This window comes from Sorghum bicolor, chromosome 9 (assembly GCF_000003195.3).
Source record: "Sorghum bicolor cultivar BTx623 chromosome 9, Sorghum_bicolor_NCBIv3, whole genome shotgun sequence".
Lineage (NCBI taxonomy): Eukaryota > Viridiplantae > Streptophyta > Magnoliopsida > Poales > Poaceae > Sorghum > Sorghum bicolor.
This window is the reverse complement of record NC_012878.2, coordinates 48863189-49006999: the sequence shown is the minus strand read 5'-3', so window position 1 is coordinate 49006999 and position 143811 is coordinate 48863189. Positions and strand designations below refer to the sequence as shown.

Sequence of the window (143811 nt, the reverse complement as noted above, 5' to 3'; positions counted from 1 at the left end):
TGATAACACTCGATGTGCATCCCTGTTCTTTGAGACCAAATCTTCTTTGAAGAAGGGTTTGTGTGGCCAAAAACAATCATCCATAGAATTTTCAGTATGTTGAGAAATGAGGAGGAATTTTCATAATGTTGAGGAATGAGGACCCATGGGCAGTATGTCGAGGAACAAGGACCTCTGGGACAATATCTTGAGGAATGAGGACCCATGGGGCTTGCCCCATGTTACATTGTTGTAATCACGATTCCACAGTATTGCTCTTGCACCTGTGTCTATCATGATCACGACTTAATGCTTGAAACCTAGGCAATAGGAATGACATAATTTATCGCCCGTGCAACAACGAGAACGGGGAAGCCAGAAGAAAAGAGTTTTTTTTTACAACAGTCAGAAGAAACGAGTTCAGATAGATCCAGCTGGTGAGAGCTAGGGATGCAAGTGGGCTTTGGGTTGCCAGGCTTTGCATCTAGTGAGAGCACTCGATGTGCATCCCTGTTCTTTGAGACCAAATCTTTGGATACGTTTCTTTCCAACGAGATACATAACATTCTCCAAGGCGTAGGCCAATAAAACCCACTGCAGACACAACTGTATTGCCAATACTTCAGACCTACTCTTTGCAGCAGTGCAGCTATTTTTCATTAACTGATGCACTACTTTAGCAGTTTACATACCCAAACATTAGCAGCTCAGAACTTCCGGCGCTTGTACTTACAGTCTGAAAAACAAAAGATGCTAGTTTTGCACAGGTGGAAAAGCACCTGTATGTTTTTTACCTTCCCAAAAAAAAAAAAAAAATCAGATGCATAAGCTATGCCTCAACAAAGCGCATATGATACAGAGGAGAGCGGCACGGGAAATTAGAATATCCGATCTAACATCAACTATGATGCGGAGTCATATCCGATCTAACATCAACTATGATGCTGAGTCACTCGACAAGTATCTCTTCACTGGAGCTGCAAGCACCCCTACCCCATGCGGATGGAAAAGAACAAGACAAGCTGTGAAACACAAAACAGCTGCAACTACCACAGTCGTGACAAGTCGCATTCTCGTGGCACCACCAGGATAAGTAACAATTAATGAGGGCTTAAGCCACCTAGCAGTCATATCAGGCTGGCAGCAGTGCCGGTGTGAGACATCTCTAGTCACAAGTGGCATAGTTTCTTCCTCATCAGCTGAGTTCAGTTTGTTATCACCACCAATATCAGTGTTCTACAAAGAGTTCCAAACATAAATTAGTTAACATGGATACCACAAAAATGCAGAAGCTCAAAATAATACTGCTACAAGATAGCATGAAATCTATACTTCCATGAAAGGAAAGTAGTCTCTGCCATCAGAGTCTGGGGGCTGCTTGGTTCCTTTGTGGTGGTGGTGCTGGTGGTGGTGGTGGTGGTGTGTGTGTGTCAACTCTATCTTCTTTCCAACAGAATCTAACTGCACTGGTTCTAGCTTGGGCGCCTAACTATGGATCATAAATTTGTCTGATTAATTGAACTCAGATGATAAAATAGATATTGAGGCCAGGGGCAGTGTTGCCGAGGCCCCATTTGATCCTAGGAATTGAATTCATTTTAATATAATCATAACTTAGACACATGGATTATATTTGTATATTATTGTTGGCTATACGGAAGAGATACCTATGTGTTGCATTTCTAGTGTAGGGGAGCGAGTTGACGAGCGTGTTATAAGTTGCAAAATAGAAACATAGAATAGTGTAGAATCAATTTCAATCTCCTACCCTATGAATTTGAGATAGGTTTATATGTGAACTTTGGAAAGTAGTGGAATATCAAATTCTAAGCCATGTAGCCTAATTGATTTAAGTAAATTTCAATCCTCCAAATGAAAGGATCCAAACGGCCTCTAAGAGAAATATAAGCCTATAAAATCATCCCTAGGAGAAAAATAAGACTAAAAATCAAAATTTGATCTATTTTGAATCAATCCAGCCCCCCTTGTCTAGTTCAGCACCCCCTGCACAACTTATATGGCTACGCCATTGATTGAGGTTACATACCCAACAAACAAATACATCTGCATACCCTACCACATTAATTTTGTTCATGGCAGAGTATATTTCGATCATAAACAACTAAAGCTTTTGAAAAAAAAAGATAAAACTTGATGCATTTTTCTTTTTCTCAAGCTGCATCTTTGATGTATTTTCATAGGTGACAGATGGTGAAAGGGCACAGAGGTAGCTTCATATCATGAGCAGGAAATATGACATGATTATATTTCTCTCATGGGCAGTCGCTGTTTCCAAGTTCGTCACCCCAATTTCTCTTAATAGCATGAATAAATTAATTAATAGTTGTTAACGATAGATGCTTTGGCTGACTTGGAATGTCAATACCGAGCTAGGGGCAGCTGGTAAAATCTTAGGCCAAAAATCTGGGCACGAACCTTGAGTTATGACAGTAGGTTGGTATATGAAAATGTTTCATTGAAAGTTTCTAGTTACTTATTCAGCCTATTTTACATTTTTAATTATCACAAAAAAACTTTGCAGCATAGTAGCACTTACTTCACTAGCATGTGGCAATGAAGCACCTAAGCTTGGCTGATTTGGAGAATTAACAATAATGCCTCCTGTTTCAATCTGTGTTTTCTCATCATGGTTAGCTCTCCGTTCAACAATGTTCCGAGCATGGCTTACATATCCAAGAAATGTTGTTACATGATCTTCCAATCTCCCCCTTTCCAAGTTTGAAAGAATCTCTGAACCTATGATGGTGTCCATTGACTTCACAATTATTTCCAGAACATTGATGAAATCATTCTGTATCAAGAACTTCAAAATGTGTATCCATCTCTGGATATTTGTTGAACTCAGCACATTCTTAAATTCGTCAGGAGTAGTCTTTCTGATAAGCCATCCAATGTCTATCAGGAATCCAGACATCACAGAACTATGAAGTTTCCGACGCTCATGAGGATCAGAAGAAGCACTGAGTAACTCACCAAGTACATTGTTTTTACTATAAGAACCACAAAGAGCATCCTGTATCCTCTCTAGTTCAGAACACAACTGTTTGCTACCAAAAAGGATAGGAACAAAATTTGATAACCCAAATATGTTTTCGACCTGCAAAAGAGAATCCATATAGTCTAAACATTAAAAGTTCAGTAACCATATACAGCAAACATAATTTGTTAAACTGACAGTGGACCATTGTCATGTACCCAGATAAATGGTAATTGCTGAAACATTGTTAGTTAAGACTATGGAACAACGACAAAGTATTAGCTTGTTGCTTCTTGCGCTGGACAGTTAGCAACAGAATGAATCAGTCTTGTATCCCTATCCTGATGTTCAAATGTTTTGATAAGGATGATGCAAGACACAAACAAATTTCCCAGTAAAATAAACTAACAAGTAAAATTTGTTGTGAGGTCCTCTTTGAATTATGTATTCGGAAGTGTTGCTCTACTATGAAATTTTAATTACACAGACTTCCACTAGAGTACCTATCAACCTACTGGATAAGCTGAAGTAAATCACACTATTAGATTATAAAGAGAATTCATCATATTTACTGAAATTCTTTCAGAAAATCCAAACTACACATCATCACTGACTTAACCAATCTGATATGGATACATTAAACAGCATTCAATTTGAGAGGGAGGGGGCAATATTAAGTATTAAAAGGTGTTCAGTTATATTTCTTATTGTTTTATCATCTCATATTCCTCCCTCACAAGGCAGAACTCACTGCCACCACCGCCATCGTCCAAGCCGCCCATGCCAAGACACGGACCAACCCGCCACAAGAAGCGCTAGGCAGCGGCGATGACGAGGTGGATCCCATTAATCCCTTTCTCTGTTTTTGGGTACGTCTGGTGGCTTACCAACCAGAAAGGACAACTGAGAGAATACAGCCTCGGAGTCCACCAACAAGCCAGCTCTCTTTCTCTGTTTTTTTGGTACGGCAAAAATCTTGTTGGCAAAATTTTTGGAGTTGAAATTAATAGCAGATTTTGTTATGAGTAGATGGAGATGCCCTCCTTATATCTTAACATTGTAGTTTGTTTCAGGTCTAGGAACATGTAGATCAAACTCTGCAATGAGCAGCAATGCAGCTTACTAGAAATAAAGAGACAGACAGACAGTAACAAAGTAATCCCACAAACAAGCCTGACTTGAAACTAGATTACAACTTAAAAGCATTGGATGGAGAAAAACATTTAATAAAATAGGATGCTCCAGACTATAGTTAAATGATGAAATTGGTCAAAATTGCCAATGAAAACAATACTTACTTCCACAAATGCAGGTCCATGAATATCTGGTCTTGATTGAGTAATGTTAATTCGGAAAATTTCGTGTTGAGAATCAGGAATAAGATCACCATTCTCAACGCGGTCAAAGGTATCATGCGATGTTAAACGGTAGCAATCATGCTTCAAATAGTCCCCATCAAAAGACAGAAGTGACCTACCATGAGAACAAAATTCAATAAATTCTTCATCCTTCATAGCCACAATTCAAGCAGACAGCTGTCAGCTAAGAAATAGATTCTATACAGGAAAAAAATTCACAGATTGTTTCACTTTATACAGACTAGCAAACATATCCATGTGTATCAATTTTGCACAAGTGTCATGGTTGGTTATAAAAACAAATTCAACAATACGGATGCATGGTGTATAAGGTATAGCTACAATTGTTTTATTAAAAGAAATCAAATCCTTTTTGCTACATGCAGATTGAGCATAACCACATCCAATATAACACATTATACATAGGTATTATGTAAAACCAAATTACAACATAAAGAGTGCCTTTGTTGCGTAGAAGCCAAATACAAGCATCATTCCAACTTCATGGATTATCTATATGATTCGGACAAGAGAAGACTGGCTACTGCTGGTGATTTTGGAATCCAAAGGGTGGCATTATGCTTCTTACATCTCATAGGAATAAATGCTGTGCTAAATCTCAAACATTCATTTGCTACAGAATTTGGAATGAGAATCATGAAAAGAACAAACATTAAACTTTTGGGAATTACTTGTTCTATTCCATGCAGAAAGCACCAATTTCTAGACATTCTGTGCATGGAATATGACAGGATGAAATAAATTGAGCTTTCAGTGTTTCTTCGGATTGATCAGAATACACTGAAGTTCAAGAGTGTTCTTGTAAAATTTGATCAAATACACATGGTTATTGAAACAATAGTTTTTGTTTTTGCAACATAGTAAACAGCACAAGTTTGCCTTTGACGCATTCATAGGTATATTTTGGTTGTGAAATGAAATCAATACAAGTAAATTTATTCCAATAAAAAATAGCAATAAAATAAAATCATGTAAGTTAACACCAAGAATGTCACAACAGAATATGTCAGATACGCCCCCGTGTTTTTTTTAGTGTCATATTTCGTTGTGGTGCACAGACCAAGGTGGAGATTAAGTCTGTGTTCCATCTGATTAAGCCACTTCATACTGAGCGCTATGCAATTATTCACAGCCCTCCCAGCGTGGCTCCATGCGAGCCGTGCTCACGCCCACTGAAAATTCTTAGCGCTCGCCAATGTCCCGCTGGCACTTGCGCAAGGGAGTAGTACTACCCTGCATGGCTGCATGCAGATTTAATGTACGCGGAAGAAATGAGGTGGCGTTAACTGCGCAGCTCTCCAAATTAAGCGATTAGACCGTAATACGACATCTAATTCCGACGTTTTCTAAAAACCAAATACGACACTTAATAAAAAACAGAGGGAGTATGCTAGTAAAGTCATAGTTCCGCTAGGCGCTCGCCTAGGCACGACTAGGCGCGACTAGTCGCGAATTGGAGGCTCCCCGCCTCGCCTATGGGGGTAGGCGGAACCTAGGCGGCGGCGGCGGCGGCGGTGGGGGTGGAGAGCATCCGGCGGAGCTTCGGACGTGCGCAGACGGCGGCGAGCGCCGCAGGCGCGGGCGCGAGGAGAAGACAGTCGCCGGCGGGGAGGAGCAGCGCGGGCGACGGCGTGCGCAGAGAGAGGGAGCAGCGGGAGAGGGCGGCGGCGGCGGGCAGAGTCGCGACTCGGGGACTCGCGACGCGGCTTGCGGTTGCGGGGAGACGGGGGGTCACGGGGGTAGAGTTGGGCTAAAGTGGGCCGTTAAATGGGCCTTTTATTCTTTCTCCCTTCCATTACTACTACTTATCTATTGTTTTCTCTTTTCTTTTAAGTGTTTATACATGTATTAGTCACCGCCTAGCAAAACGCCTAGGAACGCCTAGGCGCGATTACTCCCGACTAGGCGCTAGGCGGAGGGTCAGCGCCTAGATTCCGCCTAGCGCCTAGCTGATCTTTGAGTAAAGTTCAGCATAAAACAAGGTTGTCCAACATCCAAGCTATTTTGTAGGGGTTCAAGTATTCAACAGATACAATGGCTTACTGTTTCCTAAGGATTACAACAGAGCTTGTACCTGAAGTTCGGTTGGTCAAGAGAACTTCCATAAAGGATAAGATCGCCAGGTTTCCCTGCTTCAAACCATGTTGGATGAACATAATCAATCCTTGGGGCTTGTACATCTAATCTGGTACTCATCAGTGTTGCTCCATCTTATGTTCAACCGATAAAAGAACAGATTATTAGTCAGGTATTTATTTCATGATAGTAATGGAAATGCAATAAGCTACTGAATTTAACTATACAAGTTCCCTCATCAATTACAGTTCAACATGAGATGATTAGTTTTATGATAATAATAATGTGCCTGTAAGTATAGGTCGCAAGGAGTCTTGCATCCAACAGTTGAAGAAAAAATAGATTGTAGTCATGAGATAAATAATCATTTGTGTTGGAGGACAAAGGTCTCTGAGCAGGTACTACCGTAATAGCACAGATAAGATGAAAAAAAAATGTTTTCCCATATGCACAAAGCACAACTAAAAACTTCTAAGACAGCATACATTTACAATATTACACTATGCATGTCAGTACAGGACACATGGAGCTTTGCATCCAAATATAGGAAAGTAAATCAGGTATCTAGTAATGTGAAATAAATGGCCATTCTTATGTGCTGAGGAAAGGTTTTTTGGCAAGGTGTTTGCACAGATAGTAATTAATAAGCAAAGAACATTAATTTTCATTGGTATAACTGAAAGCCGAACTTCTTCTGATAGCCCTGAGCCTGTGATTGATCCAAGGCAACGGATATTCACATGTACAAACACGGTAATTCAGGTACCATGTACAATTGATATAGTTACAAGCACTAATTATTATGTCATGCCATAGTAACAAGTTGCTGCATACACACCTTTTAGTACTTGAAATAACATGTTATTGACATGAATAAAGAAGGCCCCTTTACCCAACAGAAGACTGTTTGGGGAATTTACCAAGTTTCTGAGAAGATCTGCTGCATCATCTGATAACTGTAAAAAATTACACAGTTTATTAGCAACACATGGTTTTGTTTATGATGCAATCATAAATTGTTAACAATATAAGTGAAAAAAAATAAGAAAAGAAAAACTGCAAATCATCTAGAGTGAGAGTTCATCTACAAAATTAGCACATCAATGGGAAAAAGTCTAGGAAATCCTTGTGCATGGTTTGGAGGCTATGATAGGTGTTTTTGTTTTTAAAGGAAAAAAAAAGGAACACAAAGAAAACAAATTTCTGTTCAGAACTTCAGCTTGGTGCCTCCCCATCTACTTCAACAATAGTTTCTTCATTAAACCCTGCCCTTTTTCAGGACACCAACAACTCCAATGCACCCACTGAGAAACCTAATTAGCGGTTTGCCCATGTATTTTCCTTTGCATGGTGGCCGCTATTTTGATTGAGCAATTGAAGCAACTGTCTTCCCCTACTGTCAAATGCTGTTAGTTTAAGAAAATTAAAACAGATGGGAAAAATACCAGGATTTTTCAATAAAGGGTTTGGATATAAAGGTAAAGGTGAATAGAGCTTGAAGTAATTTTTCATTAGTACAACTGATTGAGTTCTTTGTTGTACAATTAACTACCTATTATGTCACTTCCGTTTACACAGTTCTCTATCTATTGCTTCAAACCTCCAAATAAATAAGCAATACAATGTGTACCAGGATTTTGGAATTGCCAGGTTTGAATTTTAACCTACGTGCTGTAGGTTAAATTTTTTGGTGTATACTTCTCATGAGCTTGGGATCATCAATATCTTGTGAAAAAACAATACAGTTTACTTTTGGATTTTCTATAATTGTCACCAGTTTTTTGAAAACAGTACAAAGTTGTTGCTGTTATACCAAGAAATGTTTTCTCCAACCTACAGGTTCCAGATAAACATTAAAAATGGACGCACGATAGATCCCAGGAACATATACTTCAAACAAACCAATCAACAGTGAACACATGACAACTAATAAATGATGACTGCCAAACTTCAGTGAGAATAATAATATATATCCATATGAAGGCAAAGTAATAAAAATAGAATACTTCCATTCTGATTTCTGCATGGTATGCTGGTAAAATCACAAAATAGTACGCTGGAATTTTTTGCACCAAATATATACTCCCTCTGCTCGCAAAAGGATACAACTATGGGATTTGTCCCAGTCAAAATAGCTTAACTTTGACCAAGTTTATAGTAAATAGTATTAAAACTTGTGTTGTGTCTCCAACTAGGTTTACAGTTTACTATGAGAATATATTTCATAATTAATTTAATGATACCTATTTTGTATTACAAATGTTAGTACTTTTTTATATAACTATAGGCAAACTTCAAATCGTTTGACTCCTCGAAAAATGAGAATTGCCCTTTTGTGATCAGAGGTAGTACTTCACTTTTGAAGTTGTTAATTAAAACATATGTTATTAGTCAGAAGTGGCAGGTGTTGATAGTATGCATGTAGTAGGAACATCTGTAATCTATCTGGAATGGGGCTACTATTACAGGTTTATAGCTAGCCGTTCATAACTGATACATGATAAAATAAAATAATACAAAACTATTCAGCATCTGTTCATTTGACTTGAAAAGATAACTGTGTTGTGTAATAAAAAAATGGCATACCTTGTCCCACATATGCTGCGGCATTGCAATAAATACAGTTAAAATAGTACAACCCGGACGAATGTAGCCCTCCAATTCAACAGGCATGCTAGCCAACCACTCGAAGATCTACACATTCACATATAGCATCCCTTCAAAACAATATAGTTCTATGTTAAATGAACTTATAGCAGGACCATACCTGGTGACGTAGGCGTCGAGGAAATTCTGCAGGATTCCAGTCATACAACTTGAATGAGATGCGCCCTGTTGGACACTAGAATGGATGGTATAACATTACTACAACCATTAGAGTGGAAGGAATGAGAAGTTTCATCAAACTAAACAGATTGCAACCGCAGAATCATACATATTAATATAAATAAACAATTTCATGAGAACAAAGAAAGGGCCTACCGAGGATGAATAGGCACTCTTGGTGTCATGCATTGGGGAATTGACAAGTTTCACACTTTCCTGCTTTGCACCAATGCAGGCTTCAACAGAAGCTGCAAAAGTCACTACACTTTTACTTTGGTCATTTTGCAAACTAGGTTGTGTACAGGTAGGTGAACTAAGCACGTCTTCAGATCCCACAGGTGTTTCTCGGTCCAACACCTTGTTGCTAAGAACGGTCTCAAGCATCTCACTGGTTGTGCCTTCCATGTTCTCTGCACAAAATTAATAAGTCAACAAAGATATCGTACACTGTACATTGTACAACACAAACTACAGAATGATCAGATTAAAATACAGTATAATAGGTTGTTTACTCGGACAAGACCATAGATGAACCCACACCATCGGTATATGTATCCTAACCAAATCATAAGTATTGACTATTGACTATTGAGTTAGACTGGACTAAGGAAAGCATGTTAACCAAATACTTAGATCCTACCTAATAAAATGTTATATAAACAGTGAAGCCATTTTCACGGGAAGTAAAATACGCTAACCATATCTTTGCAAGGTATTAACATGGAAAGCTTACTTTCCTTTTCTCCACTTTTTTTAAGCTTCAACAGTAATTTTGAATAGTAAGGTGTTGCTGTTATACTTAAAATAGAGAATACTCTGTTGTGGGCTTGTGGCAAACCTATAATTAGAAATGAGAAATGTACTTGTGACCTATTGATAGGTAAACAGCCATGAATTGCTCTATTTTCAGTGTGCATGTATAATCAGATAAATAATATAATAGGCAGCTCTCCTGCTGTTTTTTTTTTTAAGAAAAAGCTAATAGCTGCAATATTCCTAAGGCGGCAGGTCGAGATGTGGAAACTAGGCCCCTTCCTACCACCTAGTCACTTAGGTGAGGTGGTAAGGTTGGGCCAGGTGATACTGTAAACTATATTCTTGAACCATATATAGTATAGTAAAAGATTAAAAAAATGGAAACAGGCTGGGCCATCCTAAAATATCCAGCTCATCACCCTTGCTAGACCAATGAACCATATCTAGCAGTGCCACTTAGATCTCCCCAGCCACATCAAGGAGCGCTTCTTCCTCTATCCCCTTTGCTGCCACCACCACTGAAGGAAGCCTCTCTGTATCTGATCCCCTACCAAAGCCACCACTGCTGCCAGCTACTGCAGATCGGCCGCGACTGCCAACTCTATTTGAAACAACTGCCACTGCAGTTGACTGGAGGGCTGCACCAACCATCGCCACCAGAGCCAACAGAGATGCTAGAGGCTTCTGCTACCAGGCACTGCTGATTCCCTCTGGCTCCTCTTTGTATGTGAAACTCTCTTCAACTTCCCTCTCTCACTAATTTTGGTAAGGCGACGCTGGCACCTTGCTGCCTAGGCGACACCAAAACCATGAATAGCTGAACCAATGATAATAGTACTAAATGGGTAAAATAACTCTTTTTAAAAATTAGTAAATTTGAAGAAATTGAATGGTATCACCTTCTCTAAGTTCACCATCGCCACTAACATCTGCTGACAGATCCAACTGTTCATCTATTTCTTTATCTAATGTTCCTTTGGAATCAGGTTTTCTTCGTCTTCTTTTGTTATGCCGCTCCAACTTTCTTCTACAACTCCTTTTATCTTCATCAAAATCTAGTAATATATGGAACCTGAAATGAAAATACATTTTCAAAAGGAAGCTAAGACACAAGGTTATTACAGCACACCATAATTCAAATTATAGCCATGACAAAAATATCAAATCACTGTCTAAGTACCACTATGTAAACTGATCCAAAAAAACATCAAATGCTCAAATCAAGTCCTGCGGATATTCATTGGGAGTTATGGCACTGGACGCCATCACAGTGACCCATACACTAGAGAAGCAACATTGTCAGGAGGAATTAGCTTAGTCAAGGAGACCTTTAGTATGGTTTAGTCTGTTTCAGAAAAGTTTGAACATCAATAGTTTATACTCTATGAAATCTGGAATCCAATATGTTAGAATCAGTTAGTATGTTGAGGGGATCCTCTCTAAAAGTAGAGGAGTACCAATCTCAGGAAGAAATAAACCAGCACCTGTATATAGATTGCTCTCCCCAGCATGTCTATTGCGCCGTCCCAGAACACACTTATCTAAACAGTTACCTGATTTGTGGTTTGCAGCATGCCATTTCATGGAACTATGGAAGTGATGTTCCCAAGGGGTGTACCTTTTATGTACGTAAATTAGTTATGGCTTTTTGGGTTTCATCACCCCCTGTACGCCTATTTTGCATCCCATACCAAAGAGCTACCTCATTTGCTGTTTGGAGCATGCCTCATCATGAAAGTAAGGCCATCAAGAAGGTATACCAATTTAGTTCGTGAATCAGATACAGGGCTTGCAAACCTAGTAATTAACTGATTATGGTTCCCAATATGGTAATGCCTGCTCCAATCCAAATATATCCATCTTGCCCTACTCACACGTGTACAATACAAGTTCATAAACAACTTCAAGGAAACTTTTTGCCTCTTTTGTGTTTTGGCCCTATTAAAATTCATCCTAACTAAGGGAGTATGCAGTCGCAAAAAAAAGGGAGTATGCATGCCCCCAACCATAATTATGACTAACGAACAGTTCATCAGCCATGATCCTTCTCTCTTGGTTTCCTTTTGTTCTTTGTTCAGTTTGGGTTCATTAACCCCCACAAAACAGGAGTGCATAAGAGCAACCGGGTGTACAGAGAATCAAATCTTGCAATCGATAGGAGTGTGTCGTGAACTAATAACTCCAATCTTCTTTAGCGCTCTTTCCTGTTGTTACTGTAACTACACACTCTATCTAGTATCTTCTTCCTTAACAAGTACTCAATCGTGTTCTAATTCCAACACATGGCATAAGGATAAACACGCATAACACTGCAAAGTAGTCAATCCAATGGCATTTCTGCATTATTATCTGTTTGTTAAGTGACTCGACGTCCTTGTGCCAAGTTGCCAACACCATACACCAATGGCATAGGAATGGCATTTCTGCATTACTATCTGTTCGTTAAGTGACCCAAGATCCTTGTGCCAACACCATACACCAAAAGAATAAGCACCAAAGTGCACCATAGCTTTCCAAAATAACAAAAATGAATGATGAGTTTCATGAGTGAATACTGCACAATGTTTTGGTTACATCTTCATCAGCCATGTGGACATGTATCAGTAACTAATTCGTTTTGCTTGGCAACAGGACATAGTAGATTTTAAACTATATGGGTGCTGAGAAATGTACATTCTGCTACAATATATTGTCAAGAAAAAGCTAACACCAAGGCAAACCTTGAGAAGTAGACCTGTTCCAAAATTGCACCAAAACAGGATATACCCCTAAGGAAAGACTCAGAAGAAAAAAGAAAATTTAGCATTGTACCATAATGTCTTGATGCAATCTAACTGACAGGAGCATAAAAAATCCATGAAATTCTAATAAAAAAGAAAGCCTCTGAAAAACACAAAGTTTAAGTTTATACTTATCTTTGGATTAAAATCCAAACATCACGTATGAATTCTGAATCACTTTTGGATAAAGACGAAAGGCAATCAAACAATCACAAACGAACTTTAAACTAACTGATACGAATGTGCCAATTAATAAAACAGCTAGGAGTGGAGAGAAACTAGGGCTTACTTGCCGCACTGCTGGCAGTAGCGCTTCTGGACGCCATCGAGCATGACAGCAGCAGCGTGCGCGCAGCGCAGACACACACGGTGCCGGCGGTGGTACCCTTTCAGCTCCCGTATGTCGGCCTCACATCCAGGCACTTGGCACTTCATCTCCGCCGCCGCCGCGCGGGCAGCTCCTCCTCCTGCAGCTCCGGGGGCAGCGCCTGCAGCTGCCGCCTTGCTACGGCGAGCAGCAGCAGCTGCAGTCTTAGTCTTCTTCCGCGCGCCAGCCAGGAACTCCGTGGCCACGTCCTCCACCTCGGCAGCGGCGACCATCTCGTCCACCTCGGGGCACGCGCACGGGACCCTCCCCGCGAGGTAGTTCGGGCACACCAGCCGCGGGTCCCGCTTCCTGACGCGGCGCCCGATCCCCTGAACCCGAAGAGGCGGCGGCGGAAGCACTGGCCCCGGTTCCGGTTCCGGCTCCGGCTCCGGCTCCGGCTCTACCTCCACCGGCTGCGGTAGCGGGGGCGAGGCGGGGAGCAGTGGTGCCGTGGCAGCCTCGGTGGGGTCGGCTGCTGCTGCTATACCGGCGGCGGCGTCGTCCCACGGGAGGACCAGGGAGTCGTCATCCTGGACGACGAAGTCGAGGAGATTGCCCCAGTCCCAGATGGGCTCGCCGGCATCCGGCGCGCCACCGCCGGAATCGGGGACGTCCATTTCCGGAGATCGCCTAGCCCTAACCACCGCGCGCGTGCACGGCAGGATCAACCAACTCCGGCGATTTGGGAGGCAACCCCCTCACGATTCCGCGGAGGCGGCGGGAAGGGAAGGGAGAGGGAGGGGACTCGCGGTCGCGGGGTGGAGTTCTGGAGCGAATGGAATTGGTCCTGGCGTCGCAGTCACAGCTGGTAGGTGTGCGGCGCTGGACGGCCGGGGCTATCCCGCCGCGCGTGCTCGCTGACGGGAGGGGGCCAACCCACCCCAGACCGGTGTGCGGTTGTTGGCTGCGGGTGCAGTGGGAAGGTTGGCTGGTCAGGTTGGGGAATCTTGACGCCACAGCGACGTCCAGGCGGGGCCCATGCGTCGGGGTGAGGGACCGTGCGGTGGATCTGACCGGGACTTCCTCAAGTCCTGAACGGGCGGCCGGCGGCGCTTGTGTCGTGACCGTGAGGGGATGGCGATCTCTGGGCTGGGACGCGGACGGGCGGCTGGCGCGTGCCATCATGTCGACATGCGACGAATTCTCAAAAAAAAAAAAATGTCGACATGCGACGAGAGGACGACGTGGACCTCGTGGTCGACATCCATTTTTGCGAACCACTGTTGCTCGGTAGCCAACGGGGAGCGGGCAACCGGTCATGATTCTCTCCTTTCCTTTCCTTTCCCGCGAGTTGACTCTGCCCCCGTAAGGCCTTGTTTAGTTCAAAAACATTTTAGAAAATCGACACGGTAGCAATTTTGTTGTATTTGACAAATATTATCCAAATATGAACTAACTAAGTTTAAAAGATTCGTCTCATCAATTTCGACCAAATTATGCAATTAGTTTTTATTTTCGTCTATATTTAATACTCCATGTATACGTCTAAATATTTTTGATGTGATGGGGAATCTAAAAAATTTTGTAAAATTTTTTGAGAACTAAACAATGCCGGCTGCGTGCAATGCATGGACAATAGGCTGGAACTGTGCGTTTGGATTCGGGCCACAGCTCGCCTCGCCATAGTTGTGGCACGTCGTAGTTGAAATCGCTGCTGTTTAGTTCATGCGTAGGTGAAGGCAGCCACGAGAGCACCAGTCTCATTTTGCCGCCATAGAGTGTGGCCTAGGATTTCTGCGCCTACGTTGAGTCATGGCATGGCGTGGCTCAAAACCAAACATTCCCCTAAGCGTCTCCAACAGTTTTTTATATTATTTTTGCATTTTTTATTTTCGTTAAGATTTACAAGAACATTTCTCTAACAGTTTTGTACGTTGGTTTTGTATTTTTAAAAACTTGGCAAATTCTAAAGGAGGCTTGGCATTTACGCAAGTTCATCCATGACTTTCGCACGCGATCGGAAACCCCCCAAATCAACCACCCCTTCCTCTCCCACCCTCTACATCGCCATGGCGCACGTGGGCCTCGCCACCGTGCTGCTCGTGCTCTACGGCCTCTACCTGTTGCTCGCCGACTTCCTCCGCCCGCTGCAGTGGGCGGTTGCTGTGCTCCGACACGCTCCGCGAGACGCAGCGCGCACTCGTCGTCTTCTAGGAGCCCTCGCTCCGCGGCGGCCTCAGCGCCGCACTGCTCGTGTTGCCGCTCGCCGCGCTCTGGTCCTTGACCGTCACGCTCGCCGACGTGGGCGCCATGCTCCTGCGCTGCTCACTCCCGGACTCGCCGGTGTTCCCGCGCCTCCTCCGCTGGCTCGTCTGCTTCTTCTTCTTTCTCGTCCTCTTCGAGCGCCTCAACGCGAATGGCGGTAGACTTCCTCAACACGAGTGGCAACCGACTTCCTGAATACGCGAAGAAAGCCTGCGAACGGAACGAGACCGCGCGTGAAAATTTTCGGCAGTTGGGTCCATATTTTGGTAAATGGTAAGTCATATTTACAAAACTCTTGGAGATGTCTTATTTTTCTCTTTCCCATTTGTTTTCCAGAGTTGGCAAACTCCAACAAATGGCAAAGAAAAAATATCAAACTGTTGGAGATGTTGTAAACTCATTCCGTTTAAAAACACATATTTTATATTTTGAAAACAAAAACAAGGTTAACTATAATTATATAAAAAATTATCAATATTTGTATTTCTAAATAGGTTTAATATCAAAATAAATTTTATTATTAATCTAGTGATACTTACTATATGTCATAATTGTTGATGCTTACTTCTATAGCTCTAATTAAACTTAAAAGTTGACTCGTAACGGTGGGAGGAGGTAGTAGCATAATACTTTAAATTATAAGACGTTTTGGCCTTTCTATATCTATTATGTTTACTATAAAGCTTTTTACTTGTATATCTTTCAAAAAAATGTCTCTTTCTTCTATAGCTTCTTTTTGTTTGAACTTACCTGTGTAGCCTCGAAATAAAATTTCCTTCTTTTTATGGCCTTCTGTCCATTTTTTACAATCGATAGTGCTAAGTCAGGGGTCATTTTACCCTTGGTAGATATAATAATTTATTTATTTATTGCTTTGAAAGCAAAATATTATTTGAAAAAACTATTTTTGTTTTAAAAATAAATTATTTTCAGCAAAATAATTTACCTTTTCAAAGCAAAGTACTGTTATTTTTTCAAAACTTTTTTCAAAAGAGGCCATATAGAAGGAAGAAGCATTTTTTCGAGGCCATATATCTATGTGGATAGCAAAACCTATAGGTGTGTTTGGTTGGACTGCTAGGCTGGGATTTGGCTCAGTTGGGCCAGTTTTCGCTTGTTTGGTTTGCAGGCCATCCCATCTAGCCAGGCTCCAGGAGGCCACCCGTACAGCTGGAGCCTGGCCCAGAAAGAAACACGGGGTTGGTGTTTCTTCTGGAGCCAGGCTCCGTCCGGCTCCCCACGCGAGGCCCGCTTGGCCTTGGACGGCCACCGAATAAAAGGCACAGCCTCACCGCTTGGCTAGGGTTTCGGGCCACTGTTCACTCTCCCTCTCCTGATCCGCCGCTCTCTCTCGCTACCTCGCTCTCACTCGCGTCCCCCTGTTTTCCTCCTCTTGGCCGTTCCATCCCAGGCGGCGGAGTTCGTCGGTGTTCCTGGTAAGGCCCCGTGGCGGTGGTATGCTGCAGCACTCCTCCTCTTCCCCTCTATTTCCTCTCCGTGTATTCTTGTGTTGCGCGAACACTGTTGTGGCGATTTCCCTAGTTTTTTTGCGCTAAGCTTTAGGGATTTGGTCGATGATGTTTACGGATCTGGGTAGCGCACCGATTGGTGACGCAGCCGATTCGAGTAATCTGTTAGGGTTGTACTCATACTGCTGCAAATGTCCCTAATTTTGTTTACCCAGCAAAAGATTAGTCCATCTCATGTTCAAGTCATGTGTTCTTTTCGGATCTGGGAGGCACACCTAGTGGTGGTGCAGCTGATCCTTGGAGACGGGGTTCTTGGTTTCTAATTCATGTCTAATTTCTTGTTTAGCACCATGGTTCGTTCAACTAGGCGCCGTCAGCTTGTCAGTAGGGGTGCTGCCTTGGTTGCAGTCATCACTGCATGGCTTTTTATCAGATTTAGGAGGTTGTCTTCCTCTAGGCGAGGTATTACCTATGGACCTTTGAGTGCCAGAGATGAAGAGAGGAACAGGAATCTTAGTTTCATCTATCACAGCGACAATCGTCGTTGTGTTGAGCTTCTTAGGATGAGGAAAGCCCCCTTCTTCAGCTGTGTGTCCTGTTTCGCAACCGAGCCCTTCTCAGAGACAGCATCCACATGAGTATTGAAGAACAGGTAGCAATGTTCTTGATGGTTGTTGGTCATAACCAGCGATTCAGGGTTCTCACTCCTGTATTTAGGAGGTCTTTAGAAACCATGAGCAGATATTTCCAAGAAGTCCTGTATGCAGTAGGGGAGCTGAGGAATGATATGATACTACCACCATCTACTGCTGTCGCTCCAAAAATTAACAACAGTAGGAGGTGGAACCCTTTCTTCAAGGTTGGAGTTCTTCACTACACCCAATATCTGTTTATCATGTAGGTTGTCCTTATTCCTAATCTTGCATATTGTCATAGGATTGTGTGGGGGCTATTGATGGAATGCATGTACTTGCTAGAGTCCCTGAAAAGTATAGGGCTGCTTTCATGGAGAGAAAGCATTCTACTACACAGAATGTCCTTGCTGCAGTGGATTTCGATCTGAGATTCACTTATGTGTTGGCTGGTTGGGAGGGATCTGCACATGATGCTAGGATCCTTGGAGATGCCTTGGAGAGGGAGGATGGCCTTAGAGTGCCACCAGGTAGTTTTCCTACTTTGACAATCTGTTAGACATGGTCCACTAGGTACTGCTTCTAAGATCTAATATTGTGCTCCCCTCATGTTTAGGGAAGTTTTACCTTGTTGATGCTGGGTATGCTGTCAAGCCTGGGTTCCTCCCCCCATACAGAGCCACAAGATACCATCTTAGGGAGTTCGGTGTTAGAAGCCCTCAGAACCCAAGGGAGTTGTTCAACCTGAGGCATTCCTCGCTGAGAGTTACTGTTGAAAGAGCTTTTGGTTCTCTGAAGAATAGGTTCAGGATCCTATACAACAAACCATTCCATCCCTACAAGACTCAGGTTAAGCTAGTCCTAGCATGTTGCATCCTGCACAATTGGATTCTTAGGTTTGGTCAAGATGAGATCATTCCTCTGGAGTCAGAATGGGAGCCCAACCCTCCTCATCACCATGGACCCCATGACAATGGCTATGACAACACCACTTGGGCTGCCAAGAGAGATGAATGGGCATCACAGATGTGGGCTACTAGGACTGGGGCTAATTAGTTGACATTGCTGCAGCAGTATGTTTTGTAGACCCAATGAACATGTATTATTTAATGCTGAGACCAATCCCTAAGACTATGATGCCTGTGTTGTAGAACTAAGTCTCATTTGTATTGTTTGGTTATGTATTTTGTAATTCGAACTCTGTTATTTGAACTACGTTGAAATGTTTGTGTATCCATTTGTCTAATTTTCGAAGTGTTCCATGCATTTGTTCGTTTTTATGTACTTTTCCATGGTTCTGGTAGCTATGGAGGGTATGGATGCCTTCCACATCTTTGGGGAGGATCTTGCAGGGCCCAATGCTGCTGAGGTGCCAGAGGTGCAACCTGTTCAGCAAGTGTCACACCCTGACTTTTAAAATAAGACCAGAGTCGTCATATGTGTGCCCAGGAAGTCTACACATATAACAAAAGAATAGAATTATCAGAATCAATGTTATATATAGCGGAAAACATCTTTATAATAACACTTACAAACATCAGAGTATGCGGAAACAGTAGCTAAAACTTCTTAGGCTCCAACCTTCTCAGGGACGGTTGACTGGGGGCTCCGTACGCCAAGCACTTCTGATAAGCTTCTGGAAAACTCCATAGCATCTATGTCCTTCTTCTGAGCAGCACTTACTACACACTGGGGTGTGGGGGAAATAGCAAGGGTGAGTTCATGTCGAACTCAGCAAGCACAGACGGAAAAATAATGACATGCAAGGCTTAAAACAAGGTAAAGCTGACTTGGTTTGACTGCGGTAGCATTTTAGTTGATCACTTTTAATTATGACTATTATTAGAACAACCTATTACTAAGTATGAGTAGCATAAACCCAACCCTTAATTAGTGTAAGTAATAATTAGCATCTTTTAAGAGACTATTCTAATAATTGTAGTAGTCCAGGGATTAACCCCAATTATTAACACAGGATAGCAATCCTGCCAACACGGAATAGCCATTCCGCCAAAACACGAGGTAGCAACCTCTCCAAGTTCCATCTCCAAGTATCCAGTGAATCCAATTTGCTCATCAAGTGAGGGTCTGGGCCGCTCGTGACCTTGAGCACGGCTGATATATCAGTTTTACACTCTGCAGAGGTGTGCACGTTCACTCCAAGTCGTGATTCCCATTTGCCCGGGGTCATGACTCCCCAAAACACTGCCAAGGTGAGCAGGCAGGGTCTCACTACGAGACCTTTCATAGGGTCCAACTAATAGGATGCCACTCGCAAGTTTTCGCCGGGGTGCTCGGCAGTCGATACCCATAGCCATGGCGTACCGATCAACCGACAACTTAATATTCATTACCCAAGTTACTTCCTCTCGCCTACCCGGAAAGTAACACCCTACTAGTGGAGGTCCTGCTAATTAGTCAAGCTAGAGCCATATAGCTTGGAGCTGCACTGTAAGTCCCAGGGGGCCGCTCCCTGACTAAGTCCTTACGGAGAGCAGAGACGGGTACGCCCGGCAAACCGGACCACCAACAGTACCCGCTCCCCCTGTCCTCAACCAAAACACGATGCTCGCAAGCAACGCAACATCTCCATCACCGAAGTGACCATTGTTCACCATTTAATCATTAATCATCATTGAAGAATTCAGTAGGCAAGATTATTTACTTTCATTTATTATATGGAATAGATGAGCAGAGCAGCTAAGCATATCTATTGTTCACTATACTACCCATGTATAAAACCCAGGAGTACAAGGAATATAGTAGAAGACTAGTCAGGTCCTTATGGTTTGCAGTATTAAGACACATGCAATGGAAAGTAAATGTATTTAAAGTTCATAGGTACAATATGATCAAAGGGTGTCTGCACTTGCCTTAATTCCCAGTGTTTATCTGCTCAGAATTCTTTGGCTTCTTTCTTCTGATCTCCAACTTCTGCTTCGACTGTCGATCCTTAGCTCCTGGTCTTCACTGCTGACGAACCACGCTTCTACTCGTAGCAACCAAGCAACACAAATAGACAAACAAACAATCACTACTAAGAACAAACATCAATCACAAGAAAAGCTTAGAAAGAGCGCACTAAATGACACGACTTATTGCTACGATCGAGACAACGCAAGAACGATTGAGAACTGAGCTATAGTTAAATAGACACGATTATCGAGGATCGAAGTGTAACGGAGAAGATGACTATACGCTGGTCGTATTTTATTTAATGTAATAAAATGACAGACATTTAATAGAACTATCCTAATTTTAGATTAACCAAATTATGTTGAATTATAAAAGCCAGAGTTAAATTTTAGTTATACTTTAATTGTAGATGATTATATATCATTTAAGCCATTTACGCCTTTGTAATTTTAGAAAACATAAAGCAAGTAAGAGCAGCTAATCAAATCCTAACATGCGTCGCATTTATAATAAACAAGTTATAATTAATAAAGAACCATTTAAGTTGATATTAATAATGTTAACATTTATTTATTTATAAAAGATCTAAATTATAAACATAGGTTACTTTTAATCAAAAAGACATTAAATAAATATTAAACAAATTAATTATATACTTTATGTCTAACTAAAAGAATTATAATTAATAAATATTTAAGTTAACTTCAATCAAGTTAATATTAGATTATAAAAATACAGAAGTGTAAACCTAAATTGTTTTTTTAATTAAAAATGACATTCAAAAAAAAATATTAATTAAACTAATTATATTTATAAACATGGGACATGGAAAACAGTATCGCTAATAAGTCATTTACGTTGTCATGGTCATAAAACAATAGAAAACAGGATTATAACTATATATTGCTTTTAATTATAAAATTAGGTGCATATATTAATTAATCTAATATTCAATTAAATATGGAAAAAATATATGACATAATAAAAGTTAGCACTACTGCGTAGAGCGCGACGTTACGAAACTAACGGAATGAAACAGAGTTAGAACGATTAAATGGCGAAGGATTAATGACCAGTGGCAAACTTGTAAATACCCTTTCTCCTAGCTCTGTTCATGTTCGTCACGAACGCAACCACCAGGCTGAGTTGCTGCAAGGCGCAGGGAAGAGGAGAGGCTCCAGCAGGGGCCTAGGCGTCCGGTTGAGTGGCACGGGGCTGTGCAGCGCAAGGGCCACGCGGGCTGGGGCAGGGGAGGCTCGACGTCTACTACCATGGCTAAGCAGCGACAGACGGCGGCGGCGTTGCTGCTTGCAGCGTGACGCGTGGGACGAGTGGCGAGACGTGGGGCCATGGGCACAGGGCGGCTTCACGGGGCTAGCTGCAGGCGCAGGGTTGCCGGTGGTAGCGCACAAGGTCACGGTGGCCGGAAACGAAGAAGATGGTTGCGTCCATGGAGCTTTTCACCGGAAAAGAGAAAGAAGAGATTAGGGAAATGAACGGATACGGATTCACGAAAGGAACGGCGTGCCGGTGTAGAGAAGATCGAGACGAACCTCGGGGTGGTGACGGTTTTCGCAGGGGATGACGGAGACGGCCGGAAAAGCTCGCCGAACTTTCACCGGAGAAGTTCGCCGAAAGTGAGATCCAAAACTTCGGCGATGGATCTGCGGGGCTACGAGCGGCGGCTCGGAATAAGGGTTGTACTTCTGCAATCAGCGCGTCGAGGGCTACGCCGGCATATATATAGGTCTAGGGTTTGGAAAAGGTTTGGAATTTCTTAATTTCGGGATTTTAAATAAATCATTTTCAGTTCCAAAATAATTCCAGAAAAAGCTGAAATCATTTTAAATCCCTGAAAAATATTTCCAAAATTCTAAAAATTAAAGGAAAACTTTTAGAGATATATTGAGAGTTGATCCATCTAAATAAAGTTTTTGGTGTCTATGAAAAAGAATTTTAGAGCATATAAAAAAATAGATTTTGTTTTAGAAAAAATGGGAAAAAGCTCGAAAAAGTCTAGAAAATTCTCAGAAAGGATCGGACGGCGTCTAAACGTGTTTTTAGAACATAGCACATACAAAATCAACCAACTGAAGCAATAGATATGCATCACATCAACAAAAGCCCGTCTAAATAATTCCAAAATATTTGAAAAGGACCATTTTTCTTTGATAAAAATATGTGAAATCTAAACTATTGTTGGCAAATTTTATCCACATATTAAAACCATACATTTTTTTTAATATTTTCTAATAACAACCCGAAATAGAAATTTCGGGGTGTTATAGCAAGCCAGTGTGCAGGTACCAAGGTTGAACTGGAGCACCCTGATGTCTGCCAGAATGCTAGAGAAGTTCTCGATGCTGGTTGCAGATGGGGTGAGAACTGATAAAGGATTCAAAGACATCCATGTTTAGGGTGTGGCAAAGGACCTGCAGGCCTTCATCAATGCCCCAGTGACTGCATCACAAGTGTACAACCATCTTCGTAAGTGGAGTGCAAAGTGGAAAAGACTGTGCAAACTGAAGGAGCTCAGTGGAGCCAACTGGGATGAAGATCTGTGCATGATAACCCTTGATCCTGAACACTACCATGGACATGTCAAGGTAAATGTTTTCCAACTCTTGTTCAATTCATCACATTTTTGCACTGTCTAATTGTTGCTAACTCATCTACTTTGCAGGATCATCCCAAAGATGCAGAATTCCTCAATGTGCCCATCATGCATTATCAGTACATGCAAACTGTGTTTGGAAGTGGTGTCGCAACTGGGAAGTTTGCTATGGGATCCAATGAACCACTTGGCCAGCCTGCAGCAACAGAGACCATTGATCTTGAGGCAGAAGGAGTTAACGACAACAGAGACGCAGGACATTCATTCAACAGAGGGAAAGCTGCGAGGATCAACAAGACTAAGCATGAAGAAAGCACCAACGCAAGGCGTGAAGACAATGGCAGTGGGAAGAGGAAGAGGGTTCTGAATGAGGATGATGCAGCACTTCTGCATGGAACGACAGAGGCAGTGGTGGGATTAAGCAGTGCTATCAAGGAAGGCAACCATTCAGAAGCTGCACCAGGGATTTATGATGCTGTCATGACGTGCCCCAACTTTGCTAGATCTGATGTGATGATTTGCCTCAACTATCTCATGCAGAACAAGGCGTCAGCATTGGTGTTTGTGGGGATGACTGCAGAGGACAAGGAACTGTGGATCAGTACTCATCTTGCTAAAGTTAGGACTCAGATGGCCTTCCAGTGAGGGCAGTTGGTGCTCAAGCAATGTAGCAGTTCAACCCATTTTGATGACCATTGGCACGTAGTTAGCTATCATTTTAGGGCAGTCCTGGGTGGATCATGATAGTTAACTATCCTTGTAGTTAGCTATCATAGTCTGATTGCTACATTTTGCTGTCATAAACACCATGTTATAATTTGTGTGATGTACTGAGGATGTTTATGCTGGCTAGTTACATGTTCTAATTTGTGTGATGTACTGAGTATGTTTGTCTTGGCTAGTTACAATTCTATATCCTTGCAGTGATGAAGATCAAATTCTATGTCGTTTTTGTTGGGCGCAACCCAGGTGTGTACACGACTTGGATGGACTGCAACCGTGAAGTGTCAGGGTACCCACGCAATCTGCATTGCAGTTTTGCTTCTCGGGATGATGCAGAAAAGGCCTTGCTTCAATTCCAGGCAAATGCAAGCATGGCAAAGACACATGAAAGGGTACCAAAAGAATTTCCAATCGAGAAGAAGGTCTTCCAAGTCAATGTGAAGGATTGTTTGCTGGGTTTTCTGATAGCCACTGTAATCATACAAGTCTATTTCATGTTTAAGTAGATTAATGGTCAGCTCTAATGTTGGAAGCCTATTTCATTACTAGTACATTTCGTCATGAAGACAGTGTAATTCAAACTAGATTATGAGTGCAAACACCATTCGGTTCGCTCGAAGAAACACCATTTCGTAGAACAAACACTATTTCATAGATTTGTACAACGGCATTCAGTTGAACTGACATGGGTTCCATCAAAAGGTGCCATCTAACAACATGGCCGGTGAACCATTCTCAGTAGCACTGAAATGTTTTCACCAAAGTTCTAGAGATTGGTGTACAAAGTCCCAACACCAGTAGGATGTACTACCATATTAGCACCGTCTGCTATGCCTGAAGCTAACTTAGCCTAAACCAAAAGTCCTAGACTACAAGCTGTTATGGTTACTAACAGCTGAGTCCTAAGTGGATCAACATTCCTACGATCATACATCAGCAAAATGTCCTGCAAATCCCAGCTACCTGAGCATCAGTTCTTCCTGAACAAGGCCAGCGCCAAGACAACAATCACTGTCAGTAAACAGTACACCAGATACTTGAGCTTCCCAGCTTCGACTGCAATGCTGATAGCCATCCTCTTATAGCGCGAACATATCATCTAGCCCATGCGCTTGGTGCGGTTGACCTCCTGCTCCAGCTCGACCTTGGCATTGTTCACGACGTAGTTGAGGCGGATCGCCTCGATCAACTCCTCATTTGCCCTTGCCTCACAACGCCTGGTGGTCTTGAGTTCTTTCCAAAGCTCCTTGAGGGAATGCTGCAGGCGCTGTGGCCAGGGAGCATCGATCGACTCAACAAACTGGCAACGCTCAATGTTGTCCTACAAATAACATGCTTTGATTAGATCTTGAGGGTGAAATGCACAAAAAATAAACATGGATGTGCTATAGAGTCACCTGCACTGGACAACCGAAGAAGCGCCTGCCTGTGTTCTTGCCTCCCCAGGCTCTCTTCACAATAGCATTCAGACCACAGCCGCACTTTGGAAGATGAACATCAGTGAGGCCGGACCAATCCCTTTCTAGATAAGCATCGGGAACGAACGAGTCGCTCTCCTCCTACGATTCGTGCTCGAACAAACAACACAAACCAAACAACCAGTATCAAAATCATGAAATTGAGGGTTCGTAGGTTACAGTTTTGCACAATACATCCCGATTCGGAAGCGGATTAAAGTACAACTCTAATCCATCGCTCAATCCCATGAAAAGGGGAACAATTTATTCGGTTCCTAAACCTAAAACCCTAGCACATAGAGGGATTGGGAGCGATGTTGAAGCGGCCTACCTCTGAAAAAGCGTCGTGGTCGGAGTCGCCGTTGTCGGACGAGTCACCGACGGGCTCGGAGTAGCTGCGTACGGAATCGCTCTCGGACGGAGTTGCCTAGGCGCGGCGTTCGGTCGCAGAATGCGAGACGCACTCGCAACTAGACCCCCTGGCACCGGAGTAGGCCACGGCGGATCTCGGCGTCCGCGGCGGGCTGGTAGTCGCTCATCGTCGAGCGCGGGTCGAGACGACGACGGAGGACGGAGGGCTCGGCGGATCTGAGCGAGAGGAGACGAAGGGGCGAGTGGGAGGCGTCGGGAGGTGAGCGAAAGGGAAGGGACGAGTGGGAGGGGTCTGCCGTCCTTTTTTTTTACAGCGAAGAAAGGGCAGGGGTAAGGCTACCTCTTCAGTATTTTGGTGAAGCCATCCAATAAGATCAGTAGCAACCAAACACCCATAAGTGACCTACACTAGGCTAGCCAAGGAGAAATACATCAAACCAAACACTTCAATCTTGAAACCAGGCCAGGGTCAGCCTAACAACCAAACACCTTATCTTAGCTACCTGAGGCTATGTTTGAGCTGACCTGGCTAGTTTGGGCTATCCAGGCTAACTGGGGCAACAAACCAAACACACCCTATATGTCTAGAAAAGCCGGATCGTCTTGTAATTTAGAACGAAGCGAGTAATACATATACAATTTATTGGCTTTGTCACAACCCTAGTGGCGACACAAGCTATTATGGAATTCTCAGTCACAAAAGTATTCGAGCTACAAAACAAGAGATTCGTAGTAAACTAGTATATGCCTCTATGGCATGTCATGTCTTCACAGGATCAATTTGTGCTAACAAGCTCCGTGATGGCGAAGAATAAGTTGTGGTCATTGATATAACAAGGTGGAGGGTCTCCGCTCCTCTTGTTTCTTGCTTTTTTTTTCTATGTTAAGGACTTTGTTGGTAATCTATAGATTATCTATAAATCTTTTTATCTCAACAATATGTAAATCTACAGTATTGATAATTCTCTTCTGCTTATCTACAACTAAAAAAACCCAAATGATATCGTCATACCTCCATCGGCCTGCCTCCTCCGCGTTGCATGCGGGCCTCTGACGGTTACCTGTTCTCTCTCCCGTCGCCTGCCCTCATCCTCCACAGAAAAAAAGATCGAGCACCCATGTCTGCGGTCTGCCTACTCCGCCCATGCCCACGGCCGCCCCTGACGCAATAGCTCAGCCCCGCGCGCCCTTGCACACGGATTCGACCACGCCCAACCTCTCGTGCTCCAACTGCCTACCGCCCATGGAGGTGCGCCCCTTCCGGTGGTGGGAGGACGAGCTGAGAGCTCGTGTCCATCAATACTGCATACGCGGAGCTGGAGGTGGATGAGGCCGACGACGATGAGCCACCCTGGTTCCACCCGCCCCCGCTGCAATAGCTCCATCCCGCCCTTGCACACGGACCCGGCCTCCGCTCCCCGCCCTCGCTCCTCGCCCTTCGCCGCGGCTGACGAGGCACGGATCCTTCCCAGTTCCCACCCGTAATCCACACTCCACAGCAGCAGCCAACAGCGAGCGGCGACTGACGAGGCGTTCAAGGTATCTTCCATCTCTTCTCTCCCTTCCTTCGTCTTTTCTCTTTTGTGAAGAAGAATCATCTGAATTGCTTGATAAGAATCAACGTGACGGATCAATATTGAACAAATGATGACTCATTGGCCACCGCCATTCCATGCCCACCAATTGTTTGTTTCGATGCCAACGTTGTGAAGCCGTCCGTGGATGCGTGTATGGTTCTGCCAAACATGGTGATTTTTCTATCCACGTTACAGGATGCATGAATGGAATCTCACCCTCGGTGATTGTTTTACTTTTTTCCTTCCTTCAATGAATGATAGATTAATCATGCTCTGTTTTATTAATCATGCCCGTGTGTTTGAGAGGAAAAAAATAATAATATTCATGACTGCACTACATTTGTCATAAGTTAGAAATCACTGGGTTATGCAACGCATTAGTGCACTGAGCATTACCAGAGCAGAGCTTAAGCTCAACGCCGATGAATGTTTCAGTAGTTAGAAATCACCAGCAGGTTCAGAGCAGAGCTTAAGCTCAATGCCGACGACTGACGAGTTCATGGAACAACCATTGAATTATTTTAATTTTAACTAATTTATTAGGAATCGCTCCAGAAGTTAAACTGAATCCTTACATTTTTAAATACCCCTATATCAAGTAGAGACTTCCAGTTTTTCTATGCCTTTCTTCTACCACATCCATAGTCTTAGCAACTTAGAAACTGAAGAACCATTCAAGAATCATTCCTGTCGACAAGTGCATTTCATTTATTTAAGATTTTCGCATGCCTTGTGGCCTGGATGAAATAACAAATTGTGAGCGGCCTACTAGCTGTTATCTAGGGATGTGTTGTATGCCTGTGGTTTTAGCACAAATGGGTTTGGAAAGCATTACTTTGCTATTATGAAATGACAATTTTATATTGTCTGTAAATTTAAAACAAGTTTTTGGATGTGTATCGTTTTTATGGAGACTTAACCAACTACTCATTTCTATTAAATATTTAAATATGGGTGATCTATGTCTGTTTTGTAATTATGCACTTGAATGATCCTGTTTTACCTCTTCTTTTTGGTCTGCACAGATTTAGGTACGAACTCCTGAATCCAAGTGCTCAGCTGAAATGGTTGTCCCTGAATAAGGATAAGGACCGGTATGCATCAGTAGTACAAGCCATTCATGCTAAATGAGAACTTCAGAGCCTGCTAATTATTGGATCATGAGTGAGAAGAAGGTACCCGGAGTTGTGTTAGTTGTTTATTTCGGTTATCCGATAAAATTCTATAGTTATAATAAATACGTTAGATAGTATCATAAGAGTTCTCTTCATATGTCATCTTGGTATCCATCTGTAGATAAGAGCTGGCCTGTTTAGAGCACCAATGCTAAGTGGGTTGCAGGGTGTAACTTTTGCCCATGGTTTATCTTAGCCAGCTTTGGTTGTTCACAATTTGATGGAACAAGTATCTTGTGTTGCCACCAGTACTCTGTCATGTCTGGCATGCATCACTACCATAGTGTATATCGGTTTTGTTCACTTATCGGCTTTGCTAATGATTCAATGGACCGTGAGTTACTTGCTTATTGGTACAATTTTACAAAATAATGGTAAACTCTGTTAGGTCATTGTTTCCAATTGTCTTTGTTGATGTCTTGTGCAGTAAAAGCCCAGTAAGGGATCACTACTCCTGTTTCCCTCGAAAAAAATCACTGTCGCCCTTAGCAATCCATATGAAAAACTTATTCGCTGACCCAATACGCATGCTTGGTTTCTAGGTTTGATGTTTCTCAGTATTCCCTTCTAGAGCCGCAGAACATAAATTTTTGTTCTTTGTAATGTCGTGGGTATCTTCTTCACAGGTGCCTGGATGGAGTGGACCGTCAAACACACAAGTTTCAACATTTGGTGATGTTTACCCTTAAACAGATGAACAACAGTTTTCTATTTAATCTCCTTTTGCTGCTTGATTTTGTAATCAATTAGGTAATTAGTTTTCTCTTGACTACATGCATTTTTAGCCATATGAGAGGGTTCTGATTGATTTCCGAATCCTGTTGTAATTTCAGAATCCTATTGTGAAGCAACTATTCTTTGGTACGTAGTCTTTCCTAGACTGAGATTTTTCAACAACAAATGTCCCTAATTGAAAACTTTTGTGTGAGCTACTATTTTTGGAATCGGTAACACTTTCTCATGGATGAGAAGGGAAGGGAACGATTGCTTTTTCATGCTCTTGATACATGATTTGAATTTGGAATGTATGATGTATCTTGAAAACCGTTAATATAAAATGTTGGGTCATATTTTGTTAATATGAAATGTACGTGTAAAAAAGATCATTGTCCCGTTGCAACGCACGGGCATTTCACCTAGTAATGAAAAACGGGCTATATCTCTGGTGCTGAAAAAAATATATAACAAGGTCACTAAGCCCATGTTGTTTGGACTCTTCGTGGCCAACCTAGCCGGGCCGAACTTTTCTTTTTCTGCAAAGGCCGACATAGGCCCGCCTAAAGAAACCTATCCAGCACACCAGGACGATGTGGCCTCGTGCGCCCCTCGCCTCCTCCACGTCCACTCCCCCACACGGATCCCCCCCTAAACCCCTCGCGCCGCCGCCGCTGATCTACTCGGCCTCCGCCGCCGCTGCCTTCTCCTCCCATGTCCCGCCGCCCCGCCTGCTCCCTCGTCCCCCTGCTCCGCAGCCGCCGCTGCCCCCACGACGCCACCACCCCTCGGTCCTTCACCGCCGGCTCCGTCCCACCCGGCGTGATCTCCTACACCTGGCCGCCGCCGCCGCCTCCTCCGCCCAATCCCACCGGGTCGTGGTGCCCGGCGGCGTCTTATTCTTCCACGTCGCCGCCGCTCCCGCCCTTCGCGGCATCCCATCTCCGCGCCGCCGTCTCCTCGCTCGCCGCCTCGCTCACCGCGATCCCGGGGCCTGACCCGGACCCGGTGCCCGCCCTCCACGAGCACTCCTTCCCTACCCTCCTCGCCGTCTCTCCGCTCGCGTCGCTCGAGCTCCTCTCGCTGCTCCGGTCCAGGCCGCGGCTAGGGCTCGCCGTATTCTCATTCCGCCGCGCGCTCTCCCCGGTCCCCTCGCTCGGCGAGTTCGCCCTCGCCATCTCGCTCGCGAGCCGCGCCCGCGACCATGACGCGGCGGCCGCGCTCTTTGCCGACGGCACCGCTACCCATTCCCCGAACCAGGGGCTGTACAACGCTCTTATGGCGGCATACATGCACAACGGCCTCCTAGACAGCTGCATCGAGACCTTCCACGCGCTGGAGCGCGACCCAAGGTGCGGTCCGCCCAACGTGGACTCGTACAACATCCTCATAGCCCTGTACGGTCGCTCCCTCCTCGTTGACCACATGGAGGCCACGCTCCAGTCGCTGGATGCTTCTGGCCAACCCCGCACTATTGGTACGTACAATGCAATCATCTCTGGTTACCTCACCGCGTGGATGTGGGACAAAATGGAAGCCGTGTTTCATGAGATGGTGTCGGGCCATGTTGCTCCAGATGCTACTACGCATCTGTTGATGTTAAGAGGATATGCACATGCCGGGAGGATCTATAAAATGGAGCAAGCTTATGAGCATGCTTGCAAACTTGTCAGAAAGTTTGACATTGTGCATATACGTGCAATGCTTTGCGCATACTGCAAGTTTTACCATGTAGGTAGAATCCAAAAGATTGAGGATTTGCTCAAGCAGTTGGGTCCTGATGATTATAGGCCGTGGCTAAATGTGCTCTTAATTAAGGTGTACGCTCAGGAGGGGTTGGTTGATGGGATGGAGCTGCATATTTCTGAGGCATTGCAACACAATACCATTGTCAACACAATAAAGGTGATGCGAGCCATCATATGTAGCTATTTTCGATATGACGCAGTTGACAAACTTGTACATTTTGTACGTCTGGCTGAGGAGGCTGGTTGGAAGCTGTGCCGGAGTTTGTACCACTGCAAGATGGTAATGTATGGGAATCACCATCGATTGGAAGAGATGCATGGGGTGCTAGATGAGATGGAATGTTTTAAGATTGATCGAACAAAGAAGACATTTTGGATCATGTACAAGGCATATGTTAGTTGTGGGCGGAGGGCTGAGGCCAACACTATACTTGGCATGATGTGGAAGCATGGGTTTGGACTTCCTCGCAACATATCTGTTCAATAACTTGTGAGTTGATACTCATTCTGAATATTTAAGTTCATTTTCATTGACCAAGTTTATGTGGCTTTTCTTTTATATAATATATCTTTATAGCTGCAATTATAGCTGTTGACATTAGCATTTTGAATAGTTAGACAATGATGAGAGTACAGCATATCTAAATTTTCAACTCGTATTACTGCATTTTCTGTGTAGAAAGAAAATTGTGCAATTTAGAAGTACCGCATAAACATCCATTTAACATTTTGGTAAGGTTCTAAAGTAGGAGATGTTATCATAACAAGTTTTTTAATGGTGCTGGAGTGACCGAGGTTCTTGAAGCAGTATTTGACTAAGGGCCTGTAAGGTTTTTAGCTGTTCGCTGAGAGATTAAAACAAAGAAAAATGTTTTTTGTTTTATCTTGTTGATCATGATACTTAATTCACGAGCAGGGGGATATATAATGTTTCTTTTTTAGCTTTAAGACCCTTGATTCTGAACAGAATGATGCCTGAATCAGATTTCTATGTCTTCGGCTCTTTGCATATTTATCCCCTATATATTAGATTCTGTGACAGCATAATCTGAGATTTAGGTTTCATTGTTGATATATATGCCTTCTGTAACATGCACTGTAACAGACACTACCACAACCATGTCGATACTAGAGGAAGTTTTTATTCTGTAATGCTGACTGCACCCTGGGAAATTTCTTTTATATTGAGGCTCGTATTATTCTATTTTTTGGGGAATTGTGTTTTTCTCAGTATATCAACATGAAGCTGATGTGCATGAGTGTTTTAATGTCAAGTATATGCATTCGAAAGCTTTTTGTGCAACCTATTAGGACCTTTAGGCTTTAGGGTACTATCATCCAAGTGATTACTGAGTACTTTGTAATGTGTGTGTAGCTTTAAATTGCGTTGCAAGCTAATTGCTATGCTCATGTGATAAGTAATGTAGCTACAGATCATTCATTTGGATAGTTTTATTTAGTTATTATTTTGCATCTTAGATGATGTATGTAGGTTTATATTGGGATTAAGTATTTAAGGGCCCCCCTTTATAAATAGTTAGGCTAAAATGTTATGGTCACCCCAATCTATGGTTTCATCTTTGTCATTAAATCCATCCAATTCATGTTCTGTCGGTCCTCCTCTGTGTGGTGTTTACCCCAAAACCCCATAAGTGCGATTGTTACAATTCAAACTGTCACAGTACATTTTCTGTTTAAAATAAACAGTAAGGCTCTATTTAGAAGTACCACATGCAACATCCTCATGACATTGTGATTAGGTTTAAAGTACAAGCACTATCGTAGGCAGTTCTTTGTAATTCTGTCATGCATCTGTGGTTCTCTTAGAGTCTTTGCCTAGGGGCTGTATCCTGTATGTTAGTTCTTCACTTAGAGATTACAATAAAGAATTATTCCTTTGATTCTCATTTTTGAATAGGGTATACTTTAAAGCTAATGAACAGATTATGAATCATATGTACTTGTTTTTACCTTTCTTCACCCTTCCTGAAACAAACCCTTTTGTACTTTACAATGACTTTCCATCCATGTTCTGTGACAGGCTGAGAGAATAGTCTGGTAGATAGGTTATTATTTTATCGATTCTTTTCGTGACACACATGATATTATTCATACTACCACAACTGCATAGATAAAAGAGGGTGAACTTCTTTTTGCTATGCTAACTGCACCCTGGATGATTTTGTGTTATATCAAGGTATCAAGGCTCATACTATTCCACATTTTAGAAATTCAGTATATCTGCATCTAGTTTATCCATATTAGTGCCTTCCTTTTCTGGAATTTCTTAATGTTAAAATTGTGTTGGCACCTAACACAAATATTTTCACTAGCAAGAACATATTCGATATTTTCTGGGATCCATGATTAAAGTTATTATAATGGTTAATATAAGTGATATCTGCTCAAAGTTTTACCTAAAAAGATAGATAGCCTTCTCAACTTTTGTATTATCAACACGGATCTCATGAATATTACTACCAAAGTTAATTGTTGGAAATATGGTTAAGAATGCACACTAGTGCACGACATATTGATCCCTTGTTCATGTGAGTAGTGAGTACCATTGGTACTATAGCGCATGGCTTCAAGTTTATTTGCATTAGTTGCAGTGCTTCTGTTCCAAATTATAGTTCACTTTATTTAGTTACTCCTAAGCCAAACTTCTCTAACTGTAACAATGTTTCTGTAAAATGTATTAACATACACAGATTCAAAAAAATGCACTGTCAAAACCTAATTTCATGGGGAATTTAATGAAACTAATTTGATACTGTAAATGTTCATGCATTTTTCTATAAACTTGGTCGAAGTTAGAGAATTTTGACTTAGGACAAAGCCAAAATGAGCTATAATTTGTAACAGAGGGAGTAAATTATTCAGCTAAAGTATAGTCATTTGAGTTGCATATGTACTTCAAACATAGAATAAGTAATAGCTGTTCATGTTTAAAGTACAAGCCCTAAGTTGTCTGTATGCATTTTTACAGGCTTTTTGAGAAAATATCACTGCCCCCTCCCCAAAACAAAATGATAGGGAAACAATCAATATAATCAGTGAAAGTCACTTCTGCAATTAAAAAAAATACTGTTGTTGAGTTTAGCCATATTGTATTCTAATTTTCAATGGTCAAATAGAGTTTCTGCCTCTTATGTTAGCTGATGGGTCTTTGAGGTACACTTCTGGTAAAGCTTTGATTTATTAGCAACGACGTAAAATGGAAATCGAGAACTGCTCATAAGGATGTTATTTTATTTTGTCTGTGTTGTTCCTTTCTACTTTTATATACCACGTTTGTTTGATAAACTTAAATTTGGGAAGTGTCAGGACAATCACAACTATCCATTTTTAACAGGATGAAATATGGAAAATGAGAGCTGTGTGTTTGGAAGTAGGTGGGGGATGTCAGTATTCAGTATGACAGTATCCACTGAAAATGTCTTGAAATCATGCTTGCTAACAGACTGTGGTTTCATGGTTACTTTCTTGTCTATTTTAAGCTCTAATTGAAGAATTGCTGGAGATGATGAGTTTTTCCTAATAATACCCTTCAGTACGGCTGCTCACGACAATTCCTAAATACATTTTGGTTTCGAATGAACTTGTGATCACTAAATTGTATTGTAACAAGTTTCTTCTTAGTGGCAATGAACTATTTGTAATGATTGTTTTTTGCAATCAAACTGAAGCTTACCTATTATATTAACTCACTGATGTAGTGCTGATCATACATTTGCAGGATCTATCTGCTCCACCTATTGGTGAAAATTTTTGCTTTCTGGCAAGCTACCTGTTTTACTGAAATGAGCTTTCAATGCCTTTGCTACTCGAAGAGCAAAAGGACTACATGAAACCCTAAAGTTCCAGAGTTGATAGAAGTGTGCGGCAGCAGTGATGTCTATGGAATGTAGTACCTGTGCAGACGGCTGAAGTTGATGTGGACATGTTGGCCCTGCAACTACATTTTGAACCTGCTGCCTTTTGTTGCCCATTCTTGTTCTGCACAAGTTATACAGCTGGCCATGGGAGAGTCATAGAAGACATCCGGTGCATTTATTAAGATGATGCATCACACTTACACATATTTAGCAAGGTGAAGATGAGGTGCCTTCGTGATTGGTATCGTGGTTCTAGCTTTTTATCATAGCGGAGGTACTACATGGAGGTTTTGACTGAATATTTATTCTGCTGCCTTGCTTTTCTGCCCCATATTCGGACTGTTGGGAAATGAGGATATGTGAAGCTTGTTTGGCAGTACATCTTTGAACTTTGAAGATCAAGCAATCAGCACTCTCCTTTGGAATCTCTATAGTGGTGCTAGAGGGCAAGTAATGACCAAATTGATAGCCTGCAAAGCACTTTATGGTTTCACAGAAGCTCAAGTGGTGGGTGATACATGCGGAATGTACATGTACATGGAACGAAAGGAACCAAACAGTAGGAGATAATAGGGCTACTGATCTGCATAGATTTTCTTTAGGGTCATTATAGTGGTGCCGCCGAGGCACTTCCAGGTTCTCTCATTTTCAGGCTAAAAGGCATGACATATAATGTTACGCCTTTTCCCGCTAATAATTGACATTTGCACCAGTTTTTAACGTGCGTGCAATCATTCTTTTGCCAATCATACAAGCTGTACTCAGGAGAACTGTAGTTGTCGAGCGTGTCTGATAGTTTTTGTCTTCGTTCCATGTATCGTGTGGCCTCTCCTTTAGCAGCTGCCAATAATTGTAGGCCTGTCTTATTGCTTCAGATTGGAATCCAGGTGTTTCCAATTTGTTTGGTCTTCGCACAACTTGTTCTGTCCTCTTGTGTGACCTGGAATGCGTATATCATATGCCCTTGCTCTCGGAATTTTATCTTTCCTGTAAAAGGAAGCTATGTGATTTATTTGTGAATTAATAACTTGTCTGCCAATTCATCCATTAAGTGGATAAAGTGAGTATCATTTTTCAACTTTAAGATCGAAAGCTGATATCAAGTGTCTATTACACAATTTTGCTAGGAATCAGATCCTGTTTAATATATAAGTTATTGGCCAATGATTATAGACCTTGCTGGTAGAACGATCTGATCTGCGTGTGGAATCCGGGATAATTGAAACGTTGACGATCAATGGCTATATTCTTTTTCTAATTCTTGCTGAACATTATCAGTTGGTGCCGCCACTAGGCCAAGGTCAAGAATTTGAGTTTATAAGCTGTGCCTGGCCTTACAATCGTCGTCACTTTCATACATGTTGGCCATGGCGAATCTTTCCTCTATTTGGTATTTTACTAAAGCTCTCTGATCTAGTATCTACTTGTACGTAAGCACCCTTCAGAAATCAGAAACAATTAGTTATGCAAAAGAAGACAGAAAAGAGAACAGTGTAGAACATCGTTCATGTGGGGTCGTGTTCCAGGAAAGGTAAGCAAATTGTCTGTCCTGATGACAGCTAAGATAAATGGCTTGGGGCACCACTGTGCAGCACCACAAGGGGCCTACTGCAATCATCCTAGTATAATAATATGACCCTTCTACCCGTAGCAATCCTTGGATCTGAATGGATAAGAATGCACACATGGCACTCTATTCTTTGTAATATGAGTATATGACTGTATGAGGCTAGTTTTATACCACATACAGGTTTGGAAATATTCGTAACTAGCGGAGGTGGTTGGCGGTGGTCATGCATGAAACTGTAACTGAATGAATTCAAAACAAAGTCAGCTAAATTTTATTGTTTTTTTTTACAATGTTAAGGTCAAGCCCACCTGCCCTAACTCCCAATAAACACTAGACAGGCGAGGAGCCACCGAACACGAGGGGAAAAAAAAGGCGGGGGCCGGGGGCGGTTTGCAGCTTGCTGGTGTGGAACTCTAGATCTAGCCATTAACCGTGAGACGGCGCTGCTGAAATCGTTGGCTCAGGCCTTGTTTAGTTCCCAAAAAATTTTGCAAAATTTTTTAATTCCCCGTCATATCGAATCTTTAGACGCATGCATGGAGTATTAAATATAGACGAAAATAAAAACTAATTGCACAGTTTGATCGGAATTGACGAGACGAATATTTTAAGCCTAGTTAGTCCATGATTGGACAATATTTATCAAATACAAACGAAAATGCTACAGTACCCATTTTGCAAAAAATTTTGCAACTAAACAAGGCCTCAGAAGCAACTACGAACTGAACCATGAAAAAAAAACGGTTGGAATAAATCTCGTGTGTCCCGTCCTGATTTTTATACATTAAACAAAGCTAGTTGAAATAGTTTTTCATCTTTCTTTTTTTGGCAAAATAAAAACGGGTTGAAATATGACATTTTTTCCCAGTCGTTTTCGGTTTTCTTGTCAGGATCAGGACCTCCTTTTTATCAGCATGGAATATGCATGTTCTTTTTTAGTAGTCCAACGGTACAACATAGTCCGTTATGCCAATACCATATTAGCTCAGGACATGGTGGACCGGTATTTGAGGGCACGTTTGTTTGCCTCGACTTGTTTGCCTGGACTGAGTTGATCTGGACAGATGAATAGAATATAGGTACTCTTAGGTAGGATAGACTGATGCAATTCCTTGTGTTTGGTAGATTTGTATTTGCTGGTCTCATATGTACATATGTTGTGTTTTTTTTTTGTCTGCCCTGCGTTAGAGGTAAGGCATATATATCCATAGGTTTCATACCTAATGGGTGTGGATATAGGTATGAAAACTCAACTGCGGATATATAAGAGTTAGGTACACGCAAAGATATGGGTACCACGCGGGTAACAAAATTTACCCATGGGTACCGATAGGTGGCCCAAAAATTAAATATGAATATTTGTAACATATGACATGCATATTGTTTGGACTAGCACATTTAGGGCCTGTTTGGTACAGCTCACAACAGCTTCATGAGCTGTTGTGAGCTGTTTTTTGCCAAACACTTATTTTCAAAATAGCTTCATGGGTGAAGCTGTTTTTACTCTCCTCTCACAAAGATATAAGTTGGATGAAGCTGGAAAAAAGTAGCTTATTGCAGCCTCTCCCTCATTTCTCTCTCTCAACTATGCATGAAGTAGTTGATGAAGCTATTTTGCCAAACACTTTCTTCAAAACAGCTCAGCTTCAACTAGAAAGTCACTCATGAAGCCATTTTCTAAAAAAAAACAGCTTTACTAGTGAAGTTGAGCTGTGCCAAACAAGCCCTTAACATGTAATTTAAAGCATATGCATAATATATCGAACTATAAAGATATTATTTTATGGACGATTGATTAAAATGATTGTCATTGTATGAGCTGTTAACTTGTTACTTTAGGCCTTGTTTAGTTCGCGAAAAATTTTGTATTTCGCTACTGTAGCACTTTCGGCTCTATTTAGCTATTATTATTTAATTATAGACTAACTAGACTTAAAAAATTGTCTCGTAAATTACAGATAAATTATGCAATTAGTTATCTTTTTTTATCTATATTTAATGTTTCATGCATGTGCCGTAAAATTCAATGTGACGGATAATTTTGAAAAAAAAAATTGGGGACTAAACAAGGTCTTAGTTTCTTTGTGTTGCGTTGTGTTGTTTCTATGAGCACGAAGGAGCGGACTACAATTTTATGATGTATATTGTGCTTGTGAGCTACTGTATATTGTATTACTAAACTCTAACGCCTTGTTTAGTTTCAAATTTTTTTTGCAAAATGAACACTATAGCATTTATGTTTGTATTTGATAAATATTATTCAATCATGGACTAACTGGATGCAAAAGATTCGTTTCGTAAATTACAGATAAACTACACAATCAGTTACTTTTTTATCTATATTTAATGCTCTATGCATGTGCTGTAATATTCGATATGACGGAAAATTTGAAAATTTTACAAATTTTTTTCAAAAAATTTTAAACCTAATTAAACTACAATCAAACAAAATTTATCAAATACAAATGAAAGTATTAAAGTGCGGAAAAAAAAATTGGAACTAAAGAAGAGCGGCACGCCTATGGCATGCCCTTCTAGTGCGGAGCCGCGCAGGGCAAGCGCTGGGCCGGGGAGCCGAGCGAGAGACACGTCTCTCGGCGCATGGGCCTCCCCCCGCAACAGCAAAGCAATTCCCCCACGCCACGCGCCCAGCTCCGTTTCGTGCCGGTGCCGCCAGACGCCAAACCCCAATCTATCCACCCGGCGTCGGCGTCGTACACGCGTCCACCCGCGGTGGGGGTCGTCACCGTCTCCGTCTCCGTCTCGTCCTTGTCGCGACCTGTCACGGCGCACGCACGCACGCCGCAGCCGTGTGTGTCGCTGGCTTCCAAATGACTTTTGCTCGATCGGCCCGGGTACACGTACTGTGTAGTACGCTACAGGCGGCAAGCGGTGGTGGTCCTCGTGGCCTCCCGGGTGGGGAGGTCGGCACGGCACGCCCACTGGCCGTGGCCGGCTGGACGGCCGTACGATCGATACGGGTGTGCTCCTTGGATTTTGCTTTGCTTGTGCTGTACACTACAGCTCCGGCGCACATGCCCGGACCGTGACCACGAGAGGAGGGGGAAGGGAACCGACGCCGGCCGGCCGGCCGTGCGTGCTTGCTCTTGCTCTCTCTCCGGTCCGGTGGCTGGGTTTCTGGGTGAATGGGTGGGTGGTAGGCGCACGGCAACGGGGACGTTAGCGGTGCGGTACTCGATCGCTTGTCGCTTGATGTGGGCATGGGGATCCGCATTAACGCTAGCAGGCGTGGTACTACTACAGCACTGCTGCCGCTACTCGGTGCTGCGCTGCGCCGGCCGCCGGCCAGCCACTCCTGCTCATGGTTGGTTTGTGCTGCCTGACCTGCTTTGGTCTGTGCGAAACGTGCTGGGCACAACCAGCTCTCACGCTCGCTCCATCCCGCCCTCACCGACTCCAGCTCCAGCTCCTGGGGTGCACAAAGTCAAGCACGGCGCCTGGCCGGCCGGCGGCCGGTCTCGATCAAGTGGGGGGGTGGTTTTTGGTTTGTCTCGCTGGCACTGGCACTGACAAAAAAAATCCTAGACACATGTGTTTTCTTCGCTAATCTATAATCAGGCATGCCGCGTAGGGGGTACTACACGTACTACGTACAACTCCAATAGCACCCAATAATACGCACGCGCGGCCCCCACCTTTTGTCGCGGAGCCGGAAAATGAAACCCTTGCCGGTCCGTACGCCGCGTGTAGTAATCAAGTGCCCGGGCCCCGCCCTCGCAACCCCCGTTTTGTCGCGGAACGACGCCCCCGTTTTGTCGCAACCTCGCTCGTCACGTACGCACGCGCCACCACGCCACGCTCGCGCACGGGCACGGACACCCCCCCCCCCCCCCCCCCCCCCTTCGGCCGGCGTCGCGGTCGACGCCAGCCAGCTAGCTAGCCCGAGGCCGCGATAAAACGCCAGCGCCAAAGCCACGCACCGCGATTAGCGACCACGAGTCAGTCAGTACTACTCGACGCCGTCCTGGCCGTGCACGTGATCAATTCGAATCCCGGCCGGCGCCGAGCCGCCCGGTGGCACGGTCACAGCGTAGTGTACTAGTGTGTGAACGAACGAAAGTTATAGGCATAGCCCAGCCGCCGGCATCCGGCATGGCTCGCCTTTTTCGCCGCGCATGCAGGCCGATAACCCCGATTTGGGGGGGGTTTTTTTTTTTCTCTATTTGTCGCGGCGCCCGCGTCGTCTTGTCACGACGCCACGGCCTAGGAATATCCCTGCCCCGCTTAATCAGCGCCTGATTCCTGATTGATTGGCTGGACGGTCCTAATCCAGCTTGTTTTGCCCAACAAAAACCACGCGCGCCGAGGTTCGGGTCGTAGGTGTAGTCGTCACGATCCAGTGGGCAGCCGGCGGCATTGCACCTTTTTTTTTTTGTCATCATCGTCATAAGACGCGACGCCGGTTCTGGTACTACCCGTCAAGCACTGAGGCCGGTTTGGGTCCGATGGATTCTCGGCCGTATATTTGTTAGGCGCGTACGTGGTCGAGCGATGAACACGTATCAACTATCCGGTCCGGTGGTGTGGTTTGGACTTTGGACCATCGGTTTTGTTTTGTTTCATCATAGGTCTTGTTTAGATATAGTCGGATTCAAATCAATCCACATGAGTTTGAAATGAATTAAAATGGAATTTGAATTAAATACGACTCTAATCCACATTAACACATACATATTAAATTGAATACGACAACATTCAAACAAGCCTTAACGGGGCAAAATGGGGGGTTTAGTGAGGCCTTGTTTAATTCCTAAAGTAAAAAAATTTCACGACTGTATCACTTTCGTTTGTTTGTGGTAATTATTGTCCAACTATAAATTAACTAGGCTTAAAAGATTCGTCTCGTTAATTCTGACCAAACTGTGTAATTAGTTTTTATTTTTGTATATATTTAATATTTTATGCGTGTGTCTAAATATTCGATATGACGGTCAATTTTGAAAAAAAAAATTGAGTTTTTATGTGGAAGAAAGCGCGCTAGAGACGACGTGAATGCGTTGTCGCCTTCACAGTCAATCCATGTTGCAGTATCTGTCGTCGCATCCTTCGTCGCTCTTATCGTCACTAGTACTATCGAATTTCTGCGCCAGTGTTGACACGATAGCTGCATCCCAGGCCCGCTGTCACAGTGAGTCGCTGGATCCAGCGGTACGTACGTACAAGGAAGAGGACAAAAACACAAGACAATTCGCCTTGTTTAAGTTCCGGAAAAAAGTTTTGGGAACTGTAACATTTTCGTTTGTTTGTGGTAATATTGTCCAATCATATACTAACTAAGATCAAAAGATTCGTTTCGTGATTTACAGTCAAACTGTGTGATTAGTTTTTGTTTAATATTGTCCAGTACTTCATGCATGTGCCGCAAGATTCGATGTGACAGGGAATCTTGAAAACTTTTTTAAATTTGGGGGTGAACTAAACAAGGCCTAGATCGCCAAATTACAATGTTTATTATGACGTACCGATCCATAATACTCTATGTAAACTACTGGCGCCCACCGTATAAATTCCCTTCGATCAATCAACGATCATAGTAATTTAAACAAACCACTCCACCGCGTGCACAAAAATAAAAAGGAGGGTGTGAGGCCACGCCAAAGGCGGGTTTATGCCGAGCGCTCCAGAAGCGACACGGCGTGGCGCGACCGGTTCAAAAGTTGCCCATCCCCTCACGCCTCACCATAGCGTATCCATCCATGCCCCCTCGCTCGCCATTATCACCCGCAACAGGAGGAGGAGGAGGGCCGGGGGAGGCATAGATCCGGCCCTCTCCTTTTCTACTAGTCGTCCACCGCAAATGATGCCCAAGCACCCATCGACGACGGTGCGGTGCGGTGCGGCGGACAGCAGCAAGATAAAATAAAATACGGCCAGGAGGGGCGGCACCAGCACGCCAAGCCAGCCATTGGCAACGCTTTTGGCACATGCGCATTGCCCGTGTTTTTTTTCTTTTTTTTTCTGGCTCGCTCGCGTCCGTCGGCGACTGCCGCGCTCACTGTGCCGGGATGCGGGAGAGGTTTTGACTTTTCTCGCCGGTTTTGTTTTGTCCGGCTGCACGCTGCACACGCTCGAATCGGAGCCGGCGTGCGTTAGCCGCAAGGAACGAACGAACACGGAAAAGTGATTGTAGTACTAGTTTTTACACGTACCTACAGTAGGAGAGATGTTAACTTTTGACCGGTGTGGTGCCCGTGAGTGGTGTGGTGATCGGCTTTGCCTGCTGCCTTCCCAAGGCTTTGAGAAAAATTTTTGGTTTTGGCTACTGTAGCACTTTTGTTTGTTTATGACAAATATTGTCCAATCATGAACTAACTAGACTCAAAAGATTCAGCTCGCGAATTATAGATAAACTGTGTAATCAGTATTTGTTTTTGTTTATATTTAATACTTCATACATGTGACAAAAGATTCGATGTGACGAGGAATCTTCAAATTTTTTGGGAACTAAACAAGGCTTTAGTTTACTCTAAAAACCAAAAAATTTTCAAGATTCCCGGTCACATCGAATCTTGTCGCACATGCATGAAATATTAAATATAGACAAAAATAAAAACTAATTACACAGTTTAGCTGTAAATCACGAGACGAATCTTTTAATCCTAGTTAGTCTATAATTAAATAATATTTGACACAAACAAACGAAATTGCTACAGTACCGAAAACATTTCACTTTTCGGAACTAAACAAGGCCTACCAGTATTTTTCTAGTAGGCCCTATTACTTACTCACTTAAAAAAAATTTTCATCCATCACATCGAATCTTTAGACACATGCATGAAACATTAAATATACATAAAAAATAAACTAATTACACAGTTTGGTTGAAAAATCGCGAGAGAAATCTTTTAAGCCTAGTTACTTCATGATTAGCCTTAAGTGCTACAGTAACCCATATATGCTAATAACAGATTAATTATATTGTCTTGCAGTTTCTTGACGAGCTAAGTAATTTATTTTTTTATTAGTTTCTAAAAACCCCTTCCGACATATCCGATATGACATCCGAAAAAAATTCATAGGACCTTATTTTTTCTACCTCTTTCTTTAATAAATATGTTTCTATATCAGTAAAATATCATAAATAATATATAATTAATTACGTTAAACTCTATAATAAACTCTTGCATCCTAAGGCCTTGTTTAGATCCAAATTTTTTTTAGATTTTGACAGTGTAGCTCTTTCGTTTTTATTTGACAAACATTATCCAATTACAAAACAATTAGACTTAAAAGATTCGTCTCGTGATTTACAGGTAAACTATACAATTAGTTATCTTTTTTTTATTTATATTTAATATTCTGTCGTAAGATTCGACGTGACGAGAAATCTTTTTAAAAGTGTCTTACATACGTCCGACGAACGAGAGGACTAGCGTAGCGTCCAGCCCCCCATCCCATTGGTGGACAGAACAGTGCCAGCGCCAGCGCCAAACGGCAGAGGACAACAAGTCAAAGCGCACGAGCGAGCGAGGGCGAGACGGAGGAGGGAGCGCCTCGGTGCGTGGGGCGTGGCGCCCCATTAATTGCCATATAAGGCTGTCTCCAATAGCAGACGCATTTGTGAACCTAAACCTAAAATAGTTTTCCAACGCAATACGTGTAGCCTTCAAAAGAGTACCCATATAGAAGACTTATTTTGGATATCAGGAGAGACATAACCTAAATTTGGGTATCTTTTTTTCTCGAGGCTCATTTGCAGAGAGTGTTGTCTTTTAGGTCTTGTTGTTGGAGAAGACTAAAAATAGGTATCGAACTTTTTACCTATAGCGCTACCCAAAGGACAAATGGATCTTGTATTTTGGATGACTATTATTAGACATAAAGCTCGTCCCAACTGTTTTGTCACAATATTAAAGATTTATCTGGTAAATTATAGATAATTTCTTTTATTTATATTTGATATTCTGTACTCCCTCCGTCTCAAAAAGACCGTTGTTGTTGACTTTGACTAATCATGTTTGACCGCTCGTCTTATTTAAAATTTTTGTGCAAATTCTAAAATAGATAAATCATTATTAAAGTATCTCTAATGATCAAATAAGTCATATTAAAATAGATGGTATTTATATAAAAAGTTTAAATAAAACGGATGGTCAAACAAGATGTTTGAAAGTCAAAAACAATGATTTTTTTTTGAGATGGAGGGAGTATGTACGAATTTAGTAGACGCCTTTGTTCATCGAGCCGCTAGTGTGAAAAGAGTGGGATGGGGCAGGCTGCATGCAGGCCGGCATGCGAGCGGAGGAAGCGAACACGTAGCAGCGACCAGGCGCAAGGCGCCAAAGCCTACGGGGGACGGGAGGCTACGGCGACGCGGATTCCCCACCACAAGCCAACAAAACCCGAAAGAAAACAAAACAAACAAAAGGCGAGCCGAGACTGGGGCCGCCGGTCAGGCCCCGCGCGGCCAGACCAGACAGCCATCCTCATCCTCATCCGCTCCTCGTGTGCGCGCCAAGTAGCCGCCAGCCAGACAACCAACCCCGTCCCCAGCACCTCCGTGCCGACGCCCTCCCTCCCCCCCTCCTGGCCTCCACGCTCCGTCACGTGGACGCGAGCACTACCAGGCACCAGCTGGTCGCTTGATTGCGACCGCTATAGCTCGCCAGCGGCCGCCGTGCCGACCCGCCCGCACACGCGTATCGCCGACGCCGGACAGAACACAGCAGTCGGCGTCGGCTCTCGGCGGGGACTATTCAGCCCTCCCGTCCGGCGTCCGCACGTCGTCGGATCAGATCGAAGTGATCAACCGAGAGGAGCATGCATGATGAGCCTGCGACCGCGCGCGCGCGCTTCCGTGTCGTGTCATGGACCGCTCTCCCGCACAGCACAGAACAAAAACTCGGTTGCACAAGGTTGACCACGCGGCTCCGTCTGGGCAGTGTGACCGCGATCCGGGCGCTGATGATGCAAAGCATGCGTCTCGTGTGACGACTGACCAAACAAACCGAGCAGCTAGCCACCGGCACCGACCGATCGACTGGACAAAACACTAGCAGTATTTTTTCTAGTAACACATGCATTCGATTCTCGTGACAAGCGTGACACACACATGAGAGAAAAACTACCACAAATCGCCTCGGCTGTGACTCTACAAACGTCTGACCGTACGTGAAGTCGCTTCTCATGCATCACGCATAAAAAGGATCCCCATCGCGCGGTGAGGCCGGTGGGCGGATTCGTGCCGGAGCGATCAATGCGGCCGGGGATAGTAGTAGACGAAACGTTTGGCTCACCGGCTCCGTAGTCCGTACCGCCTGCCTGTCCGCTTCACGGCCGTCCAGTCCGGCCCCCGGCCGGCTCAAAACGGGTGGCCGGAGGCCTCGCCGTCACCCATTCAATTCATCAATCCAAAGGCAAAGGTGTGCCTTTCGGCAGCGTACGCGCTCCGGATTAAATGAGCTTGGGCGTTAGGTCCGCCGGCCCGGACACATCTCTCGTTTAACACATGTGATGCCAGTCCGGGCGCCTGCCTGCCTGCCTGCCTGCTTGCTTGGCTCTCGTCGGGATCGGCAGGACCAACCGGATAGCCCTGGGATTTTTCTCCCCCGAGCCGGCGTGGATCGTCGTCGTCGTCGTCGGCTTGCGGAAAGGTTGAAAGGTCTAGTGGTCTACAGTACCCAGTAGTAGGCGTCTAGCCGCTCCGGTCCTGTCCGGTCCGGTACCGTCCTTGGGGCGCGCATATAATTGCGCCGCGCCAACGTGACACGTTGCGCACTGTTCCCGCACTATTTGGGGCCCCGTACTGCCCGGGAGAGCCCATGCTCCTTCCTGCTGTGCCCCCCCCCCCCCCCCCCTCGAAAAAGCACAATTTTGCATCCCTACTCCCTATTAAAACAACAACAGTCTGGTTGTTTTGCTCATTACCGATTGTTTGCGATCGTACCGGTGATTTAACAGCCGCATTAGTCGATCAGTGTTAGAATTTATACGATGGGCTGGACCCTTAGATTTTGTGTAATAAAATGCAGAAAATTTAAATAATTCTCAAAGGTTCTTTTACCTATGCTTTCTAGTGGGCTTAATATTAAAGACCATGAGTAAAAATGTAAGGTGCAATGCCCTTTACTTTACTCCGTATTACAGTACTTTCTAAAAAAAATAGTACCATATTATTGTTTGACGTGAAGGTGGAGGATTTCATGCCTAGATATACTAATAACCTCTCCTGTGAAAGCTTGGCACGCTAGAAACCACTATAAGTACTGCCACCAGTGTGCACGAGTGATTGAGAGAACAATATGCCTTTGATCTATACTTTAATTGATTGATTGAATTGATGACTATTGCACTGATGTCACTGCGCGTCAAGCTGCTATACACAGCTGCAGGTATACTCTTCTAAACATTTTTTTGTGGTTTCTATCATGTTATATATGTATATGCTAATTTACGGACATAGTAGTATAATAGGAGTTTTTGAATTTTGTTTCTGCTACCATTATTCATATTATAAATCTAAATCCATGCAGATACCATTATTCATATTATAAATCTAAATCCATGCAGATACTTAGGTCTTGTTCAGTTTCTAAAATTTTTTGTCTTCAGATATTGTAGCATTTTCGTTTTTATTTGACAAATATTGTCCAATCGTGGACTAACTAGGCTCAAAAGATTCATCTCGCGATTTATAGGCAAACTGTACAATTAGTTTTTGTTTTCATCTATATTTAATATTTCGTACATGTGACACAAGTTTCGATGTGACGGAAAATCTTGAAAATATTTGGGTACCTTTTAAACTAAACAAGGCCTTAACAATTCCAATAATCAGGACCTTCATCGAAATTCATAGGCGTGTGGAGCTCATCGCTGACCGTTTGCGATCGTGATGCTGATTTAACAACGGTTTGTCAATCTTCATTTCACAGTGGCTATTCCATCCCACTCTACCCCCAAAACCAAACACAAAAACAGACACACCATTACGGCCGGCGGAGAGCGAGAGGTGACAGCAGGCGGGCTGGTGGCGACAGCACTGGACTGGAGTAGAGGACAGCAAAAGAAGCCGAGAAAAGAGACGAGAACGAGCGGGGGCGCTAACCAGGCGGTGCTGACCAGGCTCCAGAACGCCTCCAAGACTCATCTCTTTGTTTGATGTGCCAGCGGCACTGCACTTTGGGCAGGCAGGCGCCCAGACCCCGGCTATAGAGATGGGATAGGAATGCGAGCCGGCCGGTCGGCCGTGCTGACTGGCCCTGGACGAGCCTCGTGCTCGTCTCGGCTCTGCTCGGCTTGTCTTTTTGCGGAAGAGCCACGCCACCTTTCCACGCGCGGCGCCGAGAGATCAGCCTGTGCTCTCCTCCCCGGCCGTGAGCGTAAGCGGCTTTTGGCAAGTGCTGCTGCTGCTGCTGCTGGTGTTGCACGAGAAAGTCTCGGCCTTTTGACGAGCAGGGCCGCCCTCCCTGCTTTACAGCCGTCCGGCTGGCCGGCGGCCGCTGTACAAATTAAAAGGGCCGGCTAATGGTCCTGTTTACCCGTGCTCCAGACACGTCCTTGCTGCCGTCTGTTCAATTTGTGCTTGTGGACTTCCAAAGCTCCATCCAAACGGTCCGTGGCAAGGCTTTTCCATTTTCAATCGATGGATGGAAACTTAGGAGTGACACAAATACCATTAGCATGCCGCTGTGCGGGAATGCCACGCGCGGCGCATCATCAGGAACAAGGTCACATTCAGGAATTCAGCAGCAGCAGCAGCCCGGGAGATCAGGAGAGAATCGAGGATTGAGACGAGACAAACCGGAGCCAAATCCATTCCCCCAACTACTACTGAAAACGGACGAAACGACACGATCCATGCACCTACAGCGAAAGGAGCATGAAAATGTCACTGACATGGGACGTGATCTATCTGGTACTAGTACACTCTCTCCTCCCCTGGCCCTGGGTTGCCTGGGATCGCAATCCTTCCACCACCTTGCTACTACACTGACAGACGCCCCCGTGGCAAGTACAGGCGATTACAGAAGTTTTTAAGCTGTCGGATCGGAGGTTGGATACAAAAGGAATGACACATGGCACGGGTGCAAAGGACACACAGTCATCAGGCCATCCTCTTCACCACATTTCACCGACACCCACGTGGAGAAAAACCCAGAGGCATGCAAGGTACACGCAATACAACATATCAGTAGTTGAGCATTGTATACAGAGATTGGACAAGAAAGGAGACGACAGGCCAGCACTAGTAGTAGCACAATTTCTTCAGGGATTGCCTAGTAGATTGGAAACATGTTTCACAAAACATGGGTAGATAGATAATAGATTCATCATAGAGTGAGGGGTAGGCAGCATCCAATCCAGAAAAGATGAGAAAAAAACTACTAGTAGTAATACATCAAACACAGCAACAACAAAAAGGCCGTCCACCTCCTTGTTGGTCCGTCAGTCCACCACTGTACACAGAATGTTAGATGATGAATTCCCTCCGGGGAGGGAGGGAGGGAGGGAGGGAGGGTGATTGAAGGCGAAATAATAGGCTTCTCTCCATCAACCAGGACGCAGATCATCAAAGCTTTGTTGATCAGCAGAACGACTTTCACCCGACGACGAAACAAAAAGTCACCGTGATTCCTTTCCTACTAGAGCTTTTATCATCAGATCAGAAATATGGAGCTGGCTGTCCTTTTGAGTGCACCACTTGGCCATGGACAGCAGCAATGCCTTGCCGTCGTCGCCGGAATTCAGCAGATTACCCCCAAGCAGCAGCAGCAGCAGTATAAGGCGGAGGAGGAGAGCAGATCGGTACAACTATAAGTCAAGCTTACCATCTTCTTGCTATAACAAGAGGTTGAAGTTTGTGTCTGAGACGACCACTGGTCGATGAGTCTTATGATCAGCAGGCAGGCAGGCAGGCAGCTGTGATGTCGTAGTAGTATGTACTAGAGGTTAGCCCTGAGGAAGTCGGCGATCTCCTCCATCACCTCGTGGTAGTGGTCCGTGTTGGGCAGCAGGTAGAAACCCACGGTGGCCTTCTCACGGTACACGAGCTTGGCATGGTGGCCATCTTCCTGGAGGCCCTCGGCGTACGCCAGCTGCCGATCGCAGGTGAGGTCCAGGCCCGACACGATGATGAGGCTCTTGGTGAAGGGTAGCCCCCTGAGCCGCCGCCCGTTCGGCCCGAACGGGTTGCACGCCGGGTGGTCCCGGTCCGCGTCCTCGGGCAGGTACGCCTTCCAGTACCAGTCCCTGTCCTGGAGCGTGACGAAGTACTTGCCGTCCAGCCGCCGCTCCGACTCGGTGCGCTCCGTGCCGCCGAACATGGCGTTGAGCAGGATGTTGCCGCAGATGTTGATCCCGGCGTCGGCGGCGCGGACGGCAACGTGGTGGGCGATGTTGCCGCCGGAGCTGTCGCCCGACAGGAAGACGCGGGGGCGGGCGTCCCCGCCCCTGCCGCTGCGGAGGAAGGGCTGCGACATGGCCCACTTGAGCGCCGTCCAGCCGTCGTCGTAGGCGCACGGGTACCGGTGCTCCGGGGCGCGACGGTAGTTGACGGACACCACCACGCCTTTGCTCAGCTTCACGAACCGGCGGCACAGGTTGTCGTAGATGGCCGTGCCGGAGGAAGAGTGCGCGAAGCTGCCGCCGTGGAAGAAGAGGATGACCGGGAACGGGTCCGGGGACGGCGCGCCGGCGAGGAAGTCCAGGATGGGCAGGGTGACCGCGGCCGCGCCACCGTTGTTGTTAGCGGCGGCGGCGGCGGCGCGGTAGATGCGGACCTCGAGGCCGGTGGACGTGTCGATGACGTGGTCGAACGAGGAGACCCCCTCCTGGGCCCGCGCGTCGGGCGGCACCCGGCGGTCCAGGAACTCGGCGAGGTCGCGGTCGAAGGTGCCGTCGGCCCGCCGGAGCATGTTGTACGCCAGCTTGAAGTTGGAGATGAGCACCCATGTGTGGATCGGCACCGCACCCTGCACAACATCAACAGCAGCAACAGTTTGAGTCCCCCTCTCATCACAAACACAAACACAAACACATGGCAGTCGTTGCAGCGCCTCCCATCCTTCCTATTCGGCTATTCGGCTAGTAGTATTCCTTTGCAGTTTCCTCGCATGGGTGACAAGGGCAATGCGAGCGGCGATCTTTGGCCTCCGCTTGCCCGAAAAGATGGAAGCTTTGGCATGATTTGGTCGCTTCCCCTCTTGTTGGGTAGCCATTTCCGTGGGCATCCCTCCTCGCCACTCCCTCCCAAACTCCAAAAACAACGGGGGCAAGTGCGAAGAGGATAAAATTGCGGGTTGAGCCCAAAGGGGAAAGAAAAGGCAGCGATTGACCGGGAAATCACCGGCCAGCGCTGGCCCCAATCCACCGAATCATAAAGCGGCAGGCGGCAGCGGCGGCCTGGCGCACCCGCCCGCCGAAGAACGCCTCCTCCCCCTTCCGAAACGCGCAACCGAGGGGCGGGAGCCGGACGCAAGGACGGCGGGGTGACATGCCCGCGCGACGAAATTAGTACTAGTATATATACAAGGAAGCCCAAGGAAGGAAGGAAGGAAGGAAGCGGAAGCGACGGGAGGGAGGCGCGCGCGCACCTTGCACTCGTTGCGGTTGACCTCGTCGCTGCCGGCCATGGCGGCGGCGGCGGGGGGCGGGCGCCGCTCGGCTCGGGACCGCACCGCCGGCTTCACTTCCGCGGCAAGTGCAAGATCTCTCCCCCGGGCAACAAAAGCTTGGCTTTTGCTCACGGCATGGGCCCCGCGCCAAGTGATCCCGCTGAACCGAGCGCGGCCACCCTCCCGCGCCCCCGATCTCCTCGCGGCCAAGCACCCTCCTCGGCTCCTCCAATACAAATCCCCGCGCCGCCCACCAACCTCTTGCTGGCAGGGCTCGCCGAGCCAAGCAGGCGGGAGGAACGAGCAGCGGGCGGGGGCGCGCGCGCGCGCGGCGGCAGCTCGAGGAGAGGCGGGCGCTGGAGCAAGCAGGCAGCAGAAGGGAGCGCTGTAGGCTGTGGGGTGTGTGCGTGTGTGTGAGGCGGGGGCGGGCACAGGGGGCGAGGGAGAGATGGAGGGGAACAGGAAGGAGAGGGGGGGCGGGGTAATAGCGGGGGGCGGGGGGCGGACGGACGGAGGAGACGACAAAACCGGGCGGCTCCAAAAGTAAAACCCGCGGGGGGATGCGGGGCCCACACGCGCCCAACCCCCCTACTACTTCTCTCTCTTCTCTACCCACAAATATTTTTTTCCGTCCCCCTCTCTCTCTCTATCTCTCCTCCTTTCTCTCTCCTCGCCTGGCTTTTGTTTTGTTTGTTTTTATTTCTTTTGGAGGGTTTCGCGAGAAGGTTTGGATGGATCTGCCGAGGGCCGACGCGCCGCTGCCCTTTGGGGACGAGACGAGAGTTGCCCTCCCTCCTGCTTTTCGTGCTCGTCGCTTGCCTTTTCCTCCGTCGCCCTCGTCGTCGTCGTCTCTCGGTGGGACGGACGGGGGTTGGACGGACGGACGGAGCGGCGCGCGAGAACTGCTGGTAGGTGGACCAAAAACGGTGTACGTGGACGTTGGGCTATCCGCTGGACGTATCCGTCGACGCCACTATTGCTATCGCCAAGCCCTGGTGCAAAGGAAAGCCTCTCGTCTTGGAGCCCCGAAATGCCTCTCTCGGTGCCGTGTTACCTTTGCCACTTTTGTTTTGCATTGTCATAGCGTTTACAAGTGGTAACGTGGTACACGGCTCTCCTGTGTGTTTTATTATAGAAATAAAATACCTGAGATGTATTTTGTTGAAAGAATTATTACTGGGATATTATGTTAGGGTATCAGTACAGAAAATATATGTAACACATTGCTGCTGAAACCTTTTTTATTTTTAAAAAAAGTGCAGTTGAAATGAAGTACGCCTAAGCTGACTTCTACAAGCCCCTAGCATGCCTTAATCTTAGGTTGACACATTTCTTTGCACATTAAAGTCAGGTCGACAATACATATACGGGCTTACCAAGGATATAAAATGACTCCCAAGCATTTTATCTGAACTATAGCATTAGACCAACCCAAAAAGGAAAACAAATAGGGGGACGCATTTTATCAGAACTATAGCATTAGACCAACCTAAAAGGAAAACAAAGGGGGGGCGGGACTACCATAGCTTCGGTCTTGCCAATTGTAAGTAGCCTAGCTCCATGTTGTAGCTGGTTTTTGTTGTTTTGGGCTTACCAAGGACACAAAAGTGACTCTCAAACATCTTATCTGAACCATAGCATGAGACCAACCCAAAAGGAAAACAAAGGGGGGGACTAGCATAGCTTCTGTCTTGCCAATTGTAAGTAGCCTAGCTCCATGTTGTAGCTGGTTTTTGTTGTTTTGGGCTTAGGCCTTGTTTAGTTCGCGAAAATTTTTGTTTTTAGCTACTGCAGCATTTCGTTTTTATTTGACAAACATTGTCCAATCACGGAGTAACTAGGCTCAAAAGATTAATCTCACAAATTACCGGTAAACTGTGTAGTTAGTTTTTATTTTCGTCTATATTTAATGCTCCATGCATGCGACCAAAGATTCGATGTGACGGGGAATCTTGAAAATTTTTGCGAACTAAACAAGGCCTTACCAAGGACACAAAAGTGACTCTCAAACATCGGCCTTGTTTAGTTCCGAAAAGTGAAAAGTTTTCGGTACTGTAGCACTTTTGTTTGTTTGTGACAAATATTATCCAATCATGGACTAACTAGGATCAAAAGATTCGTCTCGTGATTTACAGCTAAACTGTGTAATTAGTTTTTATTTTTGTCTATATTTAATGTTTCATGTATGTGCCACAAGATTCAATGTGACGGGGAATCTTGAAAACTTTTTGGTTTTCAGGGTGAACTAAACAAGGCCATCTTATCGAACCGTAGCATTAGACCAACGACCCAAAAGAAAAACAAAGGGGGAAAAACTAGCATAGCTTCAGTCTTGCCCATTGTAAGTAGCCTAGCTCCATGTTGTAGCTAGTTTTTGTTGTGTAGCTATTTGGATTGATTGAATTTCACATGAATTACATGGAATTGTCGCGGGAGTTTGGATTAGTTTCACAGAGAAATTCAATAGTAGAGAAAATTTGCAACATTCCAAACACGACCTAAATTTTTTAGTTGATTGCCATATAATTACACGGCACCAACTATACGGTTGTTCGGATTGGTGCCATTATAGTTTTGTAATTTTGAAAACTATCATTACTATTTACCTATTTTGAGATTTTCCATTACAATTCTACTAATACCTGAAATACGCCACTTTCTACGTCTCTCACGACCTTGGGTCCAATGGCTACAAAATTTTGTCTAAACAAAAGTACTCATGTGGTTTTCTTCCTCCTCTAGGCATCGTCCTCCATGGGCATCATGGTCAATCTCCTCACACCTCCTCATCGGTCCTTGGCCATCCTCCTCCCCCAGAAACTTCCGCAGGCACCCTTAATCATCCTTGCGCTCCTTGAGCACGTGGGACTCGATGCTCATTTTGGACGTACCAGAGCATCGTGAGGTCGACAATTGTGTTTTGCACCATGCGGATCATCACTACCGAGCCAAGGGCAAGAAGCAAATACATTGATGGGCAACTGCATGGGTGTGGAGCTGTATAGGCACTAGAGACATGTCGATAGCATAGGTGTGGTGGGAGCTAGCCTAAGGCCGACGTGAGAGGCTCCATGTGTGGTGCAATGTGAGAGAGAGAGAAGGCATCAACATACAACCTCTGATTATCGTGGGGAAGAAGATGGGGATAGGAAGGTGATGTGTGTTGTCCACACGCTAATGACAAAGGAGAGAAGGATTGAGGGGTATTTTGGGTGATACAAAAACATGTTGGCCTGCGAATGGGTCCAATGGTATCCACAGCATACAACACGTTATATATTAGGTACAAAGCAAATTGTAGTGGCAAATCTCAGGTAAATAGTGATGATGGTTCCCAAAACTTGCAAAACTATAATGGTATCTATCCAAATAACTCACTGTATATAACAATATTGCCACACATTTATATAGCATGTTATATTATTTAACTAATTCCACTATATTTTGCCCATAAAAATAATTAACGGACCCTCATTTCTTGTAAATTGATTATGTCTTAAAGAAAAGAAAAAAAAACTATTGCCAAACGAGGACTATGTTGATCAATGCTTCACAACTTCCTCCAAAGATCATCTAAATTTCCTTGCATGCATGGATATATATACACACAGATAATTCGATGCCCTTTATATATTCTCTCGTGCTATCTACACACCGCGAAGGTGCATGCTCACAAATCCCATTTGCACAGCGGCGCAAAAAAGCACGCAGCTGACATTTTCCTAAAGTACAAAAGGACTGATCACTATCATTTGTGCCTGAAGACGCTGGATCGTATGATAATATATATTTAGATAATAGCCAAAATGATTGGGCGATGGGATGGGACCCCTACGTGATTTTTTTTTCACATCTGAAAGCATCTATCTTAGCCCATCACATTGATATAATCCCTCTGTTTCAAAAGGACCATTGTTATTGACTTTTAAACATCTTATTTGACCATCGTTTTATTAAAATCTTTTATATAAATATCGTCTATTTTGATAGTATTTAATCATTAGAGATACTTTAATAATAATTTTTTTATTTTATAATTTGTATAAAAAATTTAAATAAGACAAGCGGTCAAACACGATGTCACAGAGTTAAAAATATATATTTTTTGAGATGGAGGAAGTATTTTAATTTTTTTCATTTCTCCTAGACCAGCACATCACACTAGCTGTAGCACGGACCGCAGAATTTGCGCCCTAACCATCCAAGGCGTCGTCGTGTACTCGTTTTCACGTGGCCGCGCGGCCCGCCGACCCGCCACGTCCAGTATTCTTTCTCCCTGGCCGATGCCGCCGCCCGCCGGCCGGCAGCTTCTAAACGGCGTCCCTTTAAATAAACTAACTTTAGCCTCGGTTAATTAAGCAGCATAACGCTGAACTTTACCTATTGAAAAGGCTTTTTTTTTGGCTCCAATCCGGGATCAGTACTAGCTGGCGCTAATCTAACTCCCAAGTCCCAACAGGTCCACACCAATGCGTTTTTTTTAAGTGCCCCACAGCAATGCATTGTTGGAGCCTTGGAGGGGACAAGTACATTGTCTACTTGTCATGAATAGAAGTCCAGGAAGGTATACAAATGAATACTAAGTGTGTATAAACTTGCTTATTGAAATCACTATGCCTGCTTGGCCAGTACTCTAAGGCCAAAAAAAATAAAATAAAACATTGCTTGCAATAATTGCGGTACATGCACATGCCCCCGGATGACACTCACTTGTCACCTATATACAATTCACCTTCAAAAAGACTATGGCCCTTGCATGCATCTGCCATTTTTCTTTTCTCTGTTTTTTTTTTCCTTAGCTTGGACCAGAAACAGTTCAGAGTTTTAAAGACATGGGTAGTTGCCACTGTGATTGCTTATCATTTGGATTTGGATTGACAACAACAACATTTGCATGACACTTCTTGATTGGTTCATCAATAGTACATTAGCTCTTATAGTTCTTAGTCTGCAAACTAAAACCTATATAAATCAGCACCGGGACGGGCTATCAGCCTATCAGGTTTCACGCCTACTACATCAACTAACCTGTACCCAGCCCAAGCAGGCCCTAATCCAGGTCAGGTCAGGTCAGGTCAGGTCGTGCTGCTAGCTGTGCACTGCTGCAGGCTCATGATGAAAACTGCTCACACGGATGCATGGGTCCTAATGTGAGCGAGACAAATCTTCATGTATACAAGAGGCTACGTATTCTGGACCATAAATCGACGTAGAACAGACTTGAAAGGGTGCTATACTATGATCAAGTACAATCATTTCTGAATTGTACTGTAGGAATGTACGTGTAAAAACATCAACAACTGGCATCCTTTTCGCAGGGTAGAGAAACATCATGCATGATTGATCTTTTTCTAAGGAACACAATGATGTAGTATTTGGACAGGGAAAACTCCAGTGTGATATGCACATCATACCTGGCCTCACCGTGATATTAATATTAACATTCCCTGGCAGCTGGTACACTGTTTCCGTTTCATCAGCTGAGCCGGCTGGCCCAAAAATTAGCCCATGTTAACCCAAATAAATTAGACTAAAGCCTCTATCTATTAGAAACGATTTGGATGACTCAGGCTCTAGCTTCTCGGTACACTATAGCGAGGAGCCTTTTTTCTCTAAAAATGACCTAAGAGCCGGTGAACCCACTATTTTTTACTTCGCTAGCTCCAGCTCTGACTTCTCCACGCACTGCAACAAGAAGCCAAAGCCGTTTAAAGCTATGTCAAATAAGACTTAAGCAAATCTGCTATATGTAGGCATAGTTGAATAAATTATTAGTTGGAAACTTGAACTTCTCTCTTTTGAACACAGTATAAACATATAGAGTTTGCACACATGCATACTAACATTGCGAATGACTTGGGTGATCCACTTGCCATATCATCAAGTTTGATTACACTCTAAACTTGTCGTTGGATTTTAAAATATTCTCGAACTCGAATACCATATCTTGTCTCTTTAATTTTCAAAACTAGGTAAATTAACCCCCCCCCCCCCCCCCCACCCCACACTAAGAATAGTTTATAGTGATCTTGGTTGATGTGGCATGTCGGCCCTACATTTCTTCAATTTTTTAGGCATATCATGTTTTATTCATTATTTGGGCTCCTAAATGATCTCATATGGGGAAAAAAAATCAAATGTATAGTTTTAGATCTCTACAGGAACTACAGTGTGTTACAAATGTGTTTGTCCATTCAAGGTCATTTTAAAGATTTTAAAACTAAAATTTAATATGCTAAGAACTCAAAATGAATAGTTGAGCCTCTAAATGATCTCATATAAAAATAAGTCAACTGTAAAGTTGTAGATTACATTTACAGCTCGAACTTTGGTATAGAACATGTCAACATGCAAGGTCATTTGAAAAAAATAAATTTCAAATATGAGAACTTAAAAATAGATACCTAGCCCTCTAAATGATCTCAGATGAAAAAATTATCAACAACAAAGTTGTAGATCGTATGGAGAGACAACTTTGTTTTACTATGTCAACATCGTAGGTCATTTGAAAAATTAAAATTTAAATCTAAAAACGTGGTAACTTAAAATGGACATTTGAGCTTATAAAAGATCACAAAGAAAAAATTTCGCAACTACAAAGTTATAGATCACATCAATCTTTATAATTTTGATATAAAGTTTGTATTCATCCTACTTAATATAAAGTTATGAATTTTTTATGTAAAAAAAGAATGAAACCACCTGAGATATGGGCCTACCGCCATATCTGCATATCCATAGGAAACCACTTTAAAATAGCGAAAGAGGTATTCCGCCCTATTTTAAAAGTTGTGGGTTAAGTTGTTCGATCTTTGAGTTTGTGGAATTTTTTTATATCAGCAACAAGTATTTAGAAGAGTAAGTCAAACATATAGGTACTGTTTGGAAGAGCTTCTCCAACGGCTTAAGGAGCCGTTTGGAGCTGTTTTGTGCCAAACATGATAAAATAAAACGTCTCTACCAATAAAACCCCTAAAAACACGCTTTCACAGAGCTTTAGGATTGGAAGAAAGCAAAAATAGTGGCTTGTACCGACGTCATCTCGTCTTATATAGCATTCTCTGAGAGCTAGTTTTAAAGAAGTTCTACATGTGGAGCTAGTTTGTCAAATAATTTAGTAAAAGAGTTCCTGCTTCACTCATAGAAATGTTTATCGAGTTAAAGTCCAAAAAAGAAAAACAGCTTTACCGATAAAGTGAAGCTGTGCTAAACGAGTCATATGCTAATCTTAAAAATGATAACCGATATATTTTGGGACATGATCTCAACACGTATTGGCAGATGGCAGTGCACGCTGATTCTCCTCCGCTGAATATACCGAGTGATTTACCTGGAGAGACACTGTCTGGGCCCTAATGATCTTTGATGCAAGGCAGTGCCACGTCGAATCAATCCCAAGCTGCGTGCGTTGCTCGCGCGTGGCGTGGGGCACGCACTGGCAGGAATGCAGCATAGCATTCGGTAATCCGGGAAATGACAGGCGGGTTATTAGTGCCGCCGGCGGGCTGTGACAAGGACATGTAAGTGGCCGCACATTCCTCCGGCCGCCTGAGGTCTTGTTTAGATGCGAATTTTTTTTCGCTAATATAGTACTTTCGTTTGTTTGTGACAAATATTATTTAATTATAGACTAATTAGAATCAAAAGATTCATCTTGTGATTTACAGACAAACTGTGTAATTAGTTTTTATTTTGATCTAGATTTAATGCTTCATGCATGTTTTACAAGATTCGATGTGACGGGTAATCTTGAAAACCTTTTGGTTTTCAGGGTGAACTAAACAAGCCCTGAGTGAGAAAGCAGCAGCCAGCGAATGACCGTCGGAATCGATCGCCAGCAGCTTGGGGGTGGTAATTGGTCGGGACGAGGAGACCTAAATGGAAATCGCAGCGTGTGGCGGAAATGGAAATCCTTGATTCCTTTGTAGTAGTACTATACCCCCCACTTGGCTCTAGTAATTCCACGCAATAAAAACACTTTTAAAAGGGCCCTTCGTGATCCACGAGTATCTAGAGAAAAAAAAAAGGGTCATCATGTCCAATTCCAGCTTAGTGCTCATCTATCCCTGATGAGATTTGGTCGCCGCTCGTTGGTCACAAGCCAACGTGTTAAGCAACCAACGTTGGGCTGAAAGGATGGATCGTGCTAATCGTGCACTTTTTTTTTGCGACTGTGCTAATCGCGCAGTAGATCGAGTTTTAGTTCAGAATCCCTAGTTTGATTTAAATGTGTGTGTGTGTGTGTGTTTTTGCGGGTGTGTGTTTAATTTGTCTGGGGTTCAAAATACATGTAGCGGTACTATCTAAGTGCTACTAGCTGGCATGAAAGAAACATCTCTAAGTTTTGTGGGTTATACCTATGCTGATGGTACGAGTGTAATTGCCACTTCGTCCATCCTTTAACATTCATCTTAACTGATTTCAAACGTCAATGACATACTATAAGGGAAACAGAAAAAAACAATTCAATAGCAGTGAAAGTCTTAATTTTCAATGGCATATAAGAAAAAGTTATAAGTTTCAATGACATTCAATATTTTTTTTCCTAAATCAAATGTGCACGCATCCCCTGCCCTCTACTCTATTAGCGTCGTTATCTGAAGAAGCATGGCATGATACAAGGTTGTATGGCGTTGATCTACAAACAATTTTTCCGAACGAGACATCTGGTTGATTTTTTTTTTTGGATTTAACGTCTGCTCACCAAAAGTCCGGCTAAAATATCCCGTCCCGGACCGGGTTTTGGAGCCAAGGACACGGTGGCGGACCCAAAAAAAAAAAGGGGCGAGAGGACGGATCGGACAAGGTGGCTGGCAGCAGCGTACGAAGCGGACCGGGCCGGGGCTGGCGGACGACGAGACGAAGCGATAGGGCTCTGCGTTGCTTTGCGCCGAGAGGGACGCGCGCACCAGCCGGAGCTCGAAACGTGTCCCCGTCTACCCCCACACGCAGTCCTCTCCCTCATCTGCCTACGCCACCGCGCGCACGCAGGCCTGCTGCTGCTGCTGAGGCCACCCTAGGCCTGGTTTAGTTCGCAAAAATTTTCAAGATTCTCCGTCACATCGAATCTTTGGTCACATGCATGAAGCATTAAATAAAGATAAAAATAAAAACTAATTACGCAGTTTACCTGAAATTTGTGAGATGAATCTTTTGAGCCTAGTTACTCCGTGATTGGACAATGTTTGTCAAATAAAAACGAAAGTGCTACAGTAGCCCAAAAGCCAAAATTTTGCCAACTAAACAAGGCCTAGTCCCCTCCTACCACTGCGCCCGCTGGTCTACTACGGTACCGCACTACTCTGTCTGGTACCCCCTCTCTCTCTCTCTCTCTCTCTGTACACGCTCTATTTTTCTTCCCGGGGAATGGAGAGAGAGAAGGAAAAGTCAAGGCTGGCCCTCGTGCTGCTAGCTTATCTACTCCTCGCGTATCCACCTGCCACTGGTGCAATACAACACACTGTCTCTTTCTTTCTCCGCTCCTGCGCTATGGATAAGGCCTTGTTTAAGTTTCTAAAAAATTTTACAAAATTTTTTAATTCTCCGTTAAATCAAATTTTGCAGCATATTAAAAAATTAACTAATTGTATAATTTGTCTATAATTTTCGAGACGAATCTTTTAAGTCTTTTTAGTTGATGATTAGACAATATTTATCAAATATAAATAAAATTGTTAAAGTGTCTATTTTTGAAAAAAAAGAAATTGAAAATAAACCGGCCTAAGAGAGAGTACAGTACAATACTGAACCGGGCATGGTCCAGGGCCTGTGCGGGTGTAGTGTAGGCCCACAAGGGTCCACGACCCAGCCGAGAGAAAGAGCTCAGCTCAGCCCACGAGTCTGAGAATATAAATATACAGTATATATAGGACTACTTATTAATCCACACTACTCTGTAGTTGAAAACTAAAATTTAGATTACTAGAGTTTAGGTAAGGCCTTGTTTAGTTCACCCTGAAAACCAAAATCTTTTCAAGATTCCCCGTCACATCGAATCTTACGTCACATGCATGGAGTATTAAATATAGACGAAAATAAAAACTAATTGCACAGTTTACCTATAAATCACGAGATGAATCTTTTAATCCTAGTTACTCTATAATTGGATAATGTTTGTCAAATAAAAACGAAAGTGCTATAATTCCGAAAACTTTTCGTTTTCGAAACTAAACAAGGCGTAATTGTAGATTGTTTGATTGATACATGGACAAATAGATGACGCTTATCAGAGCCATGAGAGTTGATAGATTTATCGACAATCATTGTAATTCACTTTGTCAACATCGATGGTGATGTACTGACTGATGTTGGCCACGAACAGTAGCTTGACAAACTTAATTAGAGCTACAACAAGCTATAAGACATGCTGGAAATGTCAAGGCGTACGACATGCTGGGGGAAGAAAAGTGGCATGGAGGGGTCACAAGTTCTTAGATGATGATAGTTCTGTGTGCATGCATGCGTGTAACCCTCTCATATAAATACCACTTGTGATTTCTTTGTCTTTTTATTAGCATGCGAAAATCTAGTACAATGCAAATGAGAATTCTACACCATTGCCCTCTTCATGTTTTTTCTGTCTTTATTTGGTTATTTATTTTGTCCTTGTATCTTTGAAGTTACAATCTAGAGCTATAAGATCAATTTGGTTGTTTTTTTTGACCTTGACAGCGAAAGAGATGACTTTTTAAACTTTACATATAGTAATGAGCTGAAATTTGTTTTAAGTTTTTTTTCCTAACATTTGAAAAATAAAACTATCTTTTTTGTAATTTTCAAAGAAACTATTTACTTATTCAAATTTTATGTTGACTATATACTGAGGTATTTTATGTCCATGGGAGCCAATCTGCAGAAAAGTGAAAAGGGTATTTATAGGTCGCAGTCTAAAAAATAGCCATTCAAACTCCACTCGGTCAAAATGCATACACTGATGTGCCTTTTCATTAGAGTTCTGGCACATCCTTTACTCTTTTAGCCTAGAACTATCCGTTAGGACATTTTGATGAGCCACTAGAGAGCTCAGGTGGGCTACCAACACCTCCCTCTACACTCAAAGCTCTGGTGGGGAGCTCCGACGCCCTTTACTCCTCCGAGCCATAAGTTTGCAGTATACTATTCCAAAGCCCTGGTGTCAGCACTCTAAGGCACATAGGAAGATAAAGGTAGATTCACCCCATTTTCAGTTCAATAGTTACACTGTGAGTAAACTTTGGGGCCTTCCTATAAATCCAAACTCATCCATTACAAACACCTTTGAGTTTGGTTTTGATTTCATTGATCCTTAAGCTTTATCTGAGCTATCTAGTGCTAGTTTTCACAAGTGTGCATCACATCCACTCAATAATCTCACGAATGTCAAGCTATGTAATCATATCCACTTAATAGTATGTCCAAAGGATAAGACAAAGAACCTATCACTATTCCAAGTGTCTCCCATCTCCAATCAACATATAGAAATAGATAGTTCCTAGCCTTCGTGCAACCAAAATGAATTCCATCATTAGGGGCATGAAAATCATAATTGCCAATCAATCTCATCAATGTGATCTCACTAAGTAATATTGTTATAAAACATACATTAGCCACAATGATTGTGTCATTTTTAATCACCAAAACTGAATTAGGGGACTATATGTTTTCAAAGACAACTTGTCAACAAGTTAACCAGACAATCTGCTAGGTGCCACCAAGACACGCTAGATCATACAATGCACATAAGTAGGATGGACGCTTGAGGATAGTAAAGGATTGAGCCTCATCGAGCGATCCGCCGAGTGCCATGAAGGCAAACCAGAGTATATAATGGCACTCTGTTACTACAATTGAGTAATTATTGCCCTGCACATAATGCCATGGATGATCCACCAAGTATCGTCCCTATCGTCTAATGCATGCTCTAGTGTTTTCCAAGTCTATTTTAAGTTTGGTTTGTCCTAATTCAATTTTTTTTAGATCCTATACATAAAACCTACCGAATGAGCCTCTTATGCCTAAGTCTCAAACAAGAGTAAGTATCTTGTGCTACCAAATATTCTCATTTCAATTCCCTCAAGATGCATATCTCAGACCCCTCTTAATAGTACAGCAGGAAAACATAAAACTCTAATGCACAGTACAATGAATATCTTCGAATCCCAACCTTGCATTCACTTTGTTGTATCTTTAGTCTTCAAGAATATCCTTTGTGCCATACGCCAATCAACAATCCAAGTCTTCATGGCTAAGACACTTATGGTCATTTAGTTTGCTACTATCTCACATGGTATTTCCATTGTAAAACACATGTTAGTCACATTTTGATTTTGTGTTGCTCCTCTTCTCCAATGTTGGATTTGAGTCAAACTATGGTTTGTATTCAACCGTTTTGCGGCATGATTTGTTATTGTGGAGTCAACATTGTGAAAAAGCCATGGAAGTTAATGACACAAGAAGAATGTCATCATGGGTTGGCTTACTGTCTCATACTACACACCCTTGATGCCTCGTTTGTGATAGTAGGTGGATAATCTATATCTATATCTCTTATAAAGCTGATGATACCCACTATAAGTCTGCCTCAACATGCAAGCCATCCACATCATCTCCCAATAATCTCCGTATGGGTATCTTCTTGTTCATATAATAGTTGTAGTTTGATGTATTGTCGACATGGTATGGCTAAACTTGAAACATATATTTAGAGAACTAGTTGATCGCTGCATGGTTGTTACTCTTTCCATAAAAGGAGAATGTATTTTTTCATAACAAATCAAATAATTTTAAATTTAATCAAATATATCAAAAAAGCACATTAACATTTATAATATAAAAATATATGTAATTAGGTTAATTCTGGAATATATATTTTTTAGATCTATTTAGAGTCACAAATGTTTATAATATTTTCTGGTTTCTATGAACTTAGTCAATTTTAAGTATATTTGGCTTCTTGTAAAAAAAAGTATATTTGACTCCATCCAAACGTATAATTGCATCTATCTTTTTAATTGTTTGAGGAAGTATATATAAAAAAAATGTTAAAAAAACGTTCGCGAGCAAAGCCTCTGCGAGCGGCCCTGCATCTTTGTTATCCCGTCCGGCCGGGCGACTCCAGTGACCAGTTCTTCCCCCTGTCTCTCTCGCTCTCGCGTGGTTCTCCCGTGCCCCCGGCGTGAGCGCGCTCTTTCTCTCGCGGGCTCGTGGCGACAGCCGCCGCCGCTGCCCTACGCCAATTGCTCAGGCCTTCTTTGGGCCCTTCGCCGGCGGCGAGCACCCACCAGGTACGCCTACCCCTTTTCTTCCCCTAACTTAAGCTATTTGTTTTCAAATCTGATGTAATTACAAGTGTAGTGGGCATGTAGTATTATGCCTACTAACTCTATTTTTTGGCAAAAATTATCGGGTGTACCTGTGTATACCCATGCCCTTTAGTGGGTTCGCCCCTGATTTAGCTAGTAACTCTCAGTAGTAAAACCTCTGTTCCTGCATGTTCACAGATGCAGTTTCACTGTTTTGATATATTTTATGATGCAGTACCTCAATTTATAGTGTGTATATAGAGCATAAACCAGAGGTTTGAGTTGGGCTTGTGAATTCTAGTTAATTGAACCACATTCAACGATCATGCCCAGCATAAGCTGCTCTCACGTGATATGTGCCTTTTTACGCAATTGCAAATATGTAACAAAATTTCGTTGTTCCTTGGGAACTTTCCAATTTTTATAGGAAGCCTTTGAATCTGAACATTGATAGGCGTTTGCAGAGAGAATTGATAAATACATCATCAGCCTGAAAGAATGGGTTATGGCATGAGTAGGCTAGAAGATGAATACTATGAGCCTGAAGGGCAGAATACTGATGGATCTGGCTCAGTTCAAGTGAACAATGAGTTTGCAGAACTGCATAACGATATTTTTCATATGACCCGAATGAGATCAAGACTTACTGAAAGCTACAAGTCCATGGGTACCAACAGAGGCATAATATCAACGGCCAAGTTATTATCTCAAAGGGAAATTGATTGTTCTGGAAAGAGGATGTTCTCTTCTGGTGACCGTGCATTTGTTCTAGGTCGCTATGTTCCAATGAACGGCCCTCAGTTATTGGATAGGATGGATTCTCGTGCTTATGTTTCGCAGTTTTCTGCTGATGGCACTCTTTTTGTTGCTGGTTTTCAGGTATGCTATGCTCAACCAACAATAGTCAAGGTTTTTAGCAAGTTCAAGTCAGAATTTCCCGGTGTTTAGTTTACTTTTTCTGTCACTATGTTATGCATTTTTTAAAATTAAAGCTACAAACATAATATAATAATAACATTTCTTTTCGTTTTCAGGGAAGTCACATAAGAATATATGATGCTGATAGAGGCTGGAGCATACACAAAGACATTCATGCTAGGTGTTTGAGATGGACAATCAGTGATGTATCCTTATCACCTGATCAGCGGTATCTTGTAAGTTTCTCCTGGCTTTTCACAACTTTAGCTTGTCACCCTTATTCACTTTTCATCGGTCATCATTGTAAATAAATCTCTTTCATCATTCTTCTTATTGAGAAGAAATATTCAATATGCAACTCTGTTCAACAGATGTGAATAAACCGAAGAGTATCAGATGTGGTTACATTACATGTTTTACAACAAGGTTTTCCTTTTTCATTATTGTGTTTTTGACAGTAGTTTCCAGTTCTTCTAGTGGAAACATGTTGAAGTTGGGAAATGGATGTTTCATCTGGACAGTTATCAAAGAAACTAGTATCCAAAAACGTTTTTTTGCAATATGGACCTTACTGTGTCTGGCTACCAAGATTAAATGTATCAAAGTTGTTCTGACCATTAAATACATTACAATGACTGGAAATACCTGTAGGACAATGAAGTTTACAGGGACATTTTAGAAGATTAAATGTATCAACGTTGTTCTAACCATTAAATACACTATAATGACTGGAAGTACCTGTAGGACAATGAAGTTTACAGGGACATTTTAGACTTCGTCTAGTCCATTTGGTTCTTTCATTTCTAGTCCGCCCTTTCATGACATGTTGTTACATATTTTGTTTTTTGGTATGACCATGTCTTGGATGTTTCAAAATGCATTCTAGCTTTTTATGTTTGCATATCATATTATCATTTATGTATATATGTACTTCATCAGTCTGTGGAATGCTGTCTTGCTCCCCATTTTTGCTTGCATATCAGGCTGAATCATTGTTTTTGATTATCAATCTGCAGGCCTACTCTAGTCTGGCACCTATTGTCCATATTGTTAATGTCGGAAATGCGGCAAGAGAATCCTATGCTAACGTCACTGTGAGTTCTTACTAGAGTACTTTGCACTCATTTGCTTTTCGAGTTTGTTATGATAAAAAAGTCGATACAGTTGGGTTTGCTTTGGACTTTCACATGCCTGGTTGCACAGCAAACAATGACTTCATAGAAACATGTTTCTTCAATAATATGATTTTTATGTTAATCATCCACAACTGCATTTCTTTTTAACTTCCATTGTGAATAAATTGAGGAAAGTATACAAGCACCAAACCTATTTTAGTCAAGGAGCCTCTGGGGATTTAGGAGTGGTTTCTTGTTAAAATAATAGCCAATTCATTAACTTTTTATTTCTTAAAATTGGCATTCAATCCATCAGCTGGTTGGTGCTAAATATTAGAAGACGAGATGTACCTGCCCTCCCCTAGTAAGTGTGTTTACCATTCAGTTTAATCGATGAACCTACGAATATATTGATGAGCTCAGTTACGTGATAGAATTTGTATATATGTACTTAGGGATGATATTCACTTTGTTTAGCAGTTAATTAATGTGGGTGCTTGAAAGCAGTTACAATACCTTTTGGAGATGTACCATGTTAGATGTAACATCCTTTACTGTTTATTATACCTAGTCAACAGTAATTACAATTTTACATTTTTCTGCAGGACATCCATGATGGATTGGATTTTTCACAGCATGAGGATGTTCAATATTCGTTTGGAATATTTTCCGTGAAATTTTCCTCTGATGGACGGGAACTTGTTGCTGGCAGCAATGATGAATCAATATATGTCTATGACCTTCATGCAAACAAATTGACATTACGTTTACCTGCTCATACAGTATGAAAATTGCTTACTTTCTTGCTTATATTTCCTTTGATTTTCATTTGATCTAGTCCCTCTATCCCAAAAAGGATGCAATTCCAGCTTTCTACCAAGCCAATCTATCTCAACTTTGACCAAATACGTACCAAAAAAAAACTATTTATGATATCTAATAATTATGATTCACCATGAAGTATATTTCCATACCTATTTAGAGTCATAAATGTTAATAACATTTTCTATAAACTTAGTCAAACTTAAGGAACTTTGACTCCATCCAAACCCATAATTGCATCCTTTTTGGGACAGAGGTAATAAATTAAATTTGCTACATTTACATGGAGTCCTTTTTCTAGTTGACATCTGACTCTTGGGAGATTGGGATTGATCTACAACTCTATTTCTTAATTTGGTTATGCTCTGTTATCTGATTGCTCCAAGAAAATCTGTTGATGCTTTGTACAAATGCAATTCTTATGTCCCTCCCCCTTGTCTGGCAAGCTGCAGTATTGATATCCAAACTGTAGACATGAGTTTCAGAAGAAAGAAATGATATTGCTGATCCAAGGTATTGTTGGAGAAGTGGGCCATCTCTTGATTCCTGGAGGCCCTTGGAAGGAGGTCCCCGGAGAATGTCCCGACAGGGGTCCCTCTGGAGTTTGCTAGCTAGACAGAAGCAGCCATCGGAGGAAGCCCCCCTCAGCATTCAGCCATTCACCAAAGGGATCCTCTGTTGGATTCCCCTGGGACGGGTCTGGGAAGCAGCGATGAGGATAGTTTTTCCTAAAATCCATCAGCAGAAGAATGGTTTTGGGGGGTGCACCTCAGTTCTCTCCCAAGCCAGAACGCAGTACCCTCTGTTGGAGAAAGGGCTGTCCCAGGATGGAGGGATAGACCAGAGCCAAATATCCCAGGATCATCCCTTCCACATGTACGGAAGGATGAGGGGGAGGGGGGGGGGTGTCAGTCAAGAAGGGTCATTTCATTAAGAAGGAAAAAGGTCCAAACATCATGCAGAAAAAGGAAAGGCTAAAAGCCCCTCCCGAACACACAGGAGAGTACAAAAAGACATGCCAAGTTAAGGGCACAACATGACAACAACCAGCCCTGCTCCAACCACCCTCAAGGGTCGGGGCCTTGCGACCTAAGGAGCTCATGGAGGGCCGAGGTGCCAGCCAAACACCACAGCCTGCTTTCAGTAGGTACTGTGAGAAGGAGATTCTGAATGTTTGGTCTAGCACCTTCAAAGACAATGGCATTCTTATGTTTGCGAATTTCCTAGGCGAGAAGAATGATTAGAGAGCTAAGGGTCTGTGGAGATAATTCATTGAGAAATAAGCATGTAGCATCCACCAACTGTTGTGCCGCACTCCCACTCCTAGCCTTTGGATCCTACCAAGGTTCCGGGGCCACTTGTACTTGTTTGTGGATCTATTCCACAACAGGTTAGTGGTATGGGTCATTTGTTTTGGTGTGCTTAAAAAAGACACAGGAGCCCCTGCCTTGAATGTCTGCCATGCCAATTTAGGAGCTACTAGCATAGGCATAACTGCATAAGTGCAGTTTTGACCTTCCTGTATTGAAACTTTAAGCCCTTTGAGGTTACAGAGCTGATGGTATTGAAATTTAAGATTATGGAGCTGATCGGTACAGCAGCAAACAAGTTGGAGATGTTCTAATAAGCCAAGTGCACTGTTTGGCATACATGGTTCCCAGCCTGGTTGATTTTATTATTTTAAGCTAGACATGAACCACAATAAATTCTCGTGCACTGAAGAATGGCTAGGAAATGGTGCCTCAGGCGCCAAGCAAGGACTGATTAACACCCCATTTCAACCAACCCCTAGGAACACTTTTATCTTGCATTGCACAATTTTTTTAAGAGACAGAATTATGCTTGCTTGGGGACAAGTTAGTTCTGGGTAGAGGGAAGATGCCACTGGCTGGTGAGAAGCAGCAGAGAAAGCATAAGTTGATGGAAGAAATATGAGAGGCCCTCACCAAGGATGGAAACAGAACATAATGGAGAAATGCTTATCAAGTAGGGTCACTGAATTATGAGCTGGAGAAAGGTGTGGATGAGTGGTTGTGGCCTGTATTTTTAAGTCAAACTGAAGGGGTTTATAAAGGTGTTCTGCCTTCTATCTTTAAGAAAGAAAAGGCAGATTTCTAGTGTCGAACTCCCCTATCTATTCTCATGACTCATATCGTGCTGCTGTACCACTAATCCTCTTCAATTTTATCACAATTTGACAGGTTACACTTCTCATGCTACCTTGCATCTTGCTGACAATATAGAATGTCCTCCTTCCCCCTCTCTGGCCCCTTCCATTTGCCCCACTCAATACCTCTTCGGCAGTTTGCACCTTACAGCAGAATTACCGCAAGCCCAACCAGCACTGCAATGTGTGAACCCCTTGAGTGGAATGTGGCACTGGGCCGTGGTTTCCCATTGGCCCCAGTTCCAATGCCACCCTCTTCACCTTGTGCTATGTACCTACAACCTATGACTATTTTTTAGAACATGCTGGGCATGTTTTTCATCATGAAGAAGAGAAAGGAGAAAAAGACGAAAAGCAACAAGTACATGGTAGAGCAACAAGCACAATGAGAACAAATAGCTAGGAGTCAGGAACTCAAACTTTGGTAGTGATGAGTTCCTCTTCTTGTTGTACACTTTCTCTGCATGTCGATTGCCAAGCATTTTGAAAGTTGTGGGTGTGAAATGAACTGTTGTGGAAGTCCACTGGAGTGAAGCTGACTTTTGCTTTGATATAGCAGCCAAAATAAGTCAGGCCATACATAAGAAAAGTTTCCAATCATGGTAGCCTTTTTCCATTTATGCTATTTATTGGACATTGTTAGATGACAAATGCAAAAGAATGTAAACTTATATCTGGATGTTTTATGATGCACCCAACAGACGGGAGTGCTATGTGTCTGTCACAGCTACCGAAACCTCTCTTACTTGCTCTGTGGCTGCGAATTGTTTACCATTTTGATAGTAGTTCTATACTTCATATTTGTCTGTTTTGGTATATAGAATGATGTTATCATTCGATTTTGATCTTTCCAGTCTGATGTCAATACAGTAGCATTTGCTGATGAAACCGGCCATCTCATATATTCTGGAAGTGATGACACTTTATGCAAGGTAGGTTGTTGTTCTAAATTATGTAAAATTATTTGTTTTCTCCTTCCTCAGATTTCTTCATCATACATGGAGGGGGGGGGGGGGGGGGGGGATTTTACTTCCTAGGATGTTTTTAGTTGTCTGGATAACCCCTCAAACTATTTTTCAGTTTAACCCCTGAACAATTTTGTTGTACACAGGTAGTGTTACAAGTTGAAATTTTGTGGGATGATAGATGGCATCATGCTATGTTATGAAATATTTTCATGACTATTAGTATTAGGTTGGAGCACTTGAAACTGCTTTAATCCCAAAGATGTGTAAATGTTTGATGATAATAAACAAGATCAAACTATTTCTACCATCACCAAAACTTAAAATGTAACTTTTACAAGGAGAAAAAAACAAAATGTTATTAGGGATCATAGTGTCCTAATTTTAGTAATTTGCGGGCTAATGTGGGCCAAAAAATAGTTGAGGGGTTATATGTGTGTTAGAATGAGAGAATATGAGGAATGAACAATAGTCAGTTATGGATTTTTCACAGTCCTGTTTCAGTTCTTTAGGGCTGGATATTCTGAGGTCTCCCTGGGAACATAAAGGAAAATGTTTAATGTTCTAAATTGCATTCATTTCAGCAGTGCTGCAGTATGTGACATTTGTAGTGTGCAGGTTTGGGACAGGCGGTGTTTGTCCACAGGACAAGCTGCCGGAGTTTTGACTGGACATTTGCATGGGGTAACACATATTGATAGTCGTGGAGATGGCCGAAGTTTCATATCCAATGGAAAAGACCAAGCAATCAAACTGTGGGATGTCAGGAAAATGACGTCCAATGCTGATAGGTACTTTCTCTGAATCTAAATATAAGTCCACCACTCCACCTAGCCATCCGCATTCTTCTACCAACATAAATTCATATACAATATATGACACATTTTGCCTTCTCTTTTCTGCTTTGCTCCTTTTTTCATTGTAACTGTGCTTACAATGATTTATGGGCAATATGATCATAATACCACCCACGTTACTCCATGTGTATGAGTCCAAAATGAACTTATAAGTGGAATGAGAGTGTGTTAAGGCAATAATGTCAAATGTGTCTGATGTACACGAGGATTATGTGTTGTCACCCTCAACAGTGGCCAGTCATCTTACAGTATAAAGTTAATCTATTCTTCTATGCAGTTGTGCAGACGGAGCCCCAAGTTGGGACTACAGATATTCGAGGTATCCGCAGCAGCATAAACAGTTAAAGCATCCGCATGATCAGTCATTAGCGACATACCGTGGACATGCAGTCCTCCGGACATTGATCCGTTGCTACTTTTCTCCTGCTTACAGGTGACCCTTTTACCTCCATTCTGGTATGATTTTATTGACAGTTCTACTAGGGAAGTCGTCTCCTTATCATACGAGCAACCAATAGGATTAAGTGCTATTTATCAAATTATACGGTATATCTAGGTGCTCATGTGATTGATGTCTAGTTTTTTGTTTCTGCAGCACTGGGCAAAAGTACATATATACAGGGTCGTATGATTCCTGCGTTTACATCTATGATGTGGTATGTTTTGTCCTGATACGCACTTCATTTATGCCAGCATTCCTTGGTGGTAATCTTAATCTGTCTGCTCGATGAATGTATGCCATCTTTCACAGCAGTGGATAGAGAACTTCGTTTTACCTGCCGAGAAACTGTGCATCATCTGACGAGAACACAGAACACCAGTTACGGAGTACTAGTGATAAACAATGCCAGTTGATTTTGATTCTCAGTTTCGTTTCGTGTTGCAGGTAAGTGGATCGCAAGTTGCGAAGCTGAAATGGCATCAAATGGCGATTCGTGACTGCAGTTGGCACCCATTTGAGCCCACGCTTGTGAGCTCATCCTGGGACGGCCAGGTAGCAAAATGGACCAGTGCACGTGATCAACAGGCTTCTGATATAGATTGAGTCGACCGTGCAGCGAGTGATCTTTTACTGCTCGTGGTTCTGGGCTACAAAAACATACGTATGCAATCTAAAGTAAGCACAGCTCATAAAAAAGAAAGAAGATCATGTGTTGTAGTGGTGAATTGTAATTTGTAAATACTGAACTGAAAACTTTGTGAATATGAAGTTGTTTCATAAGGCTTCATGTCCGTGTGTTTGGTTGGTCGATGTTCGTTAACTTTTGATGGGCAATGAGCTCATCCTTTTGTAAATATAAAATTACCTTCAAACAGGCCTTGTTGCACTACAGTAAATCACTTGCAAAGCAAAGTGCCAACGCCGTGGTTCCCCCTTTTTGTTATCTTTGATATTAACGCATTGCATTTGTTATCTTTTTTTTTTTTACTGCAGAACACTTGCAAGGCAAAGTGACAACACCAATAAAATCGCATTGCATTCCAGATTTTCCAGATCCAAGCAATACAGATCTTCCTACAAGTTCCAGCACGAACACACAGCTTTCTCACAATCACCAACTGCCAAGACAAACCCAACCAATTTCGCCAGATCAGGAGGAGAAACGAAACCTCCTGCACAAATCCGGAGACCCCGGCTACTACTTCTTGCCTTTGGCGTTCTTGCCGCCCTTGGCGTCGGCGCCGCCCCCCGCGGCCTGCGCCGCCTTCCTGGCAGCCTTCTCCTGCAGCGCCTTGGCGTCCCGCTCCCGCCGCTGCTCCGGCGTGAGCCCGTCGTCGCGCCCCTTGGCCGCGGGCCGCCGCGCCTGCGCCCTCTGCCGGTCGCGCTCCCTCTGGTCGCCGCGTGCAGCCCGCCAGCTCAGGTCAAGGACAAAAACAGCAACGTCATCCGAAACACACCGGTTCTACTTCTACTTTACAACAGAAAATATCAAAAGGAAAAAGAATCTGGCAGAGACGAAAAGAAAAGCCCCTGCAAGAATCGATAGAACGACAGGAAAAAAAAAAAACAGAGGGGGACAAGAAAATCATGTGTGGCCAAGGATATGAGTCATTGTGCTGACTTCTCAACTGTGTTGGGAGGAAGGGAGGGAGAGAGACGGGGACGCGGGCTGACTGGGAGAGTGGGGAGTGGTGGGGGGAGGAAGCCTCTGGAAGCAGGGCAAGAAAACGTGAGGCCGGCAGCCGTGCGGGAGAGGCCAGGGTGGGGACGGAATTTATACAGCTGGAGAGAACGGAACGCCTTGTATCCGGAAGCGTCTCTTGCTTCCGGAACCTTCTGCGCGGGGGAAAAAAAATAAAAATAAAAATAATATGGAGCAGACGCGATGAGCCCGATGGGCATCGACCAGCCGTTTGTGGCTTTTCCTGCTGCGTGCGCTCCACGCGATCGCGCCAGCGCCGGGGCAGGGCCTGTTCGGGCAGGTGGCGCGCGTTGGCGAAGCCGGGCTGGGCTGCTTAAGCGAGCGAGCGCTGTGTACCAAATGGGCCAAGATTAATCATTTCATTTCTATCTCGAATCATTGTCTAAACAAGACCTTTTATTTTATTATACTCAGTAGTTTATCAAAATCGAGTAAATTAGCTTCCTGCTAGGTTAGAATTTGTTTTCGACGCGGTTTCATCATTTCTATATTTAAAAAAAATCGGTAGATATAGGTAACTTGACGCACGGTACTTGGTAAGTACTTGCTTTTGGTATTCCTTGGACGCGCAGGAATTTCATAGGATCCGTATAAGAATTTCACACACTTTAACTTCACAAGGAAAAAAAAAGCAAGAACAGCCTTAGGATTGCTTGTTGCTCATGTGATATAACCTCAGCATGACAATGTCCTTGTACTCCTAAAGAAACATCACCTAATAATGTAAGTTTCTTATCATAAGGTAAAAGAACACTACTCCCTTCATACCTATAAAAAAAATCGTTTTGGACAAGGTTTGAGTCAAACATTGAGAATATAAATCATAAATAACTTTTAAGTTATTGAGTTTAAAAATGTAAAAACTATATGAACAGATTTGTCATAAAAATATACATATACCACTTTTAATAAATATTTTATAAAAACAAGGAGTTAAAGTTACTCTTCGAAGACCGTGTCGCTGTCCTAAACAACTTTCTTTATAGGTATGAAGAGAATACTTAGCAAACTTTAATGGCTATAATACTCGATCTTACCAAGTATAGAAGAATGCATGCTACGACACATATGATGTATGGCACAACGCAATGGACACACAGCCTGTGGTTATAACTAGCATGATAAAAAAAAAAATCCAAGAGAATGTATAATCTTCTAAAAACGTATGCATTGACAATTCAGTAGTCAACAACACAATCAGGTAGGACGTGAAAGTATTTTCTGAGGTTTTGCTATGTCCTTCACCTCCTACAAAGGCTAAAAGTTTCCTTCCCTTCCAGTTTCAACATATGTGTTTTAAAATGCAGTTATAATAGAAATAACCCACACATCCACCAAGAAAGACGCAGAGAGTCCTGCGCCATAAAGTGACTAAAGTAGAGCAAACTGCATCAAATATACTTGAATAATAGCTAGGTTTATCAAATCTAGCATGTCACAGGAATTTTTTAATTCTTTCAACTTCTAGTCTACTTTTATCTAATACGATGTTGGATCATGACAAGAATGATGATAGCCCTTGATGACACATTAAGCAAACATGAAACATACCATGTGACATTAGTTATGATATTCAGTGCGTTTGTTATATTTGTGTATTACAGTTTTTTTGTGTCTTGTTTGTTTTATTTAATTTCTCAAAGTAACATCAATTTATGATTTTTCTCCATATAGTTTTATTCACAAGTAGTGCAAAAAGGTGGCAGTTTGAAGCCACAATTAAGGTGTTTTCCTTAATCAAAATAACATCCTAGATGCATATACGGACACATTGTACTAACCTTGTCCAGAATCAAGATCTGGAAACGGCAATTCCACTCTTTCCTTTGTATTTCTATCTTCTTCTTAATGATGAAATGACACACAGTTCTCCTACATAGTTCCAGGGGAAAAATATCTGAACCTTAGACGGCTATCATAAAGAAAATAGTGAAGAGTAGGATATAAAAGAATTAATCTTGTACTGCAACCCCACAATGAAAAAAGACAAGTAGGACATGTCTAAAGAAAACTAAGATGAACCGTGCAAGGCTTCAGATGCAATTTTCTTTTATAAAAAAGAGAGATATAACAGGCTAAGCTGAAGAATAACAGTGCTGTCATTGACAATCAAGTTTTATGGTAGAGAGACCTACCAGGAGGATTTCTCCTTGCCTGCCTGGCCAATCTTGGTCTTTATCCTTGACGCGACATCAGAAGAATGTAGGGAGAAATCTCACAGCTCATCTTGCGCATCTACTTTGAGCACTTTTTCGTCCACAATCTTCTTCCTCTTTTCTGGAATTTCTCATCATGATTGCTAACCGTGTAAGGGTTTACCTTATCTCCTTTAACTGAGATTTGTTGTCTTTCTTCCATTTAGGAAAGTGGTTCTTGAGCTTTCCACAATTCCTGATTCCTGATGGAGTTCATAACAAGGTGAGCCGCATGGCCTTCCAAGTTCCAACACCTACCATCTGTCTTTAAACTCTTAGCTAGGTGATTCGACATTTATGCACCTATCTGAGTTTCTTACCAACACTTTAACTTCAGGGTTGTGGTCTTGCCATTTCATATTTTCAGCTCTGTCCTGGTGAATGCATTAATTGGTAAGCTAAGACAGAATCGGTAGAAACTGCTCAGGTAGCCACACCATCAGAAGCAGAAACTGATGACAAAAGATATCAATGGTCCAGACCTGCATATCTGTGCAGATTACAGCAGAACTTAGAACACCAAAGCATAAAACATTCAGTAGAGAACACAAGGCATGATATCATAATCAATCAATTATTTTTATAATGGTTTGGTGATGACGAAATGACTAACCTATGGATGACCTCCTTAATATAGAGATGAACATCCAAGAGGTAAGGTATTGCCTCTCTCTGCACTTAGCCTTGATCTGAAATGTACAAAACACCAGTGAGTCATATGATAACAGGAAAACAGGATTAACTACACTATCAGACTATGAAAATGCAATCCAGGGAAAAACATGTTAGTCGCTGGATCCTTGCTCTAGGTGTGAGCAGGATCCTTACTCTCATTGAGAGTATAGCACACAGAGTTGGGGCAATTTTCTGGGTTTATTTCTCACACAATGCTATGCCAACCTGAGGGGTTGGGGATACATATTTATAGGGCTGTTAACCAGCCAGCATATGCCAAGATGCTAGTCTAAGATGCTGTCCTACAGATGCTAACTGCTGTCCTAAAAGCAGTCAAGATGCTGTCCTACAGATGCTAACTGCTGTCCTAAAAGCAGTCAAGGATGCTGTCCTACACAAGGACCATGTGCAGCCTACTGCAGCCCACAACCAGCCAACAGAGACTTATCCATCATTCTCCCCCTAAGTCTTGTGTGGCTCCTTGTGGGGTATCTGAGCCATCCCAATCCTGGCGCGAAGTTCCTGGAACTTGATTCGCCCAAGGGACTTGGTCAGAAAGTCGGCGAGCTGGTCTTGGGTGTTGATGTAGTTGGCCCGAACGCTCCCTTCCTCCAGGCAGCTCCTGATGAAGTGGTACCTCACCCGGATGTGCTTGCTGCGCTCATGGAAGACTGGATTCTTCGCCAAGGCCAAGACGGACTTGCTGTCCACCCTGAGCTCCACTGCCTCTGCGTCTCTGCCAAGGAGATCGCCAAGCAGCCGAGCCAGCCACAGAGCCTGAGTAGAAGCGGTAGTGGCTGCGATGTATTCTGCCTCGCAGCTGGACAGAGCCACCATCTGCTGCTTGACCGACTGCCAACTGATCGGACACTTGCCGAGGAAGAAGAGCGTCCCGCTGGTGCTCTTGCTCGTGTCGATGTCGCCAGCGTGGTCGCTGTCACTGTACCCGATGAAATGTGCCGCACCGGGGCACCTCGGGTAGTGCAAACCGTAGTCGGAGGTGCCCGCGACGTAGCGGAGGATCCTCTTCACGGCCTGCTGGTGCTCCATCGTCGGTCGTTGCATGAACCGGCTGACGTAGCCGACGGCGAACGCCAAGTCCGGTCGCGTGTGGACAAGGTAGCGAAGGCTGCCCACAATGCGCCGGTACTGCGTCGCGTCCACCTCTTCCTCCGTACTCTCCCGACTCAGCCTCAGCCTCTCCTCCATAGGAGTGTGGGCTGGGTTGCAGCCGGTGAGACCGCCCAGCTCCACAATGCGCTTGGCGTAGGCTGTCTGGCGGAGAGAGGTGCCGGAGCTGTCCTGGAGGACCTCGATCCCCAGGTAGAAGGAGAGAGGGCCCAAGTCGCTCATCTCGAAGGTCGCCCTCATCTTCTCCTTGAACGCCTCGATTTCCACCTCCTCGGTGCTGGTGATCACAAGATCGTCGACGTAGACACCCACCAGCAGGGCCTTTCGTCCACTGCCCCGCCGGTAGATGGCCGCCTCGTGCGGGCTTTGCTCGAAGCCCACCCCCTTCAGTGTGGAATCCAGTTTGGCATTCCACGCCCTCGGTGCCTGCCACAAGCCATAGAGGGCCTTGCGCAGACGAAGCACCTTGCCTTCCTTGCCGGGAATCACAAATCCCGGCGGCTGGTGCACGTAGATGTGATGGACACGCCAGCCCTCCTGGGCAGCTAGCGCAAGGAGAAGTCGCACGGACTCCATCCGTGCTACGGGGGCAAAGGCGTCGTCGAAGTCGACCCCCTCCTGCTGCACGAAGCCTCGTGCCACCAAGCGAGCCTTGTGCTTGACGATGGCACCGGCTTCATCCCTCTTCAGCTTGAACACCCACTTAAGGTTGATCGCGCGATGACCACGAGGGAGATCAGCGAGCTCCAAAGTGCGGTTCTACTTGACCACGTCCATCTCCTGCTGCATCGCGGCACACCATGCCGCGTCTCCCTCCGCCTTAGCGAAGGAGCGAGGCTCACCGTCCTTGTGTGCCAGGTGCAGCTCCGCCTCGAAGTCGTGTACCGCTAACCCAGGGACACGTTGGTTACCGAGGATGTTGTCCATGGTGTGGTAGCGTAGAGGCTCTTCGTCGTGGTAGGCGTCGACGCGGTCCTCGTCGCCGGACAGTGGAGTGGCGAACTCCACCGAACGCTGACAGGCCAAAGCTGCTGGTGCCGACCTTGGAGATGCCGGCACCGGTGTAGGAGAGTGGGGAGCCGGTGCAGGAGTGCGTGGTGTAGCCGGTAGTGTTGGACTCGCTGGTGGTGAAGGTGGTGGTGGGCTCGCCGAAGCTGATGGCGAGCCGGGTGCTGTGGAGGGCGAGCTCGGTGAGGACGAGCTGCTAGCTCCCCCGGCTTCCTCCAGGTGGACGTAGTCGATGATGAAGTCCCTGAGGGTCGAGGCCGAGCCGTCGTCCACTGCCTTGTCCCAAGTCCAGCCTCGCCCTTCATCGAACACGACGTCCCGAGAGATGCGGACGCGCTGTGTCGCAGGGTCGAGGATGCGGTAGGCCTTGGCGCCCTCCGCGTAGCTGATGAACACTCCTGGAGTGCTCCGGTCGTCGAGCATGCCGACGTGAGTGAGCTCCTTAGCGAACGCCAGACAGCCGAAGACGCGAAGGTGGCTCACCACCGGCTTGCGCCCGTGCCAAGCCTCGTACGGCGTCATGCCGTCAAGCGCCTTGGCGGGCGAGCGGTTGAGGAGATGGACAGCGGTCATCACCGCCTCTCCCCAGTAGATCGCCGGCATCCCTCTCTGCTTGAGGGCGCGGGCGGTGGCGACCACCGTCTGGTTGCGGCGCTCGACGACGCCGTTCTGCTGCGGGGTGTACGGCGCGGTGAAGTGGCGCTGGATTCCCTCGTCGGCGCAGTTCTCCGCGAACTCAGCCTTTGTGAACTCGCCGTCGTTGTACGTGCGCAGCACCCGAAGCTTGCGGCCGCACTCCTTCTCCGCGACAGCTTGGTGGTGCTTGATGGCGTCCGCAGCTGCCCCCTTGGTGTCGAGGAGGACAGGCCACATGTAGCGGGACGCGTCGTCGACGAGGAGGAAGTAGCATCGTCCTCCGGGTGTAGCCGGTGTCACGGGGCCGCAAAGGTCGCCGTGCACGAGCTCCAGCTTCTCCTTGGCGCGGAAGCTTGCTTGGCGGAGAAAGGGCAGCCGTCGCTGCTTGGTGAGGACGCAGGTGTCGCGGAACTGCTCCACGTGGTCGACCCACGGCACGCCCTGCACCATCTCCTTGTTGCCGAGCTGCTTCAGGGCCTCGAAGTTGAGGTGCCCAAAGCGCTCGTGCCACCGCCAGGCTTCATCGTCCCGCAGAGCTACAAGACAAAAGGGTTGCGCCACCTGTACGTGAAGAACGTAGAGGTGGTTGCTCCCCCTGTTCACCTTGGCGAGAAGTCGGTGACGAGGATCCCAAATGCGAAGCACGCCGTCCCAAGCTGTCCCAAGCTGATGACGGAGTTCCTCAGCGCGGGGATGTAGTAGACGCCGGTGAGCATCAAGATGTCAATGGGGAATTCCCCATCGGGTTTCATCTTCCCATCCCCGTCCCCACGGGGCAAGATTTTCCCCGTCCCCGTCCCCGTAAAAGCTCCCGGGGGATGTTTTCTCCCCATCCCCGAACCCGAGCGGGGATGCATCCCCGACAGGTCCCCCGTCCCCGCAATATAAGTTTGTGAAAAAATTACTCAACTCAATAATCTAAAAGAAGAAATGTTCACCATAAACACATCTTGCATCATAAGATAGGATACTTTACAAATCACAGTTGCAACACAAAACACAAAAAAAAACTAACAATACACAAGTGTTTGTCAGGATGCAGAAAGTAGATGCAAATAGATACGCATGACGAGAAAAAGAAGATGCAAGATACTGATACATCCATCTTTCCTGCACAGGGCCACCGGCCATGGCGACTGGTGATGGTTTAGCCTGGGGCTCCGGGCAAGCTGCACGCCAGGGGATGGAGGAGGGGCTCAAGGCTTTGACCGGCTTGGACGCACCTAGCTTAAACGCCGGCGAGAATCACGTCCAAACCTAGCTTAACAGGCTTGTGCCTATTGGAGAGAAGTGGAGCGTCACTTTGCGGCATAGCTCATGGACAACGCAGCGGCGGCGGGTGAGACTGGGAGGGCAGAGGATGGGGAGGAGTTAGGTTTTCTGTTGATTATATATGTATTGCCAACGTGGGCTTTAATGGGCCAAAAGAACAGAAACTACGGCCTGCATTTAGATAAACGGGTACACGGGGAGATGGGGACGGGGAGCAGCATACCAGACCCGCCCCCGCTAGACCCGATGGGGACAATTTTCTCCCCGTTTATTCCCCCGTGGGGGTAATTTTACTCCCATCCCCGTCCCCTAATAGGGGAATTCCCCGCGGGGAATCGGGGATCGGGTCCCCATTGACATCTTTAGGTGAGCAGCCGATGCTCGCCGTTCCTGGCGACGAAGATTACGGAGCCAGCGCCCTTGATCTCTACGGCGGAGGCGTCCCCGAACTTGACGGAGCCTCGAACGTCGGAGTCGAGCTCGGAGAAGAACTCCCGCCGGCCTGTCATGTGGTGGGTGGCGCCGGTGTCGAGGCACCACCCATCGATCTTGTTGCTGGCGCCGAACCCGCTGCTGAGGAGGGCATGTGCCTTGGGCTCGTCGAGGTGGAGAAGAGCCGCTGCAGCCGGTGCTGCTGGAGGTGGCTCGGTGCTAGCTTGTGTCATGAATAGAGCTGGCTGTTCCTCCTCCTCCGCCTGCGCGACGTGGGCCTAGGCGCGTCGTGGCTGCTTGCAGTCCTTAGCCCAATGGCCAGCAAGACCACAGTTTTTGCAGCAGTCATCTTGTGCCGGCTTGGGTTTTTCGGCGGCGGCGCCTTGGACACCTCCGCGGGCGCCTCCGTTGGCATGCCCTTGCGCCCCGGCCTGGGTGATGGATAAGTCTCTGTTGGCTGGTGGTTGTGGGCTGCAGTAGGCAGCACATGGTCCTTGTGTAGGACAGCATCCTTGACTGCTTTTAGGACAACAGTTAGCATCTGTAGGACAGCATCTTGACTCCTTTTAGGACAGCAGTTAGCATCTGTAGGACAGCATCTTAGACTAGCATCTTGGCATATGCTGGCTGGTTAGCAACCCTATAAATATGTATCCCCAACCCCTCAGGTTGGCATAGCATTGTGTGAGAAATAAACCCAGAAAATTGCCCCAACTCAGTGTGCTATACTCTCAATGAGAGTAAGGATCCTGCTCACACCTAGAGCAAGGATCCAGCGACTAACAAGTGGTATCAGAGCCGTAGTATCCTGTAGCCTAAGCATTTCCTGCTCAATCCCTTCTCCAGTCGAGCTCCCTGCCTCGCAGCAGCCCCGGCTGGCAGCAGCAGCTGTTCCGGCTGCCTCTGCTCTCCGCGCAGCAGCGCGCCATGGCCGCAGAAGGGCAGTCTCAGCACTCGGGCACCTCGAGCGCGCGGCGTTGGCAGGAGGCCGACCTCGCTGCAGCAGAGGAGCGCAGGCGGGCAGCGGAAGCGACCGCTGCAGCAGCAGCGAGGGCGTCGAGGCTGGCCCACGCGGAGCTGGCAGCAGCCAGAGCGGAGGTGGAGGCAGCAGCAGCTGCAGATGCAGCGCGTGCAGCGGCAGCGGAGGTTGAGGACCTGCGCAGCAGTCACAGCAGCTCCATCGCTGCTGATGACAGTGCTGACCCAGACCTGGAGCTGCTGGAGAGAGATGCAGCACGCCGGCGAGCGGCGCAGTGCGCAGCTGTGCACGCCCACGAGCGTGGCCGCAGTCCAGACAGGCGTGGAGGCGCCGGCGGCGTTCCTGGAGGAGGCGCGCACGGCAACGGCGGTGGACGGGTCGAGGGAGAGCACGGCCTTCGCAGGCCGTGTGGCTCTCTCTCCCCGGATCGGTACCGTGGCTACCACGGGTACCAGGCTGTTGCCAGGGACGTTGGCCCTGGTGGTGGGTGGCCTACCCTCACCAAGACCAACTATGTTGAGTGGGCTGCGGTGATGAAGGTGAGACTTCAGGTGCTGCACATGTGGGAGGCAGTCCGGTACGGCAACGTCGACTACGACCAGGATCAACGGGCACTGAATGCCCTCATCGCTGCAGTCCCGACCGAGATGCAGTTCTCGCTTACGAGCAAGCGGACTGCCAAGGATGCTTGGGATGCCATTGCTGCAGCACGCATCGGCAGTGATCGCGCCCGCAAGTCTACACTGCAGCAACTCCGCAAGGAGTGGGAGGACCTGGCCTTCAAGCCAGGTGAGGACGTTGATGATTTTGCTCTCCGTCTCAACACTTTGCTGCGGAAAGTGGTGCAGTTTGGTGACAACACCTACAGCGAGGAGAGAGCTGTCGAGAAGCTCTTCCGCTGCGTCCCCGAGAAGTACAGGCAGATGGCTCGCTCAATCGAGTCCCTACTAGACCTCTCCACGATGTCGACCGAGGAGGCAATAGGTCGCCTCAAGGTCGTCGACATTGACGAGCCACAACCCTCCTCGGGGCCCAAGCTCCTTCTCACCCGGGAGCAGTGGGCTGCCGGGCAAGGTGACAAGAAGAAGGGGAGCCTTCTTCTGCAGCAGCTAGCCGCAAGCGTGGCAAGCGCGGCAAGTCACGCAAAGGCGCCCAGGCCGGGGCGCAAGGGCGTGCCAACGGAGGCGCCCGCGGAGGTGTCCAAGGCGCCGCCGCCGAAAAACCCAAGCCGGCACAAGATGACTGCTGCAGGCACTGTGGTCTTGCTGGCCATTGGGCTAAGGACTGCAGGCAGCCACGACGCGCCCAGGCCCATGTCGTGCAGGCGGAGGAGGAGCAGCCAGGTCTGTTCATGGCACATGCTAGCACCGAGCCACCTCCAGCAGCACCGGCTGCAGCGGCTCTTCTCCACCTCGACGAGGCCAAGGCACACGCCCTCCTCAGCAGCGGGTCCGGCGGCAGCAACAAGATCGATGGGTGGTGCCTCGACACCGACGCCACCCACCACATGACAGGCCGGCGGGAGTTCTTCTCCGAGCTCGACTCCAACGTTCGAGGCTCCGTCAAGTTCGGGGACGCCTCCGCCGTAGAGATCAAGGGCGCCGGCTCCGTAATCTTCGTCGCCAAGAATGGTGAGCATCGGCTGCTCACCGGCGTCTACTACATCCCCACACTGAGGAACTCCATCATCAGCTTGGGACAGTTGGATGAGAATGGCTCGCGCGTGGAGATCAAGGACGGCGTGCTTCGCATTTGGGATCCTCGTCACCGACTTCTCGCCAAGGTGAACAGGGGGAGCAACCGCCTCTACGTCCTTCACGTACAGGTGGCACAACCTTTTTGCCTTGCAGCTCGGCGTGACGATGAAGCCTGGCGGTGGCACGAGCGCTTTGGGCACCTCAACTTCGAGGCCCTGAAGCAGCTCGGCAACAAGGAGATGGTGCAGGGCATGCCGTGCGTCGACCACGTGGAGCAGTTCTGCGACACCTGCGTCCTCACCAAGCAGCGACGGCTGCCCTTTCCCCGCCAAGCAAGCTTTCGTGCCAAGGAGAAGCTGGAGCTTGTGCACGGCGACCTTTGCGGCCCCGTGACACCGGCTACACCTGGAGGACGACGCTACTTCCTCCTCCTCGTCGACGACACGTCCCGCTACATGTGGGCTGTCCTCCTCGACACCAAGGGGGCAGCCGCGGACGCCATCAAGCACCACCAAGCTGCTGCGGAGAAGGAGTGCGGCCGCAAGCTTCGGGTGCTGCGCACGGACAACGGTGGCGAGTTCACGGCGGCTGAGTTCGCGGCGCACTGCGCCGACGAGGGGATCCAGCGCCACTTCACCGCGCCGTACACCCCGCAGCAGAACGGCGTCGTCAAGCGCCGCAACCAGACGGTGGTCGCCACCGCCCGCGCCCTCCTCAAGCAGAGAGGGATGCCGACGATCTACTGGGGAGGCGGTGATGACCGCTGTCCATCTCCTCAACCGCTCGCCCACCAAGGCGCTTGACAGCATGACGCCGTACGAGGCTTGGCACGGGCGCAAGCCGTGGTGAGCCACCTCCACATCTTCGGTTGTCTGGCGTTCGCCACGGAGCTCACTCACGTCGGCAAGCTCGACGACCGGAGCACTCCAGGAGTGTTCATCGGCTATGCGGAGGGCGCCAAGGCCTACCGCATCCTCGACCCTGTGACACAGCGCGTCCGCATCTCCCGGGACGTCGTGTTAGATGAAGGGCGAGGCTGGACTTGGGACAAGGCGGTGGACGACGGCTCGCTTCGACCCTCAGGGACTTCGTCGTCGACTACGTCCACTTGGAGGGAGCCGGGGGAGCTAGCAGCTCGTCCTCACCGAGCTCGCCCTCCTCGGCACCCAGCTCGCCATCAGCTTCGGCGAGCCCACCACCACCTTCACCACCAGCGAGTCCAACACCACCGGCTACACCACGCACTCCTGCACCGGCTCCCCACTCTCCTGCACCGGCACCGGCAACTCCAAGGTCGGCACCAGCAGCTTTGGTCCGTCAGCGTTCGGTGGAGTTCGCCACTCCACTGTCCGGCGACGAGGATCGCGTCGACGCTTACCACGACGATGAGCCTCTACGCTACCGCATCATGGACAACATCCTCGGTAACCAACGTGTCCCTGGGTTAGCGGTACACGACTTCGAGGCGGAGCTGCACCTGGCACACAAGGACGGAGCCTCGCTCCTTCGCTGAGGCGGAGGGAGACGCGGCATGGCGTGCCACGATGCAGCAGGAGATGGACGCGGTCGAGCAGAACCGCACTTGGGAGCTCGCTGATCTCCCTCGTGGTCACCGCGCGATCACCCTTAAGTGGGTGTTCAAGCTGAAGAGGGATGAAGCCGGTGCCATCGTCAAGCACAAGGCTCGCTTGGTGGCACGAGGTTTCGTGCAGCAGGAGGGGGTCGACTTCGACGACGCCTTCGCCCCCGTAGCACGGATGGAGTCCGTGCGACTTCTCCTTGCGCTAGCTGCCCAGGAGGGCTGGCGTGTACATCACATGGATGTCAAGTCGGCGTTCCTTAACGACGACTTGAAGGAGGAGGTCTACGTGCACCAGCCGCCGGGATTTGTGATTCCCGGCAAGGAAGGCAAGGTGCTTCGTCTGCGCAAGGCCCTCTATGGCTTGCGTCAGGCACCGCGGGCGTGGAATGCCAAACTGGATTCCACAATGAAGGGGATGGGCTTCGAGCAAAGCCCGCACGAGGTGGCCATCTACCGGCGGGGCAGGGGACGAAAGGCCCTGCTGGTGGGTGTCTACGTCGATGATCTTGTGATCACCGGCACCGAGGAGGTGGAGATCGAGGCGTTCAAGGAGAAGATGAGGGCGACCTTCCAAATGAGCGACTTGGGCCCTCTCTCCTTCTACCTGGGGATCGAGGTCCACCAGGACAGCTCCGGCACCTCTCTCCGCCAGACAGCCTACGCCAAGCGCATTGTGGAGCTGGGCGGTCTCACCGGCTGCAACCCAGCCCACACTCCTATGGAGGAGATGCTGAGGCTGAGTCGGGAGAGTGCGGAGGAAGAGGTGGACGCGACGCAGTACCGGCGCATTGTGGGCAGCCTTCGCTACCTTGTCCACACGCGACCGGACTTGGCGTTCGCCGTCGGCTACGTCAGCCGGTTCATGCAGCGACCGACGACGGAGCACCAGCAGGCCGTGAAGAGGATCCTCCGCTACGTCGCGGGCACCTCCGACTACGGTCTGCACTACCCGAGGTGCCCCGGTGCGGCACATTTCATCGGGTACAGTGACAGCGACCACGCCGGCACGAGCAAGAGCACCAGCGGGACGCTCTTCTTCCTCGGCAAGTGTCCGATCAGCTGGCAGTCGGTCAAGCAGCAGGTGGTGGCTCTGTCCAGCTGCGAGGCAGAATACATCGCAGCCACTACCGCTTCTACTCAGGCTCTGTGGCTGGCTCGGCTGCTTGGCGATCTCCTTGGCAGAGACGCAGAGGCAGTGGAGCTCAGGGTGGACAGCAAGTCTGCCTTGGCCTTGGCGAAGAATCCAGTCTTCCATGAGCGCAGCAAGCACATCCGGGTGAGGTACCACTTCATCAGGAGCTGCCTGGAGGAAGGGAGCGTTCGGGCCAACTACATCAACACCCAAGACCAGCTCGCCGACTTTCTGTCAAAGTCCCTTGGGCGAGTCTAAGTTCCATGAACTTCGCACCAGGATCGGGATGGCTCAGATACCCCACAAGGAGCCACACAAGACTTAGGGGGAGAATGATGGATAAGTCTCTGTTGGCTGGTGGTTGTGGGCTGCAGCAGGCAGCACATGGTCCTTGTGTAGGACAACATCCTTGACTGCTTTTAGGACAGCAGTTAGCATCTGTAGGACAGCATCTTGACTGCTTTTAGGACAGCAGTTAGCATCTGTAGGACAGCATCTTAGACTAGCATCTTGGCATATGCTGGCTGGTTAGCAGCCCTATAAATATGTATCCCCAACCCCTCAGGTTGGCATAGCATTGTGTGAGAAATAAACCCAGAAAATTGCCCCAACTCAGTGTGCTATCCTCTCAATGAGAGTAAGGATCCTGCTCACACCTAGAGCAAGGATCCAACGACTAACACTGGGCACCTTTACGTGACTTGCCGCGCTTGCCACGCTTGCGGCTGGCTGCTGCAAAAGAAGGCTCCCCCTTCTTCTTGTCACCATGCCCGGCAGCCCACTGCTCCCGAGTGAGAAGGAGCTTGGGCCCCGAGGAGGGTTGTGGCTCGTCACTGTCGACGACCTTGAGGCGACCTATCGCCTCCTCGATCGACATCGTGGAGAGGTCTAGCAGAGACTCGATTGAGCGAGCCATCTGCCTATACTTCTCGGGGACGGAGCGGAAGAGCTTCTCGACAGCTCTCTCCTCGCTGTAGGTGTTGTCACCAAACTGCACCACTTTCTGCAGCAAAGTGTTGAGACGGAGAGCAAAATCAACGTCCTCACCTGGCTTGAAGGCCAGGTCCTCCCACTCCTTGCGGAGTTGCTACAATGTGGACTTGCGGGCGCGATCATTGCCGATGCGTGCTGCAGCAATGGCGTCCCAAGCATCCTTGGCAGTCCGCTTGCTGGTAAGCGAGAACTGGATCTCGGTCGGGACTACAGCGATGAGGGCATTCAGTGCCCGTCGATCCTGGTCGTAGTCGACGTCGTCGTACCGGACTGCCTCCCACATGTGCAGCACCTGAAGCCTCACCTTCATCCCGCAGCCCACTCAACATAGTTAGTCTTGGTGAGGGTAGGCCACCCACCACCAGGGCCAACGTCCCTAGCAACACCCTGGTACCCGTGGTAGCCACGGTCGGGTCCGGGGAGAGAGAGCCACGCGGCCTGCGAAGGCCGTGCTCTCCCTCGACCCGTCCACCACCGTTGCCATGTGCGCTTCCTCCAGGAGCGCCGCCGGCTCCACCACGGTACCGGTCCGGGGAGAGAGAGCCACGCGGCCTGCGAAGGCCGTGCTCTTCCTCGACCCGTCCACCACCGTTGCCGTGCGTACCTCCTCCAGGAACGCCGCCGGCGCCTCCACGCCTGTCTGGACTGCGGCCACGCTCGTGGGCGTGCACAGCTGCCCACTGCGCCGCTCGCCGACGTGCTGCATCTCTCTCCAGCAGCTCTAGGTCTGGGTCAGCACTGTCATCAGCAGCGATGGAGCTGCTGTGACTGCTGCGCAGGTCCTCAACCTCCGCTGCCGCTGCACGCGCTGCATCTGCAGCTGCTGCTGCCTCCACCTCCGCTCTGGCTGCTGCCAGCTCCGCTTGGGCCAGCCTCGACGCCCTCGCTGCTGCTGCAGCGGTTGCTGCCGCTGCTCGCCTGCACTCCTCTGCTGCAGCGAGGTCAGCCTCCTGCCGACGCCGCGCGCTCGAGGTGCCCGAGTGCTGAGACTGCCCTTCTACGGCCATGGCGCGCTGCTGCGCGGAGAGCAGAGGCAGCCGGAACAGCTGCTGCTGCCAGCCGGGGCTGCTGCGAGGCAGGGAGCTCGACTGGAGAAGGGATTGAGCAGGAAATGCTTAGGCTACAGGATACTACGGCTCCGATACCACTTGTTAGTCGCTGGATCCTTGCTCTAGGTGTGAGCAGGATCCTTACTCTCATTGAGAGGATAGCACACAGAGTTGGGACAATTTTCTGGGTTTATTTCTCACACAATGCTATGCCAACCTGAGGGGTTGGGGATACATATTTATAGGGCTGCTAACCAGCCAGCATATGCCAAGATGCTAGTATAAGATGTTGTCCTATAGATGCTAACTGCTGTCCTAAAAGCAGTCAAGATGCTGTCCTACAGATGTCAAGGATGCTGTCCTACAGAAGGACCATGTGCTGCCTACTGCAGCCCACAACCAGCCAACAAAGACTTATCCATCAAAACATCAACAATGATAAGAAACACAACATATAAGGAATCTTGCTTTGCTCTGAATTCAATGCGTTAATTTTCTAGTCTACAAACCCATCTTTATGCCAACTTTTATGTAACCCATTGAAAATATCACATAGCAAAATCATCTTTGATCAATTGGGACAACATGAAAAGGGATTTAGATACAGATAGAAACTAAAGGGAAACTAAAACATGGGTGAAGAAATTAGACAATCTGTGTTTGAGGGGATAGTGTGAAGAGGACCTGCTGGTTCTCGGATAATTTATCACCAAAAATCACCACAAGCACAGCTTCCATTCCTGAAATGATGGAATCGATTCCCATCCCTAACGTCAACTTCTCTCTTGGTGACATAGGATACAAATTTCATGAAAGTGTGACAGTCACCACATATTCTAAGGTTCTTCATTATCTGTATGGGCATGCCCTCGGGTGTAACAAGAAGGCCATAAGCAACAGCAAGCTTCTCACTGTGGTACAGAAGCGAGCTTTCCTTCTGCTCTTCATCGATGTCATGAAGAACAAAGTCTGTGTCAGGTACATACCCTGTGGCCTTTAGCAAAGTGTATAAATCCCGAAGGGTAGCATATATATCTTGAATTTGCTCGTGTTCCTCGTCTCCAGTGACAAATGAATGCATTTTGTTCTTTATCTGCATCCAGCTACAACCAGGATCCTTGTTCACACCTTGTTCTTTCATAAGTTTTCGTACCTTTGCAACTTCGTCCCACATCCCTTGGGAGGAGTATATATTTGACAACATGACATAATTCCCAGCATTTGACGGCTCGATAGAGAAAAGTTTCTCAGCTGCTCTGCTACCAATTTCTACATTCTTGTGAATCTTGCATGCCCCAAGAAGTGCACTCCAGATCACTGAATCTGGCTCAATAGGCATATCATAAATAAACTGTTCAGCTCCTTGCACATCACCAGCTCACCCAAGTAGGTCAACCATGCAAGCATAGTGCTCCAGCAGAGGAGTTAATCCATAATCACTGCTCATAGACTTGAAAAACTAGCGCCCTTCATTTACCAAACCAGAATGGCTACATGCATGTAAAAGTCCCACAAAAGTGACCTCATTAGGCAACACTCCTGCAGATATCATTAGTTGATACATCTTGATGGCTTCTCTTCCAAGGCCATGTTGAGCATAGCCTGTAATGATGGTATTCCATGTAAAAATGTCCCGTTCCTCCATTGAATAAAAAACCATGAGGGAATCTGCAGAACCACACTTGAAGTACATCGAGACAAGAGCATTAGCCACTACAAGTCCTGAATCCATTCCAAGTTTAATAGCGACTGTGTGAATTTGCTGTCCAAGTTTGGGAGCACCAAGACTTCCACCGAGGCCAAGAACTATAGTTAATATAGGTGGATTGGGTAACTCACGCTCATGCAGCATACTTCTGAAAATCTCTACAGCCTCACTCCCCTGGTCAGCTTGTGCATATGCAGATATTATCGTAGTTCAAGAGACAACATCTTGACTCGGCATATTGTCAAATATATCTCTTGCTTCATCAAACAGATTACTTTGTACAAGTGCGGTCATAAAAGAGTTATAAGACACTGTATCTTTAACTGTCATCCGATCAAAGATTTGTCTCACAAAACCTATGTTTCTGCACTTAGCGTACAGAGTAATCAGTGCATTACATACATAGCTATTAAACTGACAGCCGGCCTTTACTGCAAGTGAATGAAGTTGCTTTCCTGTCTCAAGAGCTTCGATGTTTGAACAAGCAAAGAAACTACTAGTCAAGCTAGACAGGCTAGGTAACATTCCATTCCTATGGAGAGCTTGGAGCAAAACCAAAGCTTGTTCACTCCTCCCATTGTGCGCATACCCTGCAATCATCCCAGCCCAAGATATTGTGTTCCTAAAAGGCATCCTGTTAAAAATCTCTTCTGCTTCATCAACCATTTCATTCTGCATGTACCCAGTAATCATGGCATTCCAGGATACAACATTAGGCTCAGGAATCTGGTCAAATAAAATCTTTGCATCACTAATCCTTCCATATCGACCAAGGCCTGTGAGCATCGCAGTCCGGCTAGGAACAGACTTTAGAGGATCTCTTTGGTAAACAGCAAAAGCATCATCTATTCGTCCAGCCTCAGATAATGCAGCAATCATGGTTGACCATGTGTACTCATCCCTAACTGCCATGCCTACAAAGAACTTTACTGCAGTGCCTTTATATTCACATCCTTAGTGTAAACATTAAGTAAGGCAGTGCTGACGACAACATCCCTCTCAAAGCCAGTCTTATGCACAAGAAAGTGGATACTCTCTAGAATGCCAGGTTCACTAAGATGACGTACAGCTGAAAGCACAGAAACAAGATTTGGTTGCTCTGGTGGCATTCCTTCACATAGCATTGTGTGAAACATGTCCCAAGCCTTGCCATGCTGCTCAATCAGAACATACCCAGAAATCATCACTGTCCAAGAAACCATGTTGCGTTCTGGCATTAATTCAAACAGATTCCTTGCATCCACCATCAGTTGGCTATGGCAGTACCCAGTAAGCATTGTGTTCCATGACGAGACATTTCTGCTCGGCATTGCATTGAACATCTTGCGCGCCAGGGCGATGTCCCCGTTCTGGACATAGCACGTAACCATGGCATTCCACGCCACGGTGTTCCGCACGACCATTTCATCGAACACCCTCCGAGCGTCACGCACGCGCCCGGCGCGCGCGTAGCCCGACAGCAGGATGGTGCCCGTCCGCAGGTTCCCGCCGGAGATCGCGTCAGCGAGCGACCTCGCGGAGTCGGGCATCCGGTTGCTGCAGTAGGCGAGGATCATGGAGTTCCAGGCGATGATGTCGCGGAAGGGCATCGCGTCGAACACCTCCCTGGCCTCGCGGAGGCGGCCGAGCTCCCGTATGCGGGCGCTTTGCGCGGACGTGCCTGGCGACAGGGGCACGTGCCGGGCAGGGATCGGCGCTGCGGCTCTGGTGGCGGCAGACGAGAGGAAGCGGTGGAGGCGGGGGCAGTGCGCCATCGGAGGCTTGCTCCATTTGATCAGACACACCATAGGAGTGGCGCGTCGCGGGGGATGAGCAGTGGCCGGCGGATACGCCGCCGCCGGGTCTCAAACGCCGCCTAGGGCCACGGAAAACTCACTGAGAACTCGTGAGGTCCAGTTCAACCGTGCCCTGCCACGCCATGATTGATTTTTCATACGTACTTGATTTGACTGCGGTGTTTGCTGAGCAAGTTCATCCCGGCTGTTGTGTCTCACGACGAGCAAGGTGCTGCTAGTGTTGATGCCGGTGCAGTGCAGTGGCAGCTCGCGATCAACCAGCCTGCAGCCGCAACAGGTAGGCAACCAGCCAACCATGGACCTTTAAATTTTTTGCCCAAAAGTTGCAACTTATATATATATAGTAGCCAAAATATTCCTAGGACTAGAGTCTAGGAGACCGCAGCCATGGGTTTTTTAATTTTTTTTGTCCCCGCACATTCGAGTAGCACCCTACTAAATTTCTTACAAATTTATCATCGAAGTGAAAAGATTTCGTACAAGTTTACTAAAAATAATCATTTTTGCTTGCATGGCATGTCAAGTCATAGTGCGAGCGTGGAGGAGCATTACAAAAAAACTAAGCTACCTTTAGCCTCAACAGCATTCACACAACTCTTTTCTCTCTTCTGTGACCAATCTATTTAGTGGAGAAGCATTCACACAACTCTTTTCTCTCTTCTGTACCCAAACTGTTTGGTGAGAAGGCTACTTTCATCTCCTATGTTTTCCTATTGATAGGACCATACCAAGAACATCAACACTAACTGATAGTTCTAAGCATCGATGCAAGGTGAAAGCTATACTTAATTTCAAATCATTTAGGTTTCCACCTACAAGGCTACTACTTGGTTTATATGATTATAGATTCAAACACCTTACTTTGATGAAAAAAGAAGTTCGTGATATTATCTTAAGTCGATGGCCTAGCATAATTCTTTGGACCATCAGAGTCAGAGTCGAGGACAACTTCTTTTCAAGAGGGGAAAAATGATAAGAACAATGCCAGTGGTTACTTAAGTCCCACATAAGTAAGTGTATGAAGGGCCACTTACACCTAGCCGGGCAAAACAACTCTAGAAACAGACAAACTCATTCCTAGCTAAAATTAAGTTTGACATATTTGAGAAAGTTAGACTACCTAAGTGTTCTACTTTGGTTGTACTTAGATATATAAATAAAGAGGAGCACGATTCTCTATATCGAACCAACATTGAGAAAAATAGACCAACAAATCGAACCATCATAGTGAAAAAGGACTAGTTGAAAGAAACACTCATAACTTTCAACTCCGTGAAACTTTCGATGCTCATGAGGATATTTTGGAAAGTTTATCAAGCATAGTTTCCAATGTCGTAAGTTTCAAGTACTTTGGACCTCCCAATGTTGAGGTGTAAGTAGATTAGTGAAGATTGCTAAGAAGATCAACAGTCTTCCCAGGACAGAATGATGGTCCAACTTCTCATGCAAAATTGTATCAATTTATAAAGTTTCATAATGCATGCACACATGGCTAGGGGTGTGTTTAGTTGCTGCAGGAAAAAATTTCGCGACACTGTAGCACTTTCGTTTATTTGTGATAATTATTGTCCAACCATGGACTAACTAGGCTCAAAAGATTCATCTCGTAAATTCCGACAAAACTGTGCAATTAGTTTTTATTTTCGTCTATATTTAATACTCCATGCATGCGTCTAAAGATTCATGTAACGAGAAATCTTGAAAAATTTTAGGTTTTTGGGTGGAAGTAAACAAGGCCTAGAAATCTCTTCAAGCCTACTTTCACAGCCAATAAACGGTTCATCATTTAGACTTTCCAATAAGAAGTCCTAACTAAATTAGTGAAAACTGCTTAAGAGGCCAACTGTCATGCAAGACAGTTTTTGGATTCCATTCAAGGGAAACTTTCACATTACTTTCTTTTATAAACTCCATTTCATTTTCACCTATCTAGGAGGGTTGTTCCTGGTATAAATATCCCCTGCCTCTAAACTATTAGAAACCTTTTGATCATTTGATAAACTATATGACATTGCAGCCGAGCAGCCGAGTGTCTTACTCAAACATTTGTTCTTTCTTGTTCTTTTTGGACTTGTGAAGTAATTCTTTTGAGATCATCTAGTTCATGCTATATGTTTTCTAGTACGGCTGCACTATTTTTGGTTTATGATTCTGCGGTTGTTTGAGGATCGAGTTGATGTCTTGGTTTAGGTGTCTCTCTCCCTATCACTTAGTCGCATTTAATTTTTGTTAGGTATAAAGCTAGTTATCCTCGTTCGCAAGTTATCCTTTATTCGTGCATCTTTGCCGATCCATATTGGTACTTATCACCTATCGGTGCCGCCAACCACGATCGCCTTCAACCTCCTCCATTGCTGAAGACCATGCGTACGCGCCAGATGCAAAGTATATGAATGTGCCCTTATCTGTTAACCTTATTTCCCGCACAGATTTTGCTATGGGTTTTGGCTAGGGTTTGCGATTGTTTTCAAGGTAAATTTATCATTTTTTTGAAAATTGGTAAATGCCTAATAAGATTTTGAAACCACAAAAATATCTTTAAGATTCTAAAAATTCAAAGAAAAATCTTAGAGATAGACTGAGACACAATAAATCTAAATAAAATATTTATGCCTCGTGAAAATATCTCCAAAAGTTTCTAAAATTAGATTTAGCTCAAGAAAATGAAAAAGAATCATGAAAATATGACAAATTCCCAAAAAATTCTAATTGATGTCTAAATGCGTACTTTTTGCGATGAAAAGATAAGATGCAACTAGCAAGAATTTAAAGCACACATTTAATGTTGAATGCATTTATTTTGGCTACATGTCATGTTTTGTTGTGGAAAGTTCACAAAATATGTTTAGATTTCGATTAAAATATTTTAGGATTTTTCTCATTTTCTGGATATATTTATTTTTTTAGAGCTAAGCCTAATTTTGGAATCTTTTAGAGATATTTTTACAAGCTCGTCTCAATATATCTCTTAGGATTTTTTTGAATATTTGAAAATCTTAAAAACATTTTTTTGTGGTTTAAAAACCTTATCAATAATTTGCCCGACTTTTTAACTATAAAAAATGATGAAACTGCCCAAAAATCACTTCTAACCTAGTAAGGAGGTAATTTAAATTGCATTAAGAAAGGAGGTAATTCAAACAGTTTTAAAAATTGAGATGGCAAAATGTCTGGTCTTGAGGTTCAAATAGAAAAATAAGACCACAACTATAGGAGGTAAAAGGACGAGGACGAGCACGCCCACTGGCTTGCTACCAATTGTCGCTCCTTGCCTGAACGTCCGTTGTGGTCTACAGTATGTTTTGGTGAACGTAATTTTGAACTTTTGATCTAACTGTAAATAAGTTGCAGAAACAGCTTGTCACGTACGGATATATAACAACAATTCTTATTTTTTTCCTGAAAAATACACATATGCATACTCCCTCTGTTTTAAATTATAAACTGTTTTGACTTTTTGCTACATCTGTTTTATTATTCATCTAGAAATAATAATATGTTTAAATACATAGCAAATCCTATCTATAAAAAAAAGTCAAAGTAACTTATAATTTGAGAAGTAGGGAGTATTTTCTATAGGATGCGGCCACCTTCCTTAAAAAAATAATGCAAATGGTACATCAACGTTGTTTCATAAACATTAGATTTAATATTATTATTGTAATTCCCTTTGCTGTTACATCAATTTCAAGGGATCCAATCGAACCTACACTGTTGAACAAGTGGTGGTTGTTACATTTAGGAACAAAAAAATATTATGCTTCCAAATGCCAAAATAAATGGGGTGAATCTTAAAAAGATAGACCACGTTTGCAACTACTTTTATAAGCTAGGGGCATACTCCGTAACGGAGCTCAATTATGGTTGTGCTTCACCAACATTACTACATACTACATAAAAAATAGGCTCATTTATGTTCATGTCTCCAATTTCAAAGGGGGTCTGCTCCAGATTGCGGTTTGTTCTTCAAAGCTACCAATAACTGCAGACCGCTCTTTGTGGCCTAAAGAATTAGCGATTCGACTGTAATAATCTTCAGTATTAAAATCACTTAATACTTTCACTGAACTTGCACTCTGCATGTTAATAACAATCTGACCGTCCATGTTTGTTGTGTTGTTGGCAACAATACTTATTGGCTTCAGTTGCAAAGATGGTTTTATATTTAATCCTTCCACCAGGTAGACAGCACCAAGAATTTCTCCCAGAAATATATCCTGTTATTGTGACCACACAAACCCAAAAAAGTCAGTATTGAATGAACTTCTTTCTCTTCTATTCTATCTCAACGTAAGGTGGATGATGTTCACCAGACTTGCTTCTCTGTGCTCGATCAAAGAAAGAGAAATCGAACAAGAGTTGTGCTCGACCAAGGAAACATAAATCAGATAAAGAGCTACACTCGACCAAGAACATGAATATATTTATTCATAAGTATACTTGTAGGCTCTGTTCCAAAAGGCACAACATAACTATGGGGGCAAGGGACCAAAATCCCAGCAGAGCTTGTGACTGCCTACTTTTTACGGTAGGAAACCCTTGTAGGCACCGAGAACACTCTAGTTCTAGGTGAAACTATGTTATTTCGAGCTTTCTTTTTGTTCACTGAAACCTAGATGCTATTAAAACTTGTTTGAAGTTAATAGTTAAATGTTTGAAAGAAAAATCCGAAGAAAACAAAAAATTTAAATTGATTCAGATGAATCTAAAGTTCTAAACAAAAAGGAAAGAAAGTGGAGCTTGGTTACTCCTTTGATAGAGACTATGCGTCCTCCTCTCATTTGAATAATGGCAGTCATTTGGATTCTCTAGGATGCCCAATAGAAAAGTTCAGCTTGAAACAGTACAATATGGATTTGTGAACCATTATGGAGTTATTTATACTATGATGTGAAAAAAATTCTCACCATTCCCTTGTTTAGCAAGATTAGTTGTAGCAGAGGAATAAGGAATTATAAAGACATTACCATATGGTGGTAAAGCCCATGCTTCTGCTGAAGATCATGTAGTGAGAGCAGCAATCGGTGCACAAAACTTGATTCTGGAGTATGATCAGCATGCTTTAGAGCTTGAAGGATACGCTGAAAGGATGCAGCTTTTCTTTGAGAGCTAAGAGGAATAAGTGTGATATCCAGAGATGACTCCAGGACTGTTTTGGCAGCTAGTGGATCAAGAAACATATTAAATTCTGCATATCTATTTGATGGAACAGTAAACAAATTTCCCTTCGAATCATTTTCATCTCTGATATGGCCTCCAACAGCGTAGACCTTCTACATAGTGCATACAAAGGACGTTTGCATATCAATACGAATAATAATGAAAAAAATGAAATTAGCAACAAAAGGTATCAAACAGCTCACCTCTATTACAGAACTTGAATTCCTGTCAGAGAGCATGATATTGGCTAAATTTGTAAGAGGTCCATTGGTAATAATAGTGATCTTCTCACTTGGATCAAGCTGCTCTTTGATAGACTGCCAAACTTCAAAAGCCAATGGCTGCCGAAGTTCTGGATGGTCAGTATTTCTAGGAGCGCCATATTTTACTGAATTTTCAGCAGTATACCTGAGAATGGAAAGCAGAAAATTGTAAGTATCTAGATCATGGGCGCTAACTTATATGCTGGTTAATCTGGTGCCTACAAAAAGATAACCTTCTAGGGCTTCTTGGCAATGATCGAGCTAGTCCATAGAGAGTGTCTGAGTCAATAAGTCCTCCACTGCCTTGGGGAATAATACTGACATATTCGCAACCGAGACTTGGAGTTCCTAATGCAGTGGTATTACCACGTCCAACAGGAATGTCATCATGGCCCATCATATGCAAAATATCATAAATGATATCAATGCTTGCAACATTGGCCCACCCATTGCCACTGACCAAAATCCCCTATAATCATTATAGTTAAATTGCATTCGTCAAAACAAATACAAAACAAAATCTTTAATTGCATTGAAGCATAACACTGTGTCATCCCAATAATTGTACCTTTAAGTCTATTACTTCAGGAGGTGCCTTTAAGAGGTATATAAGGGAGACAAAATCTCCAGGACTCATGTCCATGTCAATAATAACAGGTCTCCCCGTTCTTTTGCTTTTCAATGATGGCTTATTAAGAACCTCTCTGTAGAATGGAAATTGTGCCTTAATGTCGAAACGACCAGAGTTTTCCTGAAGGTTTAGTGCCTGCAGGTCATAGTCTAGTTATAAGAGTAGGTGACATCACATAAAATGATTGCTGACAAATGCTTGGAGCAACTTTTTTGGTTTCATAGATAACACTGCATTTAAGTGCATTAAGGCCTTCATATATTGGTCATGTTTAGCTTAAACCTTATTTCCTTTTGGTTTTACGATAGTGGACTGCATGAGTGTTTGTGTCCACTAGCGGCCTGATTCTATCTTTTGATAGAAGAAGCCGGGTATACAATATCCATTATCTAAAAAAAATATAGAACTCTATGTAACAGAATATCAGTTACTTAAGAGCAGCTGACCACCAAAGGCTAATTTGCATGCAGAATTGCAGCGCAAAAAATTTGTTGACATGAAATTGCAGCACAAATTGACGTTTCACATAATGTTCCATTATTAGGAGACTACTGTTCATGAGACTTAAGTTTAGTATCTATTATTGAATGAATCAATGAAAATAAAAAGTTCAGCACTATGTTGCAAAAATATAAGCTGATGGTGTAAATTATGCTAATGGTAAGATGATGTTGAAGTGCCAAACGCTAATTTAGCTACTTTTGGATAAATCAACTGAAAAGTGAAAAAAACTCTGTCAATGATTTACAAATTACAACTAATGATATACATGTAAAAATAATAAAGGGATGCAACTGTCATGTTGTGATACATAAACAATCAAGCCTATTAGATCATTTCAGCTTTACATACTAGAAATGAAATTGATCGGAAAGAATGAGTGTAATGCAAAAAACATGAGTTGTCAATCTTGTGACATGAGCCAACAGGCAGAATAGCTTACCTCTAGGAAGCTCACGAAAAATTCCCTATCTAGAGGGCTATTTTTATCCACGTTTGGCTTAGCTTTTGTAGCAACACGAATGTGGGCTGCTTCTGGACTGGAAACTTCCTTAGTGTATCCATCCTAAGAAAAAGAATTACTTAGTGTATCCTTATACAGTAGGATTTATTCACATATCTTATTTACTTGCAAAATGTAAGAGTAACTTGTCCAATACAAAACAGTAACATTCACACCATTCTCATAATGCATTCTTCATAAAAGTTATGTACTCCCTCCATCCCATATTATAGGTCATTCCAAGAATTTTGGAGAGTCAAAGCATCCCAAATTTGACAAAAATTATAAAACAAATTACAAAAATTTATAAAATCAAATAGATATACTATGAAAATATAATAAATGTATCTTATCATATAAATTTGGTCAAACTTGAGATTGTTGGCACCTGCACACAGGCACCAGGTAAGCAGACCCTGCTCACCTTCCCTCTTCCTCTCCCCTGACCCAAGGTAGAAGATGAGCCGAGCTCAGGCACACACACTCACACACGGTTTCAGTCTTGGCTGAAACCTGAACCCAGGAAATATGTGGCACTAAAACTGCCTTTGCTTCATTGCATACATGGTGTATATATACAAGCCTTGTACCAACTATAAGGTACACAAGGCATGGCTGGGTACAGCCCCAACTACTCCTAGTACACTGCATACATCATCCTCCTACCAAGTATGGCTGATGTATGGTTCTACCAACTACTGTACTAGAGTGGCCTATTGCCATACTCCTATGTGACCAAGAGCTGACCTATTGCCTGCCTATGATCATTAACAAAACAGAAAGGTTTAGCTGCAGATTATGTCTTACAGTTCTTCCCCTAATCCTGCTGCTAAGCCTTGACCTCATCCATGCCAATCATCTTCCTCAGCTCAACAAACCTGAGGCGTCCGAGGGACTTGGTGAGAATGTCAGCGAGTTGCCTGCCGGTGTCGACAAACTCGATGGTGATCTGTCCTCCATCAACGCAATCCCTGAGGAAATGGAACTTGACGTCGATGTGTTTGCTCCGGTCATGGAGCACCGGGTTCTTGGCAAGAGCAATGGCCGGCTGATTGTCCACCAGCAAAGCCGGCGGCTGAGACTCCTTCCCAGTGAGCTCCTTCAGCAGCCGCCGCAACCAGACCGCCTGACATGCCGCCGTAGCAGCAGCCACATACTCTGCCTCGCAGGTTGACAGTGCCACTGTCTTCTGCTTCAGTGATTGCCAGGCCACTGGCGCTGCTCCGAGGAAAACGAACACCCCGGAGGTGCTTTTCCGCCCATCCACATCACCCGCCATGTCTGCATCACTGAACACGGTGAGCCCTGGCTCGCCGCCCTTTGCCCTGGGCGGCGCTTCGCTGAACACCTTCAGCCGAAGATCGCCGTGCTTGGGGAAGACGACACCGAGGTCCAAAGACCCCTGGATGTACCGCAGCAGTCGCTTGACCGCCGCCCAGTGGTCCTCCCTTGGATCCTCCATGAATCTGCTCACATACCCGACCGCGAACGCGATGTCCGGCCGGGTGTGAGTGAGCCAGCGCAGCCCACCGACGATGCTTCGGTATCGTGTGGCATCAACCTTCTTCGCCACACTTTGTTTGGAGAGCTTGATCCGCTCCTCCATCGGTGTTGCTGCAGCCCTGCAGTCGCCCATTCCAGCCCGCTCCAGCAGCTTCAGCGCGTAGGCGCGCTGCCCCAGCCTGACCGCGTCCTTCCCCTGCTTCACCTCGATGCCGAGGTAGTACGAGAGCGCGCCTAGATCGCTCATCTTGAATCGGGCCGCCATCTCCGCCTTGAATTTGGCGATGTCTTCCTCCCGCGCGCCAGTGACGATCAGATCGTCCACATACACACCGACGATGAGCTCCTCCTTCCCCCGTCGTCGTGTGTACAGGGCATGCTCCGTGGCACACCGTGCGAAGCCAAGCTCCGCCATGGTGGCGTCGAGTTTGGCATTCCATGCCCGCGGGGCCTGCCGCAGGCCATACAACGCCTTCCGCAGCCGAAGCACCTTGCTCTCTTCCCCCTTCACCTGAAAGCCTGGCGCCTGCTTGACGTAAACCTCTTCCGCCAGCTCGCCGTTCAGGAAGGCCGACTTGACGTCGAGGTGATGGACGCCCCAATCCTTGGCTGCTGCGAGTGCCAGCAGCAATCTCACCGACTCCATGCGCGCCACCGGCGCAAACACCTCCTCGAAGTCGATGCCTTCGCGCTGCACAAAGCCACGGGCCACCAGCCGCGCTTTGTGCTTGACGATCGTGCCGTACTCGTCCTTCTTGACCTTGTACACCCACTTGAGGCCAATCGGCCGGCATCCCGCCGGCGGATCAACCAGCTCCCAGGTGTGGTTGTCTTCGATGGACCGCAGCTCCTCCAGCATGGCACGCCGCCAATTTGGGTCGCGTTCCGCCACGGCAAAGGATGTGGGCTCTTCTATGCTCATCAGCAGAAGCTCAGGGTCGTCGTCGAGCAGCCGTGCTGCGACCCCAGGCACCTCTGCTTCCCCGATGATGCCCTCGATTCGGCGAAAACGGACCTCCTCGCCGTCGTGGTAAGCATCCACGAACTCGGTGTAGTCACTTGGTGGTGTGGCGAATTCGACGTCTCCGGCCGCTGGCGTTGCCAGCCCCGGCGAGGCAGGGGATCCCACCCCAGCCGCCGGGGAGTGGACTGGCGTTCCAGCTGTCGCTGGACTTGGTGGCTCCTCCACCTCTGGAGCTGCAGTGGCACCGGCTTCCCCGGTTGCTGGCCCTTCTGACCCTTCTTCCCTGCCGTGGATCGTCATGTGTTCCACGACAAAAGTGTCGCCAAGCCCACCACCTCCTTGCTCTTCCGCCTGGTCCCATTTCCACGCCGCCGCCTCGTCGAACACCACATCTCGTGACACCAGCACCTTTCCGCCGACCGGATCGTAGAGCCGATAGGCCTTTGATCCCTCCTCGTAGCCGAGGAACACCGCCTTGGTGCTCCTGTCTTCCAGCTTTGTGAGGCCCGGCTTGGTGGTCTTCACATGGCCGACACAACCAAACGTGCGTAGGAACGCGACGTTCGGCTTGCGTCCGTGCCAAGCCTCGAATGGAGTCTGCCCCTTCAACGCTTTGGTGGGGCAACGGTTCAGGATGAACACTGCTGTGCTCACGGCTTCTCCCCAGAACTCAGCCGGCATGTCCTTCGCCTTCAGCATAGACCGCGCCATGCCGATGATGGTCTGGTTCCGGCGCTCTACCACACCGTTCTGCTGCGGTGAGTAGGGGGCTGTGAGATGACGCCCTACTCCTTCCTCGGCGCAGTACGTGGTGAATTCAGCCGCCGTGAACTCACCGCCGCGGTCAGTCCGAAGCACCTTCAGCTTCTTCCCGGACTCCATCTCCGTGCGCGCCTTGAAGTGCTTGATCGCCTCCGCCGCGTCGCTCTTGCTCGTCAGGAGCTGCAGCCACATGTACCGGCTGCAGTCATCCACGAGCAAGAGGAAGTACCTCCTCCCGCCGTGCGTCGCCAGCGTGATCGGCCCGCAAAGGTCCCCATGGACCAGCTCAAGCGGATCCGCCGCGCGGTACCTAGCGGTCTTCGGGAACGGCAGCCTCCTCTGCTTCCCTGCCAGGCAACTGTCGCACAGCTCGCTGACATGCTGGATCGCCGGCAGCCCTGTCACCATCTTCCCAAGACGGCCCAGCGCGTCGAAACTAAGGTGGCCGAACCGGCCATGCCACAGCCAGGGCTCCTCCTTGCACGACGCCGCCAAACATACGGGCTGCTCTACCTTCAAATCCAGAAGATAGAGTCGGTTACGGGAGCGCGATACCTTGGCGAGAAGACGCCGCTCCCTGTCCCTGATCCGCAACACCCCGTCGCGAATCAGGACCTCGCTGCCGCGTTCGTCCAACTGTCCCAGGCTGACGATGCTGGTGCGCAGCTGAGGGATGTAGTAGACATCCGTCAAGGCACGGTGCTCGCCGTTCCGGCACCGGAAGAGGACGGTGCCGCGGCCGCGAATCTGCACCTTTGAGCCATCCCCGAACTTCACGCTTCCGGTGGCTGACTCGTCGAGGTTGGAGAAGGCGGTGCGGCTCCCTGTCATGTGGTTGCTCGCACCTGAGTCGAGGTACCACCTCTGCTCCAGCTCTTCACCGTCCGCTCCAAGGAGGACGCGCGCGCGAGACTTGTCAAGTTCGACGGCCTGCGGCGCAGTCCCCTGCTCCGCCTCCGCCTCCCCTGCTTCGCCTTCCTGCAGCGCGCAATACTCCCCCATCAACAGAGCGCACTCGTCGTCGCTGTCGTCCCGAGCTAGGTGGGCCTCTTCCTTCTTCTCCGGCTTCTTCTCTGGGCATTCTCGTGCCCAGTGCCCCACCTTCCCGCAGCGCCTGCAGGCGTTGGGGTCGGTGTTCTTCTTCTTCTTCTTCTTGTCCGCCGGCGGCTTCCCGCGCCCCTTGGCGCCATCACCGCCGCGGCTGGAGGAGGCTTCCCCGGTCCGGCGCTTGTCCTTCATGCGCGCGGTCCACTCCTCTTCCGTCAGGAGTAGCTTGGCCTTCTCCTTCTCCGGTGCCGGCGTGATGCGGCTCTCTGCAACTCGCAGCCGCCCAGCCACGTCCTCCAGAGACAATGTGGAGATGTCCAACATCATCTCAATGGACATGGCAAGCTGCGAATACTTGGCCGGGACGGTGCACAGCAGCTTGGTGACGAGGTCCTCGTCGTCCACCTTCTTCCCGTAGGTGGCCAGTTGCGTGGCCAGAGATTGAAGACGGAGAGTGTACTCCTCCACCGACTCTCCGGGCTTGAACTTGATGTCGTTGAGCTCCCTGCGGAGCTGCTGGATCCTGGCCCGCTTGGCTCGGTCCGAGCCGACACGCAGCGACTCCAGCATCTCCCAGGCCTGCTTCGCGGTGTCCTTGGCGCCCAGCGCCTCGTGGTACTCCGCCGGCGTCGAGGCCATGAGCGCCTCCATGACTCCCACCTGGGCGTCCTCGGTGCGATCATCTTCCTCAATCGCCCACCACCACTTCCGCGCGCGCAGCTTCCACTTCATCTGCGTCGCCCACTCACCGTAGTTGGTGCGGGTGAGCATGGGCCAGGAGCTGCTGCCGCCGAACTCCTTCACCACGCGCACCTCCACCTGCGGTGGCGCCGGCTGGAGCTGACGCTCCGCGCCCTCCCCTCCACCGTTCCGAGCCGCACCGTCCGCCATCGCCGGTCGATGGACCTAGCACACGGCTTGTACGGCTCCGATACCAATTGTTGGCACCTGCACACAGGCACCAGGTAAGCAGACCCTGCTCACCTTCCCTCTTCCTCTCCCCTGACCCAAGGTAGAAGATGAGCCGAGCTCAGGCACACACACTCACACACGGTTTCAGTCTTGGCTGAAACCTGAACCCAGGAAATATGTGGCACTAAAACTGCCTTTGCTTCATTGCATACATGGTGTATATATACAAGCCTTGTACCAACTATAAGGTACACAAGGCATGGCTGGGTACAGCCCCAACTACTCCTAGTACACTGCATACATCATCCTCCTACCAAGTATGGCTGATGTATGGTTCTACCAACTACTGTACTAGAGTGGCCTATTGCCATACTCCTATGTGACCAAGAGCTGACCTATTGCCTGCCTATGATCATTAACAAAACAGAAAAGTTTAGCTGCAGATTATGTCTTACAGAGATGCTTTGACTCTCCAAGATTCTTGGAATGACTTATAATTTAAGATGGAGTATGTTCAAATCAAAGAGTTATAATATAATTATGTTTTACTTTTACATGTTATCTCTACCTGTCTGGTGATATCATAACAAAATAACAGAGGTAAGTACTGAAGGAAGTTGACAGAATTTCTATGAAGTTAATGGATATCAGCAATAATTTTTTCATCAGGAAAAGAACTATGCAGCTGTCCATAATAACTATTTGGTGGCCATATAGTACCTCGCATCTTCCTTTATTACTGCCCTTGACACGACAGAAGTTATCTGTAATCCCAGTTTGAACATGACCACTATGAACTCCAACCTTTTGAAGACCAAACTTGGGAGTAGTATGACCATCGAATAATGGGTTTGAGCCATCATACACACCATATGGTTTGTTTGAAGTTACTACTGTAATGTTCATATATTCAAGCTGAGCAAAATCGTTTCCATATTTACCATTCTTATCATTGCGCATGCTGGAAATGGCAACACCGGAGGTAAAAGAATCCCACATAAAATAGCTCTGAACAAGGAAATACAAGAAACATGAATAAAGAAAAACAAGTAACAGTCACAAAGAAATATATACGAAATGAGATGGAACAAATTGCATGAACTTACTGTATAGAATTCGTCATTAAACCATGTGTCACGAGCCATCTTTAAAGACTTGAAGCAGTATTGTGCCTCATAAGTACCCTGACGATGCTCAAATTCATAGAAGAATTCTTTGTTGATTGGAATTGTATTTGTCGCATCAAGAGGAACAAGAGTAATTGGTATACCAGAGTGAAACACCTGATAAGGTTCAAATGTTAGTTTCTTTGAAAAATAAAATACTTTCATGCCACTGATAAACTCCTCAGTCCACAATCTACTACCAAATAAGCCATGCTCCCTTATTGGCCATGATTTCAAATAATCCATATCCTCCATACAATCATTTTGTTAAATTAATGGTCAATGAAAGTATGCAAAGATCATTTATTTATTTTGCCACTCATCATACTTTCTGGGGAAATATAAGAAGGCTATATTACTGATGGGGTCCAAGTGTATGTGCGAGAGAGAAGAATGACATTGTGGCATCATAGTGAGGCCTTTCTTATTTTTTGTTCTGATTTCTGGGAAATGATGAGGGAGGTAAAAATGACCTGTATGTATTACTTAATAGCTAAACTAATAGTGAAGTGATGGCAATAACTTGGAAGGTATGAATTTTTTGCAAAGTAATGGCTGATGGTATAGAAGGGAGAATAAGTTATCATGTGGCAGAATGAGTTGTTATCTGGCACAGAAGCAATTTTCACTAGCTGATTAGCTGATCCGTTAACTGATATGGAATAACAATGAGCTAAATACAGATTCATGCATTATTTGTAATTAAGCATGCAAGCTGAACATACATGGTAGAGAGTTTATAGCGCACTAAAGCATACTCCCTCCATACCCATAAAAGAAGTCGTTTAGGATAACGACACGGTCTCCAAAGCCTCACTTTGACTCCTTGTTTTTATAAAAATATTTATCAAAAAGTGGTATATATATACTTTTATGAAAGTATTTTTCAAGACAAATCTAAAAAAACTTGACGGGAAGGAGCAGATTGCACCCCCGCTTTTCAATTAAGAGGATGCAGGGCTTGAACCTGGGTCTCCTAACTGAGAGCAAGCTCCAGTAACCAGTCACCCACGAGAGCACCTTTTCAAGACAAATCTATTCATATGGTTTTCATATTTCCAAATTCAACAACTTAAAAGTTATTCATGATTTATATTTCCAATGTTTTTTTTTTTTGACGGTCAACGGGGGGGTGTCGCTCCCCACCTGAATTTTGTATTACTCACGGGCCAAAACGCCTCTAAATTAGTTTACATAGATCTTTTGTACAAGGTGCACCTGGACAGGCGTACACTAGGGTCACTTAGCACAGAGGAAGAAAGAAACATCGTTTAGACTAGTGAAGACTGTTAACCTTCACCCTGCCTCGCCTGCTGGAAGGCGAGTGCCCAAGCCTGTGTGATTTGCCTCTTGGATGCCGGAAGTCTGAAGGCCCACTGGTTCGCGGCGTTTTTGCACTGCAGGAGTAGTGCTTGAACGCTGGTAGTATCCGTTCTGAAGATGAAAGCGTTTCTTGCTTTCCATAGTTGCCAGCAGCAAATTGCCAGGAAGGAGGAGAAAGCCTCTCGCGGGATGGTTGGTGGGGGAGACCATGAGTGAATGATGTCCAGGTCCCCGGGGTTTACTTGTATCTGCAGCCTCTGCCACAGCTGACCAGCGAGGTTGCACCCACAAACGATGTGATCTACAGATTCTTCAGAAGCCCGACAAATTTCACAAGTCGGGTCGTCAACCACGGTTTTGGAGAAGAGAACCGTTCTGCATTGGATCCTGCCCCTAGTTAACAGCCACATGAAGAGTTGGACGCGTGGAGGAGCGTATGATTCCCAGATGAATTTGGCCTTGGGGCTAGAGGGTTGGGTTTTTGCCTTGATCATCTTGTAAATGGCACCGCTGTCCAGGCTGCATTCTTGTCTTTCGAACACCGATTTCCTGGCATCACTTTGGTCTGATAGGTGCAGACTGCTTATCGCTTCCTGGGCATCCCGCAGTTCTTGTTGAGCAGCTGTTGTTAGCCGAGGAACCATGGTGTTCTGAATGCCAACATTAATGATTTCTTTGACGGAGGCCGACTGAAGTTTGCAGTGACTGAAGAGAGCCGGGTATACATCTGCAAGCGCATCATCTTCCAGCCATACATCATGCCAGAAGGAAGTCGACTCACCGTTCCCCACGCTCGCCGTGGTGATAGCTTGGTAGAGAGGCAGAAGCTGCCTAAGTGTAGTCCAGTGGTCACCATGGACGTCTCCTTGCAAGTTTGCCAAGGAGATCTTATTCTTGACCCAAGATGACCAGGCTGACGACTGGGGACAGTGAAGCCTATGGAGGAGTTTGAGCAGCAAGCAAATGTTTTGGATGCCAATGTCTCTGATCCCAAGACCACCTTGCTCTTTCGGGTTGCACACATTAGTCCAGGCGACAAGGCAGGAGGCAGGAGGCACCTTCCCCGATTTGTCTCCAGCCCAGAGAAAAGCTTTCCTGGTTTTATCCATTAGAGAAACTACCCCAGAAGGGATTTGTAGCGAGCCCATGATGTATACCAGCTGTGAATCGAGTACAGAGTTAATTAGCACGGCTCTGCCCATCTTGTTTAGAAGGAATGCCTGCCATGAGCTTAGCCTTCTGTCAGTTTTTTGGATGTAGGGGGTGAAGGCGGTAAGTGGCAATTTGCTTACTGACAGCGGCAATCCAAGGTACGTTTGGGGGAAACCCCCCCTCGAGCACCCGATCGCTTGAACACAGACACTAACTTCCTGTTCCGCCATGTGAATCGGCACTAGAGTGCTCTTGCTGTAGTTGATGTGCAGACCAGTGGCAGCTGCGAAAGAGTCTAGAATTTCCCTGACAGCAGAGGCACCTTCCACGTCTCCTTTGAACACGAGAAGTGTGTCATCAGCGTACTGTAGCACTGCACAAGGGAGATCAGGCTCAGTTGGGTGCTTGATCCTCTGCGAGCGTCTGATGAGGCATTGCAGGGTTTCAACAACGATTAAGAACAGGTATGGGGATAAAGGGTCCCCTTGTCGTAGCCCACGCTTGCAGGTGATCCAGGGGCCAGCTGACCCGTTGACAAGAACAGCAGATAACGCTGAAGACAACAGGCACCTGATCCACCGGATCCAAGTGTCAGTGAAGTTCCTTGCCCTCAAGACCTGAAAAAGACCCTCCCAATTTACTGTGTCAAAAGCCTTTGCAAAGTCCAGCTTTAGAACAATTGCCGGCATTTTCCTTTTATGGCAAACTTGAACTAATTCCATTGCATAGACAAAAGTGTCCGTGATGGACCTTCCCTTGATGAAGCCAGTTTGATTTAGGTCAATGAGCTTAGGGATTTCAAGTTGCAGCCTTGTTGTCAGAACCTTGGAAATGATTTTCAGGCAGCAGTTTTGAAGGGCAATCGGCCTGAACGCATTGACCTCGACAGCCCCAGGTTTCTTAGGGATCAAGACCATGTGAGATCTATTCAGTCGCTGAAGGTCGATGTCACCCTGGTGGAATGCACACAGCAGTCTGTGGATGTCTGTTTGAACCGTTTCCCAGGCCGCTTTGAAGAACATCGGCCCGAAACCATCCGGGCCAGGAGCACTATTCATGTTCATGGACAACAGAGCTTGCTTCGCTTCATTGGCAGAGAAAGGTTCAGTTAAGTTTGCGCTTGGGCAGTAAGACCCCGCGTATAGCTCGTTGAGATCAAACGGCTGGCAGCTTCCCTGGACCCCAATGATGGATGAGAAGTAATCCGTCAGAGCAGCCACCTTTCCAGCGTGGTTCACAATTTGTTGCCCGTCAACCTGAACCTCTCTGATGTAGTTGGTTCTGAGTCTTTGGGTTGCATTGGCATGATGGAATCTCGTGTTGGAGTCGCCCTCTCTGATAACTTTCTGTTTGCTTCGCTGCTTCCAGTAGGCTGCCTTCATTCTGATATGTTGCTGCAGCATATGCCTGGCTTGGCTGCGAACCTGAAATTCTTGTGTCGACAGGTTTCGAAATTCTTCAAAGAAGTCGAATAATTGGGTGATAAAACGGCAGTTATTAAGGATAGAAGGGGGTGCCCTGTTACACCGAGCCCAAACCTTTGCCTTAGCCCTGGCCGACTTGATACGGGCGACAATCTGTCCGGCCGCATCGCCGACGTCGGCCACCGAACGCCAGCTCTCAAGGATGGAAGGAAGGAAGGTCTGGTGGTGAAGCCAATGTTTTTCAAATTTGAAGAATTGAGCTTTAGGAATTTTTGTATTTAGGGATAGCAGCAGCGGATTATGATCCGAGGTGGGTCTTGGTAGAGAGGACAGAGTGGCAATAGGGAAAAGGAGGTTTAGATGGTTGTTGGCGAAAGCCCTGTCCAGGCGAGCTAGGATGGGAAAGGGTTGAAGGTTGGTCCAGGTGTAAAGCCTGTCCGAAAGGTCGATCTCGTTGACACAAAGGTCATTTATCGTGGAGTTGAAAGCACTGGTTAGGGAAGAGTTAATCTGGCCGTTGTTTTTGTCACTGGGGTGTCTAACAAGGTTGAAGTCACCGATTAGAATCCAAGCACTATGAATTAGGCTCGGCAGTTCCAGCAGGCATTGAAGGTAGTGGGGAGAAAAGGTGTGGTCCGAAGGACCATACGTGTTTGTCACAGTGAAATCGGTGTTGGAGAGGTTGCAAGCAAACTCACAGGTGATAGTGTAGGGTTTACAAAAATGGTTTTGCAGGGAAAAAACGTTTGGGTCCCAAGCAGTGAGAAGGCCACCGCGTGAGCCGTCGCTGGGCTGGAGAACAAATTTGAAACCGGGAGGCAGAAAAGTTTTAGCTTTGAAGAAATCAACTTCTCTTAGCTTAGTCTCTTGAATGCACAGAATAACAGGATTAGCATTGATGAAAGCATTGCGCACAATGTTGCATTTGTCCGGGTCGCCTAACCCACGCACATTCCAGGAAATGACAGAAAACGAGCGGAACGAAGTCAACGTTGGTTCGGTGTCGGAGTTCATGTCGTTACAGTTCCGCACCCGACAGCAAGGTTCAAAAGCGAAGTACAGAGACTAGAAAGCGAAAGATACACGGGCTTGCAGTCCTCTTTGGGACAGCCGGTAGATCTACCCTGAGAAAAGCTAGGCATTGGCGCTGGAGTCCACCGCCGCGGCGCCCCCATCGCCGAGGTCTAGCTGTGCCGCAGAGACGAGCTTCCTCAGCTCGGTCGCACTTAGGGGCAGGTTGTTCCTTGAGAGGATGTCCCGTTTTTTGATGTGCTTCTTGAGCTCCTTGGAACAACCTGACAGAGAGTTGAGCAGGGCCTTACGCTGCACAGCCTGCGTCGTCATGTCGATGAAGTTCGACGGTGCTTTGGCCGCCAGCCGCGAACTTGCGCGCCGGGGAGGCACCGCCTGATGCTTGGAGCGCCCACGGCTCGCCAGGGCGGAGGCTTTGACCCTGGGACGTCGCTGGTAGGTGATGATGGTCTTGGTAGATGTGCCCCGCAACTCAGCTGGAGCAGCAGTGTCGATGGGGTCGTCTTGAATGGCGCTTATTGAGGCATTTAGCATCGGCGCCTGGAGAGCTTGGACATGGCGAAGCAGGACCTGCACCCGGCCGCCGATGAGCAGGGCAGCAGCCATCAAAGCTGCTGCGTGGCGACGAGCTGCGCCCTGACCACCTCTGACCCCCGACGACAGGGGGTCAAAAGGGAGGCTGCCATGGGCCTCGGAACGTGGCAGCCGTGGGTACATGGCGCTGAAGAAGTACGGCTGCGGTCGGCTCTGCTGGTTCGTGCTGAAAGGGCCTGGGGGTCCAAGGCTGGGCCCAGGTGAGGGCGGCGACGGCGGTCCGAAGAAGGGCGAGAGCTCCCCCCTGCTGTTCAGTTGGAACTCACGTGGCCACACTCTGATGGGCAGGATCCTGGCGACCGCCCCGTCACGGCCAGCACCGTTCCTGGCGGAAATCCGCAGCTCGAGGGGCAGCTCGAGGCGGTCATTGAGCTCTAGGAGCAGCCTCAGGGGACCGAAGTGCTCGCCCGAGAGGCAGAGGGGGTCAATTTCCGCGACAGCATCGAAGGCACGGAAACATTCCCGGATCTTGTCCTCGTACCAGTGTTCCAGGGGGAAGTCCACGACGGCCACAAAGGCAAGCCAGGTGGGCACCCTGAAGAACCTGTTGGCCGTCTCGTGCGGCTTCTGCAGGAAGACGGTGAAACCGTCCCCAGCAATTGGGCTGAGCAGACGCAGCGAGTCTCGCGAAGCAGCAGAGGTGGCGCGTAGGAGCATTGCTCCATGCGAGGAGGGAAGCAGGTCAACGGGGACCAAAGGGGCGACACCAAGGAGGGCCGCGCGGATGCAAGCACTGACCTCATCAGGGTGCACCGGCGGCTCTATGAACGCGTAAAGCATGCGCTCACAGAGCTCCGGCCTCCCTGGAGAGACCCAAGCGTCCGCGTGCGAAGCCCTCCCCTCCTGCCAGGAAAAGCCGTCAGAGCTGGAGTCGTCGGAGGCAGGATCACCGCTCGCAAACTCCTCCTCGGAAGAGAATGAGGGACCGGCTCCGATTCCCCGCGAAGGCCAGGATGCTGCCGACGTAGGCGGCAGGGGTAGCGGGCTAGGCGCTGAGGCGTCAGAGACCGCAGCAGGCAGCGAAGCCGGCGCACCCGCCGGGAGCTGATCCCCGACTCTGGCCACCTGGTCGACCAGGCGGACGGAAGCCGGGAGAACATGCTTGTCCTGACAAGGCGGCGACCCCGCTTTCCCAACGTCGGCCGAAGAGGAGGTGGACGGCACGCAGTTCGCAGGCGCCATAGCAGACGCAGCGGCCTCCAGCAGCAGCGTGTCAAGCTCATCATCCGAGCTAGGAAAAAACGTTTCAGAAGAGGTGGGCAGGGGGGAGGTCGTAGGCGGCAAGGGCAGGGGAAGGGGGGACGGCGAAAGGCGTGCGGAGGGTGAAGCATGAATGGTGCGCACGGCGGGTGGGAGACGTCGGGAAGCCACGCGCAGGAGACGTCGAAGCGGCATTTTGCACTGGGGGCTGCGGTGGCCGGAGGAAAGGCAGGAGCGGCACCGTATGGGGTCACGGCAGTCCTGCACCTGGTGGTCTTTGGCTAAGCAGCGGAAGCAGCCTGAGAGGGAAGCAGGGCGAGTGACTGTAATAACCTGTGCCTGTTTTGGGGGAGCGGCGGAGGTGACTGCCTGTAGGTACGAGCGCGGGAGCGAGACTTTAGCAGCATTCAAAGCCGGGGCAACGTTAGCTACTGCCGCGGAACCGGGGACAAGACCGGTCGCAGCGGCCACAGCAAGGGGCAGAGGGCGCGAGTGGGGCAGAGTGAGGGCGGGAGAAGAGAGAAGATCTTGGGGGACCTTCCCAAAGCGGATTTTGGGCATGGCAGGGGTCGATGGCAGAGCTCTCTCACCCAGGTCAACTGTAATAACTTCGCTCGTACCTGGGCAGTTGGCCGGTTGAGTCCCATCAGGAGTTATCAGCGTAGAGGGTGGGTGGGGGAGACGTTCGAACGCTAGCCTCGCAGCGGCCATTGACGGGTGCAGGAAGAGCTCAATGAAGCCAATGCGCAGAACACCCCGGACAACCAAAACGTTAGCAATGTTTCTACTCGCTACTGTCACCTGGAAGACGCCGACATCGACGCAGCGCGCACGCAGGCGACCCGGACGAGGAGCAAGCAAGAAGCACAACGAATTCTCAATGAAAAACCTGTTAAACTTGGCATCGCGAGAGGGAGGAGTTACCCAGATGGAGGCCGGGGCCGGAGACTTGGTTAGCAGGTCGGGGACGGCAGTGGAGAAGCACTCACGGAGGAGGAGGTTCTGGAGTTCGAACCGGGCAGGCGATGGTGGCACGACGAGGAGTCGCGGACGGACGAGCGTCGCAGCCGCAACAAGTCGACGGGGGGCATCCGGCGACAGGGAGGAGCCAGTGACAGGTTGGGCGAGGTGAGAGGGTGGAGGTGGAGGCGGCGGTGGTGGTGGAGGCGGGGGCGGTGCAGGCTCAGAGGGGTGGCGCGGCGGGCGCGGTGGCGGCGGGGGCGGAAGGGGGGGCGGAGGGGGCACGGAGACGCCCGAGGTGGGAGCCTCCAAACCTTGTCTAAAATGACTTTTTTATGGGTATGGAGGGAGTAAGACAAGTAACAACCTAACAAGTGACAATAATCCACGCAAACATTGAGAGAATCAGAGTAGACAAAGAAAAAGATATACAAGGCATGATTTTGCCTTTGCTCCAAAGAGAACGTGCTGCAAATGCCATAGTGGATTCAAAGAAAAGGGGGCAAAGCTAAGAAATGCATATATTCAAATGAAAAAAGAAAATCCACTTTCAAGCATCAATAAAAAGGGTAAAACAGGTCATATCTTGAAAGTCTAAGGTTTATACCTGGTATGCGGCGAAAGGATCTCCGAATATGTTGAATTCTGCATTTGGGTTGGTAGAGTAACTAGTAAACATGTTACCATGGTCACCACACTGCTGTGGCGTACAACCTGTAGCATTTTTTGGACAGCAGCCTGTCGGTTTCTTTGATCTCACTCCACCACCCATAATGTATATGTGCTCCACATTTCTCTTCAGGTGTGGATATGTCATGAGAAAAATGGCGAAGTTTGTGTGTGATCCTATGAGAAAGACTGTTGTAGGGCCAGCAGAAATTGTGTCTATCAATACTTCTTGTGCTGTAGGTTGCTGAAGTGGCATATATCTTCTGTGACCCTGTTAGTAAAAACTTTTAATCTAAGTAGAGTGCATGTCTTCCACAAAGCAAGTTATCACTAAATATTACAAGTAATATGCCTAAAGTTGGTTTTCGTTTCACCTAATGCCTAGTTAGTGCAGACTGCAAATATAATTGTTCAGCTGCTTTTAACATTTAGTCACATTGTAGATAAATTCCCACTGATCAGCTTATATTGAAATTCAAAACGAATCAGACTCCAGCTGAAATATAACTAATTTTTTTTGAAAGGAATGGCAGGAGCTCTGCCTCTCAATTAAGGGAGTAAAGAGAAAGTTTTTATGTACAGATTAAGGAAACAGCTGCTGAATAGCAGAGCACTTGGAGAAAAAACAGTCTCCAGAAAAAAACTAGCCTACTCTCTGAACAGCCCTTTCTCTTTGCGCTATGTCTTCTTTGACTTTTGAAGCAACCTGCAGCGCCGACTCATGTGCATTGTTGAAAATTCTACGATTTCTCTCCTTCCAAAGATTCCAGCAAGTGTAAATGACCAAGCCGTTGAAGCGCCTTCTTTCTTCTCTTGTGATTTTTGTTACGGTCTCCTCCCACCATGAACTCAAGGTAGATGGGCCTTGGTGGAACTGGGTTAACTGGGTGTCAAAATGCTCCCAGTTTAGGATATGATTCCACACCGCCTTGGCGTACGGACATAGTAGGGAAAGGTGTAAGCATGTTTCTAAGGGGCCGTTGCACAGTACGTAGCGATCCTGATGGGGCCAACCTCTTCTCTGAAGGTTATCCGCCGTTAATATCTTGCCTTGCACTAGGATCCAAGCGAAGACTTTGCACTTGCTTTCCGCTCGAGCTTTCCAAATGAGGTCACCTTTGAAAGTGGCATAAGAACCTTTGAACTGAATCTTGTACGCAGAGCGGGTGGAATAGCAACCATCTGTAGTCCATCGCCAAATGATGGAGTCCCTTACGCCTGGCTGCAGGTGGACGGCTTGGATTCTTATCCAAAGTGAAACAAATTCCTCCAAGTGTTCTGTGGTATTGATACGATTACTTAGGAAGTGCGTCCATCTGTCATTGTCCAGCTCTTGCTGCACTGATCTATTTTTTCTTGTAGCCAGCTCAAACAAGTGTGGGGCAAGATTTTTGGGGGCCTCACCATCAAGCCAGTTATCATGCCAGAAACGGGCCTTAGCCCCGTCCCCAATTGTGATCGTGGTTGAGGCTCTAAAGAGGAGGCGTAATTTCGAGAGACATTTAGACACATTGGTAGGTTCTAGTGGACACCCTTTGATCTTTTTAGTTTCTATCATAATGGGCTTCTTAAAGGATCATGGAATGGTCATGTTACAAGGAATCAACAAAGAAGATAACAAAAGTGTTACACTACCTGTGGAAGGAAGTCCTTTCTGATTCCATAGTTTGTGTCCACGTCCAACCGTCCACCACCTTCTAGTGGAATAGCTTGCCTGTACCGGCAACCTCCAGCCGTTGTCATGCCCTAAATATTGACATAAATATTAGTATCTAGTATCTACTCCTAGTAACTGAACTAGAGAATCACAGCCACAGGAGAACTGATTAATTCTCTAGATATCAAAGTTAACTAGCCCTCTCTATACTGCATTGTTACATGGAAACTAATGTAAAAGTTGGTACCTGATCAATCAGTGGTAAATAACCACCGACATTTGGATATATGGTGCCTGAGTATGATATTCCACCATCACCACCAACACCAACTGGGATGTCATCACGACCCATCATATAGAGCAGATCATACAGATGATTCACAGCATGTCCCGCATCACTCCACACATTCACATCGATGGTAACTGCCTGATTATGTTAGGAAGAAAAAAAAGAGCTTATGTTGTGTGTATTATGCATTTTAGATCAATTGAACTACACAAAAAGTTGCCCCAGCTCTAAACTTTATCTTGGAACAAGACTAAAGCAGAGATAGTGATATAAAACGGTGTTATAGGGTCCGATAATAGCAGCACAACCTGTAGCAAGGGTAGCAGAGCAAACAAGTGAAACAAAAAAATAAACACTCAACTCACACTGGCACCCCTTATGCAATGGGCCTTTGGAGACTGGGCTACACCTATGTTTATGCTACTCATTTGCTAAGGCAGTTGGAAGTTAAATCCTAGCTTGGGAACATTTTGACATCCTCCTAAGACCGCAACAGAACGACCCCCCAAATATTTGTCACTGGTGGGAGAATACTGCAAGCAAAGTGCCTTGTCCGGAACGAAGACGCTTCAACGGCATGGTCATCTATATCTTCTGGAACCTCTGGAAAGGGAGCAACAGACGAATATTCAACAATGCCTATGAAACGGTGATGCAGGTGGCCACGAGAATTAAAGATGACATAGAGCAAAGAACAAGAGCATTTCAATAGGGAGCTTTTCTTTTCTTGCTGCTGTACCGACTAGACTGTTTTTAGTCCTATTTGTACATAAAACACTTTTTCTACTCCCGTTCTTAATTGAAGGGCAGAGCTCCTGCTATTTTTTCAAAAAAAAAAACTCCTCTAGACTACAACCAGGTCTGATATCAACATGACACATAAAACATGAAAGCAACATTCCTGACTATGCAATTGAGATGCAACACGCTTGCATTGCCTCGAATCAATACTTCAAACTTGAAGGTTGTAATGGCATCGGTACCATGAGCTTGCGATTAACTGCTCTTCCAGGAACACAATGCACCTGTCAATGGAGCTCTATAGCCATCTCATCAGAAATATGCAGAATCCATCAGTGCAGTGAATGCATGGCTGGATCCCATTCTGATTGACTCTGAGACTCAAAAGCACAGACACTAAACTTTGATATTTCGGCTGACATTTTCTAATTTGTCTTGTGGAGCTTGGTGGAGGCTAGAAATGACCTTTGTTTCTTACCATTCTATCTCTTCACCCACCGGCCACTGCCGCGTCCCACCTCGGTGGTCGTCCATCCGCGGCCGCTCATGGTTTCCGCGGAGGAAACGCAGAGAGCACGGCATCATCGCTACCCTATTCGCCTACCGCCGAGTCCGCGCCACTACATGTGGCGCCCCGCAGGCTGCAGATGTCTTCTATAGTTCTACCTTCGATCAAGGACTAGCTTTGCCCTAGCTAGGCCTCGTCCCCCATGGCGACCCAGAAGCGCCGCCGGTGGCCGCTGGGTATTGGCGGCGCGACGCCCACCTTGCCGGTGTCGGATCATCAACGAGCAGGCCATCAAAGACCCCAAAGTATGTGCCTGGGCCGGTTCTGGAAGCCCAAACTAAGGCCACTGTTCAGTTTGCGGTTTTCAAGGGGAAAAAATCCATGTGAGGCCTCAAGCCCTCAACTATCGTGGATTTGTGGTAGTCGTTAGTTTTTTTCCTTCATGATTTTCTAAGACATACTTCTTCTTGACGCAGCTTTGAGCTATAACTAGTTAGAGATTTTTCAAAATAACTGTGGACCATCCATTTAGGTAAATCTCTACGGTCATGATGACCAATTACCTCCTAGAAAGTAATTGAAGAAATATATATTCATATATTTTTTAAAAAATAGAAAATTTTAGGAAGAAAATATCTTGTGATCATATCCAGCATGCATGTGATTTGTGATCTACTCGCTCCATTATGTAATATAGTGTATTTTAGCATTTAAAATTCGTCCTCAAATATAATGCATTCTCGAGGATAAAACCTAATTTTACATTAAATATTTTCCACTTGTCAATCAATCATTGTTAACCTCGTTGATGATAGCAGCTGCTTAGGAAATAAAATGAGGATACATGCGTCTTTCATTTTCCCTCTTAATTTATCTTAAAAATTTTACAATGCATTGTATTACAAGACAAAAAGAGTAGGATCATAATGTGATTATTAGAGTAATGTTCCATGAAAGTCTTGTCCTAAGACTAAAATATACTTTGTATAAATTTATACAAACAGAGACAATGCCATTTATGGAGTCTCTCCACTCGAAATACCTGACTCCCCCCACCTACTCTGTAACATCCCAAAAATTCACATTCAAAAATCACTCGCATTAAAAAAATTATTTTCAAAATATATTTCAAAAACTATAAATCATTTGAGCTCTATAGTATCTCCATCTAATTCTTTTTCCATCCATTCTAATTATCCATCTTTAAATATAACCTGCACCGCATGGCATGAGCATCATATGTCCGCTACTTATCCCTCTTGCTCGCTCGCTCTGCCCGATACCCGGCAACGGCGCGTGCGCCGACCCCACCACCATCAGCGCCGCAGCGCACTCACGCCCGGCCCCCTCGCCGAGCGCACTCGCTCGCGCGCGCACCGCGGCATGCGGGCCCCACCTCTTGCCTTTTCCCGCGCCTCTTTTGCTGTACAAAAAGATAGCAAGTACCAGCAAGCTTACATGCGAGAAAACATAGCAGTGCACCTACACGAATATATATCTCATGCATGCATGCAGGACAAGCATGCCACCGTCCATTTGCATGCACCTGCATGCAAAGGACATGGTGATTAGGCACCGTCCATTTGCACGCACCGTGCATGCAAATGAGACATTGCCATTTGCATGAAAATTAGGCACCGTCCACCGTCCTGTCGTCCTGTGTAGCCATGCACTACAGTAGCAATTCTAATGGCACGAAGCTGAGCACCAGAGGCATAACCTCACTCCTCTGGCTATAAAAAGCCAGCCTCGGGTGCTCACTCTCACCACCCGAGAAACACGTTCACTCACTCGCTCACTCACTCTCACTTCGCGTATACCGTATACGGCCATACGCACAAGCTGAGCTCGACTGTCGTCGCAAGACGAGGTGAGCAGCTCATGAGCATCTCCTTGCTCTTCTCTGTCTTTCTGTAGTATTTTTCTGTATTTTTCCTTGTATTTGTCTGTACCAATTCACTGCCAAGAACTCCACGAATAGAACCATGACATACAAAAGAGCTCTAATGACCCCTGCTAATTTCTCTCTAACCATGCATGTGGGGCCATAAGCATTAACTCCAAATAGTACATGCATGCATGCAACATGCACTACCAGCCAAAATTCATCTCGTGAAGCATATATTTCTTAATCATCGTTAGCCTTTTTCACATGATTAAATCCCGGCATTTCACAAATGCCGCATGCTAACTCTGATTTTAATAATTCTTTTTTTCTAAATTCATCTAAAATCATGACCTACCTCCCATATTAATTTCATGATTTTTGGAGCTCATTTGAATTTATATGATTATTTATCTGTGCCTGTTGTCTGTGTCATTCGTCGCGTATTTTAGCTGGCGGAGTGAACGAGCCGGAAAACGAGAACGTTGGAAACGAGTACCGCGAGTTTGACGCCGAGGACCCGGACTGTCAGCAGGAGTTTGCCGAGGACGCCGACGGAGGCAAGTCCAACTGATCCCCTTTGATGCATATTGATCCTATTTTTAAACACAACCCGTAGAAGTCGTTTTAAATATTACATGTACGATATATGTACGAAGTATTTTCGCTGCTTAGTTAAAACCTGTTGAATAGCCATCCTTGAATTGATATTACCCGATAATTGTCTTGTTCGAACCTAGGAACAAATAATATGCTATGACAGAAATATTATTATTTAGTATGCTTAGGACTTATTACTCATCCTGGATACTCATCGCTATATTTTATCAAATATAATGATTTTAAAAGTAAAAGGTGTGAGTGGTGAAAATAAATTGTGGGTATTGTGAAAGGGTTAATGAACAAGTTATAGATGTGATTACTATGGAGATGGGGCGGATGAGATCTCTTTTGGGGATGCCCTGGTGTTGTGGCTTATACCTTGCGGGGTTAAGCGTGAAGATATCCGCCTTGTCTCGATTAAGGACTGAGTTGATGATTCATCTTGCCTAACTCATTTATCGTACAACCACTCGCCTTGCATGGGAAAGGCTTAGTCTAAATCCCTCTAGTTAGTATGGCAATCACCTGGAGGCAGGTGTGCAACGGGACACTAAGTGATGTATGTGAAATTGTGGAAATATATGAAAAGAGCTTTGTGAATTATTGTGGTATCATGAGATGTGGCCTTAGTGTTCCCGTGGTGAGCGCCATTACATAGCTATGGAGGGTAATGACTTTGATGGATCTGTGCTTGCACGACGGTGTAAGTTATGGTATCCTACTTGTGGGAAAAGTGTACAACCTCTGCAGAGTGTAAATCTATCTGGATAGCCGTGTCCGCGGTCTCGGACGGGTTATGGTTTGGTTTCAACAACTAGATGGGTTGGGATGAGTGAAAACATGTGAGAGAGTGTGATTTTGGAAATAAATGGTTGACTGCCATTGTGTTGTAGGAACAAGGGTTCAACAACACTTAAAATTGTGATCAAACCCCCATTTTCAGAAATACTATCATATGTGGAAAAAGAGGTCTTTTACAACAGTATTTGTGAAATGAAACCTTGCATGTGTAAAAAGATAGCTTTATGCAAATAAAACTAAGCCTCATCCTTGATTTATCCATATACATATATACTGTTATCCCCTTCCGTAGGGTAAGGTTGGATTTGCTGAGTACTTTGTACTCACCCTTGCTTTATTAAACAGAGGAAGATCCGGACTTCGATCCCGAAGTGGCGTTCGAGTAAGGTCGTGTCTGCACCCAACTAAGCCTGTGGCATTGGGACTCGTCAGATGTTCGATGGCGATATCGTTTGTTTCTGGGTCCTTTGGACCTGTGTTGTATTTTGGTGTCTTATTATTATAGCGTGCCTTCCTTGTCCACGCTTTCCAAGACTACTGCGCTGAAACTTATCTGATGTAATAAATATGTTACTAGCCTCCTGGGACTAGTATTGTATCACATTTGAGTTCCTGGTTTACCAGGGGCGCTTCAGGTGGTATCAAAGCCGTAGTTGGCTGTAGGACGCGACCTTAGGCTTTTCTGGACCAGTATTTTACTAAATAAACATATTTTACAAAAGTTCTTACCCTCTTCCCTCTATTTGAAAAAAAAATATTTACTCTCATCTATGTCTCTCAGATGGCCGAAGGAGTTTGGACCAGCAGTTACTGTCTAAGTGTAGAAGGCTTTCCCAAGCTCTTGTATGCTACCATGCAGAAACTTGGAATCAAGGATCGTCCAGAATATGAAGGCAGAGAATATGAAGAGCATGAGACCGAGCGGTGTGAAGTTACCGTCTATATTGGGAAAAGTGAGGACTTCCCTAACATAGCTGAAGCTTGGAGTATGACTGCGATCGGATTTCGGTTTGCAGATACATATCAAGCCGTCGCCCGCAAAGCCTTGAGGTACCTATGCCAGATCTACGAGAAGCCCATCACCCGTACACCTATGAGGTTCTTTCCACCCGACGAAAAAGACCGACCAGTTTGGAGGACCCGCATGGAGCTCTTGCAAGGACGTTACTCACTTGAAGATGACCCAACTGTGGTATTCATGACCACGTACCTTCTTGCTCTAGATAAGCAATATGATGAGCAGGCCTCGGAGTTAAGAAAATGCATCCATCGTGCGCAGGAAGCCAAGATCATAGTTAGAAAGCTCCATGTGCAGCTTGCAGAAGCTCAGGCCCAAGCAGCTGCAGCCGAGAGTCGTGAAACCACCATTGCTGAAGTCTTAAAGGCAGCTGAAGACCGCCATGCTCAGGAGTTGAAGGATGCCTACCTTATCACCAGGATCAAAAGAAGGATGTTAGCAGTGGAAGACCAAGAGCCCATAATCCTAAAAGGAATCCCAATCATGTCCCTAAAAACCAAAAGCAAGATGGACATAGAAGGGCCATCAGCTCCCCCACCCACAGAAGCCTCTCATGAAGCTTTAGAGTTGGAGCCCAGTAAGGAAGAAGGATTTCCCCTCCTCACCCAGCCACCACCAAAGGAAGACGGTGACCCACCTCTTAGTCCAAAAGAAGAACCACAAATGCCGGAAGCATGATCCTCCTCAACACCAAGGGAATGAAGCCGTTCTGTCCGAAGAAGTTGAAGAATAGTAACACCTAGTTCCTCCTTATGTCTTGGGGAAGTGAAGTTTACTTCACTTTTGTTCAACCCCCAAAGTAGATGAACCGTATTGTAGTACGCTTATTTCCTCCATTACTATGTTGTAAACCGCCCTCTTATTCAAAATATATATTTGTGCTTGTTGGTTGTGCTAAATAATTGAGTGCTCTATGTTGTTCCCTTACGGGATAGCAAGTCTTAAGACTTGCACCTTTTTAAAATATAACGCCTTAACAAAAAAAAACAACATCACTCAATAGATCTAACCCTTATCTAATGCTTTCTCATCTTAACCAACAGATGCCTCCCAAACCAGCTACCCGCTCTCAACCAAGTGGTCGTGCAGCTAGTAGACAAAGCCAAAATCCAAAAGGAAGTCAAGCCAATGCAAATGTGGATGGTATTCATGAAGATGAAGTGAGTCAGACTAGGAACCATAATGAAGGAGATGACTTGCCCCCTCCTCCAGTAATTGACTTGGCACAAGTCATGGCAACTCAGACTCGCCTTCTGGAGACCTTGGCTCAAGGCATGAACCGCCCTAGGAACAACCGTGGAGCCGGAGTCCAAGACAAGATGACTGAGTTCATGAGGCTTAAGCCACCCACCTTTACTGGATCTGACAACCCCATGGAAGCAGATGATTGGCTTAAGGTGATTGAAAGAAAGTTGGACACAATCCACTGTGATGGAAGGGATAGAGTTCTGCTAGCATCTCATCAGCTGACAGGAATTGCCCTTTCTTGGTGGGAAGCCTATAGTGGAGCTGTGGACAATGCCAACACGATCACATGGGAAGAATTTGTGGATGAATTCCGCCGGTACCACATTCCAGATGGAATCATGAAGCTAAAGGCTGATGAATTTCGCAACTTGAAGCAAGGAAATAAAACCCTGAGTGAATACATCTTCCAATTCACTGAGTTGTCTCGCTATGCCCCAGAATTGGTCAACACTGATGCTAAGAAGCAGACAAAGTTCATAGAAGGATTGACCTGTGAGCTTAGAACCCTCATGACCCCACAGATCTATCCAGACTTCAACACCTTGATGAACAGGACCATTCTGACTGATGTGGCCAAGACTGAAGAAAGGAAAGAGAACAAGCGCAAGTTTCTAGAGCGCAAGGTTCAAGATGGTGCTAGATCCCAGAGGCTGAAAACCTTTAGCCAACCAAGCCAGCGGACTCAAGCCCCAATGCAGTTTCGCTCTCCTGCTAGTGTCTCCAATAACCAAATGCAGTCATCATATCAGCCCAAGACAACCTATCAGAATCAAACTTATGGCAAGACTCAACAGAACAGCATTGGTCAAGTCACAAACAATGTTAGGACTTGCTTTAATTGCCATGAGACTGGACACTACATCGCCAACTGTCCCTACAAGAACAACCCACCAGCAGTATCCACTCAGTCCCACACTGTTAATGGACCAAGACCTGCAGTGTCTGGAGTCAACCGTGGTTTCCCTCGCAACAATAGCAACACCAACAATAATAGCCAGATGATGAAGCAACCTCAACAATCCTATGGTAGAGCCCGTGTCAACCATATTCATGCTCAGGATGCTCAGACTGCTTCAGGAGTGGTACTTGGTGAGTTCTTAGTCGATTCAGTACTTGCAACAGTATTATTTGATTCTGGAGCATCACATTCATTCATATCATCAAGTTTTGTTGAGAAGCATCAAATACCCACAGTACTACTAAAGTTACCCCTAATAACTCGAACACCTGGGTCTGACATCAAATGTCATCTTGGTTGTTCAAATGTAAGGATCATTCTAAGTGGGGTAGTTTTCTTAGGAGACTTAGTAGTGCTCAAGTCCAAAGGAATAGATGTTATCCTTGGAATGGATTGGTTAACCAGACACAATGGAATTATTAGTTGTGCAACCAAGGAAGTATCATTAGTTAACCATGAAGGGATTAAAGTGAAATGCCAAACCCGAGGGTCTAAAGTTAATCCAATGGTCTTCAACTTGGATGCAAGGACCATAGAGGAAGTACCAATAGTGCAAGAATACCCTGATGTATTTCCTGAGGAACTACCTGGAATGCCACCAGATAGGGATATAGAGTTCATCATTGATCTTATCCCTGGGACTGCCCCCATAGCCAAGAGACCTTACAGAATGGCTCCGGCAGAGTTAGCTGAACTGAAAGAGCAGCTAAGAGAATTGCAGCAGAAAGGTTATATTAGACCTAGTTCTTCACCATGGGGAGCACCAGTCTTGTTTGTGAAGAAGAAAGATGGAAGTATGAGGATGTGTGTGGATTATAGGTCCCTAAATGAAGTCACCATCAAGAATAAGTATCCCCTGCCAAGGATAGATGACCTTTTTGATCAGCTTAAAGGAGCCAAGTATTTCTCTAAGATTGATTTGAGATCAGGTTATCACCAGCTCAAGATCAAGAATAGTGATGTTCCCAAGACAGCCTTTGTAACCAGATATGGACAATATGAGTTTACAGTGATGTCCTTTGGATTAACCAATGCCTCTGCCTATTTCATGAACCTCATGAATAAGGTATTCATGGAAGAGTTAGATAAGTTTGTTGTAGTCTTCATTGATGACATACTTATCTACTCTAAGAGTGCTGAAGAACATGGGCAACACTTGAGAGTAGTGTTGGAAAAGCTAAGAAGACACAAGTTGTATGCTAAATTCAGCAAGTGTGAATTTTGGCTTGAGAAGGTTGCATTTCTAGGCCATATCTTGACAGCTGAAGGAGTTGCAGTTGACCCTGAGAAAGTAGAAGCTGTCTCCCATTGGCAGCAACCCACCAATGTGAGTGAGGTTAGAAGTTTTCTTGGATTAGCTGGATATTATCGAATGTTTATAGAAGGATTTTCCAAGATAGCCAGACCCATGACAGAGCTTCTTAGGAAGGATAAGAAATTCACTTGGACAGAATCATGTGAGAAGAGTTTCCAAGAGTTGAAGAAGAGACTAACAACAGCACCAGTGTTAACCTTGCCAGACATTCACCAAGATTTCATCATATACTGTGATGCCTCAAGACAAGGTTTAGGATGTGTTCTCATGCAAGGAGGAAAAGTGGTTGCTTATGCATCTCGTCAGCTTAGACCTCATGAGCAAAATTACCCTACCCATGATTTGGAGTTAGCAGCTATAGTACATGCTCTCAAGATTTGGAGACACTACCTCATTGGAAACAAGTGTGAAATCTACACTGATCACAAGAGTTTGAAGTACATCTTCACACAGTCAGACTTGAACCTAAGGCAAAGAAGATGGTTAGAATTAATCAAGGACTATAACCTTGAGATTCATTACCACCCAGGAAAGGCCAACGTGGTAGCAGATGCCCTAAGCAGAAAGTCATATGGTCAGCAGTTGGTGCCTAAGAACACTCACCTACAAGAAGAGATAGCACAATTGAACATGCATATAGTACGCCAACCTCAAAATGGCAGTCTAATGGTGCAGCCAACTCTTGTGGAAGAAATCAAGCAGACACAACATAAGGATAAGGATCTGATGAAGATTCGTGAGCAAACTGGAGAAAATAAAGCTCCATACTTTAGAGTGGATAACAAAGGAGTATTGTGGTATAAAAACAGAATTTGTGTGCCCAAGGAGAGAAAGTTTCAAGAATTAATCCTTGATGAAGCCCATAACTCAGCTTATTCTATCCACCCTGGTGCCACCAAGATGTACATGGACCTAAAAGAAAGATATTGGTGGAATGGCATGAAAGCTGATGTGGCACGATTTGTTGCACAATGTGATGTATGCCAAAGGGTTAAAGCAGAGCATCAGAAACCAGCAGGCTTGCTCCAGCCATTGCCTATTCCTGTTTGGAAATGGGATGAGATAGGCATGGATTTTGTGAATGGATTACCCAAAACTCTGAAAGGAAATGATTCAATATGGGTAATAGTGGACCGCCTTACAAAGGTTGCTCACTTCATACCTGTACGCACCAAATATAGTGGAGACAAGTTAGCCCAGCTATATGTGGATAACATAGTCAAATTGCATGGTGTGCCAAGTAGGATTGTATCTGACCGAGGTACCCAATTTACCTCTAAGTTCTGGAAAAGTTTGCATGAAGCTATGGGAACCAAGCTAGATTTTAGCTCAGCTTATCATACTCAAACAGATGGTCAGACTGAAAGAATAAATCAGATTATGGAAGATATGCTAAGAGCATGTGTGCTCACGTATGGTAAAGATTGGGAGAAAAGCCTAACTTATGCAGAGTTCTCCTATAATAATAGTTACCAAGCTAGTTTGGGCATGTCACCTTTTGAGGCCCTATATGGAAGAAAATGTAGAACCCCATTGATGTGGTCAGAAGTTGGAGAACGAACTTTGCTTGGACCAGCCCTTATAAAAGAAGCAGAAGATCGTGTAGCTGAAATCAGAGAAAAATTGAAAGAGGCACAATCACGTCAAAAGAGCTATTCTGATAAAAGAAGGCGGGAGTTAAGTTTTGCAGTTGGAGATTTTGTGTATGTCAAAGTCTCTCCTATTCAAGGAACTCGAAGGTTCCAAGTTAGAGGCAAGCTAGCACCACGGTATATTGGACCATATCAAGTATTACAGAGGATTGGAGCTGTAGCCTATCGTGTTCAGCTACCTGAAGAAATGTCAGAAATACACAATGTGTTTCATGTCTCCCAATTGAAGAAATGTCTCAGAGTACCAGAGGAACAAATATCGCCAGATACAGTTGATTTACAAGATGACCTAAGATATCAAGAAGTGCCAATAAAAATCCTAGACACAGTCACCAAGCAAACTCGAACGACCACAGTCCGAATTTGTCGTGTTCAATGGAGTAGACACACAGAAGCAGAAGCAACATGGGAAAGAGAGGATGCCCTGAGAAAAGAGTTTCCCCATCTATTTAGGACCCAGCCGAATCTCGAGGACGAGATTCCTTTTAAGTGGGGTAGGTTTGTAACATCCCAAAAATTCACATTCAAAAATCACTCGCATTAAAAAAATTATTTTCAAAATATATTTCAAAAATTATAAATCATTTGAGCTCTATAGTATCTCCATCTAATTCTTTTTCCATCCATTCTAATTATCCATCTTTAAATATAACCTGCACCGCATGGCATGAGCATCATATGTCCGCTACTTATCCCTCTTGCTCGCTCGCTCTGCCCGATACCCGACAACGGCGCGTGCGCCGACCCCACCACCATCAGCGCCGCAGCGCACTCACGCCCGGCCCCCTCGCCGAGCGCACTCGCTCGCGCGCGCACCGCGGCATGCGGGCCCCACCTCTTGCCTTTTCCCGCGCCTCTTTTGCTGTACAAAAAGATAGCAAGTACCAGCAAGCTTACATGCGAGAAAACATAGCAGTGCACCTACACGAATATATATCTCATGCATGCATGCAGGACAAGCATGCCACCGTCCATTTGCATGCACCTGCATGCAAAGGACATGGTGATTAGGCACCGTCCATTTGCACGCACCGTGCATGCAAATGAGACATTGCCATTTGCATGAAAATTAGGCACCGTCCACCGTCCTGTCGTCCTGTGTAGCCATGCACTACAGTAGCAATTCTAATGGCACGAAGCTGAGCACCAGAGGCATAACCTCACTCCTCTGGCTATAAAAAGCCAGCCTCGGGTGCTCACTCTCACCACCCGAGAAACACGTTCACTCACTCGCTCACTCACTCTCACTTCGCGTATACCGTATACGGCCATACGCACAAGCTGAGCTCGACTGTCGTCGCAAGACGAGGTGAGCAGCTCATGAGCATCTCCTTGCTCTTCTCTGTCTTTCTGTAGTATTTTTCTGTATTTTTCCTTGTATTTGTCTGTACCAATTCACTGCCAAGAACTCCACGAATAGAACCATGACATACAAAAGAGCTCTAATGACCCCTGCTAATTTCTCTCTAACCATGCATGTGGGGCCATAAGCATTAACTCCAAATAGTACATGCATGCATGCAACATGCACTACCAGCCAAAATTCATCTCGTGAAGCATATATTTCTTAATCATCGTTAGCCTTTTTCACATGATTAAATCCCGGCATTTCACAAATGCCGCATGCTAACTCTGATTTTAATAATTCTTTTTTTCTAAATTCATCTAAAATCATGACCTACCTCCCATATTAATTTCATGATTTTTGGAGCTCATTTGAATTTATATGATTATTTATCTGTGCCTGTTGTCTGTGTCATTCGTCGCGTATTTTAGCTGGCGGAGTGAACGAGCCGGAAAACGAGAACGTTGGAAACGAGTACCGCGAGTTTGACGCCGAGGACCCGGACTGTCAGCAGGAGTTTGCCGAGGACGCCGACGGAGGCAAGTCCAACTGATCCCCTTTGATGCATATTGATCCTATTTTTAAACACAACCCGTAGAAGTCGTTTTAAATATTACATGTACGATATATGTACGAAGTATTTTCGCTGCTTAGTTAAAACCTGTTGAATAGCCATCCTTGAATTGATATTACCCGATAATTGTCTTGTTCGAACCTAGGAACAAATAATATGCTATGACAGAAATATTATTATTTAGTATGCTTAGGACTTATTACTCATCCTGGATACTCATCGCTATATTTTATCAAATATAATGATTTTAAAAGTAAAAGGTGTGAGTGGTGAAAATAAATTGTGGGTATTGTGAAAGGGTTAATGAACAAGTTATAGATGTGATTACTATGGAGATGGGGCGGATGAGATCTCTTTTGGGGATGCCCTGGTGTTGTGGCTTATACCTTGCGGGGTTAAGCGTGAAGATATCCGCCTTGTCTCGATTAAGGACTGAGTTGATGATTCATCTTGCCTAACTCATTTATCGTACAACCACTCGCCTTGCATGGGAAAGGCTTAGTCTAAATCCCTCTAGTTAGTATGGCAATCACCTGGAGGCAGGTGTGCAACGGGACACTAAGTGATGTATGTGAAATTGTGGAAATATATGAAAAGAGCTTTGTGAATTATTGTGGTATCATGAGATGTGGCCTTAGTGTTCCCGTGGTGAGCGCCATTACATAGCTATGGAGGGTAATGACTTTGATGGATCTGTGCTTGCACGACGGTGTAAGTTATGGTATCCTACTTGTGGGAAAAGTGTACAACCTCTGCAGAGTGTAAATCTATCTGGATAGCCGTGTCCGCGGTCTCGGACGGGTTATGGTTTGGTTTCAACAACTAGATGGGTTGGGATGAGTGAAAACATGTGAGAGAGTGTGATTTTGGAAATAAATGGTTGACTGCCATTGTGTTGTAGGAACAAGGGTTCAACAACACTTAAAATTGTGATCAAACCCCCATTTTCAGAAATACTATCATATGTGGAAAAAGAGGTCTTTTACAACAGTATTTGTGAAATGAAACCTTGCATGTGTAAAAAGATAGCTTTATGCAAATAAAACTAAGCCTCATCCTTGATTTATCCATATACATATATACTGTTATCCCCTTCCGTAGGGTAAGGTTGGATTTGCTGAGTACTTTGTACTCACCCTTGCTTTATTAAACAGAGGAAGATCCGGACTTCGATCCCGAAGTGGCGTTCGAGTAAGGTCGTGTCTGCACCCAACTAAGCCTGTGGCATTGGGACTCGTCAGATGTTCGATGGCGATATCGTTTGTTTCTGGGTCCTTTGGACCTGTGTTGTATTTTGGTGTCTTATTATTATAGCGTGTCTTCCTTGTCCACGCTTTCCAAGACTACTGCGCTGAAACTTATCTGATGTAATAAATGTGTTACTAGCCTCCTGGGACTAGTATTGTATCACATTTGAGTTCCTGGTTTACTAGGGGCGCTTCATACTCTCAGGTCTTATTTGGATGCGCATGTATCTACTTTAATCCACATGTATTGGAGTGGAACTTAGTTTAATTTCCACTTCAACCTGCTTCAACACATGTGGATTGAGGTAATATGAGCATCCAAGCAAGCCTTCAAGTGTGGTTTTGTTTTTTTGTGAACATGCCTTAGCATGTTTTTTTCATCCTACTCATTCTATAAATGATTGGGAGACTTTATTTGTCATCCACTTTATAAGATGTTCTTAATAGCAATGTAGTTCGATTGTAAAAAAAAGATGCAAAGAAGAAATTTCCATATTCTTACAAAATTTGGATATTTTTCATAAAAATGATTACATTCTAAAAAGGACATGCAAAAGCAAAGGTCACCTAGCGTAGCGTAGTTGCAGGATTAGTTATGGGCCTATTTGTATTACCAGACTAGAGTTTGATTCGTCATTGGATAATAGGTTAAATATGGGCTAATTATTTTTTTAATGAGTTCTACTCATCAATTAGCCTCTATTAAGTTTTTGTTAGACCATAATTAGTTCAAGTTTAGGTCTTCTATTTGGCATCCAAAACATGGACTAAAGTTTTGTTTTGTCCGTCCAAACACCTCTTAAGTCATTGATGTGTATTTGGCATTATTAAAAACAGGCTGAAGTCGATATTGTTAGTGGAGACTGATGAAACAGACAAACTATCACCATATTTAATTTCCTCCTTTTTATATAAAATCCCTCATGTTAGCCGCGTGCTGTCAACCATGCTTACTCGCTTGTATATGGTCTCCTCGCGACACGAAACCATATCTCTCTTGCAATTTTGCAAAGGTTAGGTGCAATAATTTGCAATCTTCTTGCTCTCGGAAACTTCCAGTTGTTGGAATTAGTGACGTCTCAAACTACCAAATTAACCTGCAGCTAGCTGTCTTGCTCTCGGGAACGTCAACCACTAGTACATCGTGACTTATGTTGTGATGCATGTCGTTCTCCTATTTGCTTTGATTTCTTCTAATTTCAGAGATTTTTCTTACTGTGCATAAAGTACGGACGATTTTTCTTCCGTGTGCATAAAGGCACATAGCACTACAGAAGTACAGCCGTTCCCGGTTCTCGACAGAGTCGTCAGAGAGTCGTCAACAGAGAAATATCGATTTCCCAAATGGGATCGAGCGACGATCACGATCTGGCCTGGGTTATATATACAATGCCTTCTCCTTCCCCTGTTTTAAGTGAAAATAATCATACCGTACCGTACCTTTTCTAGATCAGTACGATCATCAACAGAGGGGGAATCTTCTACATGAATAATTAAAACAAAGCATGATTTTGTTTGACGCATGGCACTGTCATTGTTCAGAGCAAATATACATATACTCAATATACTCGATATAGCAGGTGCAGATAAGACAGCGATGGAGCATCTACCCTTTGAGCCTTTGACTAAATAAATGCTCTGTAATCTGTTATCTTTGATTACAAAGAGAATATTTGGCGACTGGCGTCTTTTGCAATTGGAACTAGGAAGCTTGTCCGTCTAGTATATATTATGGGTGTGTTTGGTATAGTTTCCACCAGCTTCAGCGAAGGCACGCTTGTGATATTGGTGACCTATCAAAGACATCACAAACGTAGCCAAAAGTACGTTTTACGGACGATCGAACGTTCATTGAGAGATGAACAATGTTTCACGCAGACATCAAAGAATCTCGAGCAAAAAAAGGTCACAAATAATTCACAATGTGACAATGATAGACCTGAAACACTCTGCCGATAGACGATGATCGGATGATGATGTGATCTCGCCACTCGCCAGCGTCCAATCATATCATCCTCCTGCGGTCGTGGTCCCTCTACGTCTATAGTCGTCTACTATACTAGCCAGTCTATAGGCAACAAGGCGGCTTTGTTCGGACGTGCAGTCTTGCACAGGTTGATCACGACGGAGATGGAATCAATCGCCAGTTGCCACATGCCAGGTCTAAGCTAGCACAGTCGCTTAACGCATCATATACTATAGATGCTTGACTACGAGCATGCATGCACGCAGTAATTGTTTTAATCAAGCTTGCAAGGCAAATTGAATAATAATAATCAAAGTGTACTTCCTCCGTATACGATTTAGAAGTCGCATAGAATAGTGATACGGTCTAAAAAAACACAACTTTAACGTTTTATTTGTATAAAAGTATTTAGAAAAAATGATATATGTATATAATCAAGACAAATCTATTCATATATAATTTTTACATTTGCAAACTCAATAATTTAAAAGTTATTGATGATTTATATTCTCAATGCTTAATCCAAATTTTATTCAAAACGACTTCTAAATCTGATATGGAGACGGTATGCGCATAATGCGCTTATTATTTTCTTGCTCTTGGAAAAACTTGCATCGTCGTCCTAGGCTCCTAGCTACTCCCGGATGCAAAGCTTGAAAGCTACAAGGACGACGGACGAGGACCCTTAGGCGCTAGAGATCGAGGTACGTACCTTGAGGTCGAACTCGGAGCGGTTCTGCTTGAGGATGTAGAGCAGCGCGAGCAGGTCGTCGGTGTCCATGTCCGTGTCCACCAGAATCCGATGGGGCGTCGCCGCCGCCTCTGCCGCGCCACCGGAGACGGCGGCAAAGACGACAGTCGTGGTCACCAAGGCCATCAGAAACGCCACGGTCGTCCTCCTCGCCGGAGGCAACATCTTCTCCATCCTCCACCTCTCCATATAGCAAGCAGAGCTCGATCTGTTAGCACTATACGACTATAGCTAGCTACTGGAGCAGTAGTGTACTAGTGTCGTCGTCGTCCATATGCCGCCGACGACGACGAGAGGGGCATAGAGAGAGGGAGGGGAGGACGGAGACGATCAATCCAGGAGGGCAGCCTATAGCTAGTACGGAGTAGCTGGCTAGGGCAGGACGCAGGAGCGGAGCGGGGCGACAAGAGAGTACACACGACTGGGCCGGGCCACGTTGTTTATCGGGTGCGTGCTCTGCTCATTTCGTCTCATTTCGGCACGGATATAGCGTTTAGAATTGTGATTATTTTTATAGTTAGCGGACGTAGAGGAGAGACAAAAGTAAAGACTATTTTATTATATATTTTTATTTTTTTTATGTATTATTGGATCTATATGTTTTTCTCACAGATTCTTAAACTACGTGAAATAGATCAGCTATTTGTCTACTCTCTCCTACTTTTTCACTATTCACATCATAATAGCTAGCTAAATAGTTAGTTGTTAGGGCGCTCTAAGGGGCAGTTTGCTCTTGTACAGTATACAGTTAATACTAGCTAGTAGTTATTTGCTGATAAAAAAAATAACTAAGATTGTATTTGAATCCTCAGCTAATAAACTAGCTAGCTAATGTTGAACCTATCACCTAGTTAACAATTAGTTGTTAGAGCATGTTTCGATGAGTTAGGCTAGTCTCAATGCATGTTTCATGAGAGTGTCATGCACATTAAATAGAGTGACACATAAGCAAAATTGCTGACTTGGCAGGGTTATTAAATGAAGGAGTTTCATCAGATGAGAGAGGAGTTTCATCCCCATGAAACTCATCTGGCTCGATTACCTAGTTTAGAGTCTTGGTAACTGTGCCATGAAACTATGATTGAGACTGGCGTTAGGACTAACTATTAGCTGGGCTAAAAATTTATTAGCTCAAATTTGCTGAGGTTAGTCAACTAGTTGGAAGCTTAGTTAATAAATTAGGCCACCTATTAAAGTCCCCTATGTTTGGATGGACCAGTAGAATTCTTAGTTGGCTAGTAATCAACCCTTGGGATCCAAATAGGTCCTTAGATGATTTCTTCTATCTAACACGGCTAATAATCAGTTGGATGGGTCCAAAGTCCAAACAAAGATTTAATCCGCATACATGAGCGAGCAAAACACCAACAGTACTGGTGCAAACCAATCTACAACTCTTATAAAGCTAAACCCTACTAGATGAATTCTCTCTTCATACAAGGTGTCAACATCATTCCCCACTAAGTGACCCACTAAATATTCTATTTCTTCATGCAAGGTGTCCACATCATTCCCCAACAAGTCCATGTCATCCCATATTAATTACAATAAAATACATGCAAATCAAATTTATATGTATACATACATAATAGACTGAATACCATATAGTAATGTTATGTATATAATGATTTATTTTTAAGAAATTTCCGCAGCAACGCGCACGGAATTCACCTAGTACATAATATACAAAAGGTATAGATGCATGTCACTCCCTCCGTACAGAAATGATAAGTATATTTAACATGGGAAATCATTTACAGTAGATTTTAACCTTTAATCTATATATAACTTGTTAAGTCTATGTCTATTGCTACGGGTAAAACATACCTATAATCTCATAATATACGACAACACATGAGAAAAAACCTCATACATACAACCAAATACTGAAATTGAATCCAGATCTAGCAATCTAAGTGCACCAACGAAACCTGACTTGCCCAGGACAACGACTACCTCTGGTGCTTGTGAGCCCGCATGTTACTTGGCAGAGCATTGTGCTCCTTTGTCCAGAGTACAACGTTTATTTTTTAAACTTTAGAAAAAAAAATCCAAAATACGACCTATTGTCCAGATAACTCACTAGACTATTGTTTGGTTTAGTTTACCCCTCTCAATTATTTCAGTCGGTCTAATTTAGTTGTAAACAAGATTTGTCTTTTTTTTGTTTCTCCACATTCAAGTTGATTTCTAATTTCAAATTTTATGAGGGGACAGCTAGCACCATAATTTTTATTTAAAAATATGTCATAAATTTATATTATTATTTTGGTAGGCTAGGACATATAATAATAAATTAAAACTAGAAATACAAAATTGTATTAAACATAATGAAATAAAATTTATAACGTATACTTAAAAAACAGTTTAAGTTGTTTACTATTGCCTTTTAAATTATGAAAGTAAAATTCAACTTACACATATAGAAATGAAAAATACAAAACTTGTTAAAGGGTAAATTGAACTGATTGAAATAGTTAAAGGGAGTAAATCAAACTAAGAATTTGTTTAGGGGGGTTATTTGGACATAAACGACAATTGGAGGTATTACTTTGAACTTTTTTCTTTACTTCTCATATTCTCATTTTTATCTTAGTAAAAACACATACTCTCGTATATATGTACAAACACTCATTCCTATAAACTTATGGACACAACTCTATCCTTAAGAGCACCCACAAGAACATTAAGTTGACATAGGCAAAATTTGCTCCTGGACACTAAAAGAGACATCCCTTTACTAGTGAACACTGAAAATATAGCGATTTGCAGGTAAATACTTTTGGTCTTGTCAACTTGCTCCTTTTATCTCCTTTTTTGTTCCTTAATGTTTTTCACCTTGTAAGCTTCAGTTTGGTTTTTTAGTCCTTTAGCTTAGTAGTCTTTCTTGCTCCTCCCTTTCTTTGTATCTTCTTTCTTCCTGTTTGCGCTACCTTTGTTAAGTTTTTAATATATTCGCTGCAGGGGTTCACACCCCTCCAGATTATTCAAAAAAACTTGCTCCTAGACACTACACTCTATAAAATATTCATTTCTTGCTTAGAAGAAGAGAGAACAACAATAAAATTTCCTTTTTGTCCCTTTCTTATTCCCCTCTCCCTTTCTTTTCTTTCTCCTTGCCATCCGATCCCGGCCTGGCCTGTGAGCAACGCCAGGCCACGGAGCAGTTCGGGCATGTTGCTCTGCACCCACCGGATGCTCTTCCTGACCTTGTCTAGAATTTTTACTAGGCCACGGAGAAGGGATCTGTTGAGGTTGCTTTGAGTGATGAAAGTTTGAGAGTTATTTTTTCAGCTCTACTCTATTCTCAGGAGTACATTATAGGTTATTTGGTTATTACTGTAGTAACAACTATTCATAATTATATGAATAACCATACTGAAATTTCTGATTAATTTCACACATCACAGAATGCTTTGTTAATTTGTGATTGACTGAACTTCTTCCGAATGATGCTTGTGAAGTGAGGTTTTCAAATATTCTGAACGCTGATCTCAACAGTTAAAAGAGCTAACTGGATGAAGCAGCATGTTTATTGTTGCATCTAACTGAAGATTCTGCCAACATTCAGAGATCACACTAACTCTGATTCTGCAAACACTCAGAATCACACTAACTCCATGGGAATTTTTGTCTTAAGATTTTTTTCACAGTTTTATAAATGACTCCTGAAACACTTTGTGGTAAAGAGCAATGAAGCAGCAACGATTATTCAAAGATCCCAGTGACTCACTGAATAATCGAGTTAACAAATTTCTGGTTAATTTCACAAAATACTCTGTTCATTTGTGATTGACTGAACATTTCTTTCTTTCTGACGATTTCAGGAAGTGGGTTTTAAAAATGCTACTTGTGAAGTTTTCAGATATTCTGAACAAGGGTCGATCTAAAGTTCTGAACAATTAAAAGAGTTGTTGTCAACTGCATGAAGCAGCATGTTTAAAATCCACTGAACAATTAAAACAAGCGCCTAACCGAAGATTCTGCTAACATTCAGAGATCACACTGACTCCCTCCTGGAGTTTTGTCTCCTTAATTTTTTTAAACAGTTCTGTAAGACTGCCAAAATTACATATTGAAATGACTCCTGAAACACTTCGTGATTGACTGAAAATACACTTGTTTGAAAGAGAGATGAAGCAGCGGTTGTTCAAAGATCCCAGCACGGAGAAACCAATTATACAACATTACCCTTTGAAAATTTCTGATTCAAAAAATGCTTTATTAATTTGTGATTGACTGAACATTTCTTTCTTTCGAATGGTTTTACTAAATGAATTTAAAAAAATGCTACTTGTGAGGTTTTCAAATCTCTGAACTTTGATCTGAACAATTAAAAGAGCTGCTGTCAACTCGATGTAGCAGCATGTTTACTGTTGTCTAACTGAAGATTCTGCTAGCATTCAGATATCACACTAAGGGCATGACCAACGCAGGTGAATGGTGTTGTTAGCCTCAACCAAAAATAGTATTCCATGTAGACGAGGAAGATATAAGGCAAACAATCTCACAGCGCAAGCAACAAGAAGCTACAAAGTATTTTATTTTTGGTCTCATCAAACATGCAACAGTTTGCAGCTTTCTTTTTTCATCTTGTTGCTTTTCCTCTCATCGCCTTGGTGGTTGTTGTGCTTGCTAGAGATTATCCTTTGCTGCAACACTCGCTTCACCTGTTGCCTAAACTTTTTGTCAGATGAGGAGGTCGGCGCTTCTGCAAGCTAATATGAGAGACAGTGATGTGAGGCTATCATACTGTATGATGTGGAGGATAGATACAGACGTGTTACTTGAGGCTGCATGACAACAGTGTAGCGTTGGGGCCGGCCTAACTCTATGAGAATCGATCACAATTCACGGCATCTGCAGCTGCAGCCTACTTTGTACTGCTGAAGTGACTCCGTTTGAGATTCGAAGATCTCAATGTGAAACGAAGTTGATGAAAGACGTGACATCTTTCCACGAGGATCCACCGTCTTGAGACGCGGCCCTAGCCGCATCCTTCCACAGCGCCGCTCGCTTCCTCATGTCCTGAACCTCGGCCGCGTCATGGCGCATCATCCACGGGAACCGGGCCTTGCTCTCGGCGAGTCCAGCGGCGATCTCGTCGAACTGGGCGGCGGACACCGAGAGGAAGCTGCCGATCAAGCGAGACGTACAGCACCGAGCGCGCGGGCTGCGCGTCCAGCCACGCCATGTAGCCGTCAGCCCGTCACCGTCTGGACTGGCCTTGTTGTGCTCTTGCGGTGCCATGCAGGGGATGCAGGGGCCAACTGCGTACACTGGGAAAGGAAGGTTTTGCCTCAGCTCGTCAATGGCGTCGCTCTCGAGCTCTTGGAAGGTGGTGAAGACGATACATTGTGCTTTTTTTACAGAGGAGTGGGCTTCAAGGACTTTGTCCAGCACTATCGCATTGGTGTGTGTGTGGGTGTGGGCATAACATCAGCAAACCTGATTGATTTCGTGCCAGGAATGTAGTCTTCAATCACGTTTGGGATGGCCTCGATGCGCACGCACGGGTCTAGGGTCCGGCTGACTCCGGCAACGCCGCCGGGGCGCCGAGGAGGCCGAGCCACTCCTCGGTGAGGACGACAGTGAAGGTGACTCCGTCTCGAGATGCCAGGAGGCGGCACAGGCTCACCATCGCGTTGACGTGGCCGCGGCCCGGGTACGGCACGTACGGCCACGAGGTGGCACGGCGGTGCCACCATGGAGCTCATTGCTCCACCTGCTCCGGCTTGCAAGTTGCAACACGCGCACCACGCACGCACTCACACGAGAAGCCTTGAGCTGGTCTTGTAAACCGTGACGAGATCCGCCATTGGAGACACAGTATTATAGCTGAGTCAAGCTGCGGGGTTGTTGTTGCCTCGGTATCCTCTATGCTCTGGCGAATGGTGATAAGCCATGACAGAAAAATTTATTGTGTGAGAAGAAACACTACCAAATAGTTGACATATCGGCTGATAAGCTCAACCGAAATAGATTGCACACGCCATTTCTGACACCTTACATTGCTTTTTTAAACCTAGTTTAGGTCTTGTAGTTGGTGGGTAAAAAATTTCTAAGTGTCATCGAATGTTTTACAGATATCGGAAGGGTGTTCAGATACTAATTACAAAAATTAATTATGTAACTCATCTGAAAACCATGAGATAATTAATCTGTGATTAGCACATGTGTGTACTGTCGAAGATTGGCTCAACGAAAAAGTCCACGTTACCTCTTAAACTCGTGAAAATATGTTTTTTCTCTCTGAATTCCAAAACCAAGTAAAACATCTCCCTTAACTTTTAAAACCGTTCATCTTACCTCCCTAACCCTGTTATAAGAAGTTTTAAAAACAATTTTGTCTATTTTTTATTTATTTTGGTTGAATCTTTGAAAAATCATAATAAAATAGAAAATCTAATGTTGTTGGACTCTACATAAGTAGATCTATATGTGAACATATAATATAGTATGCTTTAGTACAAATTTTTTGTTGTGGCTTTAGATCTATACTTTTTTTTAATTAGTTGGAATAATTCATAGTCTCAGTTTCTATAGTCCAATTATGATGAAATTTTTATGATGGGCTAATTATTATAAGATTGAACCGTAACAAAAATTTCATACTCATTGGATCATATATAACTTAGTTATAAATTTATTTATATTTAAAAATCATAAACCTAAATAAAATCTATAACTAAGTTATACGTTATCCAATGAGTATGAAACTTTTACTACGATTTAAGCATATAATAGTTATCTCACTATAAAAATTTCACCATAATTTAACCATAGAAACAACATCTATGAATTATTTCATTTAATTTCAAAAAAGCTTATATCTAAAATACAGCAAAAACTTTGTAGTAAAGCATATCATAATATATATTTATTGTAGATCTACTCATGTGGATTCCAATAAAATTAGATTTTCTATTTTATGATTTTTTATATGATTTACTATGATTTCTGAAAAAATCAGTCAAAATAAATAAAAAAGAACAAGAACAAGAACATCTTTAAAACTGCTTATAACATGGCCAGGTAAGATGAACGGTTTTAAAATTAAGTTGAGAGGTGTTTTGCTCAGGTTGGAGTTCAAGGAGGAGAAGTGAATTTTCGTAAAAGTTTATGAGATAATATGGACTTTTTCCTTAGCTCAAAAAGAGAAAGGGCCTGTCTGAAGAAGACCCTGGGCCAGTTCAGCTATATTTCTTTATTGGGCTGGGCCTAGGATCATTCCTGATCCGTGGAGCGGTGCTGTGAGTTGGGGATGGCAATGGCGTGAAGTGAGAACTAGCTGTCTACACCTCACTTCCACTCAAAAAAAAAAAAAAAAAAAAAAAAAAAAAAAAAAAAAACTGTCTACACCTCACGCGTGAAACCCTTTGCCTTCGCCTTTGCACGGAGGATGATGGCCGTGGAGGATGCGGAGGTGGTTACCACGAGCCTCAAGTGTTATGGATCAGATAAAAAAAGTGAGTGCTCTAAACTTATTATAGTGACTTACAGAAGTACATATGCTTAGGGAGAGAAAATGTAGTCAATGCTAAAAAGGAAGAAGAAATAAAAGTGAGGCATGATGAAAGAAAAAAAATTATTTACAAACCACAAGTAATGATAGTTTGCATTGTTTGAATAATATTTTTTAATATTTATTAGTCTATGTGGATCACTTTATGTGTACTAGAACCACTAAGAATGTTAGCCTCTAATAAGGGTCTGTTTGGCAGGACCCTTCACGAGAGGCTTCTCTAGAGGAGCCGTAGTTGTTTTAACAAAGCCACGAATTATGGCTTCGTCAAAACGGCTCCAGCTTCTTTAATTTTTTACTCAAAAACGATTTCTCCATAAAAACGTCTGGCAATGCTTTTATAAAAAAAACCAAAGCCGCCAAAGAAAAGCCCAGCCAAATAGACCTAATAGTGCCATTAAGATGAAGCATATATGTGGTGTGGTAATGAATGGGTGCCAAATTGGTCGGTGGCCTATGGTTGGCCTAGATATGGTACTCCGCGTAATGGGCCTCGAAGATAGGTAAAAGTGTATTTTTCTTCAACTAGTTTTCACGATAGTCCGTTTTTCTTCCTTACCTTCAAAACTGTGTAAACTATTTTCCTCAATTTTTCAAATCGTGCATTTTATCTCTCTGGAACGGTTTTGAAGACGGTTTTACTATAGTGAAAGGTGATTTTGCTACAGTGATAGTGGTTTAATATTTTTTCCTTTTTTATTTAGTTTGGCTAAATCTTTGAAAAAATATAGTAAATTACAGAAAAATCATAAAATAAAAATATAACTTTACTGGACTCAACATGAGTAGATCTACATAATGAACATATAACATGGTATGCTTTAGTAAAAAAATTTTGCTACGAAAGTTTTGTCTTTTTCTTTTTTTTATTTATTTCGGATAAATGTTAAAAAAACCATAATAAATTACAGAAAAATCATAAAATACTCTATATCAGCATATCTACACAATCAACGTATAATATGGTCCGCCCATAGCAGTAGGAGTACAAGTCTGATGATGCGTACGAGCGTGCACGCGCTAGCGGCCAGTTTCGCCAGGGCGAAGACGGCCATCCCTGTGGGCCGGTCGACAAATGGGCCTGGCCAGCCAGCCGGCCGGGTCGCCGGGACGATCTCGACCGAGAGAGGTGGAGGCGACCGGCCGACCACCGCATCTGGTGGCAGGTGCGCGGACCGCCGGTGCCCGGGTATCAACGAGGCAAATTGACGTGATAGCGTACACCCGGTTGTATTGGTGGTCCACGTGAAAATGATCATCGGAAAATCCAATTGGGCTGGATCAAATAATCCCAACGCCGCCCTGGACCACCGTGAGAAATCATCAAAAAAGACCCCCAATTTTCACTCTCTACCGCTCGGAAACTGGCCATCGGCATATAAGAAATTAATCTGTCTGTTTAATTTATTACGGCTGTAAGTAGACTTGTACAATGATGTCGCTTAAGCATATAAGAGTAAGTGTTTAGCTTAAGCGACACTTTCTCTGTAGTGCGGTGCACGTAATAACGTACCGAACGTTCGCAACGAACGGGACAGGTGTGAGGGAAAAGCGTACCGATATGTACGAATGGAACAGCTAGCAGAGCGAGCGATGCCAGCGAGCCAGCGAGGGCATGGATCGGGCAAGAATTGGAGGTTCAGACAGTAGTAATAAATCCGTTACGGGCTTGGAAATTCTGATATATTAACACTGGACGTAGTACAAGTACTGGGAACCATACACCATCCTTGTGAGTTTGTGACAGTGCAGAAAGTAATTGCAGCTACGCCGGCCTTCAATCCTCCCATGTTCGTACTCACGAAATATATATATCTCCTCTTTCCCTTACCTTCTCTTTGCTTCCTGCCTTGTATAATGGCTCCATCGCAATTCACAGCATCAGAGTCAAAGGTAAGAAGCGGAAAAATATCGTTTGGCTTAAAAGATAGTACAACTAAAAAACTGTTCGTTGATTATGGTGAGACCACGACTACAATACGCTTTCCTCAAAAAAACGACTACAATGCGCTGTCGTGTCTCGCCGGAGCCCCGAGCGATCAAGAGCTGAGAAGCGAAACCAAAATGCACGTTTGTCGCCTACTATAGTCCAGTGTCAACTAAATAAACTAAATGATAAAAATAAGAAAAAAATATCTATTTAGTTCATTAAATTACACTAGAGAAAATCGTGGGTATCTATTTGAAGAGTGATCCCTGTTCCTTAGTGTAAGTGACCATCAAGTGAAGTTACCAAGGTCGTGTTTAATTGGCGAAGGAAAAACTTCGTGACACTGTAGCACATTTGTTTTTTTTGACAATTATTATCCAAACATGAACTAACTAGACTCAAAAGATTTGTCTCGTAAATTTCAATCAAACTGTGTAATTAGTTTTTATTTTCGTCTATATTTAATATTTTATGCATACGTTTAAAGATTCGATATAATGGAGAATTTTGAAAAAAAAATTAGATTTTGGCGTGGAAGTAAATAAGGCCAAAGTGGGACCGCGAGAACGTGAACTCTGCTCTTCTTTAACGAACCGCGTCGTCTGCTTTGACGGCAAACCGTACTCTCACTCTGACGGCTGAGGCTGACGCCACTGGCCACTGCGCATCCCTCGAAAATTCTCTCGATCGGTGACGATGATGGATTATAGGCCTTGTTCAGTTTCAAAAAGTTTTGCAAAATCGACACCGTAGTATTTTCGTTTGTATTTGACAAATATTGTCTAATTATAGACTAATTAGACTTAAAAGATTCGTCTCGTCAATTTCGACCTAACTGTGTAATTAGTTTTTATTTTTGACTATATTTAATACTTCATACATGCGTCTAAAGATTCGATGTGACAGAAAATCTGAAAAATTTTACAAAATTTTTTGGGAACTAGGCCTTGTTTATTTCCACCTAAAATCCAAAAACTTTTCAAGATTCCCTATCACATCGAATCTTTAGACACATGCATGAAGTATTAAATATAAACAAAAATAAAAACTAATTGCACAGTTTGGTTGAAATTTACGAAACGAATCTTTTGAGTCTAGTTAGTCTATGATTGGACGATAATTACCACAAACAAACGAAACTGCTACAGTGTTCCAAAATATTTTCGGGAAGGAACGCCCTGTTTAGTTCCCCACTTAAAAAATTTTTATCCATCCCATCGAATCTTTGGACACATGTATAGAACATTAAATATAGATAAAAAATAAACTAATTACACAGTTTGATTGAAAATCGCGAGACGAATCTTTTAAGCCTAGTTAGTTTGTGATTAGGCTTAAGTGCTACAGTAACCCATATGTGCTAATGATAGATTAATTATGCTTAATAAATTTGTCTTGCAGTTTTCAGTCGAGTTATGTAATTTGTTTTTTTATTAGTTTTTACAAACCTCTCTCGACATCCTTCCGACATATTCGATGTGACATCCAAAAAATTTTTTTATCTCCAGTCTAAACAGACCTAAACCTCCTAAACAAAGGGCGACGCCGTCAAAAGAGCCAGCAACGGGGAAGACCAGTCGGCGTCAGGCTTTCCGGAACCGGAGCAACCACCCAACACATGCCAAAGCTGTGGATCTCTCGGAAGTCTGCTTTTGTTCCAGCAGCCACCAGCCACGCACAGGCCACAGCCACAGCCACAGCCAGCAGGTACCTGCTTGCCGAAGCAACAGCAATTCAGCAAACGACCCCAGCAGCACGCTTTTTTGGGGGCAATTCGGTGTGCCGCGTCCCTGTCCTGCGGGCCTGCGGGACCATGCCACGGTACCGTGAGTCGCTCCTGTGATGCGAACGAGCTATGATGAATAATCGCCTTCGCTTCTTTACAGTTTGAGCCTTGGGCCTTGTTTAGTTTACCCCGAAATCCAAAAAGTTTTCAATATTTCCTGTCACATCGAATCCTGCGGCACATGTATGAAGTATTAAATATAGACAAAAATAAAAACTAATCACACAGTTTGACTGTAAATCGCAAGACAAATCTTTTGACCTTAGTTAGTCTATAATTGGACAATATTTACCACAAACAAACGAAAGTGCTACAGTTCCGAAAACTTTTCAGTTTTCGGAACTAAAAAAGGCCTTGTTTAGTTAACCAAAGAACCAAAAACTTTTCAAGATTCTCCATCATATTAAATTTTGAGGCATATACATGAAGCATTAAATATATGCGAAAATAAAACTAATTATACAGTTTACATGTAAATCACGAGATGAATCTTTTGAATCTAGTTAGTCCATAATTAAATAATATTTGTTAAATAAAATATAAATACTACAATGCCGAAATCCAAAATATTTTCACAAGTAAACAAGACCCGGTTGACTTGCTGGTGACATGAGCACTGCGTACGGACCATGTCGTGGAAATACGTAGAGGGAAGTTATGGAAAGGAGTGGAGAGAACAAATGCAAGTTCACTTTAAAAACCAAAATTTTTTCAAAATTCCGTGTCACATTGAATCTTACGCCACATGTATGGAGTATTAAATATAGACAAAAATAAAAACTAATTGCACAGTTTACCTGTAAATTACGAGATGGATCTTTTAAGCCTAGTTACTCTATAGTTGGATAATGTTTGTCAAATAAAAACGAAAGTGCTTTTTCGGAACTAAACAAGACCAAAATGTCCA

At 45.1% G+C, this 143811-nt stretch overlaps 7 protein-coding genes, 1 long non-coding RNA gene and 1 pseudogene across 13 annotated transcripts; 3 read left to right on the top strand and 6 right to left on the bottom strand.

Moving 5' to 3' along the window:
* LOC8085123 (squamosa promoter-binding-like protein 9) lies at positions 589-14039 on the bottom strand. 2 transcript variants are annotated; one of them, XM_002439745.2, is made up of 10 exons: positions 13084-14021; positions 10914-11086; positions 9415-9668; positions 9200-9274; positions 9019-9126; positions 7271-7388; positions 6431-6566; positions 4276-4450; positions 2537-3097; positions 589-1215 (listed from the first exon to the last, which is right to left on the bottom strand). In XM_002439745.2, exons 1-10 carry the CDS (start codon positions 13776-13778, stop codon positions 916-918), a joined length of 2595 nt encoding a protein of 864 aa, XP_002439790.1. In that variant the 5' UTR covers positions 13779-14021; the 3' UTR covers positions 589-915. The 2 variants fall into 2 exon arrangements, with proteins under 2 accessions (XP_002439790.1, XP_021303295.1); XM_021447620.1 differs by lacking the exons at positions 589-1215; positions 2537-3097; positions 4276-4450 and adding an exon at positions 4479-5589 and having other exon boundaries at positions 13084-14039.
* On the top strand, positions 17470-18523 carry LOC110430467 (protein ALP1-like). Its single transcript, XM_021448165.1, has 3 exons — positions 17470-17694; positions 17772-17997; positions 18084-18523. Exons 1-3 carry the CDS (start codon positions 17470-17472, stop codon positions 18521-18523), a joined length of 891 nt encoding a protein of 296 aa, XP_021303840.1.
* On the bottom strand, positions 20397-22150 carry LOC110430261. The gene is made up of 3 exons (XR_002447570.1): positions 21937-22150; positions 21478-21839; positions 20397-20456 (listed from the first exon to the last, which is right to left on the bottom strand). It is a non-coding gene; the product is annotated as an uncharacterized LOC110430261 (long non-coding RNA).
* LOC8076944 (pentatricopeptide repeat-containing protein At2g30780) lies at positions 29335-35558 on the top strand. Its single transcript, XM_002441038.2, has 2 exons — positions 29335-31253; positions 34503-35558. Exon 1 carries the CDS (start codon positions 29730-29732, stop codon positions 31248-31250), a length of 1521 nt encoding a protein of 506 aa, XP_002441083.1. The 5' UTR covers positions 29335-29729; the 3' UTR covers positions 31251-31253; positions 34503-35558.
* On the bottom strand, positions 48345-51249 carry LOC110430265 (gibberellin receptor GID1-like). Its single transcript, XM_021447636.1, has 2 exons — positions 50767-51249; positions 48345-50145 (listed from the first exon to the last, which is right to left on the bottom strand). Exons 1-2 carry the CDS (start codon positions 50803-50805, stop codon positions 49117-49119), a joined length of 1068 nt encoding a protein of 355 aa, XP_021303311.1. The 5' UTR covers positions 50806-51249; the 3' UTR covers positions 48345-49116.
* On the top strand, positions 63831-72249 carry LOC110430023 (LEC14B protein-like). 2 transcript variants are annotated; one of them, XM_021446862.1, is made up of 10 exons: positions 63831-64049; positions 64495-64946; positions 65102-65221; positions 66002-66079; positions 66706-66882; positions 69944-70021; positions 70673-70845; positions 71189-71344; positions 71507-71567; positions 71798-72249. In XM_021446862.1, the coding sequence occupies exons 2-10, from the start codon at positions 64566-64568 to the stop codon at positions 71954-71956; spliced, it is 1383 nt and encodes a 460-aa protein (XP_021302537.1). In that variant the 5' UTR covers positions 63831-64049; positions 64495-64565; the 3' UTR covers positions 71957-72249. The 2 variants fall into 2 exon arrangements, with proteins under 2 accessions (XP_021302537.1, XP_021302538.1); XM_021446863.1 differs by having other exon boundaries at positions 63886-64049; positions 64532-64946.
* On the bottom strand, positions 72365-73109 carry LOC8076943 (small EDRK-rich factor 2). The gene is made up of 2 exons (XM_002439744.2): positions 72959-73109; positions 72365-72754 (listed from the first exon to the last, which is right to left on the bottom strand). Exons 1-2 carry the CDS (start codon positions 72963-72965, stop codon positions 72552-72554), a joined length of 210 nt encoding a protein of 69 aa, XP_002439789.1. The 5' UTR covers positions 72966-73109; the 3' UTR covers positions 72365-72551.
* LOC8076942 lies at positions 73220-91645 on the bottom strand (annotated as a pseudogene).
* LOC8076941 lies at positions 94945-132133 on the bottom strand. Of its 4 annotated transcripts, none has more exons than XM_021447719.1 (12): positions 131625-132133; positions 115010-115189; positions 114741-114851; positions 113044-113376; positions 104692-104868; positions 104306-104593; positions 98338-98460; positions 97332-97529; positions 96997-97232; positions 96704-96908; positions 96308-96613; positions 94945-95557 (listed from the first exon to the last, which is right to left on the bottom strand). In XM_021447719.1, exons 1-12 carry the CDS (start codon positions 131850-131852, stop codon positions 95258-95260), a joined length of 2685 nt encoding a protein of 894 aa, XP_021303394.1. In that variant the 5' UTR covers positions 131853-132133; the 3' UTR covers positions 94945-95257. The 4 variants fall into 4 exon arrangements, with proteins under 4 accessions (XP_021303394.1, XP_021303395.1, XP_021303396.1 ...); XM_021447720.1 differs by having other exon boundaries at positions 96308-96610; XM_021447721.1 differs by lacking the exon at positions 131625-132133 and adding an exon at positions 116271-116565.

Coding starts and splice junctions, on each gene's coding strand:
- LOC8085123 (XM_002439745.2), bottom strand. CDS start 13,778: ATGGACGTCCCCGATTCCGGCGGTGGCGCGCCGGATGCCGGCGAGCCC. Junction 7,389..9,018: donor CGCAGCATATGTGGGACAAG/GTATGCCATTTT, acceptor AATTTTTTACAG/TTATCAGATGATGCAGCAGA. Junction 3,098..4,275: donor ATGGACCTGCATTTGTGGAA/GTAAGTATTGTT, acceptor TCTCTTTTGCAG/GTCGAAAACATATTTGGGTT.
- LOC110430467 (XM_021448165.1), top strand. CDS start 17,470: ATGAGTATTGAAGAACAGGTAGCAATGTTCTTGATGGTTGTTGGTCAT. Junction 17,695..17,771: donor GGTGGAACCCTTTCTTCAAG/GTTGGAGTTCTT, acceptor ATATTGTCATAG/GATTGTGTGGGGGCTATTGA. Junction 17,998..18,083: donor TGGCCTTAGAGTGCCACCAG/GTAGTTTTCCTA, acceptor CCTCATGTTTAG/GGAAGTTTTACCTTGTTGAT.
- LOC8076944 (XM_002441038.2), top strand. CDS start 29,730: ATGTCCCGCCGCCCCGCCTGCTCCCTCGTCCCCCTGCTCCGCAGCCGC.
- LOC110430265 (XM_021447636.1), bottom strand. CDS start 50,805: ATGGCCGGCAGCGACGAGGTCAACCGCAACGAGTGCAAG. Junction 50,146..50,766: donor TCAACCGCAACGAGTGCAAG/GTGCGCGCGCGC, acceptor GATGTTGTGCAG/GGTGCGGTGCCGATCCACAC.
- LOC110430023 (XM_021446862.1), top strand. CDS start 64,566: ATGGGTTATGGCATGAGTAGGCTAGAAGATGAATACTATGAGCCTGAA. Junction 71,345..71,506: donor TACTTTTCTCCTGCTTACAG/GTGACCCTTTTA, acceptor TTGTTTCTGCAG/CACTGGGCAAAAGTACATAT. Junction 71,568..71,797: donor GCGTTTACATCTATGATGTG/GTATGTTTTGTC, acceptor TTCGTGTTGCAG/GTAAGTGGATCGCAAGTTGC.
- LOC8076941 (XM_021447719.1), bottom strand. CDS start 131,852: ATGGAGAGGTGGAGGATGGAGAAGATGTTGCCTCCGGCGAGGAGGACG. Junction 115,190..131,624: donor GCTCCGAGTTCGACCTCAAG/GTACGTACCTCG, acceptor TAACATAATCAG/GCAGTTACCATCGATGTGAA. Junction 104,594..104,691: donor TTAATGACGAATTCTATACA/GTAAGTTCATGC, acceptor TTCCTTGTTCAG/AGCTATTTTATGTGGGATTC.